We start from the raw sequence: 142,733 nt of genomic DNA, 5'->3' as shown, positions 1-142,733 counted from the left end.
CAGCTCTAACCTGACTTCTCCTCCTACTCCTCCTCCTCCTCCTCCTCCTCCTCCTCCTCCTGCAGGAGATCCGCGAGCTGCAGACGCAGATGCAGGAGACTCAGGTGCAGATCCAGATGGACATGTCCAAGCCAGACCTGACGGCAGCGCTGAGAGACATCAGAGCCCAGTACGAGGGTATCGCCGCCAAGAACATCGCAGAGGCTGAGGAGTGGTACAAGTCAAAGGTGAGAGACAATAATCATTACAAAAATATTTAAAGGCTGACACAAAATATTTTCACTTTCAACCAAAGTTTCACCAAAGTATAAATAAAAGGATTTCCTGGTTTGTCTCTGCAGGTGTCCGACCTGAACCAGGCAGTGAGTAAGAACAACGAGGCCTTGAAGCAGGCCCGGCAGGAGACCATGGAGTTCAGACACCAGATCCAGTCCTACACCTGCGAGATCGACTCGCTCAAAGGCACCGTATGTCTCACACACACTGAGACTTTTATTTTAAAGCTGTCCCTTCATGCTCTCCGAGCCCCGTCTCATCCCAGACTCGTCTCTTTGCTTCGTCCAGAATGAGTCCCTGATGAGGCAGATGAGGGACATGGAGGACCGTCACGGACTGGAGACCAGCGGTTTCCAGGACACCATCGCCCGGCTGGAGGCAGAAATCGCCAACATGAAGGACGAGATGGCGCGCCACCTCCGCGAGTACCAGGACCTTCTCAACGTCAAGATGGCGCTGGATGTGGAGATCGCCACCTACAGGAAGCTGCTGGAAGGGGAGGAGAGCAGGTGATGCTGGAGTCCAAGAACAAAGACTGCTGATGTGTTCACTGCCTTCAGTGATTGGTGGAAATTTTGGTTTTATGGTTTGGTTTTAACTACCTCATACCAGGTTGTAGTTTCAGACTTGGCTTGAACAAAAACTCATTTTTTTTTAGCTGCTACACTATTTTTCTATTCATGAGTTAATCATTTCTGAAGCCAGTGGAAAAATTAATTTATTTTCAACAAAAAGCAAATCAGATACCCTGAAACTTTATAGATGATTTTTTTTTTTATATTTTGACTTTAAGTCCTAAATGACTGTGTGTTGACTGTAAAAAGGTTTTTAATATAAAATTCAAAATAAATCAAATTTTTAAAGACTCCACTGTAGCCTAAACATTTTCTCCAAATTACAGAATTATGATTTAGTACTAAATACATTGAGCTTTTCTTTGTGTCTTTGCAGGATTACCTTGCCTGTTCAGAGCTACTCCACCCTGAGCTTCAGAGGTACAAACACACCTGCTGTTCCCTAAACACACCACTAGAGGACGCACATCACTGTAACAAGTCTGTACTGACCCACAATGCAGTTCACCGCCAGATGGAGCTTTTAAACATAATTTATCATGGATCATCATTTAAATACAGAGGGGACACATAATAATAATGATTATTATTAATAATAATTATTGTTTTGCAGTCTAAAGACATCAGATTTAAAGATAATTCTAATTAAATATGAGAATCTGCCTTAAAAAGACCTCATGTGTAGCTTGTGTGTAATTGTACAATATAAACAATTATTTATGTTATTATTTATGCTGCTTTAAAAAGGAGTGATTATTAACCTCAGTGAGGTGACTTTTTATCATGTTGATAATATCTTCTTTACAGAGACGAGCCCTGAGCACCAGCAGCGTGCCTCTGAGATGCATTCAAAGAAAACTGTCCTCATCAAGACCATTGAGACCCGCGATGGAGAGGTAAAAGTCACAGAAAAGCATCTAAATTTGACCTTTTTTCTTTTAGTTGTTATGGAAATTCTCTTTGTCTCTTCTGTCATTTACAGAACATTAAGAAAATCTGTAAATAAAAGTCTACAACACAATCTAGACAAAAATAAAGGTTAAGGATTCAGTGTAGATTTTAAACCACTCCATTTTTCACATATTGACGAGTTTAATCTTTCTGACTCTAAACTAATGGGCTTAATATTGATCAGTATTAAGACTGGGTCAGTGCTCACTTTCAGTTAATTCTGCTCTAAATAGCCAAAATCAATTTTCTGCACCAACATTGAAAAAACAGCTTTTCACCTCTTCACCTCCCCATAGAAGAACTGATTTTTTCAAACGTGAAATGTAAAAAGAAATCAAATGTTTGAAATTTGTAAGAGTTGTTGGTTTAACTTAATATCTTAAGTTTACTGAACATGTTTTCTCATCTTAATTTTGAATCATTACAAAATTACCTCAACTTATGTTTTCAAATTCAGTCAACTTAAAATTTTAAGCAGCCTGGACACTAACTTTTTTTTAAGTTAAAACAAACTTTTCAGTTAGTGACAGCTTCATGAACAATTTCTGGCAAGTTTTACAAGCTAACACTCATGACCTTTGACCTCAGCAAGAACACAGTGGTAGAAGAGAGTGAGGACCTTGCTGCACGTAATTGTGACGTTTATTCGTTTCATTCAGAAGGCGTTCGTAAACACACCCACCCACCCACACACACACACACGCAGCAACTAGTTCAGCTAGAGAGTGCCAGCAAAACATCCTGTCCCACCCGAGTGAAAACACGCTACAACCACAGCTTTCTGGGAAAACATACATCCCAGGCGTGTTAGGACAAGTCAAGCTACAACGCATCAGTTTGTCTCTCATCTTTATATCTGTTGACTCTGTTGGAGGAAGGAATGCTGCTGTTTTTTTCCCATCTTGTGCAAAGAAATATTATCAGTACTCCAAAACACCTTGCAAAACTCTCATTATTTCTATCAATATTTGGATCAATTCTCTAAGTAACATAAATATACCGAATGAAATCAATGGCTTTTAACAATGTTTTATAGAAACGAGTGTCTGTATCTAGTAATAATAAAGAATAAGGAAGGTCGCTGCACTTATAAAAAAGATAAGTGGCATTTAAAAATGAAAATTACTAGAAATGACTGACATTTAACATTGATATATAAGAAACTAGTTGAAATTCTTATTGCACTCCTAGGCTCTATAATGGGAACATGACAAAAGGTCCTGTTCTCCAGCTCTACATAACATATAATGGGTTAGAACAGGTTGAACACAGAACCTTGGGAACATGTAACCCTACAGATACAGGACCTTTGGAATATAGAACCCTGGGAATAGGACGCTAGGAGCATAGGACCTAATGAACATAGGAAGGTGGGAATAAGGCACTTAGGAACATACGACTCTCAAAACATAGGGCTCTGTGAACATGGGACCCGAGTGACATAGGACCTTTGGACCGTAGGACCCTTGGAACGAGACCCTCGGAACTTAGCACCATTTGTCATGTTCCCATTATATGCAATACATAGGAACACAGGACCCTGGGAAGACATACACTCCTGTATGGAATTAGCATGCAGCACAGGGCTCCTCTTCTTTTAAATAAAACAGGAAGTTGTTCAGACAGAGAACCCTCTCACACGGCCTCTTTATCTCTCTTTAAGTGTATTTTTATATCTCTGAGCGTCTCCTGACCGCCATGTTTCTGCCCTCCAGGTCGTCAGTGAGTCGACGCAGCACCAGCAAGACATCATGTAACCGTCTGCAAAAGATAAGAAGAGAAGAAGAAACTCATCTGTCCTTCCCTGAGTCGGACAGATGAAGAAAACAAACAAGAAAAGATGCGCAAACAAAACTAAGTAAAAAGACTTTACAAACTCATGATTATGGCCTGTACGGTTCTTGTTTTAAAGTTACTGTGATATGTGATATTTTAAGCAGGGTGGGGGTATCACTGACTTGATCAGGGTTTATTTATCTCTGCTTAGTGGTGTGTTTTAGCTGGATACAACATGCATGTAGCTAACAAGCTACCCTGCAAAAAGTCTCCAGCTAATAGAGCAATTTCTGTCAACTGACCTTTCCTAAATCCAGCCTCTTTCCCCCAAGCAAGCTAGTTACTCAGCAGAACCTCAGTCAACTTTCTAGTTGAATCTAATCTAATCTAATCTAATCTAATCTAATCTAATCTAATACAAATCAACATTTAGCTAGCAAGTTAGCTAGTGTTTTGCTCTGTTGCTAGACTTCATGCAAACATACTATTTAGCATGCTTAAACAGTATGTGAGATTTTTTAGTATGTTAGAAACCAGATTCATGTTTCTGACAAAATATTACAGTATACAATCTCTGGACACTACACTGGCATAAATATCCCACAATGCAACGCAGTATTAATGACAACAACAACATAACAGACAATGACAGACAGCGACCACAGGAGCTCTGTGCAACATCAATAATACGTCAATTTACATGCAATAAGTAAGGTTTCCTTTTGCTAGGCAGAATATATGTTTTATCAACTTAGGTTTCCATTTGTACGCATTACCATGGTTACATGTCTCCGACGGTCTCAGGAAGTGACGTGATACACGCTGAACAGATGCATACTGCAGTTTATTTACACAAACACATTTACATCTAAAAACTAATGTTTGCAAAAATGCTAGCTTCCTAGCTAGCTAATCTCCAGCAGCATCTTTTAACCATCTTCATAATTTAGTTTTCAACAAAGATCCACACAATCTCAAAGTGGAAAAAGGAAAAGAGAAAGGTGACCGCTGTTCCAAAAGGAGCAGGACTTAGGAAGGGTCAGTTGTCTCATAAAAACAGTTATTTTCTTGGAAGAACTGAAACATTTTAACCTGCTCTCAATATAAATCAACCTGTTTCAGGCATTTTCTGGACTGTCAGTATCTTGAAATAAAAATGGTATCAAGAAAATGACGTAATTACAGGTAAAAAGGACTTGATAAGATTTTTAAGAGGATATTTTTGCACCAAAAATTAGGTGCAAAGTGGTAAAAGTATTGCAGACTGCCTCCTGAATAAAACACTCTGGTTCTGCATACGCTTCCTGGTCTGCAATTTAAGTTAAGTGTCACAGAAAATCCATCATTTCACACAGTTTTACCACAAAAAGTATCCAAATGGATCCAAATCCATATCAAAAATGCTGCGTTGCTTCTTTTTTGTTTCTTGCATTCTGGTTTCTTCCACACACAGCAGCTTATGTCCCACGTCCTCAAGGTCACAGTCAGAGTTTTGTCCAATCAGGAGCATTAATGAGAATGAGGTGAACTGTATGTGCTTGTGCTTGTATTTATCAATAAAGGGCGGGGAGGGGACAGATAAAAAGGAGGAGATGGAGGAGGTGTCTGGAGATGAAGCGAGAGATAGGAAGAGGTAGAAAATACAGGAGAGATAAAGGAGGAGGGGGGCTGTGTTCAGGAGAGATAATCCCTTGTGACTTTCAAATATTATTTGCTAATAAAAGTAAAGTGGATTTCATGTACCAGCTGATTGATGTCTCTATGTCCTTGAGTTAAAAGACGACTCGCACACATTGATTGTATACAGGCCCATAGGAACACATGCTTTAATAATCATAGTCATAATTCAATTTTCTTTTTTAAAAAGCATGGAGTTACTGGCCTACAGTGATGACATTGCACTCTCCTTTACAGGACGGCTCGAGAAAATAAATAAATCAGCAAATAAATACATCCCACTGGAAAAGAACATGTCTCAATTAAATTAGATTCCTAAGAAATGAAAAAGAAATGAAATCATAAACTGGTAAATGTAGCAAAAAAAAGTTAGTAAGTGCTGTGTTTTATGTACAAATTTCACATCGATGCACATGAAGGGGTGGAGGGTGTTCGGTGGGAGCCAAAAAAAAAAAAAGAAGCCACGCAGGGTGGGTCGGGGACGGGACGGGACGGGACGGAGGGGTGAGATCATGCATTTTTCAGTTTCCCACAGATGAATTAAAAACGACACCCCCCTCCCATCCCCCACATCTGCTTGGTTTTCCTTTAAAAAGGTAAAGACGATAAAGTATTCACATTTTCACTGGTGACAAAAAGTGTTACGTTTGTCCAAAATAAAGAAAATCAAAGCACATGATGGAAGGAGTTGTTGGTCTAAGTACAAGTTGGTATGGCCACGAGTCCACTCCCCCCCCCCCCCCCCCATCCTCAAGGACACATTCACACTGGCAGCTCAGCCTCATCCTGTTTGTTGAAGGTGCGTTCGAGGATTAATATCAGTAAATCACAAATTCAACCCACCGACTTTTGTCTGACAAAAATTTATCCTCTGAAGGCAACGACAATGTTGTCAGAGACTCCAGTTGTGACATTTCCTCCCTATTTCTCCTTAATTTCTCCTGATTTCAGTCACATTCTGTTTTTTTTTTCATTATCATAAACTGTTTCTGACACTGTATATGTATATAAGCCCTATACAACTCTATAAGTCCTCTGTTTCTACTTGGACAACAAACCAGACTTCCTAAGTAGAGGTCATGCATATTGCATTATGGAGTAGAGCAAAAATAAAAAGTATTCAACATCAAAATGTTGCTGCAGTGTAGAGCTGCAGATTATAAATCGATTATCAAATTAATCTGCATCTATTTTGATAATCAAAACTTGGTTTGAGTCTTTTTTTAAGAGAAAAAAAAATCAAATGTCTCAGATTTCTGACTAAAGCAGTGATCTCTATAATCAGATATCTGCATATGAATTAGTGTTTGATGACTGGATGATCACTGGCTGTTTTTTGGGGGGCATTTTTTTGGATTTTTGTCATTTTATTTTGCTAATGTAGAGAGAGAGCTGCTGCTCAGTGAGGCACTCTCATCCAGCACACACCCACTCAGCCGGAGAGCTGGAGGAGGACGAATGAGAGGAAAACAGCCTGTAGAGCCAAACTATTTTCACTCTTTTCACTTCCAAAGTGGTGAATTAAGGATTTATTTGGACTGAACCAAGGAAAGACTAACAAAGATGGTTTTTGGTTTTGATTAAGTGTGTTTTTCAGTGAGTTTCATCTTTGATTATGGAATAAAAAAATATACCACCCAAGTACGATGCTACTTCTGAAACTGAGCATTACTACTCCACGTTTTAAAACTTTCACTAAAGTTTGAGTCTCCTCACTATTGCACATAGTTTTAACTTGTTCAAGACAGGATTGAAATGTTGTTGGCAACATTTGTTGCATGCCAGGAACATCTAAGTTTTAAGGCTCTGGTTGAGTGTTTGAAAACTCAAATTTCTTCTTCTTGGTTTTGACCACCCAAGCACACAAGTCAACACAAACCTCAAGGATCTATGTACTGATTGCATTACAAAATCTTTTTGATTCTCATGAAGCTGTTTGCAATTACTTGTTCTAACGCCGTCACCTCGAGATCATGACTTGATTATTTTGTTATCTTGAGAAAACAAGATTTTTTATCTTGAGATATTCGCACCAATATCAAGAGAGAAACAAAAGGTTGTTTCCTCTTAGTAGTTATACGGTTCATCAGAGATCAGGAGTGCCATGCCAGCATGCACAGATGATGATTTTGGATTTAAGCTTATTGGATCAAAGAGCACTCATTATTGATCAATGCTTCAATCACCATCTAACACCATCTAATATCATTTAAAGAGAAGACTGGCTCAGCTGATACTTCACAGGTGAGTGAACTTCAGTAATCATGATAAATTATCTCATTATCTCAAGAAATTGGCCTTTTGTTTTCTTGGAATAACAACATAATTTAACCCGTTGTTATGAGAGAACAAGCTTTGTTATCAAAATAACAAAATAATGACATTATGATCTGAAGATAATGGAGTTAAATAATTGCACATATGGCTGTTCTCAGCTCCTGTCTCAGATCTTTCCGTTATTTATTATGGAATAAAAATCTGAGCATAAATCTCTTGGATGGTTTGCAGGCTGTAAAATTATCAGGGGTTTTGATATCCAATATCCCAACAATCCTTTCCCACGTGTTGTTGAGATCTCAGATGAGGTGCCAGTGTAAATGTGGCTTTCTTGCTGTCAAATCCCCATCATATATCCAGGCATCTGTGAAGACAACAAGCCAACTCCACTCCAGTATTTATTATTTTTTTTACCCTGCTTATCGTAGCTCCACAGCTACCTCTATGAAAAAATCCTTCTGTGATCACATTTAATGCAAAAACAAGCCATCGATAGGAGATCTGCCAGTAACCCCCCTCCTACTGCTGAATGGTACAGTCCACGGAGGGGCAAGGCACCCGTTAAAAACAGATTCCCCGGCCATCGAAGAGCAGTTTGACGCTTGAAGAAGTGTATCGTCCAGCACCAAGGGTGACGAAGGGATTCTCCCCTTTAAAAACAACTTTAAAGATGTCTCTCCACATTTCGAGGACATTTTTGTAGTCCAGATGGCACAAAGAGCGAAAGATCCCGGTTTGCATTTAAGGGCCCTTATTCCCTTCATAGATGATCTTTGTTGGACTTTTAAGATGCCTACAGGCTGAGGAACTCGTTGCTTCTGCAGCATCAGTTGAAAAACGAGAAACAGCACGCTGAACGCGGGTGAAGTTGTGTTTTGATTTTTCATACAATGCCTGTGTTTGAACCTGAGGCGGGTTTGATCCCTGATCAGTTTGACTTGAGACGGTGAGATACAGGCTGGGGCCGCTTCAGGTTTCCACGTCGACCCTCACGATTGTAGCTGCGGTTTGTGTTGTGTAAGTGCATGCATGCATTTGTGCATTTGAATCTACTGAAAGACAGTGAGAAGAGGTCAACCAGACCTCTGCACCGCACTGGTGGCTCCAGCAGGTAGCTGGAGCTGTATGATCCAAAATTTACTTAGTAAAGGGTTAAACATATTTTGCATTAAGGGTAAATCCAGCCCTGAATATATTTTCATCCTCTAAGGGGTGTGGCTAAACCCAGATAATGTTTAAACCCAGAATCTTTGCATTTAAACCCAGTGGTGGTTTGCTGTAGTGATTGTAGAGTCATGTGTCTCCCTGGTTACGGGTGTGTTCAGGCCTCTAGGAGGTGGGGGAGTGGTCAAACCCGTAGTGATGGCCCTGCAGCTCCGGTGAGGGGTGTCGTGGAGCCGCAGTCGTAGCCCACATCCACCACGGCGTGGGGGCCGCCGACCAGCCGGCTCGGGAAGGGCTGTCCCTGTACCTGCCGGTCTCTGAAACTCTGGATGTAGCTCTGCGTGGGACAGAGGAAGACTTTGATTAGAAAATGAAGGAAAGGCATCAAATGAAATATTAACAAAACAAAGACAAAGTAAAGAAGATTAAGATAAAGTAATTCAATTACAAGGGGGAAAAAAGGAAGGAAAAGATGAATTGAAGACTTTTCTTCCAGCAAGAGAAAAATATGTCTGCCATCTGCTCCCTGCCTTTACGAACACAGTGACCAGATGTCTTAGTCTGACTGGGACTGTCCCAGATGAAATAAAAAAAGACAAAGAAAAAAAACAAAACACAACAACACAAAGCATAACAACAAAATATCTGACAAAAAACAAAATAAGAAATATATATAACAAAAAAAATATTTATTTAAAATAGAAGACAGAAAATTAGATTATGGTTCTTTACCGGTGAGAGGACGTCTGTATCGTAGCGGCGGATGGGGTTGGGTTTGCGGCGGTAGGCAGGTTCAGCGTGAAGTTGCTTGGCCTGGTGATGATGGTGGGAGGAGGAGCCGTGCTGCTTCTTCTTCTTCTTGCGATAGCGGTCGTCCCGCTGACGAATCCGCATCACCTGCATCCTCCTTTGCTGCCGGCTGATGATCACTGCGAGGACAGACGGAGGTCGATGAGGAGACGCTCATGGGCTTGTTTTGATCAACCTCTTCTCTATCAAACTAAAGATAGAAGCTAGCTAGTGTCTTCTAGTTGCTCTGTAGATGTTTTAGTAAAGCTGTGGGTGGAGCTGAAAATAGTCATTCCTTTCTGTAAATAGGACTTCATATTAATAAACCCAAATATTAATAAACACAAAATAATAAGAGTAGTTCATCATATTAGGAACTTGAGGGGTTCCATGACGGTGGCTTGAGGAGCTCAATGCCGTTTGCTCACAAACATCATTAACTAACCTGTGATGAAGTGTTTGACACAGACGTACTCATATAGACCGGAACAGCACAACAGCGCCTCTTTTCTCAAGATGAAAGTGATGAATACGGTTCACAGGAATTAGCAGGATAGACAGATCAAAAAACCCTTCAAAATGTGTTGTGTTTGTCTGTCAATTATTTTTAAAAAATGGGCTTCTATTAAATACATATTTTCAATTACATAATTTACTATGAGGGACAACTTCCTGTTTTTTAGAAGTTCTGTCTCCCCGAGGACCTCCACCCAAGCCCATCACAACCAGTTTTCCTCACCCTTGGTATGGGAGTATCCCTCCGCGGTCACTTTCCACTGGACTATGACACCCAGCAGGGTGAGCGCAGGCCACACTCCGAGCACCACCCATGTCAGCCAGCACACAGGCTTGCCAGGCGCTGCTTTCATTCGCTCGTACATGTACAGCACGAGGGCGAAGAGCTCCACAAAGTAGTCCAGCGCCACAGTGATCACCGCTGCACCGAACACCGCTGTGGACAGCGTGGTAAAGAGGCGCTGCCACTGCAGGGTGAGCACGGCGAACAGCATGCCCAAGCCAAGCAGCACGCCCAGGGGCACCCAGACGGAGCGCGGCGGGCTGTCGGAAAGCTCCTCCATGCCAACCAGGGTGGCCACAGCCACCAGCAGGCCCAGCAGCAGGCCCACCATAAAGAGGCCAACGCTGCGAACCAGCATGGTGACCAGGCCGCAGAGCGTGCCGATGCCGAGGCCGATGCCCACCGAGGCCTCCACGCTCAGCTGGGTGTCCAGAACGCGCTCCTTGTAGCAGAGCATGAAGATGACGACAGAGCCAAACATCAGGCCCGTCAGGAACATCACTGCTTTGAAGCAGCGATAGCCTGAAATAACAGGAAGAAACCTTGTTAAATTAAAAGGAAGAGTTTGGATTTTTGGGTTTGATTTTTTTTTGGGCAGGTTCCCATTCTACTCCGAAGCATTCTGAATTTCCAAATCAACTTTCCGACTCACCAAAGAAGCAGTAAATGATGCCAAAGAGACAGCACATGGAGCAGACGACAGAGGGAACCACCTTGTAGCGGCCGGCGACCTCCTCGCAACCATCCAGTCGTCCGGGGCTCAGCTCCTGGTCGGGCTGGGCCAGCAGCGTCTCCAGGGTGGTCGTCATGGTGAACAGGAGGAGGGACGAGGACGGAGAGAGGGCCTCAACAGGAGAAGTGGAGGAGGAGAGGTGATCAGGTGGGAGGCGAGGAACAGGGGAGGCTAGGGAGCACCACCCAGCCACATGGTTTCACCTGTGGACAGAGGACAAGAGAGAGAAGAAGGCTTAGAGATTTTAAAGCTACCTCACCTCTATGCTTCTTTTCTTACCTGCAACCTTGAGTGTCTTTAATTATTTTTTCTATGACAACATCCGAATATTAATTAAGTATTTTATCTTATCCCAGTGTCAACGCAAAAGATTAGGCGGAATGGTTGAAAAATATCAAGTTTGTTATACGCTAACGTACGAACAGAAGTGAATTATGTGTATTAACCTTCAATCACCTTAATTAAAACACTTTCTGCAGACTATTCTACAGCAGTACAGCAATTGTTGTTTTTAGATCAATCATAAAACTGGTGGTAAAATTTGAAACATGCTTGGCAGTTTTGTCGGGTCCATGTGATTTAAATTTAATATGATCCAAAGGATCAGCGGCAAAGCCAGCAACCAAAACCCCTGTCACCCTGTTAATAAAGTGGCTTTCAAATCTGCAGCAGTGTAAAACAGATTTTGTTTTGTGTCCACACACACACACACACACACACACACAGTTTGGCTTCCCCCAATGGCGGAAACAGCGGATAATAATAGCTCAGATAACAGCGGGTGCTCGAGCTGGGTGGACGAGGGCAATCAGAGCCTCTCGCTCCGTGTTTGATCAGAAGCCATTTAAGGGGAACAAGAAATAACGTCCTTCAGGCCATTCGGGCACAAAGCAAACACTCTGACAAACATTTCTCTGATGCCTCCTTTCTCAGCAATGCAATCCTTCATCAATAATTCTGTCATTCAGCCCCTGGTGAGAGGTCTATCTAAAGTGCTCTAAAGTGTTTTCTTATGGACCTGATGCTTTCCTCCTCCTTTATTAATTGGATTTTTCTTAACCTGGAATGAGCAAACATTACCTGGAATTAATGATTTATTCTTATCTGTTTAGCCATTTATCCACCTATCCATCCATTCTTCTGTGCTCTCCCTGCAGCATTTTTCACACCTACCACCTTAAGTGGCTTCATCTTATTGTCTCATTATTTTCGTTTTATTAGTTTTGCTTAGCAAAATCCCCACTGCGATTGAAGTCACACCATAAATATCCATTTATCCATTGTTCTGTCAATTTTATGCTACTATAGCTCTAACCACAGGAGAGCTAAGGACCATTTTGTTTTTTCTTTCCCTGCAGTCTTTTCTCACCTGCAACTTTGAGTGTCCTTTCAGTTTTTATTTTTGTTTGTCAATGTCCAACAATTAAAAAAGTATTCTAGTTTATCCCTGTCTTTGTCTGTCTTCCTAAGTGGCCTCAGCTCTCACAGCCCTTCCTTTTCTTTTTGTGTCCTTTGCTACAACCTCATCTGTATTCCAGTAAGGCCCTTCATTAACAGCACTTGGTAAATATATTTGCCTCGACTTTCTCCCTCTTTGAGCCTGCCCTTGTTTGTTTTGTTTTTTTTCTGCATTTTTCAGCATCTGCCCGTGTACACCTGTCAGGGGCCTGCAGCGGCACAGCGATTCCTGACATCCCTGCTAAATCTCACCTTGTTTCTCACCTCGTTTCCTGCTGCCTTCATCATTCAAATGTCTTTCTGTTTCCTCCTTGTCCTCCTTCACCTCCTTCCTAACCTCTCATCAGTCTGTCTCACTCAGTACACACTTCATACTAAGAGCAAAGAGCTTCATGCTGAACTCAACTGTATAGTATTATGTAGAATAGCAATGTAGATATACTACTAAACTAAGAACATCCACAATTTGATTAACAAAAAACAGTTTCTACCCCCAAAGACACTTATGTATGTTAACAGTAGAATTGCAGAATTGGAGGACACAAACTCTCCATCTCTCCATCCTTTCCTCTTTTAACCTCCCTCCCATGCCTCCTCTGCCCTCCACCCCTCCTGGCTGTTTTCGTTCTCTCCATCTCTGGGTGACTTCAGTCCAACTGTGGAAGGTTTCTGGGTCAGAGGTGCTTACGCAACTTCTGTCTGGGAAACTTTGCTTTGATATTCATGAGCTCGCCCATCCCTCTCTCTTTTCCTCCTCCTTTGCCCTACCATGCCCTCTGCCTCAATTTCCTGATGCCACTCCACTCCCTTTGTTTTCTCATCACTCTCATCACCTACTTTCCTCCCTCAACCTCTAGTTAATTACCTCCCTGAGGGTTGAGCCCTGAGGATGTTGATAATTTGTTTGTGTCACGTATGGAGGTTGAAACTGGTCTGGCACGTTTGACGTATGAGGAAACCAGAGAAAGTGATCAGGTATTGAGCAAAGTGCTGTCATATATCATTAGTTCTTACAATAACACACCAATTTTCCTGAGTACAAATCCCAATTCCAAATAGTGCGGCAGAATGTTTCTCATCACAGAACTGCATGGAATTTAGGGATTTCACCAACTACAATCCAAAATCTCACTAAAAAGATTCAGAAAATCTGGAGGAGCCTGCATCAAAAACCTGTATAACCTGCAGACTTCTCTGGGCTCGAGCTCAACTGAGATGGACTGACGCAAAGTGGAAAAGTGTGCTGTGGTCTGATGAGTCCACATTTCAGATTGTTTTCACTAATCATGGACATCATGTCCTCTGGGCTAAAGAGGAAAAGGACCATTCAGATTGTTATCAGCATTAACTTAACAGGTATGGGGGGATTTGGAGCGACATGTGACGCAGTCCATGCTTATTTCATCAAGATGATGGATGTCAAGACACATTGTGGACATGTTCCAGCAGTGTCTTCATAGTAAAAGAGTTCAGGTATTAGACTGATCTGCCCGCAGTCCAGACCTGTCTCCCACTGAAAATGTGGGGTGCATTATGAAGCACAAAATACGACAACAGAGACCCCGGACTATTGAGCAGCTGAAGTCGAATACCAAGAAAGAATGAGAAAGAATTTCACTTTCAAAACAGTTAGTGTCCTCAGTTCTCAAACGCTGACTGAATCAACTTTTTATTGCAGGCATCAACTTCAGTACGAGTGTGTATTTACAAAAAGCCATAAAGTTTATCATTTGGGACATTAAACCTTTTTTTCTTTGTACTGAGCTCACATGAATATGAAAAGCATTTGCAAATCACTGTATTCTGTTTTTCTGTACATTTTACACAACATCCCAACTTTTTGTATGTTACTTTTACATTACACAAGGTATTAAAATGTGCACTGGCATCTTTTTTTTGCAAAGATATTAATTATTTTGAGCTGCAGAGACAATAGAAAGCAAAATAAACAAATTCAATCTTGCTGAAGACAAATGAGTGTGTTTTGTGGTTGCTGCTGTTGGTGAAGCACTGATTAAACTGCACTGAGTGTGTGTTTGAGACCGAGGCATTTGCATTTGAATAGAGCCATTATGGAAAAAGTCAGTAGGAAGAGGCTGATGAATAGTGCAATAAAGCACAAAAATAGCTTTAAAACAGTCTCAGACACAATACTCAGATACACACACAGGTACACATATACACAAACACACATATTCTTTCGACATTTTTATCCCCATTTTCATCCAAACATGTCATATTAATAATCATCTTTTCCTGGAGGATTAGCAGGTTACTGCAGAGTGACCTCGTGCATGTGTCTCTGTGTGTGTGTGTGTGTGTGTGTGTGTGTGTAGAAGCATTAAGCCGTTTTGTACCGCAGATCAAAACGTGCAGTTTTTATGTTTGTAGACGGATCATCCTCTGGGAAAAAAAAAAGCACAGAGAGAAAATAAACGACAGAGCAGGAGTTTCTTCTTCTGCTGTCCGAATCAGCAGCAGCAGTAACAACAACAACGCGGTTCTCCTCTTCCCACCCTGCTTCCTGTCTGTTGCCATGACGACGGAGGGATGCTGACAGACAGCCGGCAGTTGGCCCTGGTCCGAGGCCTGACCAATGGAGGAGCAGCTTAAACTCCCATAGCAACAGCATGAGAGCCAATCAGTGGCCCCGTTTGTTCCCTCTGAATGTGTTCGTGTGTGTGTGTGTGTTTGTGTGTGTGTGTGTGTGTGTGTGTGTGTGTGTGTGTGTGTGTGTGTGTGTGTGTGTGTGTGTGTGTGTGTGTGTATGTGTGTGTGTGTGTGTAAGTGTTATAAAAGCAGTGCACAATGATACAAAATAAAAATAATCAATAATTCCCCTCAAATAAATTAAAACTAAAGTAAAAAGCCTGCTTTGAAAATGTGAGCAGTAGAAAATACAGATATTTGTGTTCAAATTTTGGGAGCAAAAGTAAAAAATTGAAGTGCAGATATCTGAAAAATCTACTTAAGCAGAATAACAAAGTATTTGTATTTAGTTACTTCACACCTCTGGTTGCAAGAATAAACAAACTAAATGACAATTCAGTCTGATTTCAGCAAACTCTGAAAATCTGAGACCTAATCCAAGATATCCTGAGCTCTCCTCCTCTGCAGCGTCTGTCTGTCAGCCTAAAATTAAATGAAAAGCCAAATTTAGTCTACAGGCAGCAGATAATGTGAATTTGGTGCAGAGAAGCTCCTGGTCTCTGTGTAATAAAATGTTTTTGTAACCTTCTTGTTGCACAGTGAGCAGGCAGATCGATCAGCTGTGTTCAGAGAAAATGAAGTGGAGGAAAAAAAAAAACAGCTGAAACCTCTCATCGTCTCACTAATGACCAACACAGAAATCAATGTCTGGTCTAAACAACCAAAAGCAGCGCAGTTTAACACGGCTCAGAGTGTTTGTGGATCAGTCAGTGAGACCCAGACACACTGACACAGATGTGAGATCGTTTCCAATGCTGACATCATCAGTCTGAACTCGGCTGAAAAAGAGACGAAGCCTTTTCATGAATAAACAAAACAGTGTGTCTATTAATACACAGAGTACACAGACGGGCTGAGAAGCACATGCTGCATCAGGTCTGACCCACATGTTCGAGTCCATGTAACAGCTCAGCTCCTTTGTTAAAGTATCTTTAGTGTTTGTTTTGAAAAAAGGCGCTGACTGTTGGGATTCTACCAACAGGATGCTATTAAACACGAAACTAAAGGGTAGCACACCCACAGCATATATCACAACATCAAAAACACACACTGTCTCCTGTTGTTTTCTGTGTTTTCCCACACACAGCCCCATCAGGTTACATCACTGTCCTACATCTCAGTGCTGCTAACACACGCTGCAGCTCCTGAAAAGCAGCAGGACTCTCCAGATTGACACATCATCTCCTGTCTGTACGGTGAGTCCAAAATTCTCCGTGGCAACACAACATGTCACCTAAAAGTGAAGAGCCGCATGAGCAGCCCCCCGAAGCTGCCACACTTATTATACAGCAGAAAAAACTAAATGGAGACAAAAAAGTAAAGTTTGTCTAGTTGGTGTTAGGGATGGGCATTGAGACCCAGTTCCCTTGAGTTGGGCACCACCGCTCTCAGCGCAAAGCGTTTTTACTGCTGTTCATGTGTTTGGGCCCTTAGACTTGACTTTGGACTGGACTGGACTTTGTAAAGCTCAGCTGCTAACATTAGCATGACAGGACAAAAGAAAAAAAGTTAACAGTCCCAAGATGGAACCAGTCTGGTGACGCACCAGAACTTTTCATATCTGTCCTTAAATGAATAAATGTTTTCTGCTTCTGTTATCCTGTCTCACTGGATTAAAAATAATCTTGTTTCCGCTGCATAACATAAGCAGAGGAGGGAGACATGATTCATTTTGTGCATGTTAATGAGCTCCGGCCCAGACAGAGAAATGTCTGCCGAGGTACAACTGTGATAAAAGAAACCTTTTAGTAAAACAGTCAGTCGACTTTAATCTTTATTCCGTTTGAGCCTGTTAGAAGAATCAAACTTTAAATCCACTGAATGTGTTTGATGTCATTTGTCTTTGTCTTCTGTGTCACCTTGATGACTTCTGAGCATCACAGTCTGCCTCTTGATAATTTTCCCAACATGCTCAGCTCAGCTCTGCTCAGTGCGCTGAGGGCTGTGTACGTCATGAAATCTGTTCATGGTGCATTTATTTAATAAACGTTTTTCTTCCAAAATTTCATTTTCTCTTCTGTCGGGTGAGAAAAGCCAGAGGAACGGTACAAATGCAAACACAAACCAACAGAGAAGCATAATTCCTGCCGAAAGAGAAAATTGAGCTGTACGGCCAAAAAAACCTCTCAAGTTCTAAAATCCATTTAGTTTTATTATTTCTGCTCATAAACAAGCCCCATTTGTTCCAGCTGTCATTATTACACTCATTAAATTTGACTGGAGGTTTTCTTGACACTTCAAATTAATTAGATTTTTTTTTTCATAAACTTAAAAGTTTTAAGTGAGATAAAGTTATTGTGTGTGTGTGTGTGTGCACTGACCTACACCCAGCTGTGTTAATCCCCTCAGGATCAGACAGTTTGACGCTGGGCGACACTCTTTGACTGAACTCGTGTGTCGTTCAGCTTCAGCCAATAAGAGGGCAGAAACTCCTGTGACCTCATCAGCCGGCGTGTTGACAGCCATATGTTTACTACGTCCTGCTCCTTTTGTCTGCTTGTATTAATCTGGTGTATCAGAGCTCCAGTCGGTGCGAGTGGCTGGACTATAAATCAAAACAGAAAATGAATCCACAATGTTTGATAATTAATTGTCCAGTTCATGTAGTAAAGCAAAATGTCAAATGTTGTCTGGTTCTAACATCTCAAATGTGAGGATCTGCTGCTTTTTCTCCTTTTCTTTTTTTCCTTCTCTTTTTAAACTCAATATTTTGGGGTTTTGAAATGTTGAAACTATTTTTTTTTACACCTAAACAACTAAACCATCGAAATTTGAAGAAAAAAAAATCAACAGATTAATCAAAAATGAAAACAGTCACTTGTTGCAGCTCTAGTTTTAAGTTTTGGTATCTTACTTGACTATTTCTATTTTCTACTTTTCCTTCTGTACATGTCAGAGGGGAATATTGAAGTTTTTACTCTACATTTATTTAAAGATTGGAGTTACTTCTTAGTTTGGGCTGCTGGATGAATTCATGTGGAGTAAAGATTATTTTCATTATTAGTTAATATGTCAGTCATTTTCAGTTGTTTGGTCCATAAAATGCCAGAAAATGGTGAAAAAAATTTGACCAAAGTCCAAGATGACATCCTCAGAAACCAGAAAAACAGAAAATATTCACATTTAAGAGGCTGGAACCAATTAATCGATTATCAAAATAGTTAGTGATTAATTTAATGATTGATTAACAATCAAATATATGATAAATCGCTCCCACCCTTTGTAGCACATAACAATCACAACCTATATAACCTATCAATAATTATCAATATCAATATGAAACTTCACTATTCTGATAGGTTTTTCAACTATATTGCCCTGGCTTAGTTATAATACACAGAGGGCAAAAGAAGCAATGCACAATGTCATTTTACAGTCTGACTGTCAGAGTCATTTGTCCAAAATTTTTTTAAATTATTCATAATTGTAGAAGACATATGTATGTATTTTACAATAAAATATAGTTACATCTCAATAAATGCATCTCTGCGCAAAGATGGAAAAACAAAAACGTTCTGCTTTTGTTCTCTCCTCTTGAAAAGCAACAAGTGTGAAGAGTTAAGAAACTTCACATGTGACCATCTGCAAAACGTAACAAGTGCCTCAACTGTTGATGTGTCATGCAACAGATTTGTCCAACATGAAAACGACAACAACAACAACAACAACAACACGCAAGGTGACCGCGTGTGTCACAGTCGTGACCGATGTCTGAGTAACAGCAGAGCGTCCAGTGACATGACACAACCGACCCGCAGCAGGACTCTTCCTGGCGACGTCCTGCGCCAAAAATGAGTGGACACAACTTCCACAAATTGGAACAAATATGGAAGACAACAGCCACGTGAATATACACATATAATTGGCTTCCACACAATATTTATTTCAAAATGATTTTAGTGATTAAACAATAATTTTTTTGTTCATCTATGATCAGAACTGTGTCCATAGCAACGGTCTGTTCTTCATAGCAACTGTCTGCTACACAGAAATAACAACTTAAAATGTTGTAATTAACCAATTAAAATCAGTGTTTAACAAAGTTAACACTGTGCTCTTTAGAGGGGACACAGACCAGAGACAACAGGTTACCATGGTGATGCATTTTGGTCCTTTTGCTAATAAAGTGGATGACATCCACCCTCAAATCTCTGACTGACTGCAGTTAAATGGAAATACTCCAGCAAAGTAAAATGCCTACAAAAAGCACTTCGGTTTAATATACTAGAGTATGTGTGTGTTTAATTACTCACTCACCATTTTTAACTGGTGATTCAAGGTGCCTGCACAACATCAAACTAAATGTGAGACTAAACCATAAACCAACAACAAATCTAAATATGAAAATAACCCCAATATTTGGCTGATTTCTTAATAGAAATCTTAGGAAACTGCAGCACTCCTACAGACCAGCCTAACCTCAAAAACATGTTGGTATATTTATTTATATGTTATATTTTTACACTGTGAAACACAACGTTCTGTCTCCTAAACCCCCACAAACAAACAGTTATTGTGTTCATCCCTTGTTAAAGATAAATATGCAGCAGTTCCTCCCAGTTCTGTGTTTTTTTCTGCTGGGGTTTGAAGCATGTGGGCAAAAGTGTCAAGAGGAAGGAAAAACTGGAAAAGGAGAGGTAAAGTGAAAGAGAAGAATAGAGAGGAAAAAAATAATGAAATAAATAAAAAGCGCCAGTGGCCTTCCCACCATGCTGTGTTGCGTAACGGCCTCATAATGCATTACTCACTGCACTTCAGCTCCTTTCCAAATTGCTTTGCATTGGCAACGAGTCCCATGACTCAAAAAATACAAACCTACACATGTCCAAAAACATTTCTGCACAGGTGGAAAAAAACTGCAGGTGCACAGCCAAATGACGACATTCATAAAAGCTCCTTTAGGATTTTTAAAAAAACATTATTGATTAATTATTCAGTGATTTCATTCAGTATAGTCTCTAACTGTTTATCAGATGAGTTATAGAAAAAATGTGCAAATGTTAATCACAGTTTCCTCCAAGTTACCTGTTGGCAGGGCTGCACAATTAACCCAAATTTTATCAAAATCGCATTTCAAAACAATTTTCAAAACGCAGGAGGTGCAATATTTGTTAAAGGCAAGAAGAACCGCAATATCAGTCAAAATAATCAACAGTTAGATGGGAATGAATACGCGTTTCTTTGGTTTTTCACTTTTTTTTTCAAGACAATGTAGTGGAAAAGATTTTTGAGTTTTAAACCCAAATCAAATTCTTAAGTTTTGTTGAGAAAATGTACTTTTCTTCCTCATATAAAATTAAATCTTTGAGTTTTTAAATTCGAATTTAAAAATATTTGAGTAAATGCATTGAAATGAATGTGAATGATGTTTAAATGTTTATATTTTTAATCAAACCTATTTAATTTTTACAGCTCAATATGTCCAATTTCCAAAATACATTTATTTAATCTCTAAAACTAAGAGACTCCAGTTTTGATGATGTCCTCAATGTCTTGTTTTGTCCACAACCCATAGCAAGAGAATTTAGACATTTTTAAATTAAAAAATGACTCAAAACGATTAATCAATTATCAAAATAACTGGCGATTTATTTGATAATCAGTTAATTATGATATAATATAATAGAAATGGCCCATTAGCCAGAGTATCACAGTCTACATCACTGCTGTATCTGAAAGACACAATCTGATGTTAAAGTCCACCAGACGCTGTCCATCACTGACCTGAGGAATCTGCCACTCTGCCCGCGGCTGCATCCTGTCCTCACTCAGACCCTCTGCTCCCTCGTCACAGTGCACAAACGCCGGCAGTTTTAATGAGAAAATGAGCCGGAGCACATGATGCACACAGTCCTCACTCTGTCTCTCAGCGTCGCTCACGAGCCGTCTGAGGTAACAGGCTGCTGGCAGAGCTGCCAGAAACAGGCCTGTTCATGACGGAGGTCTGAGCGAGCTGCCAGCGTCCCGCGGCTCGCAGCGGAAGACCAAGTGTGTCACCGGTTTACATGTCAGCTTCCGGGAGAAAGACACAGCCAGAGAGAAACGAGGCTGTTGTCGTCAATCACCCTGCCGATAACCTGGCACATGTCAGTCAATACGGGCCGGGGCTGCAGTGGAAACGTGACCGATTGTGTACAGGGGATGATGTGTCCCCTGTGTGTGTGTGTGTGTGTGTGTCTACAGTGTGTGTGTCTCATCACGTGTCTCATAGGCAGGTCGGACAGGTTAAGACACGACATGAAAGATCCAAGACAGTGCTGCAGACGTAACAAAGAAACGCTGCTTTCCAGGGAACGTTGGATATTTCCCACACGGGTGACTGGAATTAAAAATTAACCCAGTTTTTAACCTCCTAAACAAAGTCTGTGCAGTTTTTAGGTTTGCCTTCCAGCTAGGAAGGGACACATATGCTTCCATGGAATTTTAAAGTTCTTGGTAGAACCCCCCTAAGTGGGTTCTAGATAAAACCACTGGGATATAAAAATGTCCTCAGTAGAACCCCCTGAGTGGATTCTTCTTACCACTCTTAGGTGGAAAGGCTCTGGATGGAAAGCACAGATAGGCCTTTTCCACCAACATGGAACCAGCCCTGTTCCAGTTCAAACACTTAATTTTGGAGAATATCCTCCAAAAATAAATTGGCTCTGAACCCAGAAAGCTGGTTCCCTGCTGGAACCAGAAAAATATCAGCTTTAAAACATATCTTTCTCATATAAACAGTTTTGGGAAAAGAAGATAAACAAGAAAAGTGCTATTTTTAAGTGTAGTAAAAGTGATGATCAGATGATCAATGTGTTTATTCCAGAGCCTTAAAAGTGCAGCAGCTGCCATGTGGTGATCTGACTTTCAGCACCAAGAACTGAACAAAAACTCTGGTGTCAAAATACAAAAAACTGTCTTCACAAATGATCTCAGTCTCTATTCATGTCAGCCGGGCTCAAAATGAAACCAAATCCTGTGGAAAACGGGAATTTTCTCATCTTCACTGGAAGAAGGTGACTCAACATCTCACCTAACAACAACGACACTCCGTGACTTGTGCGGATGAATGTTATTTGCAGCATTGACAGCTCGCACCCACAAACACGCGCACGACTCCGGTAGATTAGGCACGACCGCCGGCGCCAAAAAGGCCGAGGCGTTCTCACACCTCCTCAGATGCTCACTGAGCAGGTTACATAAGGCTGAGAGTGAATGGACTGCTCCAGTTATGAAAAAAGCATGTGTAGCTGCTGTCATCTGCTCTGATTGGACAGAATGTTGAAAATCTGCTGATGGGGAACCAGAGAGGAGAGGAAGAGGAGGAGGAGGAGGAGGAGGAAGAGGAGAGGAAGAGGAGGAGGAGGAGGAGGAGGAGGAGGAGGAGGAGGAGGAGGAAGACACTGAGGTCTTTGTCCAAGTCAGGCTCTGTTTTCTGACAGACTGCTGAGAGGGCAGCATCGAACACACGCCTCAAGAATATTTTAGTCTATAAGATGTCAAAAGATACTGAAACATCAAAATCCAAAAGCTCAAGGTCTTTAAAGGGATAGTTCAGATTATTTGTGGACAGGATCAGCTGCAAAATGTATTTTACACATCTAAAAAAAGTAGGTTCTTGATTAGAACCCTTATAATACAAAAATGTTCCCTTTGAGTGCATTCTTGATAAAACCCTTGATTCTCATCTGAACCCCCCTGGGTGGGTTCTTGTTGGCACCCTTAGGTGAAAAGGTTCTGGATGGAAACCACAGGCAGGTCTTTTCCACTAACATGCAACCAACTCTGTTCTGGTTTAAGCACCTAATTTTAGAACATATCCATCAAAAAATAAATTGGTCCAGAATCCAAAAAATGTGCATGAAAGATTCTACAGGTCGTTGTGTGTTCTGCGTGTTGTGTGGGTCAAGCTTCAAAACCAGTGTATCCTACATTTCCCATGATGCACCTCAACAGGTTGTTTAATTAGAGTATCATATCAAGAGTGAATATTTCAGACTTTAGAACCCTCCCTCCAGAGCCACGGAGGACATTATTCAGCTGTTTTCGGTTCCTCGTGTCAAGTAAACTATATGTGTAAAATCAGCAAACTGGCCCTTTAAAACAGTCCTGTCAATCAAAACTTGCTGACAAATCTCAAGTGTGCTGAGAAAATGAACCCTCAACAGGTAACTTAAGTTGCTAAACTTCTTCTAGCAAACTTGCTAAATGTTTAGACATATAGTTATTTATAATTTTCATCTGTTTACTCGTATTCTGAAGTGTTTGTCAGACTTAAGATCAGGGATAAGAGGCTGTTTAATCGTCTTCATGCTGATCGGTTGACATCAGTCTCTGCTGCGTCCGAGCAGCAGCGTTGATAATCCTCCTATCTGTGTGGTCTGCTCACCGCAGATCCAGAGATAATGAGATTCGTCTGGATGTTGTGCGGCGAGGTCGGCCAAGCTCTGGATGAACAGCAGCTTTCACAATCAGGATGTCACGTCTTTGTTCCTTGTTGACCGACCTGTACGTCCCTCTCAGGTGTCCTGCAGCAGCATGTTTGAGGACTTTCAGGAACTCAATAGATTCTTACATAACTGCCACCCTCACACAATAACGGCCTCTCTTTCTCACACTGTCTTAATCCTGCTGCTCAGTATGACTGAACAGGCCCCGAACAGCTCACTGTTCTCCCCGTCCACCGCCGCCGCCGCCGCCCTGAGGGAGCCGCTCCAGAATATCAATGATGTTTTCTTCCCGTGGAGGAGAAACTAAACTCAGGGTTGCAGCTCGAATGGTAGCAGACTCACAGGAGAGGGAAAAAAACACACATTACTTCAGTATCTGTGTGGTGTGATTTCAGGACAGCGAAAGTTCAAAAGAGGAGACAATGATGTGAACGTGCTGTACCACAGAGTGAACAGGACATTTTCTTCTTCTGCAGGATTTCATCAGTTTTCACACTAGAAGCAGAGTTCATTTTGATTCAGTTTTAAGTCATATTTTAGTCACCTGAACTGTTTTAGTTTTATTCTAGTTTTAGTTTTTTCATTTTTCAGTTGACTAAAATCTATTGTAAATCTGTTTCTAAATTCCTGCTCCTTCTGCTCCCGTCATATTTTATGTGATATGTTCAGCTGCAATTAGTAGTTATTTTTAAGAGCCACTGCCTATAAAAGTAATTAGTTACAAGCTTTTTAAATGCTTGCAGTCTATTATTTCGCCATGTCATCACTATATTGCTCAACCAAGCAGTTTGGGAAACAATGAAAACTCCACCTGTAACGTTAAAAGAGAACCGTCTGGTAAAGGACTTTAAAATGTTTAGCAGAGCCGTGTCACACAAACGAAACTAAAACAGCCAAACCCATTTTTCAGTGTACAAATGTAAAGTTTACATATTTCATGTAAACTCTCAAGTAATCAACTTTTTCAGCATCAACCTCAAAGTCATCAATTATAACGAGGATTCCTTAATAAGTAATTAAGACTGCAGTGAATCTGTTTCAATGTGGATGAATTATTCATTTGATTCACATTATGCGTCAGAAACAAACAACATGTATCCTGGTTTCTGGCTCATTAATGAAGCAAATGACGCGGATCAATGTCTGCAATAATTAATCACATTCAGACACATGTGCGGGAATAACCCATGATCCTCTCTGCTCGCCCTTACGTGCCACCTCCAGTAACAGTGCAGCACGTGTGATCGCGGGGTCGATGCCACTCACAGCGTGAGGAGCTGCAATCATCAGCTGCCATCAACCCAATTATTTCCAGCTTCAGCGCTCCAGCAGCAGAGAATAATGAACCACAGAGACATCTTTCCACTTGAGAGACTGCGGTTCGACCTCGCAGCCCGATGAGGCCTCAGAGGTGAGCCAAACATTGTTTTCACTCTACATTTAATATGTACCTGCAGATAAATGTCCACATCCTGTCACCCTCTTCTGCAGTGGCAAGACTCAGTGAGAGGAGACTGAAATGATCTAATCGATTACAATTATCTAATTGTTTTGTGAAAAAAAATACTAAAGTTTACATTTTTCTGTGTAAAAAAATGTAAAGTTAACATATTTTTGTGATAAAAATAAAAATATTATTTTTTCATTTCATCAATCAGATCTTCAAATGTCTTTTTTTTCCAATTAACAGTCCAAAACCAAAAAATATTTATGGCTATAGAAAACAAATCAAGGCAGCCAATCTTGCCATTTTTCTTGATAATTATCTGTCTCATTAATTAATCTACTGATCCGTTCAGCATCTCACACCATGATTCTCTCAACCTGAGCAGGTAAAAGGCCACATTTGAGAAGAAACCAAAGTCCAGGATCAAAACAGGAGGAGTTCTTTTTTAAATGTTCAGTAATCCTGAAGCAGGAATGAGCATCAGTTTTCACAAGACGAGTCCAGACTCTCCTGGGGCCGCCCCGTCTGCCTCTCTGCCCCCGTCAGCTCCAACAACAGGCTCTAATACTTTGAACAAACATCTGGCCCTCAGCAGCCTGCAGGTCTCAGCTCTCTGTCTGAGGATCAACACTAATTAGCTCACATCGGTGCACCTATCATCACTGCTGGACCCTGAACGCCTCGTGGCAAACTCTCACATCCACACTGTGCTTCCTGCAGATTCTCAGACTGCTGCTGATGCTGGTGGGAATCACAACATGGCAAACAAAAAAACAGCAACACAAGAGGACAGCCTGTGAGGGAGTCAAAGCTCACCTGCTCAGTGAAGGTAGAAGAATATGCCCTATTGTTCATTTTGTTGTGTCTCACACAGCTGTGATAATTAGTCAATTAATTAATCAAAAGAAAATTAGTTGCCAACTATTTTGTAGAACTGACGTATCCTGTGTTTCTCCAGAGGTTATAGCAACTAGTAACTAGCAAGCAAAGGCTTGCAGGAAACACACAGTTACCTTGAATAAATTATGGATTTTTAAGGTTTGAACATTGTTGTGTTCATTTTGGGATAACTCAGCAGATGATGTATTAAAGTTTTAATTGACATTACGTTTAGAACTTCCTTCCCTGAACACAAGGAAAGAAATTCAAGTTCTCCACCAGCTCTGCCATTCATAGAGACTGAAAAATCACTTCCTTCTATAGCTCTAAAGAACGCTGTGAATAAAATATCCACACAAGAGACAACTGAGTCATATCTTTTAAAAACTGGTTCAAATTCTACTTCTTGTGCAGCAGATGCAAGATCCAGACCGTAATGAATATTATTCATCTTTAACACAAGCCAATGACATGACATCTTACCAAAAGTTCAATTAACCAATCAGACAGCAGCTCAGTACTCAACTGGTCATTCTGTAATTAAACCAATTAATATCCTGATTTGAATGTAACCATCAATACAGAGCGATGATTCAGTAAGTGTCTCTGGACCTGCACAACCGCCTGTGACTGGATGTGATCCAGATGACAGTGAAGCTGCAGCGGAAGAGAATAAACTCTGCATCACACTCAGATAGACAGACAGGGGGGTGACGGTGAGGGTGGAGGAGGAGGAGGAGGGTGGAGACAGTCAGAGGGGTTGAAGGAGGATGCAAGCAGCACCATGCCAGAGATGTTGACCCACTGACGGATCCGAAGCGACGTGTTGTGGCATTTTCACTCCCCTGGCGGGCTGCAGAGCTCGAGCCGTGCCGCCTGACTGGGCAGATAAGACGGCGCTCTGACACACGGTGAATACACAAAGACCTCGTGGAGCCAGTTCAAGGTCTGTAGGGGTTTAATCAGCCAGTGTGTCCTCTCACCGTTTTATAACTTCAGTCTGGAGCATTCACAACACGTCAGGGTTTATTTTTAACATGAAATGCTGTCTTTCGCCTGAATGTAACCTGCTTCTGCTTCAGTTAGCACCGTCCTACATTTCCCAGCATGCCTTTCAATGACCTCAAGGGTGCATGAATCCAGTTTACTTGCAGTGGGTTATAGCTGAACAGAAAGAGTTTTTTCAAACTACTTAATCAAAATTCAACCTGGCTTGCAGCTGCAATGCATTCTGGTCTATTTCCTGTGCCTGTGGGTGTAGAAACTCTATTCTTCTAGTTTGATGGATTTATCCCTGACTGTATGTGTCAAATTGCATCTTCAGAAAGAAACCATCTTAGTATGAGGGACTATAACTGCCTTATGATAAAAATCAAGTCTTTATTTTCATGCTGCCTTCAAATTAAATTCATGTTCAAATGGTTACGTTGTGAGAACACCTACGGAACGATAACATGGACAAAAACTGTCTGTGTCTGGAAGCCAGCAAGGCTAACAATTAACTAACTAGAAAAACTAAAATGATCCCAGATGTTTCAAACAATGTTCAAAAGCCACAGAGTAATCCATATATCCATATATAGATGTAAAGAAAAGTGCTATATAAATAAAGTATTATTATATTATTATTATATGCATACACACCACATTAAAGACCAGTTCCTACACTGTTCTGTCACTGTCCTCACTTCAAATTAATAAAGATGAAATCAGGCTCATCAGGCAGCGAGGACCCCTGGGTGTCTCCAACCTCCAGAGCTTCTCACACGTTTCCATCAACCAAAGATAGAAACACATTAGAGACTCAAAGTTCATCCAGGACCTTTAAACCCGCATCACGTCTCTTTTACATCAGTCTAGACTCGACTGAAGACCATTTCTGCATCAGCAAGTACATGTTCTGACACTAAAAAATCCAAATATATATTCAATTTACAGCCATGTAAAACAAACAAATGCTCACATCTGAGAGGCTGAAACCAAAGAATGTTCCTGTCAGCTGATTAATCAATTAATCACTTCACTGGTTCTAATTCCAGATTTGAGTGATTTTAATCAGGCAAATTATTAAGATGGAGGGTTCTTGTTAAAAGCTCCCAAGTGGGTAGAAGATAGAACACATGGAACATAAAAGGGTTGTTGGTAGAACCTCCTTGATTAGTTCTAGATACAACCCATGAAATATAAAAGATTTCTGAGTAGAACCCCCTGGGTGGGTTCTTGTTAGCACCCTGAGAGGGTGGAAAGGTTCTGCATAGAACCATGGAGAGGGTTCTGGTGGAACCATTACACCACATAAGCGTTCTCTGTAGAACCTCTGATAGGAGGGTTCTGGCTGACACCTTTCAGAATGAGTCAAGGTATAACCCTTTATGTTGGGTTCTCGCTAGAACTCTGTGAAAAGGCTCGACCAGAAACCAAAAAGGGTTCTCCTATGGGGACAAGCAAAAGAACCTTGTATGGTTCTAGTTGGCAGATTTATTTCTAAGTGTACCACCTGTCTGTGGTCATCGCAGAACCTGCAGTCAGTGAACCTCTCACAATCAAATATTTTTTCTCTGTATCACAATGAGATTGTTTGAGATGCCTTCAGAACCTGTGGGATATCTCAGGCTCCAGACTGGTCCAGACATACTGACAGACAAAGCTGTGAACACATCATCTTTTCATCCATCCATCTGCTGTAATGAGGAACATTGACTGACCCTGCTGCAGCGGCCATCCGGGTCAGACATCACCGACCTCCGCGTCCATCACACGGAGCCGGCTGACCTCAATTACAGCCGCGATCCTCCACATTAAACACCATCACACTGACGCCTGGCCTCCTCTTACCTCTAAACTCCTGTTCCATCATGTTTGACAGCAGGTGTGTGTGTGTGTGTGTGTGTGTGTGTGTGTGTGTGTGTGTGTGTGTGTGTGTGTGTGTGTGTGTGTGTGTGTGAAAGAGGGGGAGAGAGAGACAAAAGAGATGCACCGTGCGCGTTAATCGCCACTCACCATCATCCCCGACAGGTTGACGACGCGCCTCGTCCGCGATCACATGACGGCAAAAGGAGCCTCCTGAGCCCGAAACACCGACCATTTTCAACGTTTTCTTCCCCGACCTGGGTGTATTCCCGTCGGTGTGGAGCTCCGTCTCTCCCCCGGCAGCCTGCAGGGCGGTGGATCCCCGACCTGACTACTCCTCCATGGGGGGATAAACACACACACACACACACACACAGACACCGGGCTGAATCACCCGGGATACATGCCGAAATATGAGTGTGAATTGGAGCTGAGGTGTCGGAGCATCCGGGCTCCGGTCAGGATGGATGGAGGATGGATGATGGATGGAGGAAACAGAGCCTCGCTCTCGGTGCGTCGGGTGAAGAAGGTGGCCTCCGCTGCAAAAAATGACGAGTCCGAACTTGTCAGAGCCTGCATCACATTTACTGACTCTGCTGGGAGGAAAAAGAAAAAGTCAGGAAGTTCCGCAGCGGCTCCTAGAGGCTGAGATTATAAATACATCCACAACCAACACTTTATTCTTTAAAATATTTGATTTTTTAAAGGCTTTTTATATGTTTTTATCATCATCATCATTATTATTATTTTAAGAGAGATTAAATACAACAAAAAATATCCACAAAAAACCCATGGAGACTTTATTCTTAATAATATTTGTAATTATTTTATCTTTTATCTTTTATTTTATTTTTTATTCCAAGGATTTTATCTAGAACCCACCTAGCGTGTTCTCCCAGGGACACTTTAATATTATGGTACTAAGAACCCTTGACAAAACTCTTTCTTCCAAAAAATGGTTCTTCAGAAGCAAATGGTTCTGGGTAGAACCTCAGCCCTCCAGGAAGAATTCTGTTGGAACCCTTATGTCTCAGACCATAGCTTGTTTCAGATTGGCTCATGCAATATTTTACATAAAGAGGGGTGGAATGTAACTGAGTACTTTTGCCAAGTACTGTACTTATTTACTTAGGAGTTGTATATTAATATATTTTGTGTAGTTTTGTTATTATTTTTCTTAATTCTTCCTGTAACAAATGTGTCATACATATAATTTCTTTTCTCGTCTTTGTTGTTCTTTTTCTCCTTTAAAAGACTTGCAGAACCCTACATCAACTCCTCTGTTCTTCTCTGTGGGCAAAATAAAAGTCATTTTTAATCTTTTGCAGTGCACATGGCAGCCGCACGTCGTCCTCACGCAGAGGCAGGTGACTAACGTCAAGTTCTTCAAAATAAAGGAAGAAGGTTGTTCTCTTCAAAATAAGAGACAAATCTGCTACAAACCTAGTGGTACAGCCAGTGGTGGAAGATGTACTCAAATATTTAATTTAAAGGTCCAGTGTATAAATTTTACAGGGTTTTATAGGCAGAATACGTCAGACATTGAAAATAATATGTATAGAAAGAAGGATTGCACAGTGGTTCTTGTTGGTAGTGAGATGAGGTTTTTGCACATCTGTCCAGCAGAGGGCTGCAGAGAAACACTTTTCAGTTTACAACTGCTTGATCTAACTTCTTTTTCCATGCCTCTTTTGTATATATGGTCATGGAATATCTTAGTATCTAACCACAGGCGTCAAGGAATAAATACTGCTTGCATTTTCCCTAGACGACTGAATGGCTACAAGTATATCCTCAAAAGAATCTCTTTTAATTCCATGTGAAAAAGTTTGTGTCCCTCTAAATGCCAAAAATTTAAACTCAAACTTGGAAACAAAAGGACAGCAGCTTTGTGTGTGAGCTTTAAGAGAAGAGGCCATACAAAAACACATATATATCTTTATTTGTGCAAAAGCATTGTGGCCAGTTTAAAACTCCATTATGAATTAAAATACATTTTAGAATTTACATAATCTGCAAAACTACACTTGAAGCAATAGTAAACTGATATTTTGTAATATTACAGTGATTTATTACAATAAACTTATGTGTTTCAGAGATTACAGGTGTGCAAGTGATTCTGTTTTTCCACATCACTGTCAGAGAAGCATTCATACATTCAACAACAACAACACACACCTATTTTAATTTCAAACAAGGTATGTATATGACTCACTGGCTTCACTGCAAATAAACTGTTGCATGAATTCATGAGTCAGCAACGTGTTCTTGCAAAGTACAGAGCTTTGCTGACACGTGCACACACACACACACACACACACACACAGGAGCACAACATTAGCCTTGCCTCTATAATATATAAGCAGTGATTATATTTATTATCAATCAGAAGGCAAAGTCTAAGCTTTCAGTTCAGAGATAAAGATAAAAGACTGTGTGTGTTGAACATGGAAAGCGTTGTGAGTATCAGACCTCTTTGGCTGTGATTTGTCACACATTGAATTGGGATTGAGTACATCATATTATTCATTCTTTCACGAGTAATCGGTGTGCTGGAAAGATGCCCCCCACACCCAGGCTGACAAACACAGCATGAGTGGAAGAAAAGTCTTTGTTACGCTGCTTAATGTTCAGCCAAATTAAACATGTCACCACCCCTGTGCACCATGTTTCATTCAAAGAACTTAGAGTTGTGGGCCGTGTTTTGATTTGATGAAGTTGCATGGCACACAATAAACTGTTTGCAGTCTGTGGAAATGGTTTTCATAAACACCTGTGCTGTTGAGCTGTAGCAGTGTCCTCGTCAGGCTCTGGACAGGAAGCGCAGGTTGATTGGCTTTGAAGGAATGAGCAGGGTTCGAGTTTTAGGCTCCACGACCGGTGCACCGTCTTCAACCTGGACCTCATAGTGCTGCATTAACTAAAAAACAACACAAACTGATGATGCTCAAACAATAACTGTGTCAATAAATGTTTTAAAGAACATTACTGTTTGATAGTTAATGATTGTTTAGATTTTCAAATGCTCTGGCTGTTTTCATCCAAATCTATCACAAGTTACCAAGATAAGCAGGTGGAAAACCATTACAGCTTTGCAGAGGAAGAGGGTGCAACAAAAGGAAGTAATTAAAAGAGCACCAGTCAAACTTGAGGGGAAAAAATCAGACATTTCTGTCAGTTTCATGTGTTAATGTGAGGACTGTTCCATCAAATCTGTATGGAGCCATCATGGATGTATTATAGAGCCATGAGGAGACTATCATTTCCATCAACTTTTCCCTGATTGAAACAATGTGGTCATGAGCACTCACCCTTGACAGAGCAAAGTACATCTCCATCTCCGCCACCCTCTTCCCCACACAGGCACGCACGCCAACGCCAAAGGGGATGAAGCTGTACGGGTGGTGCTGGTAGTAGCCGGCCGTCGCTCTGCCACAGTCGCTGCCGGCACGGAGCCACCGCTCAGGGATGAAGTGCTCTGCATCTACAAACTCTGCCTCATCATGACAGGCCGAGTAATGACACAGATGGAACTGAGTCTGAAAAGAAAGAATAACAACATCAATCTTTTGTCATTTCTGAACAAAAGCAATGAATTCTGAAAATCACCATCTTAAAGTTGAAGGGATAATTTGGATTATTTGATGTGTGGTTGAATGAGGACGCAGAGACTGGCGCCAGCATGAATGAGTGGACAGGGTCAGCAACAAAAGGTATTTTAGCCACTTATAAAAAGCAATATTAGTTTATTTAGAATATTTTCACCACTTATGTTGCTGTCAAAAAGCCTTTTCTGACCAAATATCTTTTTCTCCAAACCAAAAAACTTCATAGGAAAAAACAGTAATTTTACTTTGCAGAACACAGGAGTTGCTGGTCTTCCACTGCTTCAATCTGTTAGTTTGTTTGTGTTATTGTGCACTTTGGTGTTTTAAAAAGTTAGTTCGAATTCACAGAAGACACACAATAGCACAAACAAACTAACAGCTCAAGGCAGCACTGGGCCAGCAACTGCTGTGTTTTGCATGTTAAAATGACTGATTTTGTCAGTGGAGTTTGGTTAGTTTGGATAGAGCTTCATTTGGCTTTTATATGAGCCTATTCCAGCCAGAAAATTCTGTCTGACAGCAAGGTGAAGCTGTGAAAATATTCCAAATATAGCATACACTTAAACTGATATTAATTTTTTTAGGTGGACCTTCATTAAGTGGCTAAAATACCTTTTTGTTGCTGACCCCGCCCACAGCTGTACATTGCTGGTGTCCCTCTCGGCTTCTCCAAACTGGGGGCGTTCCAACTGGCACTTATATCACATAATTTCAAATATTCCTTTAAAGGAGCACTTGAGGACCACAGAACATCACATCTTTTGTGTTGCTCCTGGTTCTGCTTTCCTACCTTCTTTGGGAACCAGTAGTTGCCCACGACCACCTCATTCTCTGAAATAAAGCGTCCATTTCCGGGTACCACGGGATAAAGGCTAGTGGAGAAAGACACAGACGACAATCAGGCTGCAGATCAGAGGAAAACATACGTGACCTTCTGTATGCACTCATGTTATTTGTCTGTTTCCTCTTTAGTAATCTTGACAGGGGTTTTCTGCTTTGCTCAGCTCAGTTGCACTAGATGACAAAGATAATAAGTTGAAACAAGTTGTGTCACGCTACTGCACACACAGGTCAGGTCAGTGTGTGCATTTTAAAGTAGAAACATATTATCACTTTTGTTTCTTTTCCCTAAACAATTTTAAATATTATAAATTATAGGGAGAAACAACTTGCTTCAACCACAGACTGTATATTAAATTCAACATACTTAATAAACCGTCTACGGCTCAAACTTGGACTGCAGGACTCATTTTCACCTGCGCGACTGCTCCATACTTCTCCTTTAAAATCCTCAACATTTTATTTTATGTATGCACTAAATCCACTAAGAGTGAAACTCACTCTCTTGAGTGAAACACCCTGATAATTATAATTCTCTTGTGTTGTTCTTTCACATAACTAGGTCAAAGTGTAAAAATAAACAGATTATATTAAATTATTCCAAGGAACACTTTTTCTCTTGTCAGTGGTTCTTGGCTGAGAAAAAATAAGAACCACTGTTTCTGGAAACAGTGTACATAACTTGTAACTTTGTGGCAGCAATTTGTGGAAGTCCAGGTGTCCATATACTTGTGGCCATGTAGAGAACATAGCAGTGGAACACAGCTTATCACATTAATATTGCATCTGATACAGTGATATCAGATGCATGTATTAATATAATGGTATTGAAATCTCAGTGCTACATGTATTGATAGATTGCAAAGGTGAACTGAGGCAACACTTTCTGGACCATGTGAATATTCAATTGCACTGTTGCATAATTTGATATTGCGAAAGCTTTTTAGTTGCCCCAGGGTGTCTGACTGTATCTGTTTTATATGCAATGACACATAAAAAGAGCTGTCAAGTATGTCTCAACTTCTGATTTCACAAGTTCAGCCTGAACACTTCATTTCTCCACCTGTCTTTTCCTTCAGTACCTTTTTGTTTCATCCCCAATATCCTGCTTTCATCCCCAATATCCTGCCCCCTGGCTTTTATTAAAGCTGAGTTTATGGTAAAAACTGAAGGGAAGCTTCAGTGTTTTTTGTATCTTAACATTTAACAAAAAGCTCTGTCTCTGTAGGAATCCTTTTCTAGTGTTCCCCAACCCTGGTCCTCAGGGCCCACTGTCCTGCATGTTTTAGATGTTTCCCTGCTCCAACACACCTGATTCAAATCATCAGGTTGTTATCAGGCCATGAGACCAACACGCCATTTTCTTCTGTTTCTTTCACACACACACACACACACATCCACATGCGCCCACACCTGCACTACACCACTGATCCACTGATTTCCACATGTTTTGTTGTTTTTCCTAAGTATTTTGTTAAATAAATTAAGTTCTTCAGCCCGCCACCTCGTGTCTGTCTCTCTCTGTGTTGCAGCCATTGAGCCAGGCTTTAACACTTAGTGGACACACTTTGACAGCTCACAGTTGTCCATAATGATTACGTTACAGCCTGTTTCATTGCTGACAGCTCTGGACCAATTTCAAAAATTGTTCTCCCCATTTGCTACTGAAATACAAAAATATAGTAAATAGTAATTTTGAAAAATGCAGGACAACTTCAACAGAAACTACCACAAGGTCATGCAGTCTGGCTTTGCACAATGCACTGAGGTTTTAACCAGAAATACATCAAACACAAGTGTCGAAACACTTTACAGACTTTACGCATCCACAAAAGAGGAAACGAGAACACAGCACACATAAAGGACATTTTCTCAGCACTCATTTTGCTCAGTGGTATGTACATTAGAACTGCACAAAGGAAAAGACAGGAGGGAAAGAGTTCAAGGTTGTTTCAGCGAGCTCAAATATCTTTCCAGAGATTATGTCAATTTAATTCCAGTTGAACTGATGTCATATGGTAAAACTTAACAAGACACTGAGTTGTGTTCAGGTTTTGGCTTCAGAGACTGTTTTCCTGCTCCTTCCTGTCCTTAGACGACCTGCTCATTATATTTCTGCAGAGGAAATTCTCTGGCAGTCACCCAAAAGACCCAAGCTTCCCAAGTCTGAAGCATAGTGAAGGCACAGGCAAAGTTGGACAGTGTGTAAGGTTATAAAAACACAGAAAACACCTCCAGTTTCACCACATATGGATTTTTTTTTTTAGAAAATTAGGAAAACAGAAAAAGCATACAGTATTTCTACTACACAAAGTTTCTCTAATTTTAGCTTTTTTCTTGTCGATTACTGGATAATTTGAAATGTCCCAAAATAATTATTTAAACAACAATAAATAAATAAATAAAAATCTTTAGTTGAAATGCTCATAACTGATGGACATATGTAGTTATGGGATCACAAGAGCTCTCAGCTCACCGTAACGTCTCCTTTATGACAGCCTTCAGGTAGGGCATCCTGCTCAGGTCGTCTTTGGTTGGCTCCCGTGTGCCCGGACACACAGAGTTCACTTCTCTGTACAGTCGATCTTGAGCCGCGCGGTCCCTCGCTAAATGGTACAGTGCCCAGGACAGGGTGTTGGAGGTCTGACATCAGGAGGAAAAGGAAGGAGAAAAATACAAAAACTTAATTATCTGTCACAAGGCAATGGATGAAAATCTGTCTCTGAGGACATAGCAGTGCTTTGAGGTTAATGCTAATGTTGTCATGCTAATATGCTCACAGAAATAGTAATAATATTAACAATAACAATTTTCATATAAAACAAAATCATCAGTCAATGAAAAGCTAACACAACCTGGAAAAACTCTCAGATAAACATTTGCAGCTTTTAATATTACACAGATTTGTTTGACTGCCTCCCTCTGTCATTCTTTCATCCACCTTCCTGAAAAGGTCAACATGTTGACACCTGTCTTTCTTCTTCTCTCTCTTGTGCATGCATCTCTACAAGGGCTGCAACTAACGCTTATTTTTTATTATTGATTAACCTGGAAACAAAATCAGCAGTCGATGAAAATCTAGTAAAATCAGGAAGAGCTGGGAGAGCTCTCTTTAAAGCAGCAAGTAGCAATCACTGCTAAGATGCCGATGCTTAGCATGTAGGTTTCCATTTTAATTCTAAGTGCCAACATTTGCAAATCTGCAATAAACAAAGTACAGCTGAAGCGCTGGCTGCGCAATCAATCAAACTTTTTGAGGAGTTCATTGTTTTACTGGTGAGAGAGAGAGGAAAAAACAAGAGCCTGTTAATTCTGCCTAAAGGCACTGATTTTGCTAAACTGTCCTAAGAAACTCAAACTTTCAAGGAAACCTTGAAATCAACCTCTTAACTTTTGAAAAAGTTTTAGCAACTCAGAATGTTATTCTGAGATAATTTACTTTTCTTCTTTAGGTAAACTTAAATTTTTGAGTTTTAGAAACCCCCAAATATTGTATTTCAAAAATTAAAAAATCAGCTCAAAGTGAAAGTGAATAATGGTTAATAATTTCATTTAAAACAGACTCACACTTAACAACTTTTGAAATACATTTTTTTGAGTTTCTACACGTCAAAGATTCAGGTGAATTATCTCAACACAAGATCATAGGTTGGCAAAACATTTTTTAGTTTTTTCAAAACTCAAAAACCCATTAGAGTAAGTTGCCTTGAAATTTTTTGTAAATAAAAACAATAAGATTTTTCTTGACAGCTTTGTTTTTGACCGTTGTTGGCATCACATGTGCTGCAGATATAACTGAGATATAACAAAACTCTGACTCGCAGCTACAACAACACCAACAAGCCACGACTCCACCTGGGAATGCAGCCGGACGACTTCTGCGACTCCTTGTACACGCAACAACAAACCCAGCTGTCATCATGGCTGTGATGTAGTAGAATTTATTTCTGGTTGTTATTTGCTACAAGGAGCTTAATTTCACAGCTGAAATGAAGACTGGTGGGAGCTTTATTGGCTCTTACAACTCTCAACATCTTTGCTGACACCACAGTTGTGTCCCGCGTCCTATCACAACTGACACGTGGTGGTCTGCGCTGCACATCACCACATCCTTCCAGCAGTGCATCAGCTGGCATCCTGTAAATTCATTGTTTGTTTCACCATAATGCAAATTGCATATTCGTGCTTTCTTGCCTGGCAAACGCAAATGACAAAGTGGTGAGAGCTGCAAAGTGGTCTCACCGTAAAAAGCTCTCATTAAATATTCAAATCTGCAGGAAGGAGCAGGAGGTACGAGATGGATTATACTAAACTGTCAGTAGAGGGGAAATAAATTTCTCAGTTATCTATGTTGAGAAATTAAATTTGGAGAAAAACATTCTGGAGAAACGTATGAATTTATTTGATTTGCACTGACAGTTTTGTCTGTTGAGCCAACAAAAGTGCGAACAAGTGATTTAGGAGAACTTGTCATATTCACCAATTTTCTTGTATTTTGAATTTTCTTTCAGATACGAACACAATTTACGAGGTCCAGCCCTGACGTAGAGTCATGTGCAGTTCTCGAGGTTCCTATAGGCTGACTGAGGAGTTTAGTGTGGAGCTGAAGTGAAAAAAGGAACGATTTCTCAAAACTTTGTTTTGGAAAGCCTGGTATAGAAATCCAGACACAGACAACACAGAGAAGTATGAAATGATTGTGTGTTTTGTGCGGTTTTGTGAAAGCAGTGTTTCTTGTGAAGGTTTGTCTGTCTCGCTCTGTGAATGATGTTTTTTCTTCTGTAAAAAACACCAACAGCAGCAAACAGCATCATCTGAGGAAAAACCAGCCCTGATATGTGCCTCATCTCACCGTGTCGACTCCTCCCAGCAGCAGCTCAGTGATGCTGATGTACACCTCGGCTCTGGTCAGTTTGTCAGAGGACAGCAGGTAGGTCAGGTACATTCCCTCTGCCGGCTCGCCGCTGCTCACCTGAGCCTCAATTTCAGCGATCCTCCTGTTGATGAGGGTCTGAGCTGCCATGAAAAACAAAACAATTCACTATCTTTGTATATACATCCAAAATCTGAACCTCAAATGTTTCCTTGTGTTGTTTCTTTTGTTTCTTACCAACGTAATAGAGGTCGTCCCAGGACTGAACGAAGCGTTTCCAGAAGGGGAGGATGCTGCGACTCCACTGAGGGAAGAGAACCACGGTCTCAGACAGCGTCAGCATGTTACTGGTAGCGGCGATGAAGCGCAGTGTGTCTTTGGGAATCTCCTCCTGCAAGCAGCCCAACCTGGTCTCAAACAAGATGGAGGAGATACCTACAGGAGGGAAAAAAACAGTTCAACAGAATAAAAAAAACTGCTCCCTGAACGTCAGACACCATTCTGAGTGAAGTAACTCCCACCTTCAAAGCCGAACTTGTACAGCTCAGCAGCCACGTCTGAAACAGTGACCTGGTCCTGACTGCGGCTTCGCAGGAGCTCGATGCGTCGCAGCAGATCTCCGACCACCTGGTGGATGATGGGAGCGTAGGCCGACACCTCCTGCAGCTTCAGCATCTTGGGGTTCAGGGCGCTGCGGATTCTGTACCACTGCGGTCCTGTGCTAGAAGGCGAAACAGCGTTAGAGGTTTCTTCAGATTATGAACTCAAGAGGCACCATGATGGAACGCTGAGGAACTCCCTCACAACGCAATCATGACATCATCACAAATGTGGTTATTTGAGATGTTTGGAAAGAGACTGAATGATCAAATATCTTCCTGGTGTGTTTACAAAAGACAAACTGACAAATGCTTCTGTCCCCACTCACTCCACGTGCAGACCGTAGGCCTGTCCTCTCAGATCACGGTACTCCTTCCAGTGAGGCAGCACGGCTCGGACCGGGTAGCGTCCCTCCTGTCTGATGACCTCGGCGATGAGCTCCGGAGACGCCACATTGACGATGTCGAATGGGCCGAACCTGGAGCGCCAGATGGGCCCATAAAGACTCTTCTGTAAACCCTAGAACATAATGCCAGAGAGTAAAAGTAAACAGGTAAATTGGAGTTTAAAGTAACTTAAGTCACACACGTGCTGCATTTTAGGACCATTTTGATGTACTTGAGTACTTTTACTTTATTACATTTTTACAGCTATAGTCATTAGGTAGTTACTTTGCTTTTCAGATTAAAATGACAAACCAAAACATAATCAGCTCATAATTATACAGATTATACATCATTACACAGATACAGAAACTAACCAACAGTATAAAGAAGCTTCACCTGAAGCAGATGAAATACTGCTTACATACTAACAAAAGCCATAATATCATGTTATACTGTATCAGATAACACTCTGAAAGGGTTCATTAAGAATAATGAGCACTTTTACTTTGAATATTTAAGTAACCTTTGTAGCTAATACATAGCTTTCACAACTTTCACTTGTAAAAGAGCATTTTTACTCTGCAATCTTCATACTATAACTCATAAAATGTCTGAAAACCTCCTCCACTGCTGCGTGTAAATGAATAAGTCACTGACAGGCGACAGAGGAAGAATTAAATCTCTACCTGCCCTCTGACAGCTGGTAAAAAAGAGTTATGACCCACAACTTCAGAACAAATCAAGGTTTCTGATCAGTCTGTACAATTCCAGGCTGACATATTATTACAAATTATTTTAAGTTTTTTATTTATTTATTTTTTTTAATTGACAAGAAAGTGATTCAATTTCTACATTTTCCTTTAAACTTGAAGAGTTTTGGTCACAATCAATCTTCCTGCAACATTTCCTGTTCTTTTTTTTAAAGATATTTTTTGGGCTTTTTGCCTTTATTGATAGCGAAAGCTGAAGGTATGACAGGAAAGGGGGGTGAAGATAGAGGGGATGACACGCAGCAAATGAGCCGCAGGCGGGATTCGAACCGGCGGCCGCTGCAGAGAACTAACAGCCTCAATACATGGTGCGCACGTCCTACCGACTGAGTTATAGGGGCGCCAAGTTTCTCAACATTAAGGAGACGCGGAGGCCTGCAGCCAGACTCTCTTGACATTAAGTGACAAATAATCAGTAAAAACTTATCTGAGATCAGTTGTCAGTTTACCTGCAGTAAGTGGCTCTTGTCGGCGTATCCTTTGACAAACAGCCAGTACAGAGTGGTGGATAAACTGGGCCCCGGCAGCTCATCGATACTCTTCAGCTTCTCCGCCTCAGTTGCCGCCTGGACGTTCAGCTTTCTGCTGTTCGCTGCAGCTGAAACTCGGAGCTCCGCACCGGGATGAGCCGCCGGCAGCGTCCGAGCACAGAGCGCTGCGAGGCGGGGAGCCCGAGCTGTGACCATGGTGCAAACTGTGTGTGTCTGAGAGACACACAGAGTGTGGAGCAAACTGTGTGTGTGTGTGTGTGTGTGTGTGTGTGCGCGCGCTCCCTGCTGGGAGATGTTGGTACTGCAGGGTCTGTTTGTTTTTCTGTTATTTTTCTTTTTATTTCGTTTTTATTTTGTTGTTTTCAGTTAATTTCCAGGGTGAGTTTGCTTGTTAAGGTTTATTTTCTATTATTTAAGACTGTCTAGTTTAATTTGCTTAATTGTAAGTGTTATCTTTAGTTTTGACCTTTATTTTAAAAGGGGTAGGGTCAAGATTTAAGACGTTCGCAAACACAACTGACTCACCGTCATGTATTCTATATGACTATAATTTTATATCATACGTACTGTTTTATTTTCTCTTGTTTATACCTTGCTTGTTTATGCATTATTTATTATCTTTTTATTTTTATTTCTTTTTTTAAATGAATGCTTCTTTCAATTCTTCTATTCGCTTTGCTGCTGCAACAATGCAAATTTCTAATAAAATACCTAATAAAATAAGATAAAATAAATGAATCCTTAATCTCATCTCATCTCACCTGCTAATTTGACCAAATTGACAATTTTTTTTTATCTTTATCACACTTAGTTTTGTGAGTAGACAGTATCATTTCAGTTAGTTTTCTGTTTGTTTTTCCTGCAGTCTAGCTTTTATTTATATTTCACTTCACTAAAATATTTCTCCAGTCATCATTTAGTTTTCAGTCAGTTTTACTTCTCTGTAATAACCTTGATGAAAACCTCTGAAACTTTTCAAAAATCACGTGACTGTGTGAAGCTACGCCAACCTTCTTTTATAATCTCATTAAAATATTGACCTGGGGTGTGATCTTGACATAATGTAGAGAATATTGTATAATGCCAACTTTACCTCTCTATTTTTAAAGCTTAATTTAGAAAACGTCCGCTCAAGTGGGTGTGGGAAAAAGTAGGTAGTAGGTATTGAGAAAAGTTTTTAATTTTACTAACCAGTGCAGAAAATTGTTTGTTGTAGTTACAATCATGAATGTAACGTTTGCCCATAATAATAATGATAATAATTAAATGTATCAAAAGAATGTATCAATTTTCAGTCCTGTTTTGGTCAAAGAAGCCAAACCACATTTACTTTCAACTGGACATATTTTCAAACTGACTTCCTACAGTTTTGTTTAGGTTTGTTTTTCACATGATTTTGTGGTTTAATATCATTTTAAGTGCAAAGACACAAGACAAAAAGAGGGGTTTAGAGGGAGTTTTGGTTGCTTGCAAGTGAGTAAACTGAAGATTTCTTTTGTGAGCATTATTACATATATTAATTTTCTTTATTTTTTCATCATATTTCGTTATTTGAATATATTTTTTATTTTAATCAATATTCTTGAAAATTGTAAATACATAGGAGTCGTGCTCTGCCTGTGTTTCCACCAACAAACAAATCGCTACAAAAAAAAAAAGAAGAAGAGAACACAGTCAATTCTAAATGTTACCAAACGCTCCCTCCATTAAATGATTCTCATCAACTTGCATTACAGTGTCAACAGTCGTGATTATACACTGCCCTCTGCTGGTCGCGGTGCGTAACTACATGGACACTTTTTATTTTGAATTAGTCACAGGAAGAAATGTTTGTGTGCAATGCGTCTAACTTCATACTATAGTTGCAGTTATTGGCCGCGGCCACAAGAGGGCACCAAACCACTTGCCCTGGATATGATATTACTTTGATACAGTGATTAGTAATTAATAAAATCTAACGTATCAGTCATTTGAACATTATTATATCAGAGAAAAAAGTAAGCGCTAGAGAAGAAGCTCGCTAGGTTTAATTGTAATTTGACTCCTGTTGGTCACACCGAGTCCTTCGACCACAGTTAGCTTACAACATTAACCGAAGCTAGCGAAAGCCTACCTTCACTGATCTCCCATTTTTACTCAGTAGGAAAAAAAAATCAGTACGTTTCAACCATCTTTACAAACAGGTTCTTCACTACTACCAAGTCAGACACACTAACAAAGTGATCATTCGCATGAAAACGTAAACTAAAACTAAATTCGAACCCATCGTTCTTATTAAATACATTTTGTTTTGAATGTATAACCGGAAGCTCTGTTTGTATATCATTGCGTCTGACGTAATTAACCCCCTTGTTGTAGTTGCTGACTGTGGCCACAGGAGGGCACAAAAGTCCTCTTATAATTAAAAAAAAGAAAAAAAAAGAATGGTTTTGCATTAAAAAAAATATGTTATTTGGCTTCATTTGCACGTCTTATTTTAAACATACATCTAAATGCACATATGTTTACATACATTACATTACCAGGATTTCTGCAGTTTTCAAGAAGTAAAGTTTAAGACCTTTTTAAGAACATTATAAATGGAATTTATGACTTATTTCACATCCAAAGTGGCAAAAAGTACACATACAGTTTGCATTAGTGGTTACTGGCTTGATGTTTGACACCGTTACAGTGTGATCAATACAAGTTTTTCCCCAAAAACACATTAAAAATAAGACTAAAATGAAATACAACTTTATAAAAGTAATGTTAGTCTCATAACTCAATCAATTTAAGACATTTTAAGGCCAAAAAAACATGATTATTGGATTTTTAATGCCTTGCAGAAACCCTGATTATATCTGTGAACAATACAATGTTTCTCATGTGGAAGATAAATGTTGAAATCTAATATAAATGTATATAAATATTTCAGGCACCAAATATTTACCTGCATATTTTCAAATATAGCATTAAATGTATGTTATATGTCTCATTCTTTAATATTTATGCTCATATCAGATGTTTTTGGGGTAATATTTTCATATTAACATTAATTTTAATTAGTCATCTTCTTTCTCTAATAAAAACAAATTCAGTTTTAATCACTGAGGCTCATATTTAGTTATTAGATTTTTTTTTTTAGTCAATATTCATGAAAATGTTAAATACGTATAAATATGATATAAAACAATACAATATAAAACACTCGTGCTCTGCCTCTGTTGTCACCAACAAAAAATCGCTACAAAAAAACAAGAGAACACAATAAACAGCTCTTTTTGTACATCATTGTGTCTGACATTATTAGGCTGTTGTTGTTGTGGTTGCTGACTGTGGCCACAGGAGGGCGCCAGAGCCCGCGCTCCGAATGTAATACTACTTTTACTCACGGATTAATTATGAATTACTCCGTTTAACTAATATAATCATCTGAACATCATAATACTATTGAAGGAAGAAACCAAGAGCAAGTCGAGAAGTTTGCTTTGGTTAATTGAAGTTCGGTTTAGCCTACTACTGTAGCTTTTCGAGTCTCCCAATTATCTTACAACATTAGCCGAAGATAATAAAAGCCTATTTTAATTTCTAATCTCCCATTTCTGCTCAATCGAAATGATTTTATACTTGTCGTACATCTTAATGCAAGCAATGGTTCCATTGCTGCCAAGTCAGTTGTGTTTGTATCTAATTGTGTCTAACTTTAGTGAAGTATAGTTGTAATTGCTGACTGCGGCCACTGGACGGCACCAAGCGCATGCTCTAAATATATTACGGGGATTAATAATGAGGCACTCGTTTCAATTGTTTTTATTTTGAATAGTGAAACGGAAATTGTGTTTGTGTATGATTGCGTATAACTTTAGAGAAGTGTAGTTGCAGTTACCGGCCATGGCCACAGGAGGACACTAAAACTCTTGCTTTGAATATGGTATTTCTGGGCAGCAAATAATCATGAACTAGTTTTTTAAACATCATTACAGTATTAAAGAAATAAACCAAGATCGAGAGGAGAAGTTGGCTTTGATTGACTGTAGTTCGGCTAAGTCTGCAACGTCGTAGTCCTTTGATTATCACAATTAGCTTACAATATTAGCCGAAGCTAACTAAAGCCTGCTATATTGTCTAATCTCCTACAATTGCTTAGTAGAAAGGGTTCAATACGTCTCTTCCATTTTTATACAAGTTCTTCACTACTGTCAGACATACTCCGAAAGTAATACTTTAGGCAAAAAATATTAAAACTAAAAATAAATCAAGCCTATCGCTGTTGCTAGTAAGTTTTATTCTGAATGGTTTAACCGGAAGCTTCCTTTGTATGTAAACTCGCCTGACTTTATTAAAGTGTAGTTGTAGTTACGAACTGTGGCCACAGGAGGGCGTCAAAACACTCGTTCTGAATGTGATATTACTTTAAAGCTTGAAGCCAACAAAACCTGCATTCCCACTGGTATCCTACTTTTGCTTAAAAGAAAAGGTTTAATACGCTTCATCTATCTTAAAAAAGTCACAAGTATCAGTCGTGAATACATTTTACTTAGAACGATTTAACTAGAAATTCTTCTTGTATGTAATGGCGTCCGCCATTATAAAAGTTTACCTAGTTGTAGTTACTAACTGTGGCCACAAGAGGGCACCATATCATGCTTTCGATGCGATATTACGTTTTACATGAGTTTTTTTTACATTACATTTTAAATAAACATGGATGTAGTTACAGGTCATGACCACTGGATGGCAGCATGAAGTGTAAAGACAGACACAATCTGCCCTACTCACACTTCCGGTGAAGATTTTTTCTTTATTAAAAATAAAAGCTTCAAAAAAAAAAAAAAAGACGAAGTACATTCTTTTTTTTAAATTAATTTTCTGAGGTTCATACAAAGTTATATGGAAGACTAAATATCACTTTAGTGCTATAAGGTCTCATTTCATTTTTTTGAGTTTCTTGTGACTAAGTTTTAGCATTTATATAAGATATAAAATATAAAAAATGCCAGTTTTTGTCCATTAAAACGAAAACAATCCATCCGTTTTCTGTAAACTCTCAAAAGTGATAGCACTTTCTGACGTTCCTGATTGACCTAAAATTTTTTGAAATATTAACAGTAACTTATAATCAATCGTTGATCATTTTCTCAATAAATCCATTAACTTTTTGATCCATTAAATGTTGATCACTGCCTCCCAAAGCCCAAAGTAATAACTTCAAATGTCTTGTTTCTTCCACAAACCAGACAATCAGTTTATTGTCATAAAAATAAAAGATACCAGAACATATCCACATCTGAGAAGCTAAAATCAAGAGAATTTAATTATTTTTCTTTTTAAAAATTCTGGATCCAAACTTCACAGCTGTTGCTAGTAAGTTTTATTCTGAATGGTTTAACCGGAAGCTTCTTTTGTATGTAAACTCGCCTGACTTTATTAAAGTGTAGTTGTAGTTACGAACTGTGGCCACAGGAGGGCGTCAAAACACTCGTTCTGAATGTGATATTACTTTAAAGCTTGAAGCCAACAAAACCTGCATTCCCACTGGTATCCTACTTTTGCTTAAAAGAAAAGGTTTAATACGCTTCATCTATCTTAAAAAAGTCACAAGTATCAGTCGTGAATACATTTTACATAGAACGATTTAACTAGAAATTCTTCTTGTATGTAATGGCGTCCGCCTTTATAAAAGTTTACCTAGTTGTAGTTACTAACTGTGGCCACAAGAGGGAACCATATCATGCTTTCGTTGCGATATTACGTTTTACATGACTTTTTTTTTTTTACATTACATTTTAAATAAACATGGATGTAGTTACAGGTCATGACCACTGGATGGCAGCATGAAGTGTAAAGACAGACACAATCTGCCCTACTCACACTTCCGGTGAAGATTTTTTCTTTATTAAAAATAAAAGCTTCAAAAAAAAAAGAAAGACGAAGTACATTCTTTTTTTAAAATTAATTTTCTGAGGTTCATACAAAGTTATATGGAAGACTAAATATCACTTTAGTGCTATAAGGTCTCATTTCATTTTTTTGAGTTTCTTGTGACTAAGTTTTAGCATTTATATAAGATATAAAATATAAAAAATGCAAGTTTTTGTCCATTAAAACGAAAACAATCCATCCGTTTTCTGTAAACTCTCAAAAGTGATAGCACTTTCTGACGTTCCTGATTGACCTAAAAAAAAATTTAAATATTAACAGTAACTTATAATCAATCGTTGATCATTTTCTCAATAAATCCATTAACTTTTTGATCCATTAAATGTTGATCACTGCCTCCCAAAGCCCAAAGTAATAACTTCAAATGTCTTGTTTCTTCCACAAACCAAAGACAATCAGTTTATTGTCATAAAAATAAAAGATACCAGAACATATCCACATCTGAGAAGCTAAAATCAAGAGAATTTAATTTTTTTTCTTTTAAAAAATTCTGGATCCAAACTTCACAGCTGTTGCTAGTAAGTTTTATTCTGAATGGTTTAACCGGAAGCTTCTTTTGTATGTAAACTCGCCTGACTTTATTAAAGTGTAGTTGTAGTTACGAACTGTGGCCACAGGAGGGCGTCAAAACACTCGTTCTGAATGTGATATTACTTTAAAGCTTGAAGCCAACAAAACCTGCATTCCCACTGGTATCCTACTTTTGCTTAAAAGAAAAGGTTTAATACGCTTCATCTATCTTAAAAAAGTCACAAGTATCAGTCGTGAATACATTTTACATAGAACGATTTAACTAGAAATTCTTCTTGTACGTAATGGCGTCCGCCTTTATAAAAGTTTACCTAGTTGTAGTTACTAACTGTGGCCACAAGAGGGAACCATATCATGCTTTCGTTGCGATATTACGTTTTACATGACTTTTTTTTTTTTTACATTACATTTTAAATAAACATGGATGTAGTTACAGGTCATGACCACTGGATGGCAGCATGAAGTGTAAAGACAGACATAATCTGCCCTACTCACACTTCCGGTGAAGATTTTTTCTTTATTAAAAATAAAAGCTTCAAAAAAAAAAAAAAAAGACGAAGTACATTCTTTTTTTTAAATTAATTTTCTGAGGTTCATACAAAGTTATATGGAAGACTAAATATCACTTTAGTGCTATAAGGTCTCATTTCATTTTTTTGAGTTTCTTGTGACTAAGTTTTAGCATTTATATAAGATATAAAATATAAAAAATGCCAGTTTTTGTCCATTAAAACGAAAACAATCCATCCATTTTCTGTAAACTCTCAAAAGTGATAGCACTTTCTGACGTTCCTGATTGACCTAAAAAAAAATTTAAATATTAACAGTAACTTATAATCAATCGTTGATCATTTTCTCAATAAATCCATTAACTTTTTGATCCATTAAATGTTGATCACTGCCTCCCAAAGCCCAAAGTAATGACTTCAAATGTCTTGTTTCTTCCACAAACCAAAGACAATCAGTTTATTGTCATAAAAATAAAAGATACCAGAACATATCCACATCTGAGAAGCTAAAATCAAGAGAATTTAATTATTTTTCTTTTTAAAAATTCTGGATCCAAACTTCACAGCTGTTGCTAGTAAGTTTTATTCTGAATGGTTTAACCGGAAGCTTCTTTTGTATGTAAACTCGCCTGACTTTATTAAAGTGTAGTTGTAGTTACGAACTGTGGCCACAGGAGGGCGTCAAAACACTCGTTCTGAATGTGATATTACTTTAAAGCTTGAAGCCAACAAAACCTGCATTCCCACTGGTATCCTACTTTTGCTTAAAAGAAAAGGTTTAATACGCTTCATCTATCTTAAAAAAGTCACAAGTATCAGTCGTGAATACATTTTACTTAGAACGATTTAACTAGAAATTCTTCTTGTATGTAATGGCGTCCGCCTTTATAAAAGTTTACCTAGTTGTAGTTACTAACTGTGGCCACAAGAGGGAACCATATCATGCTTTCGATGCGATATTACGTTTTACATGAGTTTTTTTTACATTACATTTTAAATAAACATGGATGTAGTTACAGGTCATGACCACTGGATGGCAGCATGAAGTGTAAAGACAGACACAATCTTCCCTACTCACACTTCCGGTGAAGATTTTTTCTTTATTAAAAATAAAAGCTTCAAAAAAAAAAAAAAAAAGACGAAGTACATTCTTTTTTTTTAAATTAATTTTCTGAGGTTCATACAAAGTTATATGGAAGACTAAATATCACTTTAGTGCTATAAGGTCTCATTTCAATTTTTTGAGTTTCTTGTGACTAAGTTTAAGTATTTATATAAGATATAAAATATAAAAAATGCAAGTTTTTGTCCATTAAAACGAAAACAATCCATCCATTTTCTGTAAACTCTCAAAAGTGATAGCACTTTCTGACGTTCCTGATTGACCTAAAATTTTTTGAAATATTAACAGTAACTTATAATCAATCGTTGATCATTTTCTCAATAAATCCATTAACTTTTTGATCCATTAAATGTTGATCACTGCCTCCCAAAGCCCAAAGTAATAACTTCAAATGTCTTGTTTCTTCCACAACCCAAAGACAATCAGTTTATTGTCATAAAAATAAAAGATACCAGAACATATCCACATCTGAGAAGCTAAAATCAAGAGAATTTAATTTTTTTTCTTTTAAAAAATTCTGGATCCAAACTTCACAGCTGTTGCTAGTAAGTTTTATTCTGAATGGTTTAACCGGAAGCTTCTTTTGTATGTAAACTCGCCTGACTTTATTAAAGTGTAGTTGTAGTTACGAACTGTGGCCACAGGAGGGCGTCAAAACACTCGTTCTGAATGTGATATTACTTTAAAGCTTGAAGCCAACAAAACCTGCATTCCCACTGGTATCCTACTTTTGCTTAAAAGAAAAGGTTTAATACGCTTCATCTATCTTAAAAAAGTCACAGGTATCAGTCGTGAATACATTTTACTTAGAACGATTTTAACTAGAAATTCTTCTTGTACGTAATGGCGTCCGCCTTTATAAAAGTTTACCTAGTTGTAGTTACTCACTGTGGCCACAAGAGGGAACCATATCATGCTTTCGATGGGATATTACGTTTTACATGAGTTTTTTTTTACATTACATTTTAAATAAACATGGATGTAGTTACAGGTCATGACCACTGGATGGCAGCATGAAGTGTAAAGACAGACACAATCTGCCCTACTCACACTTCCGGTGAAGATTTTTTCTTTATTAAAAATAAAAGCTTCAAAAAAAAAAAAAAAGAAAGACGAAGTACATTCTTTTTTTAAAATTAATTTTCTGAGGTTCATACAAAGTTATATGGAAGACTAAATATCACTTTAGTGCTATAAGGTCTCATTTCATTTTTTTGAGTTTCTTGTGACTAAGTTTTAGCATTTATATAAGATATAAAATATAAAAAATGCCAGTTTTTGTCCATTAAAACGAAAACAATCCATCCATTTTCTGTAAACTCTCAAAAGTGATAGCACTTTCTGACGTTCCTGATTGACCTAAAATTTTTTGAAATATTAACAGTAACTTATAATCAATCGTTGATCATTTTCTCAATAAATCCATTAACTTTTTGATCCATTAAATGTTGATCACTGCCTCCCAAAGCCCAAAGTAATGACTTCAAATGTCTTGTTTCTTCCACAAACCAAAGACAATCAGTTTATTGTCATAAAAATAAAAGATACCAGAACATATCCACATCTGAGAAGCTAAAATCAAGAGAATTTAATTATTTTTCTTTTTAAAAATTCTGGATCCAAACTTCACAGCTGTTGCTAGTAAGTTTTATTCTGAATGATTTAACCGGAAGCTTCTTTTGTATGTAAACTCGCCTGACTTTATTAAAGTGTAGTTGTAGTTACGAACTGTGGCCACAGGAGGGCGTCAAAACACTCGTTCTGAATGTGATATTACTTTAAAGCTTGAAGCCAACAAAACCTGCATTCCCACTGGTATCCTACTTTTGCTTAAAAGAAAAGGTTTAATACGCTTCATCTATCTTAAAAAAGTCACAAGTATCAGTCGTGAATACATTTTACTTAGAACGATTTTAACTAGAAATTCTTCTTGTATGTAATGGCGTCCGCCTTTATAAAAGTTTACCTAGTTGTAGTTACTAACTGTGGCCACAAGAGGGCACCATATCATGCTTTCGATGCGATATTACGTTTTACATGAGTTTTTTTTACATTACATTTTAAATAAACATGGATGTAGTTACAGGTCATGACCACTGGATGGCAGCATGAAGTGTAAAGACAGACACAAACTGCCCTACTCACACTTCCGGTGAAGATTTTTTCTTTATTAAAAATAAAAGCTTCAAAAAAAAAAAAAAGACGAAGTACATTCTTTTTTTTAAATTAATTTTCTGAGGTTCATACAAAGTTATATGGAAGACTAAATATCACTTTAGTGCTATAGGGTCTCATTTAAATTTTTTTGAGTTTCTTGTGACTAAGTTTTAGCATTTATATAAGATATAAAATATAAAAATTGCCAGTTTTTGTCCATTAAAACGAAAACAATCCATCCATTTTCTGTAAACTCTCAAAAGTGATAGCACTTTCTGACGTTCCTGATTGACCTAAAATTTTTTGAAATATTAACAGTAATTTATAATCGATCGCTGATCATTTTCTCAATAAATCCATTAACTTTTTGATCCATTAAATGTTGATCACTGCCTCCCAAAGCCCAAAGTAATAACTTCAAATGTCTTGTTTCTTCCACAACCCAAAGACAATCAGTTTATTGTCATAAAAATAAAAGATACCAGAACATATCCACATCTGAGAAGCTAAAATCAAGAGAATTTAATTTTTTTTCTTTTAAAAAAATTCTGGATCCAAACTTCACAGCAATTCAAACATTAAAGTAAAACTACTGAATTTTCTGTTAGCAAAGTCTTAAAAATCCTTGTTTGTTCCACAAAACACACACTCACAAAAAAAAGCAAACACCCAAATGTGAAATAAATATCTTTTATTGTTTTCATCGTCATAGTCATAATTGTTGTAATTATGAACACAGAGCTGTCGCAATACTCCAGAATTTTTTTGCCAAAAAACAGCAACCATTCAACGGCACCGCTGTGTCTCTCAGGACCCAACCATGCATAAAATCTCCCATTTAAAAAAAAGTAAAATAAAAAATATATATTAAAAAATTATGCGTACCACTGATATACAGATCTGATATAAACAGGCGTATTGGTCACAAACCAATTAGAATTATAAACATGGCTTCTTTTACAATACACAGAGACCAAACATGTGGGATATAAGTGGACTTTTCTTTTTTTCTTAAAAAAAAGGGGTACATTTTCATTTTATACATTTGTACAGGATTTTTTTTTTTATTTAATTTTCCATTATTATTATTATTATTATCATTTTAATGTTCTCACCCCCTACAGTCAGAATGCTCAAGGCATTTCGGGCGCAGTGTCCAAAGAGCACAAATTTGCAGTAAATGCACGTTTACAAACACACACACATTCAAATACTCACACACGCACGCACACGCACACACACACACACACACACACACACATCCAGGAGTGGCAGCAGTGGCTTTAGACACTAAAGAGAGAACTACAGGTGTATCTTGGCGTTTGCAGGTGACAAATACTGGTACCGAAGAGTTAATCCACGGTGGTGAACGAGGCCATCTGACGGTTTTAAAAAATAAAAAGAGACATTACATTCATGTATTGTGTCATTGCTAACACACACACGCACACACATCCGCTCACACTCTCACTTGTGTAAAAATAAAAAATAGTCTTTAAAATGTGCAAAGAAAAGGTCGCTGAACTGAGCTGCGACAGCTGACGAGGGATCGTGAAGAAGCATCACTGAATCATCAATAGTGCATCATGGTCGTGTGTATCAAGGTTACCAGTGCTGGCGGCGTTTACGACCGAATCTCCATCTGTACCAGACAGTTTACTGAACGCCGCCTCAAACTCAATACAAACACTAATGTTTCCATGACGCGAGGCCGATTCGAAAAAAATGTCCTACTGAGAATTTCTCTTTCCTGTAGCTTCATTTGGACGCGTACCGTTCTGAAAAATGCATAAATTGAGTGAAAGAGGGGTCTGATTCAGTTCTTCGGACAAACAGCAGAAGTTTCCACAACCTGTGCGGCTTCACTGACCGATCACAGACACAACAACGTCTGAAACTTTCAGTTTAACTAAGTGCCATTAAAGAAAATCAGTTTTGTGTGGGTCGACTTGTGACAATTAATCTGAAACTGACCTTCATGAATCAGTAAAGGCTTGATGAGAAAAGGATCAACAAGGTGAAGAAATAATTCTCCTCCTGCTCATAAAGGTGTAATCAGTAAAATACGTCTTTTTAGTGACATCTATGTACAACAAACGCAAACATTAAAGACAAGTAGAATCATTTCTTAATCATTTCCTTGAAGGTTTCCTAGAAAGAATGACTTAATATGGTACCATTTATGAGTATATATCATTTAAGGAAGTGCTGTACATATCTATGGATTATTTATAATTTATTAGAAAAGAAAAAAGATTTTTTTTTATGTTGAACTGTAAGCAAATTAACTTAATTCACTGTGAACTAGATCAATTCTCCTTTAAATTAGTTTTTTTGCAGAAAACCTGCAAGAAGATTATTATTAAAATTATTCAGAAATAATAAAAAATGTTAACCAATTTGTATATTCTGCAAAGTTTAGCATTATATGTATATACTGTGTTGTTTTTGCAATAATTTGTGGATTCAGTAATTTGATTACCAAGTGACAAAAACATACCAAACCCTGACACCCAAACATTGCATTATGCATTGTACCGTACATTTTATGTACCAGTAGACATCTGTCCACCACAGCAGACATATCTATGTCTCCATCTAAGTGAATTCTTGCTACTGTGCATGTATGCAAACGTATGGAAAGGTATGTGTCTAAAGTTCTCCACTGGTTTTAGAGAAACTAAACCAAGTGCACAGTGGAGAGTTGAGCAGGGTCCTGGAGTTCGGAGCGTACCCGTCTCGTTCACAAACAACAAATGAAGGAACTGAGATTATCAGAAAGATTTTCTGTGCCAACATAACAAGGATAATTTGTGCAAAAAGCCTGTAAAATATCAGTGATTACACCTTTGATGAGCAGAAACAGCTCTTCACTCCAGCTCTGTTACACGCCAGACAAAAGTTTTAGATACCGTCTGTTTAGGTTCCATGTTGGTGCTCCTCTCTGCTAGACTGTCATTAAATACCTCATACAACGCTACTTCAAATAATCCAAACTATCCCTTTAAAGGCAACAACAATTACATTAAAATGGTCAAAAACTGAGCAGAATTAGGTGGGAGGTTTGATAAATTAAGTTCAGAAGTTGAAGAGTAATGCATTAATCCAGCTGAGGTGTCACTGGTTGTAGAAACTTAATTCTGCTGTGCGTCCAGAGCGTGCAGTGACTTTACTGGTGCATAGTTATGGAGGAGGTGCTATGAATCAGTCATGTTCGACAGACAGACGATGAACGGAGCGTTTGTGGTTTGGCTAAAGTGACAAGTTAAACGTTGATGCATTCGATTTGGCAACAGCAGCGACCGCAGCGCTGAATGTTGTAAAAGAATGAAGCTGTGGGATACTGTAAACGTCTAATGTGTAGGAGTGCATGTGAGACCGGACGCGACGAGAGCGCTCCGATATGGCACAGGCTGGAGAACGTGAAGGTACCGGCTGCAGCGGTGGAGTAAATGAAGAGACACATTATTCTGTGAATGTACCTGTTGGTTCAGTGATGAGCAGCTAAAGTGAGACAGCGAGAAATGTCCAGGCGTCTTGTCCGCCGACCCTTTAAGTTTGAAATAAAACTGACGACAGCGGGACAGCGTCATACAGCCAGACCTCTGGCCAATCAGCTGTGAGCTTCTTGCCTCGCAGCAGGGTGACGCTCTTCAAATGCACCACTCCGCCGTCACTGCTTCAAGTGAAGTGGTGTCATGGCAGAAAGTTTCTCATCATCGTCCAACAAGTGAACCGTGTTCACAGCTTCAACACTGAAAAACTGCTTTCCTCTGAGCAGATAATTCCTGATTTAATTAATAGTTTAGTTGATTTTAAGGCTGCAAACAGGCCTGGTGAACTCAAACTGATTTAAAAATTGATTAATTAATTAATAACTGCACCTCTAGTTTAAACTGAATGAATGGACATGCAAAAAGAAAAAACCCCTGCGCAGGTTTTAAATATCAATTTAGAATTTAAATGTCAACGTTATGAATTAAGTTTTGAAGCTTCATCTATTTGGTACAACCCTAAAATCCAAAAAATCAACTAATGGCTTAATCTACCAACTGTTTTGACTCGAGTTGATTCACTTCTGTATTTTCGTTCTCTTAAATTCTTGCAGGGCTTCTGCGTTATTTCTGCAGAATGACTTATCTGAACTGTTGTATTTCAAGAGCTACAAAAGTCATGACTGGATTTGAAAGTCCAGTTAAATATTTTGCTCAGCAGTCAGAGATTTATTTGTGCAACCTTTCCAGAATGTGAGCTGCTTCAACAACTGCAGTACCACTAATGTACCGGAAAGTAAGCAGGTTTCTTCACAGCTAATCCACCTCTGATCTGCCACGACGAGAGTTCGACCAGAGTGATCAGTGAATACTTTGAGAAGCAGAGGAGGAAATGGTGCATTTGAAGAGAAAAATCATCTGGACCCTGAAGCAGGAGTACCAACCGCTGTCTGAGAACAGAAGTCTGAAGGATATTTGGTTACCAGGTAGAGCAGGCTGACAAACCAAATGGGCTGAAGTGAGATCAGGACGCTCACCAGGAGTCCCTGTTACAGAAAAGGCAGAAACGGACCGATCGGCTGGATTTGGGTTAACGGTGTGAAGGCAGTTAATCTGGGAGGCAAAACAACACTGAGACCAGCGGAGATCATCCGTGAACTCGAGACTCACTCCTGCACTGCGTTTAAAAAACAGAAAAGGCACACGGCGAAGATGGGAGAGGAAGAGGAGGAACGGTAGTTTACAGACAGCAAAAGCAGAAAGACAAAACAAGATCAGAAGAGGACGAGGGATGAGGGTGGGTGAGTGAAACCGTTTTCAGGGAGTGTTCTCTGCAGCTGGGATTTTAGTTTCGTCTATAGCAGCGGGCCCAGGTCGTCACCGTCGCTCTGGGTTTTGGCAGGAGACTACATTCTGGGGTCGGGTCAGCGAGATGGGAGGGGGGGTGCAGGGCCACTCGACAGTCAGACATCACCTCCTGTAGGTCCACAACGCCGACGCTATCCCACTCCATCACGTTTGAAGAGAGAAACCGTACAAACATAAAAAAGTTTTCAAAGAGTCGTTTTTCATCGCTGCAGGAGGAGGAAGTGCTCCTCCTCTGAGAAATTAAGGTGCAACTTGCGGAGAAAAATAAAATAAAAACGTCCTTTATGGCAGTCTCATACAAACAGAGACAGGAGGAGCAGGTACCTGCCCCCCTCCCTCCCCTACCCTCCCCCCCCAACACATCCCCACCGTCTTCCAGCCACTTCCTCCTGGTCCAATGTGATTTTAGCGTGGAGGTGAAGAGGGCGGGGTCAGAGGCAGGGACGCCCAATCAGGTAAGGCCGTGTCTGGCAGTTCGGCAGGCAGGCGAGAGGGAGGTGTGGGGGGGCGGTTAAAGGTTCAGGGGTGGAGGTTAATGTACAAAGATGTGCCTCAGTAGCTCATCAGCAGATGGCCGCTGCTTGGTCTCTACAAAGATGCGTTTGAGGAACTCTCGGCAGTGGTCTGACACATGCGCAGGTAGCACAGGGTTGGTGGGCTGGGTGGCGATCTTAAAGATGGCTGCCATTGCCTCAAACTCCGCCCACGGCGGTCGCTGTGTCAGCATCTCCACTACGGTGCAGCCAACACTCCTAAAGACAAATTAACAGTTTTTTAAGGAATGAAATTCAAATTCAAAACACTTATGAAACATTACATTAACCTGTCAGAAAAAAAGAGCCTAAGCACCATTTCACTCAATTACACTGATGGAAGAAGAAGAAGAAGAAGAAGAAGAAGAAGAAGAAGAAGAAGAAGAAGCTCATCACTCCATGTAAGGTGTAATATCAAAAGCCAGGACTTGTGTGTGTGTGTGTGTGTGTGTGTGTGTGTGTGTGTGTGTGTGTGTGTGTGTGTGTGTGTGTGTGTGTGTGTGTGTGTGGTCTCACCAGATGTCAGCCTTCCTGCCGTAGCCCTCACCACTGATCACTTCTGGGCTCATCCAGTAGGGGGTGCCGGTCACGGACATGATGCCTGTTCCTGACAGACAGATGGTCTGCAGCCGTCGGCTGGCTCCGAAGTCTCCCAGCTTCACGTTACCCACCGAGTCACGAAGGATGTTGGCCCCTAAACAAAGAAGAGGAAATGTCATCCTCTATATGCAGCTTTCCACCTTTATATGAAGTTTGAGCATTTTGAGATTCACCAAAACACAGCAGCAGTTAAAATCAAAATAAAATGTATAGTCCAGCTCACCTTTGATGTCTCTGTGGACAATCATGTTGCTGTGCAGGTAGGAAACCCCCTCCAGGATCTGCCTGGTGTAGCGACGCGTTACGTTTTCCGTCAGCGCTCCATATGACTTCAGCTGGTCCTTAATGGAGCCCTTAGAGTCACAAAAACGAAAAACTAATTTTGATACACATTTGTGTAAAAACACAAATACCGGCAGCTATATCCTTATCAGATTTTTGTTATTACTCTTAAGTACTATTATTATTATAATTTACTGATGTAGAAAATCGTGTCTGTGGCTTCAATACATGAAAGAAACATGGTGAAATGTGGTCTCTCGACTCACTGAGCTACAAAAAACATTTACATTAATTCAACTTCACAGTGAAAAGTAAATGAGCACTCACGCCCGGCATGTACTCCATGAAGATGGAGAGCGTTCGCTCCATTGTGTCTCGCAGACAGCCGTAGTACTGGACAATACGCTCGTGGCACAAGTTCTTCAGGAGCTGGATTTCACACTCCAACGCGCTCACCTCCTACAGGACAGACGAAAAAAAAAAAATCTCAAACTTTCATCTTTTTCTGCTGTGCTTTTTTCCTGCAGGTTTCAACAAGTTAAATATGAGACGCTTTAATATCATTATCATTATCAATACAAGTTAAGACCCATGGACAAAATTGAAAGGTTGTGCAGAATTTACAAGGAAGGTTGAATTTGTGTTAATCACAACATTGCAGTTTGCTGGAGGGGACTGGCAGTTAAGACATTTTAGGTCCTAAAATTCTCATTATTATCTCACCTTGCTTGTCTCCGGACTCTCTGGGTCAAACTGCACCTGTTTGACTGCCAGTTCCCGTCCAGTATCAGCATCATAGCAGAGAAAAACCCGTCCAAAGGCACCCTGCCCCAGGAGCTTTCCAAGCCGCCAGTTGGTCGGGGCGCGTGGAGCTGGACACGTCACACAAACATCAGATACAATTAAATCATGGAAAAAAGGACTAAGAGGCTTTGTGCCAATAAAATTGACATCAGACTCACAGCGGCTGGGTGGACTGATGTCCATTACAGACAGGGTCGGGGCAGCAGTCGGGTTGGGATTGGGTTCGATGTCACTGCCCCTTCGTGGCCTCCTGGTGGGCCCCGGGGCTTCCTCTAGGTCGGGGGTGAAGACGCTGCTGCCGCTGCTGGTGCTGGGCGACTGCTCAGTCGGGCTGAAGCTGACCGGCGAGCGGAAGCCATGAACCTGCGTTCGCCGAGCCCGAGGGAAGGTCTTCCTCCCTGCCGAGCAGAGGAAGAGGAGGAGAAACGATCAGGGGTGTGACAACAGAATCATACAGCTGTAATGCAAAGATACTCATATTACTCACCATCGCTGTAATCCTGAAGGCCAAAGGGAATACCGTATCGTCGAGGGTATGTTCCACCTTTCCCTGACTTCTCAAAAACTGGGATGTCATACTCTAGAGAGGAAGACGAAGACCAGAGAGAGTTTTTATCTTCTTTTTCATTCATGAGCTATTAAAATGGTTCTTGATATGTTTTTAAACATTTACCTGGAAAGTCCTGGTGGTTGTCTGGGTAGCTCTGTGCTCGGGGCATCCTGGACTTCGGGTAGTCGCTGCACAACATGAAAACAAATCCATGAAACAACACAATATTTTTTTTTCCACAATCTTGTGTCTGTTCTCAGTAAAGCATGTTCATTTTTAATCATAAAGAGTGGTTTTAGCAGAGTTTACAAAAGCTTTATTATGTAGGAAAATAAAACTATTCTGATCTGATTATCAGCAGATATTTAATATTTAATGAGTCTTATCCCTAATTATTTACAACAATCAATCATAAATATAAACCCTATCTGATGTTCCATTAAGTATAATGTTGCATGAATAAAATATTGACGTCCTGACCTGTCCAATGGGCTGTCTAAAGAGGGACAACTTCCAGATGCTGAGTTTTCTGGACTGCTCATGGACAGTGGGTCCAGCATCTAAAGAAAAAAAAGGAGGAAACTCAGAAAAGGAAACTCACATACTTTTAAAGAGCTGGATTTTTTTTTGATTGGTTTGTGGCAATAATTGTGTAATTTTTGTAACACAAACGTACCCCATTAAAGCACAATACAGGAAACAGGGAGAAGAGGGAAAAAATTAACTAAAATCTATCATGTTTAGCTTTTTTTTTAAGTAAAGGCCATTCAACTGGCTTAACTTTAGCAGCCAAATACATAACTCCAACGATGGTTTTCCAATAAAATAGCTGGTGGAAAATCAAACCTACCGGCCACAAGATTTCAGCACATTTTAGCTTGGCTTTGGCATGACAACTTCTACAAGATGATTAAAATCAGACCATCTAATCCATCATAGCTCTTCCCCATTATAATGAAAACAAAAGTCAATATTCCTGAGTGCTGGTACCTGGTCCATGCTCTCAGGAATGAACTCTCCCTCGCTGTTGATGCTGGTGAAGGAGCCATTCCTCGCCACCTGCTGGAGCGCGTCGGGAATATATCCTGGAGGAGGGGAGCTGCGGTCTGTCGAATGGGAGCCTGGGGTCGGTTAGTGACAGCATAGAGAGAAATATTTTGTTTTAACAGTGTGATAGGGGCAAGATGTTTTGCATTTATTTTAAGAATTCTGAGTTTATATCAAAGAGCTAGCATCATGCCTGTGTATCTCCATCTGAAACGATTTTGCAGCAGTCTAACAATGAGACATTACACACCTATCAAAGCCAGCATACTCTTCTTGTCAGCAACCCTGAATCCCGTGTTGTCCAGTTCCTCGTGGGACGGCAAGAGGTCCATATTGGAGGAAGAGTTCTGGAGAAACAGACCAACAAGACAGGCTGCTTACAAATCAGCACAACACAGAAAGGAAAGTCAGGAGACATCTTAACTTTGTTTTGCACCCTGTTCTTCACTTTAATTTTGCATGCCAAGATCATCTTCAAAAGGACAGAAAATGCAGTTTCAGAGGTACAGCTGACTTCAAATTTCCAGTGGAAGATATGTTTACTTGCAGTGTTTTCTTTTTTTGTACTATTCTGTAACACACAGAAAAACAAAGCTGCTGTGATGCCATTAAATAAGTCAGATAAAGGCTCTTGCAGGCAGAAAAATTTCCTTATACATACATCATCATGAAACATATAAAATAGCTTCATTAAAAAGGCTCTGAGGATATTACATTGTGTAGAGGTTTGTTCCCTGTTGTTTGACTGAATGTGGGAGGTGCTGACCTGAGAGGAGCTCTGGAGCACCAAGAGGATCTTCAGGCTCTTCATGTGAACGCTGCGATCCAGCAGCTCCACGGCCTTGTCCAGGTCGTCCTGAGTGGTCAGTGGAATCACCAACTGCAAGAAGAAAAAGAAACTTTAGAGCAGATTCATACATTTCCTTTATATTTAATTCAATATCAGTAATTTAAAAAAGTGCAGGTCTGTGAAGTCTTATAGCCTCCAGACCTCGTTGTTGGTGTAGTGAAGATCCATCGTCTGACCGAAAGCCACTTTAGCTTTCGACTTCAGGTCGTCCAGCTTGACCGGTCGAGGGAACTGCAAGATCCTACAGAGGAGGAGAAGAGAGGTGAGAGGTGAGAGGTGAGAGGTCAGAGGTCAGCAGGGCACTGCTGCAGCTCTGCACTGACAACATTAAAGTGGTGAACCTGAACCTAGTCTCACCTCTTCTCCCCTTTGAACTCGAACTTCACTCTGACATCGTTCTGTTGGAAAAGACACTCAGTTCAGCAACAGACAAACAGTTTTTACAAGAATAAGACAGGTGAGGGATTAACGTTTCACTGAGCAGTGTTTGCCCTGTTGATCTGATTTTTTAACTCTACTTCACCTCTATAACATGTTTTCTTTTAGACTAAAAGAAGGTTTTTTTTCTAGAGCAGCAACAATAATGTTTATGATGTTCAGATACACAAAAATTACAACCTTTGTTAATAAAATTCAATAGGTTTAAAATACATTTAAGAGCCTGCAGTACCTTGTTTGAAAAAATAAAAAACATAATACACAATATTTTATCAAGATATTTCTAAAATCCAACACCAACCACAAAACAGTGACTGAACCAGTGCATTTTATTTTCTTATATTTTTCTAAGTAGAATCCCTGTTTTTATAAACTGCAGAAACAGCAGCTTAACTTCATCAGCATCAGCATCATGTTTATCTCTAATGGAGGATTTACCTGGTTCTTGGGGGAGGAGGCTTTGGGTTTGCCCAGGTCCGACAGGAACATGGCAGGACGGCTGGAGCGGTGCAGTTCGGCCAAGTCCTGCATGATTGAGTTCAGCGCCTCCTGCTCATCTGAGACACAATGAGACTTCAGTTTATTTAACAGATTTTATTCATAAAAACTGAGCAAACAAAGGCTGAAAGAAGAAAATGATTTCTTAAGCAAAACTGGACAAAAACGCATACTTGTACACTTTTCATTTTTACATAGATATGGTTTGTGTGTCTTGATTTCTTAGGTTGATTTGATGTAAACTCTAACACAAGTATCGAAACTGTTCTTCACAATAATAAATATCATCACTGAGTAGGACTCAACAGCATTTTCTGCTGTTCTCGTGCAAAGTTTAAACATTTACTAGCATGTTATGTGCCACTTACATTGAAGTACATAACACAAGGGATTACTGTGAGGCAAAGACGTCAAAGAAACTCTTCCAAGGGGGAAAAAAAAAACAACCATTCCTCGGATTTGTAGGTCTGACAAAAGACGAAGGAACTGGCTTACTGCCAAACAGTAACACTATCTTAAAACATACACACACACACACACACACATACCCATCATCATGGCACGGCGATTGACCCAGGAGGCCAGGAAAGAGGATTCTCCCATCAAAGGGATTCCTTTCTCCTGCAACAGCAAAAGGACAACATAAATCCTGATCGGGACACAAGTTAGAGCCTGAAGCTGCTGAGTGAGCAGCAGATCTGTAAACAGTCACTCTGAGCCAGAGGACCCATCGTCTATACAGGGGAGGAGAGAGTTAATTATCACAGTGACTGGAAAACTCTGGTACACTGCTTTTTAAACCATAATATCTGCTGAAGTAGAGGGAAAACTGATGGAAGTTGTCTGATTAGCATTCATTCAGCGGGATCTCAGACTAACTGTCCTACTGTCAATGTCAGGTGTCTCCAAAACTATTTTAGGGAAAAAAAAAAATCAGATTTAGTAATGTCTTTATTACATTATAACTATTCAAACAATTAGTTAATTGATCAAATTTTACAAGAATTTTTCTGCGACCATTTTGATGAGGATGATCATACAGTTCAGGGCTGCACAATTATATATCATAAAAAAAATCATATTGCAATTATTTTGACTGATACTGCGATAGCGATATGATTCACATTTAGTAGGAATAATCATTTTTGCATCACAACTTTCATTTTCACTAAAATAAAAACTAAAAACATCAAGATGATGTGACATTTGTTGGGGTCGGAAACAAAAAAACATGCTCTCTAATATCTAAAGAACAAGCTTTGTAGGTCAGGAAATCTTTGCAGCACTAAAGTACACAACAATGCTGTTTTGAACATTGTGCAGCCCTAGTACAGTCAGGTGATTGTCTGATATTTTGCCATACCTTTTATACATCAGGAGGCAGCTTTTTTTTAATGTCACAAATCAGTGAGCAAGACTGATTAAAAGGAATATTGGGTTTTTATACGTATTAATTTGCTACAATACCCGAAACAGACATTCCTTTGCTGATTATTTTTCAGTTGATTTTTCAAAACATTTCTTGATCATGATACACTCAGGTGCCAGTTTATTAGATCTGTGTAGCTAAAAATAAGTCTGATAAGCAGCCATGCAATAAATCCTAAGGTCACAAAGTTCAGTTGGTAACTGACACTGTTTTATAGAGATGCTGACTCAAATTTATGGTGATTTTGGAGGCTGCAATTTATGGTGTTGTTCAAGTGAACTAGGTTGTGTTATACTGACTTTAATTATCCATTATTTGAAAAACTCACAGGAAATACTAGGACTGGGCAATATGGCCTATAAATAATGTCTCAATATTTTCAGGATATTTCACGTTAAAGGATGCATATCTTTATATACACATTTCCTACAAAATTACATCCTATAAATTCTGAAATGGTGCAAACTTTGTGATGATCTCATAAAATATGATGTATTACTGTGGATTGAATTAGGAATGGAAGGGAATCTAGGGATGACTATTTGTGCTTTCATCAACTATTAGAACAGTGAGATTTTTAAGTAATAATCAGTTATGTGGATATAATGACTACTTGATTACAGGCAAAACATAGAATTGTCTGGTAAATTCAGAAAATTACATAATTTTCCCATAATACAGCCTTTAAAACCAGGAAAAAGACAACACTTAGGATGATATCTAGTCTCATGTCATGATATCGATATAACAACACTGCAATAACACTGATAACCATGATAATTTTGGTCTTAATATTCAGTAATATTACATTATTATATTGTGAAAGTAATACTGCTGAAAAAGCAAAAATAACTCCTGCATTAAACAAGATAAAAGTATTAGAAGAAAACTGCACAAACAATATTAAAAGTAAAAGTACACATGCAGAAATATCCCCTTCTGAGTGCTATTTTAAACAATAGCAACAGTATGCATTGTTTAATTAATATTATTAACACAGAAATGTGAACGCATCATATTGTTCTTAACCTGCAAGGTAATCAGTAACTACAGATATAAGAATTCACTGATAATAAAAGTATTAATTGATTGGAACTATTCCAATAACATCGTCAAGGAAATGCTCGCAGTTATCAATAAATATAGTCCCCTGGGTTTCTTCTGCTCAATCATCATTAGATACCATAATGTTTTAGTTATTGGTGTGAAGTCGTGATGTTACCATGCAACACTACAGACAGAGGCTTTGTATCATGAGACTGAGTCTGGTAAATTTAAGTCTGGACAGTCAAGATGGCCTCTGCTGATGAGGAGCTGATCAAATATTGCTGATGAGTCTGTGATCATGATCACCATCTCTGATTGATCACTGTCTGCAAGTGACGTAAAATCTGACAACCACATCACGTTGATGAGAGTGGGCTGAGACATTAACATTAGCTTAGCATTTAACATTTTTCCAGCAAATAACGTCCTTTGCAAAGCGATCCAATGTCACTGGTCACAGCAAAGTTGATACCAACAACACTGCCACTATTATGGCCTCCTGTGGTAGATAATTAGCTTTAAATTAAGTTGCTAGCGTTAGCTGACTAGCTCCGCAAGCTAAAACCGACTAACAACTGTTGCTAGCCATTATGACATTACAAGCTACGCCAAAACGTGCTTAATGAATAATGTGGCATATTGAGATAGAACCAAAACACACAGTTAGCGACACATTTCTAGCTGATAAGAGAAGCTAGGTGGCTAATGCTAGCCTAGAGTTCCGTGTACATCTAGTTAGCTGTCAGGCCAGGGAAGTTGTCAAGCTAAGCTAATGCTAAAGTTGACTAGCTGCACAAGCTCACCTGCACTGTACGGCCGTAAAAAGCAGCCATTAAACGATCAAATGAAGGGTTTGAAGCAAACCGTTTCATCTTTATTATCTCACCTGGTGGTTGGTTGGATCTATATTCACTTCCTCATCCACAGGGCCGGTGACAGGAGCCCCGGGCCCCGCGGAGAGCCGCTGGAGGAAGCAGAAGTTTGGCAGTCCGCTCCCAACTTCACTCGAGTCCTGCTGGGCCACGACGACGAGGCCCGACGGCTGTCAGCTTAGCCCACTCGATCCCTCCAGGCAGAAAAATGACAAGATAACGGTTTATCCAACAATGTATCTCCCTGTCTGAGCGGTAATAAAAAAGCAAAGTTAGTCGACAGCCTTCATTTTGTTGCACTTTGCAAGCTGGTTGACGGTAGCTTCGCTCGCTGTTGGCCCCCTGCTGCGTCAAGTTAGCCGGTGAGGAACCAATGGCTACCGGAAGTGTAGATATTTTTCTGACAAAGTAAAAGCACAAACTGTCTTGCGAGTGGAAACCCTCCAGTCACGTTATGTCGTATTTAATGTTGACAGTTAATAACCGGAAATGTTACATTTCATTTTGATGTACTTGACAGGTCTTAACCCTCCAACCTCGTTGGAAGAGTCCAACAAAAACATAACCTGTGATGTCAGAGAGATGTATTGGTTTCCTGGATCACGATTGAAACCTGTCATGTATTTACATTTGATAGGTTTTATATTATTTGCCATTACAGAGCATATGTGGGGCCATTTTCACTATTCAACATCAGAACATTTGCTCCTACAACCTTCTTGTCAGGAAATAAATTATGCAATCAGAGTTATTGAAGTGTTTGTTCGTGTCGATAAATAAGTGCCGTATGTAACCACACCTCCAAAATCTGGCAGCTACTTGTAGTCCATAAATTGATTATAAATATTTTATTACATTATTATGATCATAGATTCTAGCTGGACTTTTATATGTAGCCATTCCCCCCAAAATAAAATGATTCTAGGTTATTTAATTATGAATCTATAAAAATAAATAAATAAAATAGACACCAGAAATGCTTTAAAAATGGTTAAAATCGAAATGAACCAAATTGTAGACCATCATTTGTGTGTTTTAAAGAACGATCAAACAATGCAGTGCATAGTTTCCAACATTAGACCATATTTACTGTAAATGTTTATCAGGTAGTAATCTAGCAATCTATGAATATATGAATAAATTAATAAAAACATATAATGACAGCATTTTCAGTGGACTTAACTTACCTGTAACTCGTAAAATTCAAACCATAAATCATTTTGTAATAAGCATATAAAAATAATTGCAAAACAAAGAAATATCCAAGTTTAACAAATAATAATTTAATTTTATGCAAAACTATGAAGGTGTCAATTTCTTAATAGCGTGCTTCTATTTTTACACGTTACTGCATGACTTTGAATCTGTACAAAATATACATGTCACGATGCCTTATCGCGCCAGAAGGATTCTTATTTTGAAAGAAACGTTTCACTACGTCACATCCGCTTGATGTTGAATTCTCATAACATCAAGCTAGAGCTGCGGCTGGAGGCTAACGCTACATCTATTGTATTTTTCACCACAGATACGGAGGAGAAACATGTCAGATACGGTAAGATATAAACTTAAAAGAGTCTTTATTGTTTATACTGTATAGGAAATTATAAATGAGCCTGATCAGTGTTTTTGTGACTGCTACCTCGTATTTGGTTATTTAATATGCTAACTGTTAGCTCATGAAGCTTCAGGCCCAGAAACCACTGCTTGTTTAGTTAGCCGTTTAGCTTTGCAGCTAACTTCGGTTATTGTGCATTTTCAAAGTTCATCTGTGTAACAACAAGCGATAGTCTCATTTTGAAACCGAAACAGTCTCATGTGTGAGAACTTGATTTGACCAAAGCGGCGCAATGAAGCCTTCGGGCCTATTTGAACTGTAAGTGGCTTTTAAATGTTTCTGCTGCTGCTTAACTTTTTTGTTATTTTGTTGATTTTTAGGAGACAAAACCGTCCAGCCAAGACGGGGGAGACAAGAAGGACGGAGAGTACATAAAATTGAAAGTGATTGGTCAGGTAGGTGTGTCTCGGCGAGCTTATCCTAAACATATAAAGTACTAAACATTAGTTATTGATTAATAAATTGTCCCACAGCAACAAATGTGTTCAACATGAGTGTATTGATACTGTTTAACATAACTGATTTTCTACTTACTCAAGATTTTCTATTGATTGATCCAGAGCATATTTGTACTCATGCAAATGTTTTGTGCAGGTTGTTCTATATAAATGGTACAGTTATAGAGATGCCACCCAAAAGTGGTCCACATAATTAGAACTGCAGGGATTAGTTATCACCCCCTAAATTATTCACCAACTATATTGATAAATTATTAATTGTTTTTAGTATTTTTTTTTTTTAAGAAAACAAATATCCAAAAATACAGATTTCACCATCTCAATTGTGAATGTTTTCTGGTTTCTTTAGTCCTTTATGTCAGTAAACTGAATATTTCTAGGTTGTTAACAAGATATTTGAGGACTTCACCTTGGGCTTTGGGAGACTCTGATCAAGATTTCTCACCTTTTCATGGACTGAACAACTAATTGATTAATATAGAAAATGATCAACAGGTTAATTGCTAATGAAATAATCATTATTTGCAGTCCCAGATATGATAGTTGATTACTCGTGTGATAAAAAGATATTTCTCACAATAAATTCAGGGCAACAATTTGTATTTACACAGTAGTGACATTTATCTGATCCAATACAATTTTGATCAGTTAAATTAAATCTGGGCTTTGTGAATTAAAATTTAATGTCAGTTACAATATCCATCCCTACCTACAAAAAAGAATGTTTGATTGTGCACTCAATGGTTATTTGACTGTCTAAAATTTTAGAACCAACATGCTACATGATGTTTATGTGCTACATGTTTATCTTTGGGGGAAGTTCAATTTTAGCTGGTGTAAGGAAAGATGTCAGCTCTATCTACAGTCCTTTACACAGATTCTGAGCTTTCATTATCTGAATATATATTATTGAAACTGTATTACACTGTATTACATCGTTATTGTTTTTTTTTTACTAGTTATTATTATAAGTAGTATTACAGTTCCCAGTAGGTGATTTGGTTTTAATCAGATACCACATGCTTCTTACAGTAACAGCGATGTTACAGAAATGTTGTCACCTTGTTGAACCATGTTGTCATGATGTTTCCTCTGCTTCTCCTCATCACTTTCTCTTTGTGCCCACAGGACAGCAGTGAAATCCACTTTAAGGTGAAAATGACGACACATCTGAAGAAGCTGAAGGAGTCTTACAGCCAGAGACAGGTATGAGGAAAGAGGGGAAGTGCATCAGCTGCTCCCTGTCACTGACGGACAGAAGTTTGATTCCCAGCCATAAACAAAGCACAGAGAAATAACTCACTTTTTAAATAAGAGATAATGAACCAGAGGATTCACAGGCTAGCTTTTTTTTAGAAGCTCAGCTCCAATAGGACAAGAGGTTGTTATTTCTGATTGGTGTGTGTCGATGTGTTTCTTGCAGGGTGTCCCGGCGAGCACGCTACGGTTTCTGTTTGAAGGACAGAGAATCGCAGACAACCAAACTCCAAAAGAGGTAAACTTGTGTCTCTCTCATCCTTTGTCTTTTCTATTAATCCATCATGTTGTCTGTTTCTTCAAAGTCGTACAAGTATGTTATTTTATATGTTTTAATTTTTTTTTTTTATTATGACCAACAGGATTATCCAGGTATATTTTATGGGCATGACAAGGACTGCTGAGAGTTTAGGGGATATTTATTTATACTACTGCAATTTTGCAGTAGCATAAATCTGGACCAATTTATAGACACATTACAGCCCTGAAATATAAACTTAAATGGACAAATGTAAATATTAATAAACGTTCCAGCATTGACAAAAATTGCAGGATGAGATACTGCATGTTTAATTCTGCAGATGTAAATAAAAGAATAGGGGTGAAATGCTCATTTAGGGGCTTGTCATATTTTGGGAAATTAATACCGAAGATGATTAAAATAGAAAAAGAATATGGTAAGAAGGAAAATCTTAAGGTGTTTACTCTGTTACTAAAACACATCTCTCCTCTGCTCTGTGTTCATGTCAGCTGGGGATGGAGGACGAGGACGTCATCGAGGTTTATCAAGAACAGACCGGCGGACTTTGGAATGATTAAACCTCCCACATTTCTAAATCTTTTGGTTTTTTTTCTTATTTTGTATTTTATTTTGTATGTATGTACGTATTTTGGTTCCGTTTCAAACCATCTGGATCAAAACTGACTCTATCAGGGCTTCCATGTGCGAGGGCAGGGAGGTGAGCGGACCGAAGTTAGGACGAGGAAAAGGACAAGCAGGTCTCTGGTTCTCTGAAGTGCAGGGATGCTCATATTGTTGACCCAAGCAATAGCATTCAACGTGAGTGTTGCACCTAAATTCACACTGACAGACATCTTGTTTTTGTTTGTTTTTTTTGTGTCGTCTCTTAATAATCCATGTCAACAAACAATCTGTATTAAAGGAATAGTTCATCCAAAAAGGAAAATGTTCATCTAATCACACTTATTGCAGCCACAAGACGAGTGAGGTTATCACGAGACAATATCAACTTTGTACAGCATTTTTCTTGGATTATAAAACTGGAAAGAAATGACAGTAAAATGTCTTCAAACAGCCAATCCTTTAACAGCTGTACTTATGGTCCAAAAAGTTCATTATTTAGTTGTTCATCTTGTAGATTTTTTAGCAATTACTCTGCACCTGTTTTGGAAAATTTTACCAAACAGTTTTCAACAGCTGAAATCAAATTTTACATGATGTGACGTTCTGACTGTTGTTTGACTTTTAGTCAAAAGACGAGGCAGCTTACAGGCGAAACCTCAGATGCAGTTTTGGATTTTTGACCTGCCAAAAACAAACTCTTCCAGCCTTTAAAGGCATAGTTTTGTTTTTTGAAGTGGCTTTGGTTGAGGTCCTCTCAGTAGTCTGTGTGTGACCTACAGTAGATGCACACAATAACACAAACAAACTGCCAGATCAAGGCAGGGGTGGACCAGCAACCTCTGTGCTCTGTGAGGTAAAATTATTGTTTTTGTCAAGGGAGTGTGCTGGCTTTGAAGAATGCGATATTTGGCTTATATAACAGCGGTTTCCCATCAGTAAAAGCTGTCCTGACAAGAAGGTAAAACGGTGAAAATATTCTTAGGGTAAATTTCTCATACAGCCCCACTTTAAAAAACCCAAACTATCCCTTTAAGTTTGAGGAGGCTGATGCAAAACTGTGCCAGCTGAGCAGATAATGTCACAAATATGTTTTTGGATTGACCATTCCTTTAAATCTGGCATGTATTTCTCTTGTACAGGACATTGAGAAACGGGTTTGCTTGAACACTTGTTAGTTTTGTTGACAGAGGAGTTTGGTACACCAAGTCAGAGATGAACTTATCTGCACCCGAGGCAGTTTCATTCCACGGATCTTCTGTTTAACATTCAGGGCATTTAGCAGACATTCTTACCAGAGAGAGGCTTCACTTTGACACAGTATGTACTCATAAACAGCTGGATTACTGGACAGTCTCAATACCACAAAAGGACTCTGTCAACATTTGTTTCTGTAGATTTGAATAATTTGCATTTAGAGCCTCTGTGTGCCATGTTTGAAGAACTGCACCCTCCTGAAATTGTAAAATGATCACAGTAATTGACCTGATACAGTAATATTTGAGATTTTAAACATTTTTAAATGATAATTGTGCTTTACTTGTATATGTTGTATTCAGTATTAGAGTGTGTTTGAATGATATGTCATATGTATCTCCAGTGTCGTCTTTTTATTTATATTTGAGGGATTCATTCTGTAGTGATATATCTAAATATATACCCATTATTGAAATATTTCACTCGCTGACAGTCATGCAGTATTTTAAACTGAGAAGATTCTTTCCTCCAGCAGTCTGTTGAAGGAAAAATAGTCATCTACAAACAGTGACACGTGATACTGTGCCGTCAGCGCTTGTTTATAAAGCTTTTGTTTTTGGAATAAAACTCTTAATCTGTGTTCTGTATGAAGTTCCTCAAGAAGGTTAAGATTGTCAGCAGCCCCAAACAGTGTCAGCTTTGGAATTAGTGAGATAGAGATATATTTGCATGATGGAGATGCTCAACTCCTGAAGGATGAAATAACCAACAAAAAATGTGGTTATTTCACTCTTCAAACACTCAAATTGTCATGTTAAAGCTGCAGTGTATGATGGTTAAACCACACCTCTGGGTTGCTTGTGCATATGTATATGAAGTCAGGAGCATGTCAGCTGTGTCTACTGCCATCCCAAAATAATAAAAGCAATTTTCAAGGAAATAATTACCCTCTTTCTCTCTAAATGAGAGGAAGCAGTAATCTGTTACCCAGAGGTGTATGCAATAAAAAAAAATATGAAAACTGTCCTTAGAAGTAAAATATTTCCCTCAATTGGATTTTCTCTTTCCTTAGTGCGTCAGTGAACGGCTCGGGTGAACTCCACCCAAACCCCCAGACAGACAGACAGACAGACAGACAGGCAGACAGACAGACAGGAGGGCAGGAAGAGCTGTGATTTGAGCCATAACACTGATCTCAGTGAGGTGAAGGGACTGTTCATCATTAGAGGAACATTGATACAGATGGTTTGAAATTCTGGAGATGAGCTTTTTGCTTTTTTTGAATAAAATATTTAAGAAAGAAAATGCACTGTTTTGTGTATTTTATTAAGTATTTTTTCTTTTTACTCTATCTGTGATAATTGTAAATGTTTCAGTGTGAAAGTGCATCCAACTGATACAGATTCTCATTAAAGAAATGAGACTGCGTGACAACAGACTGTAGGCTACATGAGACAGGATGGCACCTATTTATTTACTTAAAATCTGAAAACATATTTGGACAAATGTTCTCTAAGTTACTGTCATTTTGCCTTCTTTATAATTTTGAACTACTTACTCGGAAGAAAACAACTTAATTTTCACATTTGATCTTTAGTTTTATTGCAGAGATGTGAGTCTTAAGTTTGGCTAAATGATCTTGCACTTAATTTTTTGATACACCTCATACCAAAAGTGTCACAACATGTGAAGACCTCCAAAGAATATGAGTGTGTTGGTGTTGTTTCTCCCACCTTAGTGTGGCTCCTCAGATGTTGACTGAGAGGAAAGTAGCTGGAAAACAATTTACATCACTGTATTTTTACCGATGTTTATTTACAGTGCAATATATAAGGTTTCATGACAGGTGACCAGTAAAGAGCTGAGGGACACCATCAAGATAAAGAATATAAAATATACAGGAAGAGGACAAAAAGGAAAGACGTTTTTACACCAAATAACACAAAAAAAGGCCAAAATTATGCATCTGTATACAAAATAATAGTTCTGAGAGAAAAAAAAACAAATCAGTAAAAGATTTTTCATTCCAAATAAGAAACAAAATCACCAAATTCCAGACACTTTAGCTCAGCACAAATGGTTATTATAAATTGTTCACAACACAATAAAATATACACAATATTGCATAGCAATACAATATGTCATGTCTGATATAGTCTGATGAGGAAGTGGTTGTCTCTGAGGTATGACAAAATAAAAAAAACCAATTTCTTCTTTCATCTGCTGCAGTTCACTGTTTACTACAACAGCATTCAGCTTTAAATTAAATATTTAGGGACTTGATATAAATGGTGAAAAAGAGCAGATGACATTATAGTGAGACTGTAGTTATAAATATTGTTCTATGGATCATTTATGGCTGACATTTTAACACACAGTAGCTTCCTTTAGTAGTTGCAGCTTTCAGTCTGTAAATTTAATTTTAGCTGATATTTTTCACATCAAATCTAAAAAAAACCAAACCACAAATCTGCTGTTAATAAAGTTATGTTAATAAAACTCACCCTGGCAGTCTGAGGCGCTGGCGTTAAGTTTATTTTGCTCAGAAGAGATGAGTCATTCATTTCTTCCTCCCCCAGAACTTAAATTTCAATGAGTCACAGCGAATAATGACGGAGCTGTAGCTCAGTGTTTCTGACTTGCTGAATAAATCAGTGTTAGAAACACATCACCAGCCAGATGTTGACTTAAATCTACCTTGCTTTGATAAATATTTACGTAAACAACTTTTCAACTTTCTTCCTGTTAATCTCAGTTTGTAACTAAAACCTTTTGTATTTATTTATTCAGATTAGTTTCCTCTGTGAATTCTGAGTCTTTCCCAAACCACCAACCAGTGGTGACCAACTTTTTTCCTCCTTTTTTTTTTAATCACTGAGTAAACAGACGACCCCAAATTGGATCAAAATAAGTTTTATTGATATTTTTAGGAACATTTTACACAATTCTGTCTGTATTTGTTATTTTTGTTTTTATTTTTCAACAAGCATACATACTTAATAGGCTAATTTGACAAATTCAGTGTTTTCCTCTCTCTGATGCTTGGCCATTGTTCTAGTAGCTCTTTAAATCTGTACTTTTCTATGCAAGATGTGACTGTTTAGCAGAGAGTGAAGGCTCTGTGAATATAGTTCAGGACTTCATCATGCCCCCATCCTGTCAGATTTGATAGATTATTAGAATTTTTATAAATTAAATAATAATCTAAACTTTAAGAAGAACTATTTTATTTAATTTTCCTCACAATCATGAATGGAATCTTGAGATATAGGTCCACTAATTTTTTTTTCTTTAAGTTTTCTTACATCCCTTAAATGAACAACACCTCTCAACCCCTGTGATGCCTTAGCAATCTGTAGTAGAGGCCAGGACCCATATATTGGGATCCAGAACTCCAGAACTCTGTCTCATGGCCAGCAGGGGGCGACTCCAGTGGTTGCAAAGAGAAGTCTAATTGTATAGAATTCTATGAGAAAATTGTCCTACTTCTGCCCTGATCAATGACCTCAGTAAACAGTTTCCTAATGAGTTTATGGTCTGAAGTCTTCTTCAGTACAGCATGATGTTCATTTTGTAAATCATGGTCCTAGACAGATCATAAAGCGGGGTATGCTGTAGGGCGTGTCTGCCTTATGATTGACAAATCTCCCTGTCGAACTGCTATGACATGCATTTCTCTAGTTAGATATTTCAGTTGGTCGAGTTGATTGTATTCTTGCTGCAAACAAGGAAGCAAACAAGGTACAGTACTTGTACTTGTGTAAAAAAAAAAAAAGACTTTTGTAGAAGCAAAAGTACTGATTGAACTTCTTAACTCAAGGAGAAGTGAAAAAAATTATGCAAAATTTAAAAAAAATCAATAATTCCCTTTAAATGCATTAAGACTAAAGTAAACATCCTTTTCTGAAAATCTGCAGCGCAGAAAGTACAGATATTTGTGATAAAATGTAGGGAGTGCAGGTTGAAAGTTGTCAGAAGAATAAATACTTGAGTGAAGCACAGATACCTGTAAGTACAGTAGGTGTCTGTGATTTTCTTGGCGATCACAGCCCACTTGTTTTGTCCCACAGACAGACCCAAACAGATCAATCTTTGGCAAACTTGTAGCTTTCAAAAGGTAGCTACAAACCAAACAGTGTCCCAAACAAGCTGATCACAAGTGTTCATGAGATACAAACACTGGGTTATCTAACCCCCTAGAGCTTGCTACAGCCCCCTGGTGGTCAGGTTGTCCAGGTAAGTCCACCTGGTTTTTGGGCTGAAGCCTCACTGGAATCTTGTACATACAGAAAATAATCCCTGAGACAATCATCAGGACCGTCCCCACGATCCCAACCCCAATGCCAGACCCCACGTGTTGAGAATCAGGAGCATGGGGCATTTCAAACTCAGAGGGGAAGTTTATGGTCTGATTGGTGACCACCGAGCTCAGGTTCCAGAGGAGAGGTATGAGCGACATCACGGCAGCCAACAGGCATAGCACACCAGTGGTGACGAATGCCACACGGGTTAGCGAGGTCTTCTCCATCCCAAAGTAGATGTTCCTCAAGGCATAAACACCACCAGCGTTCCCACACAGCCCCACGAGCAGAGACAGGAGCATGAGAACTTGACCTGCCGCGATCTCTGGTGGCGTGAAGGCCTCGGTCAGGCTGATGTACTTGCAGTGCATGACCCTAAAGCCAGGGGACACCAGGGTGTGGCTGTTGAAGCAGGCCCGCCAGACGCCCACCCAGGCCACCCCTGAGCTGATGACGTCGCTGTCAGACACCAGCCAAACCCTCCACTGGATGAGTCCAAGGGCCACAGCAGTGAGTGTCCAGCCCACGCAGCCCACCCAGAGGGCAACGAGCTGAGCGTGGGCAGTGTGAGCCAGGTAGGTCATAGCAGTAGAGCCACGATCGAGCCACAGATTACCAAGAAAGTCCTGATCCCAGCCAGACTGGGGATCAGAGCCAAGTGGAAGGTGTATCCTCTCCAAGAGTCATGTTGCCGAGATCTCTGCAGCCCATTCACCGTCTTGCTCCTTTTTACTCCCTCTCCTCCTTGCAGGCCGTCTTTTTTTCCTGACGCTTGCTTCTTGTCACCGGAGTTACCTGGTAAACAATCACTTGCAGTTCCCTCTGAGAGGACAGAAATACAGACACGTGCTTCACTAGGGAAAACAAACTTCAGTGGAGCAGCAGCACAAAAGACAAAAGAGCACAATGGTGTGACTTGCAAGACAACATTATAACATGCTAAATGTGAAGCATGCTAATACATGTTAAAATGCTAACATCCCAAACATAAAAGATAATTTTATTATGCAACTATTTTCATGATAATAAGCTAACGAGTTAAATACACCATTTTTAGGCTACAAACAAACTGAAGGCAGGCTTCAGGAAACAAAGGGTCTGTTCCCAGGGTTCTATGTTCTCAGTGACCTGTATTCCCTGTGGTCTGCACTCCCAGGGTCCTGTATTCCCACTGGGAACATGTTCCCTGGGTGAAAGGTTCCCAGGGTCCTATGCTCCTAAGGGCCTATGTCCTGAGGATCTTATGGGTTAGCATAGAACATGGGACCTGAGCAACTTCACACCAACTTTGTCCCAGAAGTGTGCGATTCAGATGGAAACTTTTTAATAATACAACTAATCTTTAAGCTTCTCAACATGGCCGATGCCTAACAATCAAGCGTTGTGACCCTCAATGGTGGGAAAACATCTCAGTTGCCTCCAGGTGCAGTTTTATTGGATGATGATTTATTGATATTTGGTTTAAATGACGCTAATCTAATGTGCTCATTGCACTGCAGAACGTGTTTGTTTACCACCTTCTGTTGTTTGATTTTCATAAAAGTATGAGAGTTACAAAGCTGTTAAACAGCCAGACAAACGCACAACTATATTTTATTTCTTTCTCTTGGTTTGCTGTCACTGCTTTTTATACATCAGCTAATTTGTTTTATTTTATATCTTCACCTCCAGGAGAAGAATTTTTATTTATTTTATTTATTTTGTGTGTGTGTGTGTGTGTGTGTGTGTGTGTGTGTGTGTGTGTGTGTGTGTGTGTGTGTGTGTGTGTTACAGTTGTTTTGTTTTTTTTAGCTTGATCATGACACACAAATGATAATAAAGTGTATTTTTATGATATTGTTCAGACAGTGTTGCCATATTACTGAAACCACAAGAGACTATCGGATACTTGCCAAACAACAAACCAAAAAAAATGAATAAGTATCTTATTATCTTAATTATCATATTGGTTATTATAATACACTGCAAGCTAAATATTTTATTTCCTATGCAAGTATGCAGCATTATTCAATGACTGAAAGCAGCATAAGAGGAAACTTGACAAACATTTTGAAGAATATGGAATAAAATTATGTTTATCGTTACATCACTTTCCCTCAGTCTATGATGACTTTTGTGTAGCAATGAGAAAACCCTGATCAAAAACATCAGAGGACTCATAACTGCAATTATTTCTTATCAGTTTCATTACTTCAAATGTAAAAATGTGAATCTTAACGAAAAATACTGAATCTTTCTGCTGTCCAAAACAGTTTGCAAATAAACCTACTGCAAAATTAACTTATTTCATTAAAAAAAGAGTTAAATCTGACATCTTGCTTGTATCACATTAAATATTTCTCATAACTTCAGTTCAGAGGTCAAACCCTGAATTTTACATACCTGAGTGTCGTTTTGTTGAGCACCTTGTGACCCGTCTTCAAACTCTGAAACTAGGAAACAGACTGAAACCCTTCAGTGGGATGGGTCTTTTTTTTATCTACAGACGCAACAAAACACTTCCTCATCTTGTCACCAATAACCTAGATACAGTTTCCCGTCATGTCATGAAACAGTAAATGATTGACTCTGATGGAGAGGCACGGTGTTACAGTTACGGTAATATAGTTTTTATATGTGCAGTGACTTTCAACTCACCACATTTTCTCTTTTGATAAGCATATAGAGCTTCACCATAATACAACTGGTGTTTAGGTTTATTTAAATTGCAGCTTTGCAGATAAAAAGTGATATAAGTTGATAATTACAGTTTTTTTTAAATTAATTTAAGCAAAGCAGCCTCAAAGTGATGCCTTATAGGTGCAGTTCAGGACAAAAATGTGTTAAAAGCAGGACAAAGCAGTAGAACTGGTCAGAGTTTGATTTGATTATGAGAAAGTTTGTCCTGTACGAAGACGTGTGTGACAGTTTAATGTTCCAAAATGTGCTTTTAAAGTTCAAGTTTATGTGGTCATTCTAACTTTTGAACCTACAGCTGAAATTAAAATCTGACAAAGCATTAGAAAAAAACATTGTGTTTTGCTGGAATAAAAAAGCATAAACAGCTGAACATTTGAACTTTGGCAAACATTGCAGTGATGGTTGAATTTCTGTTTATTTTGGTTTATTTCTCCTTAAAAAAAGACATTTTGCCTAACAGTTAAGTAAAAGTCCAAAATGGTGGTTAGCAAAATATTCCATCACGAGGCTGTAGAAGTGTCAGATGATGTTTACTATTTCACTGTGTTGAGTGACAGCTAAAAATACATCATCAGAGATCATAAACAAGCGGAAATTACTTTACTTCTTCTGCATCTGTGTTTTACTGGATTATAAATGACTCACAGCAGTCAGACCCAGAGACTGGAACCCACAGGTGGGAAATTCTGCCATACTTTTATAAAATATTTAAGATGTATATATTGTTGTCCTGATGAGAGGGAGAAAATTTTATGTCCTACTAACCTGATGTCCATTTATTTCTCTTTTATACAGTATTTAACATGTCAATAACATGTGTCAAGATAATATAAGGTGAAACAGTAAAGACAATAAAATGTTTCATTTCAAAATTAATTTATGCATCAAGATTTATTGATTAGGCCTATTATGAATCGGGTCGTGACTGTCATTTTTAAAAGATGGATCCATAGAAAAATTAGTTTGGTAAACACTGAATGTAGGCATATGTGTTTACGTATATTTATGACTTTAACATTGTCGTTAATATTCTGATAATCTCTATATTGTTTTGACTTCCTGATTGGCTCTGTTCTGCTATCATAACTGACACTAATCTTCCCCCCATCTGTCTCTACACACCCACACTGCCCAACCTGAGCAAACAGTATAAATGGTAACTACTTTTGGTTGTTTCAAAGGTCATTAGGTATCATACCGAGACTCTTTTCTAGATCAAGTTTCACCAGTTTCCTTGTTTCTAGAGCAGATATTTTCCTTGTTATAATGTAATGTAATGTTAATGTTAGCAAAATGCTTGAAAACTAGCTAGCTAACCCACATCAATCATTAGCTAGTGTTTTGCTTACTAACATTATCTAATGAAAGCTAATCTATATCAATTGTTATTAACTGCTGAAACATTTGTAGGCTACTGCAGTTGCTTACTGACAGAATTACTTTTTCTAAGTCACCTGTTCCAGTGACATGACATAAAACTGACCTACATTACTGGATATGATAAAAACAAACAAGAACAGACCTCTCAGCTTGATAATTTTATTGCTTTGAAAAGTTGGTGAAAGAGTGCACTGCATACATGAAGTGTGCGTGGGTCGAACAGAAGACCCAGGGGCACACGCCCACATCAGTCCATGAAGTTCACAGTGGTGGGAGGCTACAGTAGGCACATCTTCAAATAAATATATATGTAGAAAGAGTCCCCTGAATGGGCCAAACCAAAGAGTAAAGTGCTAACTTTTAGATCAACCTCCTCAGAAACTCCAGCTGTGCCTGAGTCCTTATACTCTGAGAAAGTAGAAAAGATGTGGTAATGAGACCGTCCTGCAGTTTTCGTACGGGAACTTCAGCTAAAAGCACCAAGTGTGAATGAAAAACGGTGAGATTACAGGCTAAAAAAAAACACCAAGGGAGAATATCAGCAGTGTATTATCATATAGAAAACACATGAGAGCAACATCTGTACTGCTGAAGTCAGCATCGTCTTTATGATAATAAAGTTATCAGATTCACCTCTTATTCTAGCATAAATTTAAGAGTTTCACTCCAAAATGAGATATTATGTAAAATGTACCCTCATGGAATAAAACACTACACAAAGGAAGAGCAGGAAAGATAATCCTGGCTGACAAAATGAAAACACTTTGAAAGACTGAAACCTAAAACAGATTTATAGCATTTTGGAATCAAACTCTTCATTTCATTTCATTAGAAAACAAAAAGTACGTCATGAATCAGAATAAATTACTGGGGAAACATTTCCCCTTTCTCCATAGAGGTTTTCAAAAAAGGCTAAAATAAATTACTAGAAAATATTAATATTTAAAACTTAAAACACACATGATGATAATTAATTACAACTCCAGCCACATACAGCGGGACAGAGAGCTCATGATGCAACATAAATACAACAATTCAAAAACACAAATAATAAAGGGAGACAGGAAACACTGTAAAATGATGACACAAACATGTGCATGTGTTTACTTCATGGATGAAACATGTTTTGGTTCTGTGTGGAAGCCGAGAACGACTGTGCTTGAAATTATTCAGTTTATCTTGTGATAATGAGCTAATTATTCTGTTATTATTATTTTTGGAGATAACAAAATAATTAAATCGTGATCTTGAGTTAACAGAATTAAATCAATTATTGCAAACACGGCTTCTCTCAGCTTAGTTTTATACATGCAGGTTAGCATGTATATATTTGTGAGGTTTCAAAGCCTTCGGTGTTTCACTTTGCTTCATTTTCTCATCTTTGTCTCTGGGGTGTATCACCGTGCAAATACACACAGGGCTCAATTAAATATGATTCAAATTTAAGCTTTACACCATCTAAAATGAGTGTTTTCTTCACTTTTTCTGGAGTCATAGGTGTTAAAAAAGGCCTCTAACTGTGACCAGTTACTATAGAAATAAAATACTGGCCACTTTTAGCAGTGAGAGACAAATAATTTAAATTGTGCCCGTTCGTCAATTTAAAAGATAATTTTGCAAGTCAAGAAAGTCAAAGTTTGTTGTGAAACTGTTGAGGTACATGACAGTGAAGAAAGTCATGTAACTGATGTCATGACTTTCTCCCTCCAAAAGCTAACGTTAGATGTTGAAGCTACAATGCCTGTGTGTTTTTGCACCGGGATTTAGTGATACAACGCTGAGAAAACAACGGCAACACCACTGACATGAAACAGAGGCTTGAAACTGAACTCACACACCAGTTAACAGTGACATTAATATCAAAATGCTACATGCAGCACCCTCAAACGTAGAAATCCCGCTCCCCCAAACTTCCTGCATCAGAGCGGCGGCCTCTGCTCCAGCGGCAGACTGTCCACCAGGCACTTCAGCTGCTCCTCGCCCAGCTTGATCTTGTCCTCTAGTTTACGCTGCTCAATGATCAGGGCCGACTTCATCTTCACAAAGTGACGGTAGTCGTCCAGGCTCTCTGTGTCCAGGTGGACCTCCATGATGCTGGAGACCAGCCGCTCACGACGGTCCAGGTTCTCCTTCAGCTCCTTGGCATCCTCGTGCTGCCGCATCAGCAGCTTGCGCTTCTCTGTCAGGGTTCGCTGATGAAGGACAAATATTAGTCATTACAGATCATTTATACATTATCTGAGTAGATAAAAGGGGTAGTTCAGATTATTTGGTACTCATCCATAGTCAGTGTTTTACCTGCAGGAGATCTGTGATCAGCACCCCACCAGTTTGGGGCACCAGCTTAGGTGCTAAGCAATGTACTGCTGTGACAGGGTCAGCAACGATACATACTTTAGCTAAATAATAAAAGTCCCACCTAAAGAAATCAATACATTTTATTTAGAATATTTTTGCAGCTTTACTTTGCCATCTTACAGCCTTTTCTATTGTTTATTTTTTTAAGTGGACCTTTTTATGTGTCTAAAATATATTTTGCTGCATTGCATAGATTCCTATAGTAGGTACTGTTGGTAATGCACAGACTATTGATAAGTACCTCAAACATCAAATAATCCAAACTATCCCTTTACAGATTTTCCTCCTGTCTGATTGAGGTCATGGCTGTTACCTTCTCCTCTGGCGGAGCCTCGTCCTCCAGGCTGTTGAGAGCGTTCTCCACGCGTGCAAGCCGTCCTGACAGCGACAGCAACAGGCTCACCACTTTGTCCAGGTCGCCCACGAACATGCGGAACTTGTCGAGCTGGTTGGGCTGACAGAGGCGCTGCACTGTGGCCTCCACCTCACGGCCCAGAGCCTCATTGTCCTCCACGTCCTCCTGCAGGCTGTGCCGGGCCTCCCGCAGAACCTCCAGCTTCCCCGCCAGGCTGGAGATCAGCTCTTGCTGGAGAACGTGAAGAAGACAGACAGACCATTAAAAGGGAGAACGTTTTTACTTACAAATTTAAAGATTTGAAAATTCATTCCAGTTTATGCTGAGACTGTTCGACTTTAAACCCTTTAAGAGTTTTCTACCTAGAAGGACTTCAACAATCCTTGAAGAACTATTTCTTTCAAAAAGAATTCTTTGGATGAAAAAGATTCTTAATGGAACCCTAAGTCTTACGAAGAACCCTTGAGGGTTCTTCAGAAGCAAATGAACCTCAGCCCTTAAAGAAGAACGTTTTTAATATAATAGAATGTAACATTCAAGCTCTCAGTGGGTTCTCCATTCTACCTTTTTACTGGCAAGGTCGACGTCCAGCTCGTCCTCAGAGTCCTGCTCCTCCAGCTGCTCCTGCATGTCCTTCATCTTGATGAGGAGCTCGGCTTTGGGAGCTGACGTGTTGTAGTAGGACGAGCTGGGGACCAGGGAAGCTGCTGCTGAAACGGACACGTCCTCCTCCTCCCTCCTGACACACACAGAAAACACACACACACAGCTGAGCAGAGGTCCTGACACATCTCTCTTTCATTCTTTCATGTCTGCTTGATCTATTTTAAATCAACTTCGATTAAGTACTTATAATGGCATAATCCACAATCATTAAGATGAGAGAGAGATTTGTAAATATTACCTAAAATAAAGGTTTACAACAATAATTTAAAAAATCCTTTAAAAAAGTAACCAGTAATAGCCAGAATACACATAGAAATAGAAAAAAGACAGCAATTATACAGCAGGTTGACATTCCTTCAGTTTTGAATGGAGGAGACGAATGTAATGAGACATTTGTCCACCAGAGGGCAGGCTGAGTGAAGGTTGAACAGACTGGACTGGACAACAAATAACAAACCCTGAGCTCATTCACTTTATAAATAAAAATAAAAAAGGCTTTAACACTTTCATTAGTCTGTAACACTTAAAATTTAATTAATAAATTCCCCCATTTTTTCTTTTATATAATTGTTTTTTCCTCTCAAATTGTGCGCATTTATAAAATAAATTCATGTTTCAATCATGCATTTATATTTTCAGATTTTTTTTTTCATAAAGTTTGAAAGCTGAAAAATGTGATTCCTAAGAGAATGTGAGCCAGTTAGAGAAGGATTTTAACACTTCCAGTGACCACATTGTCAGAGAAGCTAAAATCATGTTGAGCTCATTTTTTGTTCAGTTGCTCCTTTGAGGTCAGAGGTCAAGATCATCTGTAATGCTCAAACAAACTTCAGCAGGATAGATAGCAGGTTTGGTGCCTAAAAAAACCTTAAAGGGATAGTTCAAATTATTTGACGTATTACTGTGCAGAAGACCAGGGTTGCAGGTCTACTGCTGCCTTAATCAGTTAGTTTGTGTTATTGTGTGACTTTGGTGCATCTTAACTATCCTTTTAAAATACCAAAGTCACAAAATAACACTAACAGATTGAAGCAGCAGTAGATCAGCATCTCCCGTGTTCTGTGAGGTAAAATAACTGACTTTGCCAATTGAGTTTGATTGGTTTGTAGGGAGCAATACTTGGCTTTTACAATGGTGGTTTCTCATCAGAAAAGGCTGTCTGACAGGGACATGTCCATCACCATCTACTGTAGGTAATACACTGACTATTCTCAAATGATCTGAACTATCTCTTTAAGAGATGCTGCAGAAAAAGAGACAAACAGCTGAAATTTAATGAATAATTTTAACTGAGAGTTTAGCCTCTACCCAACGCTGCACACCAGACTGTGCTGATAAAATGTCCCACCTGTCCATGCTCCTGGGGGATGAGGTGGGCAGCCTGGAGCCGGAGGAGGCCCTCCTTCGCTGTAAGGCCCCCTCCAGGATCTGCTCCTCTGTAGGGAAGAGTCCCTCCATCAGGTCCATGGTGGTCTTCCTGCCACTCTGGTCCAAGATGTCTGCCAGAGACTTGTCTTTCCCCATGATGTCCCTGGCCAGCTCCTCTCTCTTGGCATCCTCCTCTGAGCGCTGAGCCCCCACTGAACTCGACTCAGGGGCCGACTCCTGGACCGACACTGGAGCCTGAACCTGAGCCTGCCGGGTGTAGGCGCTGAACAGGGACGAGGCCGGGCGCTCCGTGGTGCTCAGCAAGGGGACATGGGGCGGCGGCTCCAGGACGCTGCAGGCATCACCGCTCTGAGGCAGGTAGGCCCTGCCCTCTCGCTCCGAGCTGCTCTCGGTGTGGATGATCCTCACGGGAACTTTCCTCACTGGACTGCTGGGGTCCATCTCAGCTGGGAGCTTCAGATCATTCTCTGACCTGGACATGAGACAGATGTCAACATCATATACTCATACTAATCTAAAAAAAAAACCTGCGATTCCAGCGATGATACTAATAATGTTCTGTGTTGTAAGTCCCCCACATTTTCTGTTAAAGTTTCTACTATTTTATAGATGAAATAACCTTCTTTTAAAGAAATGTGTCTCATATTATTATTAGTTAATTAATTACATTTGTATTTTACAATATTTATTAAGTTATCATTCTTTACCTGGACCTCCCTTAACTAATTTTCCTGCAAAATATCTGCAAAATAGATGCCCAAAAATAATGCAAAGATTTGAATATTCTCAGCTCCAAATCACTGAAATTCTAGATCTTGAAAAAATTATATCAGGGCACTTAAACAGTAAATTTCCAATGGTATTTTTAATTATTACAAATAACTATAAACTAAATAAAAACAAACAAAATGAGAACAACTTGAATTAAGACAAATGGTCAAATATCCATAAAATGCTGCCTATAGAACTAAAAAAAAAAACAAAAAACAGTGTCTTCCAACTGGTCAGTTAAAGACAAAATCCATCCTAAGAACGGAGCACAGATAGCATGGGGGAATATGGAAACACATTTTGCAATAAACATCAGAGCTGCACAGTCAAGCATGTCTAATTAAAGGATGGTTTATACAGTAGAAGTGCAATGGAAAGCAAAGGTCACAGCAGTCGTGTGGCTTTAACAAAATTACAGCCTCCAGTTCGATTTGTCTCAGGCCGCAGAGGAAATCGACTACAAGCACAATCAAACTCTGATCCTCCTCTTTGTGGGCTCGTTTTAGGCGATTTCAGCAGCTGACAGAAACATTTCCACAAAATAAGCTTCTTCTTCAGTTAATGACACTTTTTGTACCATTTGAAGGCAGTTCCTCCACAATTATTTAATCTTTTTGTTGTAAACTCAGTTATTGTATTGTATATTGCTGTTTAACTTTCCTTACATCTTTTTTCTTGGACCTGGTACCTGCAGTCATTATTCAAAGCTTCCTCTACCAGAGCAAAGGGAGAAGCTTTACATAACGAGGGACCGTGAGGAGACCTGAAGCACTCCGGCTAAGCTGCTTACCTGAGTGTTGACTCATCCTGCACGAACACGGCCGGCGGTTTGTCGGTCAGTTTCAGCGGTGCAAACTGTGGCGAGGGAGACCGCGCTCGATCTGCTGGAAGAGACAAAGCAGTTGTTCTGGAGGAGAAGGAGGACAGGGATGAAGGTGTCTGCTCCTTCTCCTCCTCGTTTTCTACACCTCCTCTGCTCACGTCTGTCCCGCTGAGGTGAGGAGAGCTGGCTGGGGCCGGGGCGGGGCCGGCAGAGGAGTTCTGGGTGTCAGAGCTGGAGCCGGACACAGGCTGGAGTGCTGCCTGGGCGCCAGCAAGGAATTCCTGGGAGGAGGATGTGGTTTCTGGGCCTAAATGGGGCCTGGGCGGCGGCAGGAGGCCCTTGGTTTGTGGAAGCTGGGACGGGTGCTGGGAGCCAGGGTTGGGGCTGAGGCTGCGAGGGCCCAAGGAGTGTGTGGTGTGGGAGGGATTGGCAGCGTCTGGTTTGGTCCTGTGGTCAGTGAGGCCTGGGACCGGGCCCTCGTTTCTGGGGACTGACGGGGCCGACTGTGGGCTGTGGTCGGGCTGGTATCGCAGCCTGCTCTCAGTTTTTCCCCTAGAGGTCAAAGTAAAGACAAACTTCATCAGTACCAGTAATAACAATACATTAATTCTGCTGTTAAAACTATATATATGAATGAAAAATGTTTGATGAAATGTTCCGACCATTTGTGTTTTCTGTACATTTGGCTGGTGCATAACATCTGTAGTTGTTCCTTTTTTCTGATACATCATATCACTTTAGAAGACCTTTAATGAGATGTTTAATATATTGATATCTCTCATAAATATATCCTCAGTTCTAAAAAAGATAGGACATGCTCATGATTTCCAAAAATAATCTAAAATGCATCAAATTAAATATAGGTCAAAAAGTATTTGCAAATCATTCCATCCTGTTTTTATTTATCTTTTACACAATGTCTCCACTGTTTTGGAATTGCGGTTGTATGTCAAAATACACTACAGGTTCCAGGAAGTTAAAAAAGTTTGTTTACACACAGCACGTATGGATGTGATCCATACGTGCTGTGTGTTTTTCAGGAATACTGGGAAGAAATTGGGCATCAGCTCAAACTCCATCAAGACAGCATGAGTCAGATGTCTTTCTTTTGGCTGCTCGAACCACAGCTCTGTGCAGACAAACAAGTCTGTAACTGTAGTGGTTTGAGCACGTGAAAAAAACAAAAAAAGAGATTTTTACTCTGTAGTTCTGTGGGTATCTTTTTGATAGTATTCAGCGGGCTAAAATAAAGCTAAACAGCAAATTCAATCGTTTATTTTGAAAAATAAGGATTATGATAAACCTGGCTAAAGCACTGTCGTGTTTACTCCGTTAACACATTGTTATGATTGGTTTATTTGGAACACATTAGTGGATACTCCGCCTGTTGACTGGTGGGTTTAGAGGCTTTAGAGGTGTGTGTCACAGTTCAGGAAACCTGAGCCGTCAGTGTGAAAACCAAACACAGAGGTGGGATTACACGTGAGCAGAGTCAGAGATGGTAGCGAGATCGTATTGATCTAAAACCTTTCATCTAAATAAACAATTCTGCAAATAATAATAATTACAGTATGGAGTTTTTTAAAGTATAAATGAGAGAATTTGGTTGAATGTAAAGCAAAACTGCACAAATCATCTTAGACTTCAGGGGCTGGAATTTTATCTTGTTCAAACACCACCCACTAAAAAGGTGCATGAAGTAACACTAGAAGGATAGAATTTGAGCAACACCTCAGCTACAGTATCTTAGTGTGACAGTTGTGTTGACAGTTGTGGTTAAATTTCGTGTTTCCTGAGAGGTGTTGATGTCCCAGCTTGCGCACAAGTCCACATGTCAACAAAAGAGCAAATGCTATGGATTCATTTTACCATTTAGTCAAGAAAGTGATCGTGTACGCAAGAGATAAGTGTTCATTTTCAACAGCAGCTTATGGATAAAATGATACACTCTCCACCCACTGTAAATCACCTGTAATTGCAAAGACACTTGTAAATCTGGGTGTAGTTTGAGTCCACTTGAGCTCCAACAACACAAGATAAGGTTGGGAAGAGATGTATTACGATAGAAAATGATATTTTCCTTTCAGCTCAGGAAACCTGAGACATGTTCTCTCTCTGCCCTGAAATCTCACCACTCTGAAAAATTCCACATTTACATGAAACCTGGCGAGCATTTCTTTCTGGCGGATGTTCCAGGGCAAGCGGCAGGTCAGAGTGAGAAGTTATGTGTTCTGATGGACACTTTGGAAAGTGCAGGGGTCAACTGTTTGACTGTTCTTTGACTTGGCAAACACTGTGGCACCCTGCTCCCCTTCAGGTGGTTGGATATATTATTTAACACTTTGGACACACACTTACTGTGCATTAAAAGTAATACAGTTAGATTATAATTAAGGAGTTGCTAATTTCACTATTATCTAACTGTGTTATGTTTGATATGTACAAACACTTTACATCTCACCTGGTGATGTAACTGCTCTGCTGGCTTTGAGGGTCCCTCCATGTTGAAGGAATGTTCTGTGTTAGAAAAGTAAAAGGCTTTTTTGCTTGGCTCTGCAAATCCATTCATGATTCATTTGTTGCATGCCATCAATCATTACAAAGCATCATGTTAGAAAAAATCTTGTCAAATCGGTACTCAAACAGAATCGGCAGCCATTTCTAAATCATTCAGTTGTACATATATCCAAATATTCTGTGTTTCTCACCTGTGTATAGAAGTCTGCAGACGGAGAAGATCGGGATCTCTCGTGGATACACACAGCCTTCTCCTCAACATCCGCATCCAAGATGTTCTCAGCTGAGTGGTACCTCCCTTGTGTCTTGGCGTCTGATGACTTCTTCTGTTTGTTCCATGTGGCCTGGTACTCAGCGAAGGTCCCAAGCCTCTGCTGCTCTAGTAAGATGTGCTTGTGTCCAGCGCTGAGGTGGTTGGGGTCTGTGGAAGGGTGAGTCTCCTCAGCCTCTCTAGTGGGCATTCTCTCTTTGGGTTTGTCTGTCTCTCCGAAGTCTGTATTAAAGTTTGTACCCTGACTGGACTTCGGCACAGGTCTAGAAAATGCAGGTTTGGCCTCAAAGAACTTCCTCCGCTCTCCAAAAGACCCTGTTTGAGTTTCTCCCTCCACTCCTACTTTGTCTATCTTATCAGGCTCTGAGAAGGAGTGTGTCCTCTTGGCCAGGGGGAAGCGTTTACGTCCTCTAACACGTCCATTGGAGGTTTTAACTACTGACGGCTCTGGCCCAAGAGGCTCAAGGTCTCGTCTTTGGAAGGAGGTAGCCTGGAGAACCCTGGCCTGGGCCTCTTTAAGGTGATCCTTGTAGGTGTTGGAAAAGGAGACACCAGAAGACAAAGAAGTTTTTGTGGATCTCCACTCCTCTGCCTCATCATCCTCTGCATCACATGTGAGGGTTGCAGCACTGCGGCTCTTTTGCAGCTGGGCTCGCTTCTGCTGGATCTCATTGCGTAGGGTGGTGGCATAACGGTCACTGCGCCGATTTGATTTTGCACTGCTGGCGGCCATGATGTCACTGGCATCCTGGCTGGACATGATGCCTGTGTTCATAGGTGGTGGATGCCTGTCTGCCAGAGTCCTACTCTCCTGTGCCAGAGAGTGAAGAAGTGGGGTTTTCAGGGGGGATATTCTGTGATCTTCTTGTGGCACCCATGGGTCTTGGTGCCTTGACAGGCTAACCTTGTGATCATTACTTTGATGTGTTGAAAAGTGTCTTTTCATGTCACTGGAGTGTCCTTCACCTCTCTTTGCAGAATCCTCTGGGCTGCGGCTTCGAACAGGAAGTTCAGAGGTTTGGTGGTCAGAATGCAGACCATTCCCCAGATGGGAGTGGCCATTTCGCTCCTTATTTTCACTGTAAGGCATCTGGAACTGAGGCAGGGAGTACTTTGCCTTAATGTTCGTCTTCAAGGAACTTGAGAAGCCTGGTTCATTGCTGTTTACCCAGTGTAGTTTCTCTGTTTCCCCCCTCCGTCCCTCTGCTTTGCCCTGCCTGGGCTGGAGGTCAGTGGTTTGAGCTGAATGTTTGCTTGCCAGGCCGTAGTATCTGCTGAGAACCCCATTCTCCAAGTTTTGGTTGGCAGCAGAACTTGCCATGGATGCTGTGGAGTGCCTGACCTGTTTGCGGCTGAAGGCATTCGTTGGCAGATCTTGCAAGCTGCGATAGTAGCTCCCTACACTCTGAATCTTGGTGGGAGGAGCTGACCTGGTTTGCAAGTAGAGGGGGCTTTCATCACTGTATTGCCTCTGGTGGGCAGGGCTTTGGGTGTAATAAGACTGTCTGACATCAGTGCTGGACAGAGAGAAGAGTTTGTTGGGGTGCAGCTGGTTGTGGTTGTGGTCAGCTGCCATGCTGGGATGGGGGAAGTCTTTGGTGGACATGGGATTGAAGCTATGTCTGGCCTCTGAGGTTTTCTCCTGGTGAGATCTGAGGCCATTCTGATCGTTATTTTCTGTTAGTTTTTCAATTGACCTGCCCTTGCTCTTTGCCGTAGCACCGGGCCCTTCAGAGTAGGGGAACACCTTTGTGGCGGCAAAACTGTCACTGCGCAGGGGAGGAGGAGGGGGAGGAGGAGACTGAGACTTCTTTTTCTCTGGTACCTGCCACACTGGGCCGATGCTCGGTCTCCCTGCAATGGACACCCTGGAGGCAGGCTGCTCCTCTGCCCGTGACCCCTCCCAGCCTCCATTACCCAGCGTCAGCTGCAGGTACCTTGGCCGCTCAGCCTGCTGAGGCCCTTCACTCTGAAGGCCCTTGAAGAAAATGTTTTCGGTGCTGGTACCCTTCCTACCAGATGTGCTGGAGTCGTGAACAGGAGGGCTGGAGCCGCTAGACAAACAGCTCAACCCGGAGTCTCTTTTGCCTCCTGGTCCACAGAGTGGCTCAGCACTGCTGATGTATTTAGTAGGTGAAAGACGACCTGGTGGGTACGGATGAGAGGGTCGTTCCAGTCTCTCCATGTTGGTCACTGAGCTGAACTGGCTGGTTAGCTGATGCTGGGTGTCCTGGTCCCCTTGAGTAGATGACTCTTTGGGCCTGGTGAGCAATGTTATTGCTTGTGGTTAACAATTGAATAAGATATATTTTCTGTCATATTTAATGTATTCAGAAGCTAAAAAGAAACCTAAAAGGCTCACCTAACTTCATGTTTTGGTTGCCAGACTGGTGCTGTTGTGGCCTCTCTCTTGGCAGGCTCAGACTCCTCTTCTGTCAGCTTGGAGGAGTGCCAGGAATGGGGCCGTGAGCCTGGATCATTCTTCCTGCAACAAAACACTTTATACAATCACAACAGAGTATCTGACAGTTCAGCTTTTGCATTTTCCAAACTCTTTCATGACAAGGCAGATGGCAGGATTTTCACATTCAGTTGTTTTCCCAGATGAACAGTTAGATCTCAAAATCATTTATCAGTTATCTAATATTAATTTAATATTCTGGCATTTTTGGCACAAGTTTGTATTGGGTTTGTTGTTCAGTATGTGCTATCAAGAGTTCAACAGTAACATCGTGAACTGGACTTAAGTTGCAGTTATGTATGTTTTGGGACCTATGAAATCTTCTTTCAAGTATTTTTTGTGTAAATTTCAAAGTCTTCTGGCCTATAAATTAAATTATTTTCTTAAATGTTCTCACAATATCATCCAAACTGTGGTCATAACCTATTACTGTGCATTACTGTATTATCCACTTTTCTCACAACAAACTGGCACATACCCTTGTCTGAAGCGGTTTTTCCTGGAAAGCATGTTGACAAAGACAGGAATTATATGTGTTCAATAGATCATACACAATGATCACAAAACATATTAAACCAGAGAAAAAACTATATCTTCATGACATGTAAACATGATAAAATCTTGTCATTGCATGAGGTGACTGAACACAACATAAAAATACAAATACAACTAAAGTATACTCGATTTGGACAACTACCACCACACTCAGGGTAACACAGGTGCAAAATACTACAAAGGAACACAAAGCACAATGTACAAACTCAATGACCAAACATGAGGTTCACCAAAAACTACCATCAAACACAACAGGGCGTGGCTGGCTGATGGTACCTCATAGAGCTTCGCAAAATCTTGGTGAGAAAGCTCCTCGCCACATGCACCTCGGTTTCTGACGGCATTGTGCGTGGTGATACAACATCAACCATTTTAGCCCTGAAGGGCGGCATGTGATGGAAGGAGAAAAAAGAGGAAGGAAAGGAAAGGAGGAGGACATGTTGACATCAAATAATACTAAAATAGATGACTGGACAAGGAATAGCACATCATTGAATAAAGTTTCTTCTCTCTGACACAGTACAGGAAACAAGTGAGTCTGAAAGTTTGCTAGAGAGCATTAGGCCAGTCTTAGTTTTCCTATTACCCTAATGAAACTTAGAAAGATGAACAAAATAAAGGCTGCCTAATTTTAAGCCTTACATACTAATCATCCTACTACCAGGCCTCCTTTTACAGCCCAGCAAAGATGGTAAGAAGCAAGATGAACCACTCCTTAAAACTACATGATGAGATTTCTTTTGAAGTGTAACTGCACCTCATATCTGAGACAAACTCCACCCTCTACATAATTCTGAAAAATGCTAATAAAGTGGCAAGAGATTGCGAGAGAAGAGTGATGTGGGGTGCACAGGACAAGACAGACGGGAGAGACCAACTGAACACCACTGTAGTCTGAGCTAACCAACCAGGGGCAGCTGCTGCAGAGAACCACTGGAAACAAAGAGCCTCAAGAAGAAAGTTCTGAGTTCGAACCTGCTGTTCTGTGTGGATTTTGCATGTTCTATCCAGTGCTTGTCCATGGAGAGGCACTGCCTGTTGCCCAGTGTCAGCTGGGATCAGCTCCAGACCCCCTGTGACGCTCTGAAGGGCAAACAGGTCTAGCTAATGGATTGATGAATGTCCCATTGGACACTCAGTGTTTTACAGTGCTGAAATGTCACTGCATTTTGGCCAAATCATGGAACAACTTTCTCCCACAATGATGTCCAAAGTTCAAGTAGATAGGTATTCAGTGCTTTGATCAAGTAAACTTCATTCTGGCTGCTGGTTGGAACCTGTGACCCCATTCTTATTGTGAAGGGCTTTCACAACAGAAGAGGGAGACAGATCTGTCACAGCCATATGGCCCAGGTGAAGCTTAGCTGCTTAGCTTTTAGAAAAATTAGATGGATCTACAAGCTGCCATCCAAACACTACAACCTTCCACAAAATAAAAATAAAAGTGATAAGTGGATGTTTGGGATGTTTTCTATAACTTTAAATACTGTCCTCTTTAATAATTTCAAATGCTGATATTTGGGTAGATTGTTTTCCAAGTTTCCAAGTTCAAATGTCAGACCAAAGTGAAATATCTCAGCTAAATGAGACTTCATTCGCTCTGATTGAAACGTTAACCCTGCCGGGTCATGATGGAGACGCTGCATTCTTTCAGCAGAGGAATGCAGGGAGGCCGTACCCTCCTTCAAGTGGGACATCTATGTTTGCCATCTCCCAGGAGTCTGAGCAGGCTCCCGGTCACAGCAGCAGAATAAAGAAAGTGTGACGCTGTCTTTCTGACTTTCTAACAATACTTTACCTGGCTCTGATTTCTTTACTGACGCTGGTTTGTTGCATATTGTGCCTCAGGAGATGCAAAAGATATTTGGCCCTAATCCTGTCAAGGCATTGTGGTTTGTTGTTTTATCTGATTCACAGTTTTTTATATTAAGAGTTTTATTCTCATTGTTCCATCCTGCAGTTCAGAGATTACCTGTCAGCCAAGCAGCAGACAGGGTGCAATGGAACCTCTCTAAACAAATCTATGCTCCATTTAAACTTGAATAAATATGTGCTCATTATTTATTTTGGAATATTGTCTTATTGCAAACTTTATTATGTATAAACCCTTAACTGTATTCTTGCCTGCTATAAAAATGTCAGAACCTTTTGCTCAGCTAACCTGCAGTGCAATGACTAAAACATGCAAAAAACACAATTTCTTGATGACTTGGTGTGAACCCTGTGCGTATACCCCAAACAAACAAAAAAACAAAAAAACGTGCAAATGCAGGAAAAGGCTACAACAGCAAATCAGTCATCTTTCATTAAGTGGACGTCAGTGCTTTATCACAAACACCCCACACTGTTACTTTAACTTTAAAACCTTCCCTCCCCTCTGCTCAGTGTGACACACAAAGTGAGAGTTGTGTTGCCTCTTGCACAATGGAAATGCAAATGTCTCTTTTTGTAAAGGTCTATTGTCAGGGGATACAGCTGGTCTGTCACAGATATTCCACAGGGGAGGAGATGCCGCTGTTCTCTCCCAGGACATACGAGCCAAACTGAGGCGAGTTCATTTAAGAATGTGAAACTGAAACACAGCTGACCCAGTTGGCTACGAGAGGATTTGATAAAACTGAAGAAATGCAGTTTAAAAAAAGGAAGACATTTTGCTTGCTTCACATTAATTAAAAAGGTAAAGATAGATCAACTGATGGCCAAAGTACAAAAATCTTTGCAGGGGTTATTAAAGTTTTGATGAAACAGCAGGTGGCTCAGAGAAACAAATAAAAAGTCAAGTTAGGAGCAAATTTCTGCAAACCTCCATTTTATCAAGTCATTTCTATCTACAAGCACAGGTGAAATAAATACCTGGAACAGACTGATTTCATTATAAACAAGTTAACAAAAATGACTTCATAAGCAGTATTTTGTACTTTGAATGGACTTGCTTGGGTGTCTCTGAATAAATTGCCAACAAAACATGATAACTTACCAACTAACTCAAACAAAAACAGAGTTTTGTTTGTGTGTATGTGTGCTGTCTTTGTGCTCTGGTTCAAAAAGGAGTCTTCTGCTTCACTTCTCCACAGCTGACTCCCTCAAAAACACCTCAGGACAGAAAAAAGACGCACTTTGACACCACAACTCCCACCAGTCTGACAGAGACGAGCGCTCTGAGGAATCTGACTGACCTCCTCTACCTCCTCCTCCTCCTCCTCCCAGTAAGAACACACTCACAAACACACTCCACCTTGTGCTGCAGAGATTTCCTTGGGGATTATAAAGGGGGATTTGAGACCAGGGGGAGGAGTTATTGTCTTGTCGGCGTCCTTGCTGTAATCAAGTGTTTGCACTGCAAGTGGCTGAACAACTGGGGCTGTTGGGAACTGAGAATCAAGGGGATGTATACATCACAACTGCTCAGTTTGCCACAAGATAGAAAGATACATGTCAAAAATTAAATTGCACATTTTTTGCTGCTCACACAAAGTTACAGCAATAACAAAAAGTCACTATTTTTTCTGTAATTGAGTTATTGAAATCCAGTTTTCTTATAACAGATGAATAAAAGCTTCTGCATTCAGAAAAGTTTCAAGCAAAACAGAAAATTTAAACTTTTAACTCCACCTAAAGAAACACAGATAAACCGTTATTTTATTCCATTGACCTTGAACAAAAACAGGCTATAATCTACCAGCATGCTCGGTGAGGTTGTACTAAGCTAAATGTTAGCACTCTAAATTTGCTGATTAACACTAACTGATGGCACTGTCATTACTTTTGCATGTAAATTAATCCTCTTAAGTCCTGCTTTTTTGGAAGCTTTCTTTTTCCTTTCCTGTTTCTTGTATGCTATATGCTCTGGTGAGTGGCCTTGGCTGAGGTCTTCATGACCTTCTGGTTCAGAACCTAAGGGTCTTCTGAGTGAATTAAGATTGCAAAAAGGATAAAGATGGTTGTCACTATTTTGCTTTACTTAACAGGTTTGTCTGATACTTTTATTTTGTACTATATTTTCTATTATGATGTTTATTTCTGTGAAAATTGTTGCTACCATTGTGGCACAGACAATACTCAGAAAAGGGTTGATCCTGGTCTCAAAAAACTATCCTGGTAAAGCAAACAGATCTAAACAAATACAGGATTTTATGGTTTCAAATTAATTTAAAGTGGTAGATGAAGCACTTTTTAACTAAATGTAGCCTTGATATCTAAATAGCTTAATGAGAAATATAATCTTGAGACTATGAGATGCTGATACTGGGGAAACTCTGAAAAAAATGACTGGTTTTGGCCTGCTGTCGACCTGACACTTCTGTTAGCCGTACTCTGTTTTTCTGTTGAAGATCTACTTCAGTGTCCTTGTCAGGAAACATAGCACAGACAGGAATGTTTGGCCCGGGTTCACGTCTGTTTTGAGAGATACCAGCCAATGTCAGGCTGAGGGGGAGGAGGAGGGAGGCAGATACTGGGAGACGACTCCACCAAGAAGAGACTCCTCCACTGGGGAGGAGAGGCTGCATCCTCTAAAGATTTTATACAAATCATGCGTGTTTGAAGGGAAGTTACTGTTCATACGATCCACTCAGTTACTCTGTTTGGTGCCTGTGACACAAGGTGCTATTTCATAGACCTAAAATCACTCAAAATATTGATGAAATTTGACATAAACTTAATATACCAGAGTTCAGTATAACACCACATTTAACCGTGACCTAAATAAACTAAAATAAATCAAATAAACTTTGTAAAGACAGATATTATGGCAGAGGTGTTCACTGAATTGCATTCGACTGCACAAGTGTGGCTAATAAAGTGGCAACTGAGTGTATACTGAAATTATGTCTTACTCAAGTAGCTGTTAGATTTCTATGTACAACTAACCAGCAACTAAACCATTATGCTCTCAGCATCTTTCATTTGGACAGGTCACCTGTATCCTAGAGGTGGCAAAAGTACATACATCCTTTACACAAGTAAACATACAGATGCTGCTGTAAAAAAAACATAGAAACACAGATTCAAATAAAGAATAAAACTAAAAAGAAGCCATCCTTCACGTCATTTTTCGTCATTTTATGTCTTGGATGTCTTTATGTCATTGTTTTTTGTCTTTTTACGTTTTTTCTGTCTCATGTTTTTATGTGTTTATATGTTTGTTTTTAGTCTTATTACATATTTTTGTCTTGTTACATATTTTACACAGTTTTTAGTCTTGCTATTTCTTTTAAGTTTTCCATCTTTTTTATGTGTGTCATGTCTGAACGCACCAAGCAATCATTGTGTGTTATTGTCTCATCCATTTGAGTTGAAATCAGTCTTATAATTCCCCTCAAATGCACTAAAATTAAAGTAGCAAGCCTGTTTTGAAAATATAAGGAGTAGAAAGTACAGATGTTTGTGTTCAAATATAGGGCACAAAAGTTAAAAGTTGTCATAAAAATAAATACTTAAGTAAAATACAGATACCTAAAAAACTGCCAAACTCTCAACTCAATTCTTCGTATTTGTGAACAAACCTACAGGTGATGTACAGTGAGTCTGCTGATGTTTACCTTTCTACAACAATGGTTCACTGCCACTCGACTGTAATTACAGCACCACCCATTCCTCTCCTCTCCTAATCGTTGTCTGTCACTCCATCACTCCTTCACCTTTCCACTCCCAGCTCCTGTCAGACAGCTCACCGGTGTCACATCTTGCTGATTCACCAGCTTACTGCTATTAGAGCCCAAACAGCGAGCAGCCAGCAGCAGCAGCAGCAGCAGCAGCAGTAGCAGCAGTGGTGGCGGCCTGTGGGGCCAATCTGGCCCCGCTGAGCTCTAAACACGACCACACAATAGAAAGTGCCAGTGTCATCACAGCTGGGCTTATCGGTGTATCACTGCCTGCACCAGCAACCAAAAGAAATATAAAAAGGGGGAGAATAAAATGTACTGGAGAGAAAAGTACAAACTTTAACACAATGTGAACCTTAAGATAAGCCACAGCTGGAACATCTGTCCCCGTTCTAACCAAATCTACATTGTTGTTTATATAACTTCACCACAACAGTCTGTAAAACCTAGGGATGTAACTAACAATTATTCTCATTATCGATTAACCAAAATAGGTTTATTTAAAGGTTACTGTGGGCTGAGATCATTTGCATATCACAAAGAACTGAGGTCTGCCCTTTTAGTACAATGAATATTGTTTTAAACTGCATTAAGATTGCAGAAAAAAAAAACATTTTATAACTATCACTTCTGTGTGTTACTGGTTGGTTGTCCTGCCAAAACGCTGGACTTTTCCACTCTGACAAATAAAAGTCATTGATTTTCTCTTGCACTGTTTATGAGCAAGAAATAAGTAAGATAGGAAAAAGTAGTAAAATATGTTTGTGTTTTGGCTGAATGGATCCTTTAATGAAATCACATTTAAGGCTGTTAAAATATTTTGATAAAATATTATTCGTTAAAACTCCATTCTAAAGAGGTTTATTAGCATTAAGACCTATTTTCTCATGAATTGTTGCACTTACTTGAAGGGAAGGGATCTGGATTAGAGCTGTAATTTCTTGATATAACATCCATAAATCCTAAAATAGTGCACATGATCTTAAATAAGACTGGGTGAAATGGACAAAATCAAAGATGACGATATTTTTGACCACACTCCTCTGTAATATTGTAGGGATAACTATTGGTGCTTTTCAAAAAATATCTACTATTAATTATTAGAATATGAACACAATGAGATTTTTGATAAATAATCATCAGTAATGTGGATATAATGACTAAGTGGGTAAAGGCAGATAATAGAACAGCTAGAACAGTCTGATAAGTTCAGAAATGACATCATTTAAAACCCTTAAAATAAGGAAACACTTATGCCATATCATGATATAATATCCAAAACCTACGATGAGAATCTATATTGCCCAGCTCTGATCTGGATCCAGATGCAGATTAAAACTTCCTATTACTGACGCAAAAGAATTCTCCACATGCTGTTCTAGACTGTGAATAAAACTATTCCTCTTTGTTTTAGGCCAAAAATTATGGTAATATTTCCTGCAAACTGCTGCTGATAGATTTACTGTTGAGCAAAAACACTTGTTGCAAAAACACTTGTTGCTCATGGACAGCTGTTTTTTCACCTCTCTGTGTGTGTGAGTGAGGTACAACAGGTTTACAAGCTGTAATGGAGTTTTAACACCTTGTAAATTCTCACTGACCATCTCAGCTGAGGCTGAACAATCAGTTACACACAGACAAAGATTTACTTTAACTTGTGAAATCAGTTTACCTGCACTAACGTCATTCATCCTCTTTCCACCTCCACATAAATCCTACAAGAATGAAAAATAAAATCCACTTCCTCTTTAAGCAGCATGTCAGGTTTTCTTTTTAAATTTACAGATGATTCTTTGAGGAAATGGGTCACTGCCTCTCAACCTTTATGTGCCATCTAGATGAAGAAAACCTGCTGTTATCTCAAACTTGTTCACTGTTTCCTGATCTAATCCCAAATGATTGAATCAGAGGAGATGAAACAGAAGGGAAAAAGAAAAGGAGAAACAGAGGAAAAGAGGAAGTACCTCGCAGTGAAAATCTTCTCTTTATCTTCTAAAATCCAAACATGTCCAGAAAGAGGAGAGACAAGCAGACAGGAGTGTCCACTCTGCCAAAGCCCCTGAAAACAATGGGCTCTGCTGATATGGCCTATCCCACTAAGCAGTGTCAACTCACCTAGGCAACATGGGCCGTACCACTCCTCCTGCAAACAGGGGGAGGACGCCTGACCTGAGGCAGCTCTGATGGCAACTCAACGATCTCTCAGAGCAGGTTTTCTAACTTCCCTTCCCAATTCAAGCCTGGCGTTTGCTCTGTGAACCCGCTCAGATCGAGTGTTTCTCCAGCAGAAACAGGTTGTTGAAATGCACCAGAGGTCCACCTTTCCCTCCTGTTGACTCGACCCACTCCGCAAAGCTGAGCCCACGCCAGTGGCTTTGCAACTAGTAATTGGATTCAGGCTTTAAGACTCTGTTGCCATTTGCCAGTGAGCATATAATTCTGACAGGACAGGACATCAGGAACAAAAGAATTAAAAAGGGTTTAAAGAAGCAACTGCAGTGGCTATTCTTGTACAGAGGTCTGAAATAAATCAAGAATGGAATTTATTTTCAGTGATTTGTTCTTAATGCTTTTATATCATGTTTGGTTTGGACTAGGGCTGCACCACTGATCAAACTGCAATATGGCTTTCTGCAATGTTCAAATCACAGGAGGTACAATATTTGTTAAAGGCGAATGAGATGTGTCATGTGGCTAATAAACTGCTTTTTTAGTTGGAAGAAATCATGTCAAAATGAAGTTATATGTGGTAATATTTCCATGATTCCATATCTTTAAATAATGAGCAAGGAGATCTGGGCTATAGAGTAGAAATGACAAGACAATTATTTCTTTACTTTTCTAGAAATAAATTCATTTCAGTTAATATCTTAATCTTCCATCATTAAAAAATTTGTTACATTACTGTTTCAGAAAACTTTATTCATGGTGACATTATTGAATTTCAAGGATTTCTAAATACGCAGGTATACCATAACACCAAGGCTAGTAACAGTCATGTTAGAAATAAACAGCAGGCTTTGAGAGTGAACACACACAGAGTCTCATGAAGAAAGTCTGGGTTTACAAAGAAAGCTGATCACCTCTGTTGTGATACTGTTATCTTTGACTAAACATGGTTTTAGGAAAAGCCTGTCTATGTCAAACTTACTTGATATGATACTCCTCAGCTGGGTCATTTTTGACCTGTTAATGCATCTTAGGCTTAAAAAGCTAATTTCAACCCTAGGAGGAGTGCACACGAGGATACTTCTCCTCCTAAACTAGTATATTTCATTCCTGATCAGAACAGCAGAATTAAACTGACTGTTCATGCATATCATTTCATGACAAATGTAGTTTTTCACTCTTAAACCAAGTAGTAATCCCCAAAACCAATCCCATCGCCTGGAAATAATTCACAATTAACATCTTTACAGGGAGCAACAAAAAAATAAAAAATAATTTCACTTAGTAGAGGATGCCTAACATGTAAGTGAGAATATTTGCTCATCAAAGACAAAAATTGTCCTCCTGGACACACACAATGGACAAAGGCCTCCACATGGTGGAGCCAAATCATCATCAGCCTGCAAATGTTGGTACTAATCAGGTAAAATCTTTGAAAGTCAAGGTAAAAACATATGTTTATATTGCAAAGTGGACTCCATGACAACAGTGTTTCTTTTGTGGTTGATCCATCTGTATATCAACCATGAATTATTTTTAAAACTCCAAACCAAAGAGTGCTTAAAGAATGCAGCAAAATGTTTTCACAGTAAACACAGCCCAGTGTTCAGTGGATTGTCATCAAACTATAAGATTATAACAGATTAGTTCATTATGGAATCCCATAATCTCACATGGAGAGATGAATCTCCCGCACTGGAGCCAAACAGAGCAACACATCACACCAGATTTTAAACTGGGGGGGGGGGGGGGTCTCCGTCTCATTTAGGAGTTTGATTATCTGCGCTCTGAAATAACTCCACCGCCACCACAATACCCGCTTTTGTTTTAGCCTGAGGGGCAAACAAGCAGCGAGAGGCCCACGTCAATCTTGCTCTGCCTCAGCCGACCCTCCTTAATGAGAGAAATGAGTCGCGAGCGAAGAGACATGATGGACGCTTTTGAACAATATGTTTTGTTTCTGCATTTTCTCTGTCATACAGTCTTTAGGTGCAGGTCAGCAAAATGTATAGTTACTCAGGATCTGGGCTTCATTGTTCAGTGAATATATATGTTTATATCAGGATGAATGCTTTCTAGATGTCAATCATGAAAATTGATCAATGATGCAAAAAACTTGTCTCAGCTGAGGTTTACACAATAAGAAAGTTACAAATGTGGGCCAAAGAATTCTGGCCTATAAACTTAAAATACAAATTAAGAAACAATACTATCAGTCATAAGAGTAGAAAGATACCAAATTACAACATAGCTGTGTAACCTTAAACTACCAAAAGTACTGCAAGAAAAGAACATCAAACTGATAAAAACAGTAACTGCAGAGGAGAAGAGGAGATGACAGATTTAGGAACAAAGTTTCTAAAAAATTCAGAGGCCAAATTACATTTTGGCGTAATATCAAACTGATCTATAATACTGCTACCAGCTGCTATAACAAAACAAACCAAAAACTGTCTGTGTCTCAGGCATCAGGAACTTCCCTAGTTGTTACGTTTGTCCAAAACAGTTACTTTTTCTGTCGCAAAAAACCCACCAACAAACTTCAATATGTAACTGAAAATATATATTTAATAGAAGCCTATCTAGCGCTGCATCACTTTCCTGCCGTCAGAATGACCACATCCCCGTTTGGGAACGAGGGGAAATAGTGGCACTGTGCCTAAAAGTTGTTGCATACACTAAAAAAAATTAATGTCATGAATGTTATGGTACCTTCTGACCACCAGGGTCAAGGTCTTATGAGAGCTCTTCACCAGGCAGATGGCCTCCTGACGGGAGCCGCTGAGGGGGACGGCGTTCACGCTCACCATTTCATCACCGGCCTGGAGACAGACAGATGCCGCCACGCTGCCCTCCTCCACCTGAACACACACAGACACACACACTGATCACAACTGCATCTGATGGCCACTGGATGACAGCTCCTGCCCAGAGTAATGAGGCAGTTACATGTAGTCAAGAAAGTTCTTGAAAAATTATCATCAAATAACAACTTATTGGTTTGGAAACCGGGTCTGAGCATATTGTTCTTTATTTAAAACTGTAATCCTACTAATAATACCCATTTTACTAAGTGAAATTGTAATCTGATTATAACCAGATTATGTAATCTTGATACATGTAATCTGTTACTCCCCAAGCCTGACTAGGAGCAGCCAGAGGAACCTAGTGTTTTCACATATCATCTGTCTCAGGTACCACTGTCAGGACATGGTGACAGTTTGAACAAATATAACAAAAAGTTATTTTAATAGAAGTTACCGGCTGTAGGTTTGAAGTGAATGTGTCTCTGAGGATGCTGTTTCATCCTCACCATCCAGGAGCACCTGTGGTGGCCAGCAACCTGAGCGCTCTGATTAAAAATTAATTCTGCACCGCCTGTAACCTGAGGTAGCTGCCACTGCTGCACAACTCCATGAAAGCTGCAGTTCACACCAGCACTAACAGCGGGTGGAAAAGGTTCCTGTTATCTGCTGTGTGTCACATTACACACTGAATTCACAGAGTAATCCTTATATAATCCTCAGGAGCTCAGTAGGTGGAGAAAAGCATTTACTCTCCTGTGAAATCCTTTATCAATACATTTACACCTGGACTGAAATAAAGCCAGTGAATTTAAATACTTTGTCAAGTTTTTTTTTTTTTGGACTCTTGAATGTGAATCTTGCAGCTCCACCTTACTGATTGGACTAGAAAGCTGTAATAGGAGTTCAAAATTTTACTCTGAGGTGTAATATCTCACACATCGGTGGTGTCCAGTTTTAAAGAAGATGTTGTGGGATGACATATTTTGGTGCAGCTTTCTGGTGATGTAATTACAGGTCAACATTTCACTGATGAAAGACTGAGAATTCGGACATTTGTCCACACTACTGCCAAAACACAATGGCTTTGTTACCTTTGTGATGACCAGAGGCTCTCGGTGCTCACTGCCTCCCCTCAGCGTGAAGCCCCAGGGTGCTTTACCTCGGAGCAGCACCTCCACCAGCTCTTCGTCCCCGTCCTGTTTCCTCTGCTGACCCCTCCACATGTCCACCTCCCTCCACCACTTCATCCCTCCTGCCAAAACTCCCAGGTCGTCTCTGTGGTCAACGGCGTCCATGAAGCCTCCTGTTCAGTGGGCTCCATCAACATCACTCTGAAAGAAGGAGCATGTTCGCAGTCAAAATACCAACAGTTTTTGGTCATCAATTTATCTATTTTCATAACTGGTTAATCAGTTTAAGAAAAAAGTAAAAATTCTACAATTCCAGTTTTTTGAATCTGAATATTTTCTGGTTTCTTTACTCTTCTGTGATAATACACTGAATATATTTGGGTTGTGCAATAAACAAGACATTCGAGGACGTCATCTTGGACCATTTTCTAACATTTTACAAACCAAACAAATAATCAGGTAATGTAATTAATGCATCCAGCCTTCATTTCAAATCTTTGTCCCAAGTGTTAGACAACAACATGTGTGGAAACATTGCAAAAGTGTGTATTTATGTATATTGTCTATACTCTGTGTAAAGAAAAAATCAGCCCCAAAACCCATTATTAAACAGGCTCTATTATTTTATTAAACTTTTCAGACGAAATAAAGATTATTTCATTCGAGAAATGCTTAAAAATGTCTAGTAACCATATAAGATTTAATTTCTATATTTTGAGGATGCATTTGGCTTTTAGGCTCCAGATTATTAGGCCATTATTGGCCCTACGTAATTACGTAATACGTTGCTCACTTACTGTTATTAAATTGCCAAATATGTCTAAAAATATCATGACAACATGTCAAAAACATCAGACCAAGCAAATTGAGTCTTAAAAACATAACTTCCTTCATAGATATTAATATCTGACACATGTTTTATTGATTTTAAAGACCTTTAACTTACCTGAGAAAGCTGCCCACTTCTTAAATCTCCTAGCAAACCTCCCACCTCACGGATCAACAAAAAACGACAGAAACAAAGATGTCGTTTCGCGGTTTTAAGCTTCAACAGGTGATGGCGCGATGCCTTAATTGAATTTTTTTAGTAAATTAAATTGATTAATTTGAACCGTTTCTCACCCTGTGCCGTGTTTTAGGCAGGTTTGACCCTCTTTAGCCTTTTAAAGAGCCGCTTCGACCGTCTCAGCACAGCAGCTCTCTGACTTCACCATCTGTTGCCCAGTTACGGCGCGCTGCGGCACGCGGAATGGGGCGTGACCGAATGTGGGCGGGGCTGGACGTCTGGTGGCCGCGGCGTGGTCTGCTAGCATAATAAAGTAAATACCGCCATCTGCTGGACGACTGCAAGAAGCACAAGATACAAATCTGTACTCAGCTACAGTTTTTTTTTCTTCAAATCCTTACTCACTAAAATGAAAAATAACTCACAGTTAGTGAAACCTGACGCCAGGAGACCAGGGAAGAAATATAGAATGGAACAAAGTTGAATGAATACAATTTATGTAGGGGAAATAAATAAAAGTTTGTTGATTCTATCCTTCTAAACTTTATTTCAGTAAAATGAATCCAATATGAATTAATGTAAAATTTTTAATTAAATGTTTATTTTGTAAAGGATGTGAGGTATTCTGCAACTTGTGTGTGTGGCTGGGTGAATTGTGTATTGTGTTTGACAAAATGAGCCCTATTTTCAAAATCGTGCTTTAGCAATTGTAAAAAACTGTAATTCTCTGTGATGTACAAACTAATTTATGGAAACACAGTTTCATAACCTCAGATCTCTCTTTGACATTTCTTGTTACTTCTCTGCCCAAATATCAGGGGTGGAAAGTAAGTACATTTACCTAAGTACAAATTTGAGATACCTGCATGTTACTTAAAGGGATAGTTCACCCAAAAATGATCTATACACCTTCATGCTGATTATAGGTCAGGTTTAGTCCACAAAATACTGCTGGAGTTTCACAGGATAGCTGACTGTTGAGTCTCATTCTCAGGTCTTCAGATACTGAACACTGGGTTGGTGCCTACCGACACAAAGCAGCAGAATTTGACTATTTAAACTGCAGTACTGATTTGTGAACACAAGGGACTTTAAGGTTTGATTTTAAAAATAAAAGACTCATCACTTTCCATTTTTATGAAACTGCAAAATCTGTTTTAATAGGAAAAGAGGCAAAAACCAGAACAAGTATAAAACAGTTGTCCGAAGCAGCAGCAGTGCCTGATTGGTTGGTGTCAGTCAGTTTTTGGCACATGGTGCACATTCCCACACAGCTGACATAGTGTTTACAAAAAGAGGTCTTCAGCACACTGTCTATATGTTACAATAAAAAGCAGCCTACAGTATGCTCTATAAAAGTACAGTACAGCTGTGAATACACACACTTATCGTCTGCTCTAAAGCATAAATAACATGATTTCAAATGAAAAAACAAAAAATACAAACATGTTCCCTTTGGTAGATCAAGGCTAACACGGCTAACATTTTCAGTGTCAGTGCAGCTGTTCTTCCCTGCTGAAGGATGCCACATTCAGAGAGGACACACACACACACACCTCAACTACTGCCCAGACACACACAAACAAAAAACAGCACATAATGCAACCTGACAGCCCTTAATAGTGCAAACCAGCCAGCAGCAGCAGGAGACGAACAGAAAGATTGATGCTGTAAATACAGAAATACACTGCAGGAGTAATGTGTGTGTTTCTTTTCAATCCTCAGATTTCACCGAGGATGTCTGCAGATTAGAAGGTGACCAAAGAGGTTCAGGAAAATAACAAACACTGGCCTTGAAGAAATAGACATTAAGCTGCTAAACGCTGTTACAACCTGAGCAGCTGGACATCTCTGAGCGAGGACACACGGTGGAGACAGTAAACCTGTTCACACAGTCACATCCAGAGCCAATGAATCACAAATCTGACCTTCATCTGATACAAATCCAAAAGACTGCAGCCTTAAAGGAGCAGCCTGATATTTTGAGAAAAGTTTGCATTACTCAGAGTCAAATAAAAAAATCTATATCAGTTTCATATTGATAGTAGCCATCTCCAGGATAACTGAGACTTATTTCTGTACTTCCAGCACTCAGATGTGGTGAAAAGTTTGACATTGTAACCGGTACAACCCAGTCTGATTTATTGTTCACAAACTAGTTCATATATTTCCACAGCAATGGCAGCTTGTCAACTTCCAGTACTTCGCCGGATTTTTTCATATGAATATACAATGTGTTAATAAGACTGTGAGGTGTTTGGGGACTGATGTCTTTCTCTTTTGGTGAAGACAGGCTGGGCAATAGAATATGTGGTGGAGCTGTGAATGACCTCCCTGATCTGTATCAACCAGCTCCATCTGCTGGTGAAGACTGCGAGCTGCAGCTAAAAGCTCAACAACAGCTACTGAGTTAAAAATATTCCATCAAACTAGATTAAACATGTCCTGGATGTGTAGTGGTCACTCTGAGTTTGGCAGCAAATGATTATTTCTCAAAATATCAGCTCGAGGATCAGAGAGTCCTCCTCCCTGTCGGTCTCCTGTCAGTGGAGGCTGACCATCTGTGTCTCTACGAGTCATGGTACAGGTGGATGGTGCTGGCCACAGCCTGCTTGTATCTGAGCTCCGCCTGGATGCTGCTGCTGTAGTCGAGGCAGCTGCTGTCGCTCAGCTCCTCCGCTGTGTCTCCGAAGCCGTGGTAGTGTCCGTAATGCAGGAAGTCCCCACAGTCCGCTCCCATCAGCCCCCACCAGGCCGGCCGGTGGGACACGCAGCTGCTGGGGCTGCCGCTCAGGTGCAGAGAACCACACATGTCGGCGACGGAGTGCTGCTGAGCGGGCACTGCTGCCTGCTGATTGGCCGCAGGGGAGGACGGTGAGGAGAGGCTTTTGGGTGGCTCAGGGTCGTCCTGGTTGGCGTAAGGCGGCGTGTGGTGATGGCCATTAGTGCTGGCTTTGGTCTCATCTGCTGTTTGAAAAGCAACGTTTGAAAATTCATGTCTTCAGAAGCACATGATGTAACATTGAACTTTTTTCACATGCTTTGTTTTACAGCTTGTGTCCCACCTGAGCTGAGCTCCTGTGCAGACTCTGTGTTCATGCTCTCCACCTCCTCACCTCCACCGCTCTGCATCTGCACCGACACATCTGCAGCAGGACACAGTGACAGTGAGACAGAAATCACAGCATATATGTTTCCATAGTGTGACACCGGTCTGTAAGGTATCCTATTACAGCTGCACCAATTAATTAATTAATCAAATTAAATTAATCACCAAATATTTTCAGAATTGATTAGTCTGTGTGAGTAGTTTTCTGGTTTTAGCTTCTTAAATGTGAATATTTTCTGGTTTCTTTACAGACAGTAAACTGAATATCTTTGAGTTGTGGACAAAACAAGACATTTGAGGACATCATCTTGGACTTCTGGAAACACTGATTGACATTTTTCAGCACTTTCCAACATTCTGACATATGTTGTTTTACATTTTATTTTATTTTTATTTTTAATGCACCATCAAAGCTGTAGATGCATTGAAGCTAATATTTTTTTTTGTCTATTGCAGATTTGGGAGCATTTATATACCATCATTATGGCTCCTTTAAAAACACTGTGTGTCTTACTGTCAGCTCTCCTGGCTTTCTTCATCTGTCCAGCGTCCAAAGCATTCAGCAGCCTTTTTCTGCTGAGCAGCTCCTGACCACATGGTGCACTGTTTCCATTCTGGACTCCACTGAGCTGCAGCAGGTGCTTCTGGGATTTGGAGATGAGATGGAAACAGTCGAGGAAGCCATGAGTGTGGGCCAGGTCTGCTGCTGTCTGCCCACTGGCGTTCCTTAAACTGGACAAGAAGAGGACAGGGTGAGACAAACAACTCAAACAGTCTGACTGCATCTTTTCTCATCACTGACTGGCTCGGGGTTTACACACATCACATAAAAGCCTGACAGGAAGAGGAGTTTAAGGTTGCAGGAAGAGATCATCATGACTCAGAGAATCAAATGAAACGTCATCATCAGACAGCTGACAATACAACAGCATGTCCTATATTTGTCCTGGTCTTGACAATCTCCCTCTGCAACACATTCATTCTGAATCAACAACAGAAGATCTATTATGAACAATAAACTACATTTCAGATTTAACACAGTCCTGTTCACTGTAATGTTAGTCAGATAATCCTAGATTTACCTCAGTGACATCAAATGAAACTAGGCTCTGAAATAATCATATTTATCTCCCTCAATATCAAACAAGATGAAAAAGAGAAACCAAAACAAGTTTCCTTTTTAATGTAGAACAACATCAAGTTCAGGCGTGTCCAGTAAGCTCAAGTGATTTTTATAGGCCAATACCGATATCAATATTTAGGGATAAAAAAAATAAAAATAAAAATCATATATCAATGTATTGACAATTAGGGTTGGGTGATTGGACAAATATATCAGCTACCAGCGATTGGTCATCATACAGGGTGTGTAGAGCGAGAATATTTTCACATCTGTGAAACACTGTGAATTAAGGGTTTAGTTTGACCAAACCAGAGCTGGTGATTGTTGAAACAGTGGGAAGACAAACAAGGATGGTTTTGGTGAGTTTTAACATTATTTTGTTGAGGAGTTAATAAGGCAATTAAAGTTGTCTTAGAAAGAAAAACACTTGAATTTAGTGGGTGATTGGTTGTATTTTCCTATTTAATAAGGAAAATGGGTGTAAGAGTATTTACTTTCTTGACATTTTGTGAGTTTATTCTGTTTATTTATTTGACTTACCATATGTAAATTATTGAGCTTGCTGCTCAGAAACATCTCCCAGGTGAAACTCCAGGACACACACACACACACACACACACACACACACACACACACACACACACACACACACACACACACACACACACTCCTGTGCAAATAAAACTGCAATCGCTGGTTGCTGGGCTGACAGTGGCTGGTTGGAAAATTTAACATATCACCCAATCCTACTGGCAATATTCATTGTTTTTTAAACAAAATTTTTCATTTCTTTGGCTAATACACACAACACCCATATATGTGTGACAAGAAGACTCACAGTACATGATATGCATCAGTTCTGACCCTAACAGTAGCTATGTTTTTGAGGAGAATCCTGACTTAATAAGGGAGAACAAAGGTCTAAAGTGGGATTTAGTTATTGCCGTTAAGTGTGATATGGTTCTTAGCTAATGAAATCTTGACCAGCAGAGGCTAAAGTGTTGTTCTTCTGTTCTATGTTCTTCTGTTGCATAAACCTTCAGTTCTTGGTGTGATTATTCGCTCTTTATGAAAAGCTGAAACGAGACTCCATTCTTTCTATTTTCTGTTGATATTCTAAGCTGGCGTGCTTTCTGCTATGATATATCTGTAAGCTACTATCTAACAAGCTAATACTGGCCATGAGATCAGCCCAGGCAATTTACTGATCAGGCTCGATTTGGCGTTACATCTCTCTTCACCTTGGGATCAGTACGAGTACAAAAGGTCAGTCAAATCATTATATTTTCTTCATCTCCTGACATGCTTTGACTCTTTCCCTCCTCTACAGCACAACAACCCTCCGACTGGCTCATGGGGTGTGTCCATTAAGCTCACTTTGTTAGCACAGTGTCTAAGATAAAAACAGTTAGTTGTCAGCTAAGCATGCAGGTCTACACATGACTATCATCATCAGTGCTTTCTTAGCATTGAAACCAATCACTGCAGGAAATACCTCGGCAGTCTGAACATCTGTAAGATGCTCGCTGATTGAAGCACACGTGGCAGATTCTGCATTGCCTATTTGGACTGCTCCCTCTTTCTGGGATTACTCAAGAAAATCGTGTTCAAATTCAACAGCTGCAAAACATCAGAACGAGCAGGGTGTCTTTACATCATATAGCATCTGATCCAAGGTCAACATGTAACATGTTAGAAACAATCAAACAGAGTCAAATTAAAGGTAACAGGTTCTACAGGTTTCTACACACCCTCCTCACTGTGGCTGACTGTGAAATTCTCCAAGGCTGAAAAGCTCATGATGCATATTTACTGACACTGACAAATCACTTCATTTCTCAATAAATTCGATACAATACAAATTGTGCTGAAAAATACTTTGCTGATTATACTTTTCATTTCGATTTAATTAATTTTAATTCAGTGTTTTTAAAGATAGCTCCAACTCCAAATGAATACATTCAGTAGGGATGCCCTGATCATGTTTTTAAGTCACTGATTGCGGATTGTCTATGAGTCATATTGGTCGACATTGATCTTTTTTTTTTTGTTTTGTTTTGCATGGAGGCGCTGGCATGCAAGGAAGAAAATCTTCAGAAATTTTAGGCAATGTAGTGATATACAAATCATGTGAAAGTGGCATCAAATCAGCTGAGAACTGATGCTAGTTTGTGTCATCAATCATTTTTTGATATTGGTAACTAGAAAGCATTAATCCCAATCTGTTGTTGGCATGTTTTTACTGAATATCAGCTAATAATAATCAGCGTTCAATCAATCAGGGCATCCTAACATCCAACTTGTGAATTTTACTTACACTGTTAGATCATGTTCTCTAGTTTTATATGAGAAATAACTTTCCATAATACATGTTCAATGAGACCAGTTTGTAACACAGTTATACAACTATAGATTTCTTATACATATTAGAAATGTACATGAATTCAATACATTTAAATATCTGTTTAATATTTGTCAGTGTTCCACACGTAAATACAAACACATGAGCTTTTCTTCTTTTGCATAATGTCAAAACTCTCATTGACTATCTCTGTCATACCACATACAACAACAGTTTTTACTTGTGCAGCTGCTGAAGAAAATGCAATACACAAACAACCAGAGCTGAAATGATTAGTCAATTAATTGATTGGTCGATTGAAAGAAAATTAGTTACCAAGCATTGTGAAAATTCATTAATTGTTTGAGTCATTTTGTAAGCCAAGAAAAAAACAAAAACAAAGTGAGTATCTTCTGCTTTTCTTCGTCATTGTTAGATGGAAAAAAGACATTTGAAAATGAGCATTTTTTCAATAATTGGCAGATTAGTTGATCATGAAAATAATTGTTAGTTAAAGCCCTACCAATGAAATTTCTTTACGTCTACTTTAAATCAGCTGATTTGGAAGAGAACAGCCAAGGAAGACAGAATAAAGACCTGTTTACTCCTGTCATCATGTCACACTGTGTGAGAGATCTAACACAGTCTGTGTCAGACCTATTTTGAGGCGTGTCTCATTGTGTGATAAAAGTCTGTAAAGTCTGTAATGGCTAAAATATACAAGAAGAGACATGTCATCAGCTCCCATCATCCACCTGCTCTGCTCCCTGAAACAACTGTGTTTTCAGCTTGGGTAAGCCTACTAAAAATAAGTGTTTGACTCCTTTAACATTGCCAGTAGACGAGTTTGCCTTTCTGTTTTTTTTCTCACGCCAGAAAACAAAGTTAGCAAACCAAATACAGCAGTATGGAGGCCAGTGACAATTTTATAGAGGTTACTTGTTTTATCTTTAACTTTAGTCAGAGCTGGAGCCCATACAATACTACTGCAGACTGGGTGTGAATAATGATTGTACCCTTTCCCACTGAAGACAAAAGCCAGATGTTAATGGGGGTTTTTGTCCAGTGTAAAGGGGACATGAAAGTAATACAGCATGGCCTGTTCCCTCCCAAACAGCTGATGTGACAATATCAATACACTGATATTTAAAAACAGGAGAAAAGCTTCTACAATGTGAGGACGTATGTCCGCATTTAAAGAAATACATTAGAAATGGTGTCCAAACCCAGGTGGTTGTTCCCTTTAGACTTCTGATCAAACTATACAGAGCACACAGAGTGGGAAGCTGTGACCAAACCTGCTGAGTAGATTTGGCCTAAGTGACTTTAAGAGGACTGGAGCTGAGAGAAGTGTAGCTGCTGCTGTGATTCACACTCAGCATGACAGAGGTCAGACTGCAGGATACTTACTGTGGTTTAGCACCTGCTATCAACAGGACCTGGATACACTCCAAGCTACCTGAGCGAGCTGCCTTGTGGATGGGAGCCTCTCCTACGAAGTCCTGAAGACACAAGACAGGTAATAATGAAGGCTGTTACTAACATAACACTACATATTTGAGCATGTGTGCAGGCTCTGAAAAGGAGCACTGCTGGACACTCTCAGGTATACTCTCTCCTCAATCTAACATTACAATAACTGATAGAGTTTGTCCAGTGTGTCATGAGTCAGTTGGCGTGCAGATATAAATTCTGTTCCAGGTCCATGAAGAGCAAAGACAAAATATATTCTTGGCGACATCTAATGTACACAGTTGGTATTACATTCATGTTTATCCCCTGCTTATCACTGCACCATCACTCCAAGTGCTGGAAGGTAACAAAATATATTTATTCGAGTACAGTATATTCTGTGAGGTTAAATTACTGATTTTGCCTATGGAGTTTTGTCAGTTTGGAGAGAGCAATATTTGTCCTATTTATTTGTAGTTTCCCATCAGAAAAGGCTACACTTCAACTGATATTGATTTTTTAGGCACCTAAAACACATTTTGCTGCTGACCCTGTCCACAGAAGTACATTGCTTAGCTTCCTACACTGGCACTACCACTGACCATGGATCAGGAACCAAACTGCCTCTTTAAGTATAATTTCCAGGTACTTATACATCATTATTTCTGCTACTTTATATGTCTATTTAATTACATTTAGGAGGGAAATCTAGTATTACAGCAACTTTAATGAAGTCTCTCAGACTGTCCATTCTTACTTTGAAATAATATGGGAAAAAATAACTATATTATATTCTGAAATATATCTTTTGATCAAATTAAATTCTGCCAAAGACAGGGAATTAGATGTAGCAGGGATTGTGAGTGATGTTGCCCTGGAAAAGAACCAAAAGACCAAGTTTACCCCCACCTCTCAAATTTTCACATATTAGACTAACATCGATCCATTCACACTTGTGTTTACCAGATATTCAATAACCCTGATTCAGATATGACACATTGTTCCATGTGGCTCCACTGCTGCTGGGTGGCGTTGGAGGACTGACCTGCCTGTTGACGTCGGCTCCAGCCTGAGTCAGCCACACCACACAGTGAGGATGTCCTCCAAACGCTGCGGTATGCGTCGGCGTCTGGTTGAAGCGGCTGGTCACAGCGTTCACCTCACAGCCCATCTGCACCAAGCACACCACACACTCCAGCTGTGTGCAGGGAAACACAGAACACAGGCTATTAACAAGACTGTTGAAAACATCTGTAAAAAAAAAAAAAAAAAAAAAAAAAAAAACAGAATCAAATGGATCCTCATACATCAGGAGGCTCATGTCAGTGAACTGCTGAATAATCCTGACTGGAGCCTCCTGGTGTGGACTCATTCATCTTAACTTTAGGAAATCTTTCACATCCCTGTTTGAATATCAAATGAGCCTGAATAGGGTTAAGAGATGCTAAAACAGACAAGCACAAAGAAAGCTTTGTTTTTATTGAAACAAGCTTTAGCTCAGTGCTTCAAAAATAGGAGTCTATGGCACTCATCATAACATCTTTTTATTTACTACAGAAGGCTTTATAGTTTAACAAATATTCTCATTTTAAAATCAAAAATAGATTTATAGATTACATTCTAATCTCATAACTAAACTAAACTAAACTAAACTAAAATTGGCCCCTTGGCATGTTACTTGACTTATTGTGCTTCCGTAACTCAGAACAAAACTCTGACTGTTTCTAATATGAATTATGATCTCTGCACAGTGTTAAAATAAGATGCTGTAAGGAGAATAGCATGAAGTGAGCCTGGTTACAGTATCTCATCATAAACAGACCTTTTCCTGTTTTGTTAGAGCTGTTTTGGCGCCTGAATGACCATTGGCTGCATTACAACCAATGAAAAGGCTGCAACCCGCAACTTTATTTTTTTTCGACAAGGACAACTTTATTGTACATGTACAAAAAAAAATATATAACTGTATTATTACCATAGACTTGTTATACTGAAAAGAAAAACGGCAGATTTTACTAACACATTTGTTCTATGTAATATCAACCTTTAAAATCATTAGTTGCTTCTGTCCGCCGCCATGTTATGAGTGAAAAGTATCATGAGAACAATTAGCGAAGCAGTGATTCAAGTTTACTGTACATACATTAACTACTTTATCATAACGTTGTACTGTAAGTTCTGCAGGATGAATGTATGAATTCACAAATAAACGAACATCCCTAACACAGTTTTAACGGTATGTTTTTGCTAACTTGAGTGGCTAAATCTCTTCACGTTAATCTAGCTAACGTTAGTAACTTAATCCCTACCTGTCCGTGGTGAGCAGCCCAGTGTATGGGGGTCCAGCCGTAACAGGAGTCCTCCACGGTGAGGGGAGCCCGGTCAGAGAGCTGCTGTAGCAGCGGGACCAGCGCTCCGACGTCTCCATCCCGGCAGGCTCGGTGGATGGGGAACCGGCTGATAAACACCTCATCACTGGACAGGTCTAGTTCTACTCCCGCAGACATGGGTGAACAGTGAGAGAGGGACGTTGAACTGTTTCTCACAGCTTCCTCACAGAAGACTTAAAAAAAAAAGGTTCAAACACAAAGGAAGAGGAGCTTCTCTGCCCGGCTGGAGAAGCAAAAAACCCGGACTGGATTCTGGCAGTGGGACTCAGTACTCGCTAAACACCGGTCAGGAATCAAACCGCCGCTGTGCCCCCTACAGGCCGGAGGGAAGCTTTGCCATTACACTTACAGGTAAGAACCACTGTGTATCTAACGGTAATTATCTTTGAAAATATTTAATACTTCAATGCTTTCTCTCGCATTTAACATTTCTTTAATAACTGTGCTATAATTACTGATTAGAAGAACACAGATGTACTAATCAAACAATGCAATCAATGCCACAGGAGAAGAACAGCAGAAGAAGACATTAAACAGACCGACAAACAAGATGTCAGCCTTACATGACGGGAAATCTCTAGCTCTTAGTCATGGAGGAAAGGTAAAGGCCTCATGTTCTTGACCGATTTATCATCAATTATTATTAATCAAAGGTAGAAGCATTTGAACAGTTTTGGTTCTATTCCAACACATGGGGTGGAAGTAACCAGCGTTAATTACAAATAATTTTTAAGTTTTTTGGGTACTTGTACTTTTCTGAGTAGATTTTCAACTCAGTACTTTTACTTTACGTAAGTATGCATCGCAAGATATAATCTACTCAGTTACTTTTAAAATCAATGGATCATGGAAGCAATGGATCAAAAAACTCATGGTTCGGATTGTATCACAGGTTTGAGTCACGGATCGGATCATTTTTCGGATCAGCAAAAAAGAAAAAAGTGGTGGGATTAGGGTTAAATTATTTTAAAAATGCACTTGTCTTTGATCTTTGTCTGTAATTATCACCATAGGTATGTAATGTAATAATAATGATATAGTAATGATAATGGTAATAATATTAAAAACTTCAAACTTATACAGTGCTGTACTATGTATGTACTATACATATATTAGATCATTATACACTGTACAGTATGATACACAACTAAGCTCTGTAGTCTAAGTATATATGTCTATGCCTGTGACTATTATTGAGGCCTGCCTGCCACTTTTAAAGGGATAGTTCACCCATAAATTAAAGTCATTCAGTCATTGTATACTCACCCTCATTCCGATTGAAGGTCAGGTTTAGTTTAGATTGGATATGTATTACAGATGTCTGTGTGCATTAAGGTATATCTGTTGTCTCTCAGGATGGTTTTGTCAGAGTAAGGAAGAGAGATCTGGAGAGGTTAACCACAGAAGTGATGCAGCTGAGGGAGTTCCTGCCCACAGTTCTCAACGGGAACCTGAGTGAAATGCTGCACAAAGCTCGAGCAGCTCACACAGGTATGATCACGTAACCTTGAGGCAGCACATACTTTTAATACGGTGGATGCTGTGTCCATATTCACAAAGGATCTTATCTTACCACTAGTAGACGCTTCACTGTGTTGCAACGGCTGACATCATGTTTAATGAATGAACTTAGTTACTATGTTTACAGTGACTGGTTGATAACATGAACTTTATTGATCCCACACTGGGGGATATTCACATGTTACAGCAGCTTATTATTCATGCAGCTCTCAAAACATTACATTTTAACATTTTAACTGTTTGTGAGTTAATGCTGTGTTGTCATTGTTCATTTGAAGAGTGTTTGTTGTAACATACATGTAAATATGACAGTTAAAAGATAAAGTGATAAAGGGCAGTGAAAGCTTCTGAAAGAAGAACTGATGAGTAGGTACAGAGAGACTACAGTGTTTTAAGCTTTTCAGTATTTTAGATTCTGTGATTTAGGTTGAATTTGATCAACAGTTAGTTCCATACTACAATAAGGAAAATAATGTAACACATAAGATGAGACAATTATTATTAATCCATTATATGACACAGGAATTTCCAAATATTATTGTTGGTTTTTGCTGTTACTTTTATGAAAAGCATGTTAGCATTAGCATGTTACCTTGGCTGGAGAATCACTATCATTAACCTCCAACGTACCCAGACCTACAGCTTTTTTTACACATCTCCTAGAATGCAGAGCAAATACAATTTACAGCATATAGATATTACTTGACCTGGATAACTATGAACCCACAAATCTGTGTGTGTGTGTAGTAAAGGAGCACCTTATGCATGAGCAGGAGCAGTTGCGACAGGAGTGTCTGCACCTTCAGGCCCGACTGGATGCAGTACAGACTGAGTGTCAGAAAGAGAGAGAGGTGAGGAAGGTCCTGCTGGAGATACTGTGTGTGAGGCCTGTAAACTAGACTCGTAGTCCTTTACACAGCAGTAAAAAAAAACATTTTTCAGTCTTCTACTGCCCCAGAGCCATTCAGATAGTTTGTCCTTTTTTAATGATCTCTGTCATGCATATAACAGCTGTATATAGCACCGTGGTGTTTTCTGCTGTGTGCAGGAGAAGCTCCTGTTATGTGAGCAGCTGTGGCAGAGTGGAGCAGAGCTGCAGCAGCAGGCAGACTTCTGCTCTGGTCTGGGATCTGTAGCCTGCAGTCTACTGTGGAGCAGCTCCGCCAAGGAGCAAACAGTCACACAGTGGCTGGCTGATGTGAGTCGTCTGCACAAGTGTTTGTGTGTGTATGTTATTTTCAGTTCAGTGACAGTCATGCTAAATTTTATAGGGTTTCCACCAGTCCTTAAAAAGAATTTTAAGCCTTAAAATGTCTGCGATCACAGCAGGTCTTAAAATGTAATTGAGTTGCAAAGTTACTTTACTTTTATAAAGTTGTATTAACCTCAGTCTTGCTTTTAAATGTATTTTTGTTTACAAAAAGTATTGATCACTACAACAACTACAACATGGAACCAGTAACCACTAATGCAAACGTGTAGCCTATTATCTAATATGGGAAAGTGCAAGTTCAGCAAGATCGGGCTCAAGAACAGCACATTTAGTGCTTGTTTGAAGCCTGTTGAAAATAATGAATTGGAAGCTTTGCTGCAGATTAAACTTGTCATGAATGGCCTTCATGATGGTCTTAAAAAGTCTCAGTTTAACTTGTTGACACCTGCAGAAACTCTGTTGTAAACTCTCAGAGTGTCATATTAGACAGAGTGATCATTTTATCTGACAGCTGATCAGTGAGGTTGTATCGTACATTCTATGTGTGTGTGTGTGTGTGTGTGTGTGTGTGGCAGGGGAAGCTGCAGTCCTTCCTGACTTTAGCTGCTCAGACTCTGGAGAGCTTTGTCAGGTCTCTGGATGAGGAGGTGAAAAGTCAAGCTGAAGATCACAACTCCCAGGAGCACCAGTTTGTCCTGGCTTTGGCTGGAACCATTACGAGTGAGTTCACGGCTTCTGTGTAGCAACACTTTGATTTATTCACACACACTTTGAAAATGTCATTTTTAATTAGGGCTGAACAATTTTGAAAAAGTGGGATTATATTGACAGATATTGTGGTTGCAATGTGATTTATGATATTAGAGACATTAAAGAGTATATTCTGTACATCAGTAGGTTTTATGCCAGTGATCTTCACCTTTTCAACACAAAACTGCAGGCTCACATTACTGTGACCAAATCAAACAAGTTAAACTGTATCAGTGGTAAATTCCTCCTGCAGGACCTGAATGCAACAGAAACTGAAAATGTGCCAGTGGCCCACAGAATCCCCCAATCACCTACTCTGTCTTTATTTTGCATTACTCAGACATAGCAGCAGTAACATGCGGGCGGGACTTCCTGTTGAGCTCGGCTCATGTCTTGCTGGACACTCTGATTACGCTTCTGGAGCTGATGAAGCCTGGTGTCTTCCCCAGACTCAAAGTGTACATGGAGCGGTGGTAGCATACACAACACAAACCACTGGGAGTTTCACTGTTGGCTTGAACATGGCCTGAAATAGAAAAAAAATATTATTTACACACATATACCTCAAAAATAGCTCAAAGATTAGTACTCACTGACTAGTTTGTTCACTTTTTTCTTGTCTGTTGCTGGTTCAGGCTGTTGTGTTTAGTTCAAAACACAGCTAGCCTATACAGGCCCTGTGCAGGAGGTTGACAGCTCAGCAGCTGACTATTTACAACAGTTAGCACAGAATGATTGTTTTTGTGATTTTTAATACACTTTAAACGAGGAAATCACATACTAAACAACTCTGTCAAGTCAAGGAGGGATGATCACAGTGACCAATAACTCACTCAGGATTAGCCCTCATGATGAATGTGAGTGTTGATGGACTTGAAAAAATCTGACCTTAATGAAAAGCCTGATCTCTAAGAGTTAAAACTTACTAACTGTATTTGCAACAGTATTCAACGCAAGAGCTCATCTAACTAGAATAAAAGAACATGATCACTGTTGCACATCTGAACTTACAGATTGAGTCAGACAGGTTATGTCTGGATGTGAGCAGCAGGTGTCAGTGTTGTGTTTCTGCAGTTGTTCACAGTAGTGTTTGAGTAAAACTGACTCTTTGCTGCAGGTTGATGCTGATGGCTCTGTATAATGTCAGCATCAGTGTTAAAGGACTCAAGTACATCAGTGAGAACCCAGGACTCCTGCCTCTGATCTGGACTCTGCTGGACGGTAAGTAGACTATAGAACCAATCACAGTAACCTCCAGGTAGAAAACCCGTGTCACATACATACAGTTTAATGACAGTAACACGTTGAAAGTTTTTTTATGATCTTATTTCAATGTGTATGCATCAAATTCATCTAAAATGCATGTTTGATCCAGCAGCAGTCAGTCCGACGATGTTAGAGAAACTGACAACAGAAATAAACAAATTTAATTTGATTTCTCCACATCAGTGAAGTGACTGTTTGGGTGACATTCAGTGATTCGGTCTGTTAGGAAACACATCAGTGTCATTTAGAACAAATCAATGTTACCTAGTTCTGTACAGTACATTTAGGCTTCCTCAGCCAGTCAAAGGTCATGAACTGACTATACATAAATAGTATGTGCGACTTGTTGTGAGTCTTGTTTCAAGTTGCAATTCAGTCACAAACTCAAGTCCCCATTTCTGGTTTGTAAACAGGTAGCGTGGCTAGCACACTAACAGTGTTGTTGATTGTACAGCTTTTTATCAAACATTTTGCTGTCATTAACCTCAATCAGTGTATGTGCCATTGACTGTATATTGAAATAGACAAAATGACAGCTCCCCTAAAGTGAAGCCAAAGCATCTGGATCGATATGGAAGAAGTGGAGTCCAGTGTGTGAACTCAATACAGACAAGCAGCATCCCTCCTTCTCTGCAGCTTGGATTATTTCAGATGCAGTCATAAAACAAGAATATAAACAGACAGTATTATGTAATATGAATGACTGTGTCAAAAGTCTGACTGAGGCTGTGTGAAAATGATCCTGCAGACTCCTGGGAGTAAATCTGTTTTGTTTGAGAGAATATATCATGTCTCAGAATGCATGTGCATGTCAGTTAGCTGTGTTTTTTAATCTAACCTGCAGCAGGACGGATGTGACTGCTGCCTTGTTTCCTTCTACACCTATAAAAGTGGGATTATGCTACATGAGGATTCACTGAATTTAACATATCACAATTCACATTGTTCCTTTGGATGGAAATCTGACAGACTATGTTCCTGTGCAGGTGTCAGCCTCCACATGACCTTTGATTTCTCTATTTGTCCAACAGATGGAGACTGGGAGGTGTGTCTCCACTCTCTGCGTCTCCTGCAGTCTGTGTTGTTGTTGGAGGAGGAGGTGCTGCTCCAGCTGGGCCCCTCTCTGCTGGATCCAGACCTGCAGGCTCGTGTCAGCCGGCTCACCTCCACCTTGCATCCTAGCCTGAGACTGGCTGCCCAGCAGACCCTGGAGGACCTGCAGGCCCTCCAACAGGTACCACACTCTCAGTATATGTTGAACACTGTAGCACCTCCAACCAAAAGTCAAAGCAAAGAAAAGCTTTGGATCATTCACCAGACAACTTACTTTAGCAGTTATGTAGTGTTTCTGTAGTGGTGAAAAACGTACATATACATATTAGCAGTTTGAATTAAACTAAAGCTCCCTCCTTTGTCTGCAGAAAATATTACACCAAACTCCATGACATTTACTGCCACTAGACAACTTCACTGATAAACTTTAATCCTTCTGCTCTGATCACCTGCCAGCTCTGAGTGCAGCCACCAGCACTCACTCCTGTTTGCTCAGCCTCACTCACACTGCTGTGACCACATTATTTTCTAAACTACCGTAGGTGTGATTTGACAAATCCTGCTGGTATGTGGTTATGTGTTTTCAGGGTCAGCGATGCAAACAGAGCAGCCTCTAATGTGGATTCAATAACTCCAGCTCAGTTCTCCTCCTGCGTTGACTTCCCTTCATGTTTATGTTTGTGCTGTTATTAGCAATTTGTTCGCATAGTGAGGAAAAGTTCAACTTCTATAGTAAGGGACAGCCTTTTATATCTGAAGTTTTTTAACTTGCACTGTTCACTGTTGATTCCTCCGATTTGTTAACAATTACATCTTAATGTTAATGTTTGTTACCTACTTAATGTGAATATATTAATATAATGTTTGGATGAGACACATTAAAGGTGATGTTTGCACTCCCTCTTTCTGTTTTGATAGAAACAAAGCATGACAGTTTTAACTGATCAAAATAGAGGCACAGGGTTAAATGCTGCATCATTTTCTGTAAATCCCTCATACAAAGATAAGAGATGTGAATAAATTGATATTATCAGGACAATCAGAAGGAATATAAGTTTAAAACTCTTTCTATCCTAAGTGGAAGCATGTTCACTTAGCTAATAGTTACCCAGAACCTGTAAGAAATGCACTCATGTTGTAGTTAGCTATTAGCATCGCTTTGATTGAACTGAAACCTGATGTGAAAAGTAAAAAATAATCTCAACAGGAGTTGCTTTTTGTTAATTGTACAGCTTTATTGTATGTTTCTTTAGTATGGACTTCTCAGTAATGAGCAGGTATCCATTGAACAAGGCCTAGACTACAGCACAGGATATATTTCAGACAAGAGAGGAGAGGGTTCAAAGAGTCAGCACAAGAATGGAAGCAGCCAGGGCCTCAGAGAACTTCACTGATGGAAAATCTGGGACAAGACGTGTGTGACGTTTACCTCCAAGCTCAACCCCAACCATCAGCACTGTCAGAGGGCTCGCCTCACTCTGACACAAATCAACAACACTCAGCAGAATGTGAATGTCTCGTCCTTAGATGGGTTTTCTCCTTAAAAAGTCCAGCCGCCCCTCACTTAACCATCCTCATGGGGAGATTTTTGTTAATCTCAAACAATGATACTAATAATACTGTAAGAGTGAGCTAAGAAGAATCTACAGAGGAGAGAGTGAAGTGAGGAGGACACACATATCCTCGAAGGGAAAGGGAGAAGAAGAAGCCAGGGGGTGGAGGATTAGCAATTCCATTCTGGTCGATGCGGCCCCTCCAGCGCCCCTGTTCAACCCCCAGCACTCATCCTTTAAGAGGACGCAGCAGCGTTGGGCTTGTCGTCACGGGTGACAGGGATGCTGCGCTCGCTGCGGCCGGATTCACTCCCCCCCATGACCTTTGGCCCGATCAGGGTCAGCAGACCGTCAGCTGACAGGGTGCAGGTGATCGCTGATTGGTCAACACTGGAGGGGAGGCGGTAGCGGCGGTGAAACTCACGAGAGATGTAACCGTGGTCGTCCTGAAAAACAGCAGATTTGACACTGATTAGAGGAAAAGTTCATTCCAAGAATTAAATTCTGTCTTAATATGAACTAGTGCAGTTTGGGACTGTTCAGAACAGGCTGTTGCTTGGCTCTCTGAATTGTTCATTTGTTCAGAAGCATTGCTGTTTGGAATGCACACCTGTTCACACGGGGCCAACTTTAGACATGTTTTGTACCAAATTTGGTCACTATTGCTCTGGCAAAAAATAGTTCTGGGACTTGCAGGTCAAAAGTTACAGGCGAAAACCAAATTGCACTCTCTTGGGTCCTCAGCAACACACCCACCAAGTGTGTAGAGAAAAAAAGAAAGTTAGATAGACGTAAACTCTTTGCAAAGATAACATTTGCTGATTTTGACATAATTTGCTGGTCAAAATTTCCTCCCAGCTCACAGCTGACATTTTGAAACTCAGCAAATCTTACAGTTGAACTTCAAAACTAGTACCAGTGATCTGTGATGAAAGTTTTGGATTTGGAGGGACTATCAGGAACTACATACAAACGACCACTGAAAATCATGGATTAGCCCCAGGATGTTGATGAAACTGGGTGACCTTGCCAGCTAACACAGGAGGTTAAAGAGGAGCAGCAGACCTGAGATGTTGTTCATTAAGTAATGGCATGGGAGTACAATCATTTGGTTAGAAAACCCCTGGGTCATTCTGCACTATTTACTGGACACTTGAACTTCACCAACTCGGCACAGTTTGGTGGCAGGGCAGTAGAAAGTTTCACGATGTTGTGTATACTTATGTATACACAAGCATTAAAATTGACTTCTTTGTGCAGATGAGTAGCTGATAATTGGTGTTCCTCCAGCAGAGGACACAGTCCTACCAGCCGGCTTGTCTGTGAAGATTCCTAATCATCCCTAGTCGTGGTACCTCTAGTTTCTCTGTATGAAAGCATCTGGACATGCTTGAGGTTCTTGAAGCCTCTCAGATGCGAGTTGAAATGTCATATAGCTCCTAAAGATGCCCGTCATGTTGTGAATATTCTGAAACTCCTTATTGCCTTCATACAGTTACTTGATTCTTTCTAAGAAATCTTTTGTAGTGTATGTTTTAGAAAATACAGAGCTTGCTTAGCTTTCACTTGTGATGTTATAGCTGAGAGTTCAACATCATCATTCTAGTTGCTTTTGGATCAAGGCTCCATCACTCTTTGGAGAGAAATTAACCAAAATAATAGATACCACTGTCTGCCTCAGTAAACAGTATCATTAACTATTTTTAAATGTGATGTGTATAAGAGAGAAAAGAGGAGCATTACCTGTCTTTCTCCATGCTTGCCCTGGATCTCCACGTAGTCATCAGTGACCTTCACACTGAGTTCATCAGGAGAAAAGTGCTTGACGTCCAGGTAGACTGTGAACTTATCTCTGTCAGACCTCACCTGAAGGACACACACAAGCATAGAGAGGGTCTGTTATATCAGAGCATTGTCAGAATGTTTTTAAGAGGTTGAACATCTCAAAATTTAAGTTCTTGCAGCTTTTGGAAATGTAATGCAACTAAACTCAAACTCAACTAAATTCTATTGAACTACAAACCCGTCTTTACACTTTACATTTATTGCTACTTGAATAAAATGTTGAGGAAAGCTCAGTTGAGCTTTGGTGCTCTGTTAAGATCACCACATTTTCTCTTGTGTTGATGCAAATGAACATAACCCCTTTCTGTCTTTACACCTCTTTTCCTGTCAGCATATTAACAAAGCCAGTCAAGTCATGATGTACTCTCTGACATGAAGAGTCTGGTCTTGTTACCTCAGAGATGCCGGAGTTGGAAGAATCCAAAAAGCTGCGGAACAGCGACTGTCTGTAATAGGGGCTGATGGTGGAGGCGGTGTAAGGGAAGAGGTCGTAGTCAAACATGCCCTCTCCAAAAAACTGGTCAAAGAGTCGGGCAGGGTAGGCAGAGCCCAGGGCGCGTCTGAACCAGGGGTGCTGGATGGCAATATCCATAGTGACTGGAGACAGTTGGATGTAGCTCGGCTTGGCTTGGCTCAGGTTGGCAGATGTTCCTGCTCAGCTCAGAGTCCAGCAGGTGAAGTGAGGGAGGCGAGGCAAGATGGAGAGAACAGAATGTTGATGAAAAGTGTGAATGAGTAAAGAATGTTTCCAGAGTGCGTTGTCCTCTGCTCCACAGCTGCCTCCTCTTTATATACCTGAGAGCCAGAAAGAGAGGCTTTAGCCACGATCCCTCTGGAATGGCATTATCTCATGGTGGGTTGGGCCCCGTCAGCAGAATCAGGGTCGAGGATGGGGGGGGCACCGCTGGGTCCAGACCCTGGTGCGACCTAGTGCCACCCACACACCAGACACCCATGGCTGCCAAAACAAACCGTGCTGGACAGAGAGCAGGGAGGAGGGCATGACAGAGACAATGAGGTCAGGAAGCAAACTAAAGACACAGGGGGATTTTACCTGAGTGATAGTGCATCAAACACATACACACACACACATATCTTCTCTGTCAGTCCGTCAATGACATAATGCTGCTGTATTGTTCTGCTTGTGTGGTTGGATGGAGGGCAGATTTAGAAACAATGCTGCTCAGGGTCAATGGAGCAACAACAACACAGAAAGATGAGAACACATGGTTTGGGGTGCAAACCTATTACTAACACACTTGTGATGAAGACTCCTCAAGTATTCAAATTTAATAATAAAACAATTTACATCAACTCACCAGTAGATTTAGAGGCCCATTTCTAAGAAAAATCACCGAAAAGGCTGTTTTCTAACAGCTGTTTCATCTGTTATGATGCTTTCCAGTCAGGATGACCATATGACAGCAATGAAACTGCTCCCATTAGGTCTTATTGAAAACAACAAACTATTGTACCATCACACTGCAGCTAACACTAGGGCTGCTAACAATACTCGATTGATTGAAATAAGACAGCATCAAGTAGTATTGAAACTTCTCTGCTCAAATGATACCTGCATTTGATCCTTTTGCACCTAGATCTTGAAAAAAATGACTATTTGTGAGGTTTTTCTTACAGCCAATCACCACAAGTGTTCTTCAGTTTAATGCAGTGTGTGATTGGCCCATGACTACAGTTACTTAAACTCATACAGTCTGTAGTGTGATGAAGTTGAATGCAGCGTTTTTGTTCTATTGGCACTTTAGCAGTCCATGATGCCACCAACACATTGTGAACTATAGCTATATTACATTCACTGAGTCCATCAGACCCTCCAGGATTTTACAGGCCTTTTTTTGTGAAATGTTGCGGCTTAAAATGCCTGATTTCATGACAGCTTTTCTAAAAAAAAAAAATAGCAATGCACTTTACAATGTTTTTAGTTATTTTTTGCAATAAAATTGCAGGACCAAATGTTCTGAGTGTTCTAACCTTACCAGATAGGCTCAGGATTGCAAAAAAATATAAAAATCTGCTTTGTTTGTAAATGAAAAAGTGCACCATGGGGTATTGGACAAAATTGCAAGGTTGCACAGAATTCACAGGGATTGGTTGAGTTTGTGTGAAGGTATCAGGTTCATTTATTATCATTACACAACACAGGGTTGGATAGGATAGAATAGAATAAGATACAATAAAAACCAAACTAAAATAAAAATGATAAATGCAGTTATTTACATATATAAATATAACCTGCATGTGGTAGGAAATAATTCTGTGGTGCATTATTTGAATTTGCATCAGGTTAAAGATAAACAGCAGCAAGAAGATGGTGATGATAATATTGGCTGACATCATTAAAAATTCCACATTTGGGAAATATTGTTTATCAGCTCTCACTGTGTTTAAGTGCAAGGCATCATCAATGTAAACACAGAGTCTGGCTTCTCTCATCCTGCAGGAGTCGGTGTTCTGCATTCTGTCAGGCCCATCAAACGCAATGCCTTGATCCGGGACGTTGTGGTGGAGCAGGTCTCTGTAAGATGTGGGCACAACACTCTGATTTCTCCTGACACCTCTTCCTAACTGGAAGCAAGCGTTGATGAACACTTGAACAGTTTAATGCAATTTAAGCCAATAGGCCATAATTTGCAGCTAAGAGTAAATTCTAATGTAAAAATGGGGGTCACTTCCCATGCCTGTTGTTTCACCACCAGTGGCTTCCCGCCGCCTGCATTAGTCTAATCCCACAGGGCTTTGGCCAGCCAGCACAGGGGCTTAGTCGATCCATGCACCCACAGGCCAAGAGCAACTGGGCCAGGCAGCTGGGGTTGGGGCTGTTTTAGGTTCAGTTTGGGGCGGTTGATGGGGTTTGGGGTTGCTAGCTGCTGCAGACCGGACGTAGATGCCATTAGACTGGCTGCAGTTCAGCAGAGTCAGCATTCTAGGTTTTTATCAATGGGGCAGACAATGCCTGGGCACTCTGTGTTTCCACAGCTCTGAAAAGCTGTTTTGGCCGACAATCTGGCAACCTGGTGGGGTGGATATGCTCATATTCATTCACTGATTTTTGCTCTTTATAAAGAGCCACTTTTGCATCTCCCAACAAAACCAGGAGAAGGCGACGGGGTGAGCTGAGCATTCTGCGTAGCTCTGACTCGATACAAGTGGGAAAGATCATCTAAATTTATAACAGCAACTTAACACCAAGATCTGTTCCTTACACCAGTGGTTGTCAACCTTTTTGCCACCTTCCCCGAATAATCAGGATACTTTTTGCTGCAGAAACACGGGGTGATATTTCCAAAGCCTGGCGGGAGCTAAAGAGTCTGTTTTTGCATTTCTCAGTGGATGGCACTGTTGTGCCGCTGTTGTTGTTTTCTGTAACTACATTTTTTCTGTTTATGGGGCACGAGGCTGTAAAATAGCTATGCAGTATGTATGTTCAGGTATACAAAATACAGCAATATGAAACAACATTTAGGAACAATAAAGACTAACAAACTAAATAAATTAAAGTTAGAATAAAATCTTTAATTTGGAGCACAAATTTAAGGTTTTCACAGCTTTCCTATAACATGAGATTCATAATGTTCTAATGTAGGATTCTGCTTCTTTTTCAACAGGTAGAGAAGGAAAGGTTTGATTTTTAACATCTTACATTTATGGATATAAAAGTTGGCCTTCTTGAGAGTTTGTCTTCACTGTCAGGTCACTCTCAGAGGCTGAGTTCTGCTGCCCCCTGTTGGACTGACAGCACATCACCTTTCCCAACCCAAATACTCTAAAATCCCCCTGATTCTCGTGGTGATCCTGAAGAATAAAACTGGGTCTACACAGAACTGATCACATCTGATATGCAGGTAGAGTTAAAAGACACAATAGCATTTTAAAAGCAAACTGATTTCCCAGATGTTGTATCTTTAGAGAGAGAGAAGAACAGTATTTCAATTAAATGTATTTAAAATTCAGGGTGTATACTGGTACTAATCTGCCGATATGACACATATCCCAATAAGGGGGTTTTAAATCAGTATATTGTGATAAAATTGTCTGTATCTCTCCCAACTCTATTCTGCTCAGTGCTCACAGTCACCTCTTCAAATTTTGTGCATTTTTTTTGTTTTGTTCACAGGCCCGTTTGTGATCAGATCACCTGATTGGTGACGGAAATGTAGATGCAAGTTTTGGATATTAATTAAACTCGATTTTAAAAAGAACTAGATTACATAATGCAATGCATATTTAATTAGGAGTAAAGTGCAAACTAAAAAATCTACTTATAGTTACTTTGACCCCTGTACACAACCACTGCAGAGTACCAGTGACAGGTCTAATAGACCTCATGTATATGATGTAAGTCAAGTGACAAGTCACAATCACAGTTTAATTAGGTTTAAGAAAAAATCATAGTTTGGGTTAAAATAAACACTTAATTTACTTATACTCTTACTTTTTTTATGCAGTAATAACAGTGTAGCTGCATCATGTTGCACTCTGGGCTGGTGGCCCACAGAGACACTCACTTTAGCTAAACTAACAAAAAGCTTCCAAATGTCTCTCTGTCAAAGCTTAAAGTGACCTAAAGTTGATTTAGAGAATTACCGATTCCAGAGCAAATGGACTGACAATTATGTATTTATGTTGGCAGCTAGTAAGTAATAAATCAGTGTGTTTAATGTGCAACAAATGCACACAATCAGTCACAATATAAAGGTGATGTAACTTGATTACTTTCTGTTACTTTTAGATTACCTCAATATAAAATATGGTGAAATTGTTCAGCCTTATATAATAATAATAATGTGTTTTTAGAGCTACAATTAATGATTACTTTCACCATCAATTTATTATTTTCTCAATTAATTGATTATTTGTTTAGCCCATTAAATGTCAGAAAATGGTGAAAAGTGTTGATAAAAACTCAAGATGACATCCTCAGATATCAAATATATGTAGTTTACTGTCAGAGGGGAGTGAATATTCACATTTAAGATGCTGAAATCAAAGATATTTGACTTTTTTAAATTAAAAAATGACTCAAAACTATTAATCAATTAATTAATCTAGTCATGTGGACGTGGAGTATATTTGGCTCTATTTTTCAAAACTTTCCTGTAAGAATGTATTTTTATCATCTATTATTCTATGGACCATTTTCTCCAGTTGCTACTGAGGCTGAATAGCCCTGATTTAAAGTCTGTTGAGTTGATTATTACTACACTCATGATACCATCCTCTACATACAGAACTAAACTCAGAATACTCCTGGATGGTTGCACACTTAAATCCTGTCCTGTGATCTGTCTAGTGTTTGATCCAGGCCCAGCGGCTGGGAGAAGAGCTGTGGGTGGATCCCTGGTGGTCTCCTGGATCCTGAACAGGCTGCTTGTTAGAGGAACTGTGAGGTAGCACACCTGAGACATCAAGTAAAAATGGAGCCCTGCTTTTCTTGCATTTGTTTTCTGTCAGATAAGGTGATGGTGACTGCAAAAAGCTGATAGAGAGGATACTGTTGGTTCACACCTGCACCTGACAAATAAAAGAAATTAATGGACTTAAAGGGACAGTTCACCTCAAAATCTAAAATACATATTTTTCTTCTTGTCTGTAGCACTAGTTATCCATCTAGATAGGTTTTGCGTGAGTCCTCTTCTTTCAACGATTGCTCAAAATTTCAATGTTAAATGTATAAATGCAGTGTGAGAATGGAAAGTTTGGTAGGCTTAGCAACAGTAACTACGGTGGGCGGAGCTTAGCGGAGGGTCAATTGACCCCTGTTACAATTGCTTCTGGTCTCCCATATTAATGCAGAACTTTATAGCTACATTGATCACCATTATTAGTACTATTCAGTAGATGACAAGAGGAGACAGAGAGAGGGACACACACGCACACACGCACACACACAGAGACACACACTCACAGAGGAGAGAGAGAGCTCACAGCTGATTTCCTGCTATAGGTTGTCTCGTTGGACGACGGACGGAGCAGAACACAACATCTACCACCGACAAACTAACTTCCCCTGACTGCGTGAAGAGCTCCCGGACATCCAGCAGTGTCCTGATCGACCTGTCCGGACTGTGAGACGGTTTGACGGCGTCTTTATCATCGGAGGATGGGACAGACTGAGCCCGAGCTTCATTTAAATACGCACCAAAATAGTAACTTCTAAAAATACATCAACGCAGCAGGGAGCAGACACAGTGAGTAGAATACAACCACCACATTATAACTTCATTATTAACCGATCAACGCACGGGACGCAGAGACCGCAGGGATGATGAGAGACTCTCCGGTCGTGGAGCGGCCTGGGCTGGAGGACGTGGCCGAGGAGGAGGACGTATTCGCCGCGGAGGGGAGCAAGAGCGCGCCGGAGCCCTGCAGCTGTCAGGTGTGTGTTCACTGGTCTGTAAAACCGATCTGTGCGCTTCTTTCGATCTTGATAAAGACGACATAGTGTATCATAACCGGAAGAGAATAATGAAATAATCATACAATGTTTACCTTATCAGCTGTTATCAAGAGTTGTGTCCTCACACTGCTGTCACAACATCCCGCTCTGGTACACGAGAAATCAGGGTTCCAAAAAGGTTTTTCCTGAAGGACAGACCACAAAGAACTCTTTTGCTCAAAGGTTTGTCAAAGATTCTTTGTACTGTAATATAAAGGGTTCTTGGTAGACCTCCCTGGCTAGGTTCTAGATAAAACCCTTATATAATATATATCTTTCAGGGTATATTCTAAATACAGTCATTGAAATATGAAAGGGTTCTCAGTAGAACCCACCCCTGTGTGGGTTCTAGTTTGCACCCTTAAAGTTGGAGGGATTCTTGGTGGAACCCCCAGAGTGTTATGGGTGGAACCATTACTCCCTAGAAGGGTTCTCTGCAGAACTTCTCCTATGGGGTTTTGTGAAAAACCTTTCACACACGCACAGATGATTGTAGGTGTAACCCTTTATGCTGGTTTTCTAGGTAGACCCCCCCCTGGATTCCAAATGGAACCTTCATAAAATGTTCTACCAGGAACCAAAACGGGTTCTTCTGTGGGGACAAGCCAAAGAACCCTTTATGGTTATAATTAACAACTTTATTTTTAAGAGTGTAAGCAGTGCATTAACGTTCACTGTATCCTAATGAGCTCAGACAACTTTAGGAGAAGTATAATTAATTATTAAAAGTTTGGTTGTATGAGGTTCTTATCTATTGTCACTATTTAGAATATTTTCACCACTTCATCTTGCTGTCAGACAAACTTTTCTAATGGGAAACCACTGTCATATAAGCCAAATATTGCTCTCTGCAAAGCAACCAAACTCCACAGGCAAAATCATTCGTTTCTACCACTGTTGATTTGTTAGTTTGTTTGTGTTATTGTGTGACTTTGGTGAATCCGAACTAACCTTTTAAAACACAGAAGTCACACGATAACACAAACAAACTGATAAAGCATCAGCTGAAGACCAGCAACTCCCATGTTCTGTCTGTGAGTTAAAATGACTGATTTTGCCTGTGGAGTTTGGTTGGTTTGGAGAAATAGAGATTTAACTTATAAACAGCAATGTAAAGCAGTGAAAATATTCTAAATATAGTGTACACTTTAACTGATACTCCTGCTGCTTCTCCAGCATGTCATGCGTGTCGACTGCAATCCAATAAACAGATAAAGAAACTGATAATAAACTGATTATTGACAAGCACCTCATACAACCCCACATTAAATAACCTGAACTATCCCTTTAATTTGTGTTTGTATTTCCTATAGGCCCCAGGAGGGAAGGAGATGGAGGGGGCGAAGGAGGGGGACGGCCAGCTGTCGGTGTCTCAGATGGAGGCAGAGTTTGTCCAGCTGACCTTCAGGAAGCAGGTGTCCTACAGGTAGGAAACACTCCAAACTAAAGCAAACAGGAGAAGTGGAATGCGACCCACTGCCTGCTAACCTGTTCTACCTGAATGTTATGCTGTGAGCTTTCCCTCATTTTCTCTTACTGTATTGTGTGTGTGTGTGTGTGTGTGTATGTGTGTGCGTGCGTGCGTGCGTCTGTGTGTGTGTGTGTGTGTGTGTGTGTGTGTGTGTGTGTGTGTGTACACAATAAGTAACAGTCAAAGGTGCTGTCTCATGTTTATGTTTATTTGCCGTCTCATCCAAAGTGAGATCACTTCCATCACTGAGACCAGTGAAGGTGGTATGAAACCTTCAATATCAAGAATATTATGTTATAATCCCCCTCAACAAATCCACTTTGCACTTAGTATACAGTATTTGTTTTTACTTCATATATTGCGTTTTTTCATTTAAAAAAAACTCAGTAGCAGGAAGACTTAAGTTGAAAAATATATATATATATATAATTAAAAAGTTGTAACGATAAATTCATATTTGTATTCATATCAATCATAAAAGCCCAAAAATGTGATGAAGAAGTAAATTAAGGATTTTTTAAAGGATGCACTGAAGGTTAGTCACTATTACTGTACTGAACTCTTAACATCTCAACTCTAACAAGAAGCAGATGATTTTTGGATGTAGACTATTTTGTGATTAGCTTGCGTGTAAACAGGATGTGACAGATGCAACAAAATGATCTGAGCTCAAAGGTTCTCCGTCAACATTGACAGTCTTTTTGTTTCCATCTGTCTCAGTGAGACAAGAGAGTAAACACGGGGTCAGTGGATGTTACATGTACCAATGTTACCAGCCTGCGCTACGATCAACTTCGAGTGAAAATAAATCATTTACACAAACTGAACTGAAAGAAAAGCATTTTAACTTTTGGTGAAGTTTTTCTGTCTACCATTGGATGGATGCATTTAACATTAGCTGGATAAGGGAAAATTTGGATTATTTGAAGTGTGCTTGTGTGAGGTCATTGTATTTATTCGCGTCAGTAGATGGCGGTTGATGCGCCCCCAGTTTGGAGAAGCGGCAGGAGCACTGGTGTAGGAAGTTGTACTGTACTGGTGTGGACAGGGCCGGACTTTGCTGTATGCAGACTGTATGGTTGCATTCATGTGAACACACCTTGTGAGCAAGCTAGCAGCTGTTGCCAATATTTTAATATTGATATTGATAATTAACCCGAATTAGTTGAGTTGGGAAATTATTTTGTGGATGTATTTGTTTTCAAACTTCAACAGAAGAGGTGCCAGGTGACACTTGAGTAGATTTTTCATAATGACATTGATCTGGAAACTTTGCTAACTTTATTTTCAAGTCTTTTAATCCCAGCAGGTCATTTACCATCAGCTCCTGTGGTGTGAAGTCAGACAGAATCTAAAATAGATTGTACTGTTCCTGCTGTATTGTTCCAGGACGCTTGCACATTACAGCCCACTGTGTTGTCAATATTAACACTGTTGCTCCATGAATGAAGTATTGGCCTGTCTGTTGCCGTAGTAACTGCTGGTGTGTGGTAGTGTCTAATCAGATTGTAGTCCCTCCTCTTCCGTGAACAGGACAGCTGCCCTCTCACTGCTCCCTGCAAAACTGCTCAATGAACCTGACCTGCTGGATCTACATGTTTTCTATGATAGACACAGATGACAATAAATACACACACTGAATTATTTAGAGAGTAACTGAACACCAGGCTGGGCAGCATTGTTCCTCTGACCTCTTTGGATGAATGTTTCAAGTCTGTTGCCCCTCTGACCACACCCAGCTTCACTACATCAGGGCAGTAAGGTGAGAACTTCAACCACTGGAGCTTCAGGAAAACTTTGAGTGCAGTCTGAGGCTGATGTTTCATGTGGTTTCATCTGTGCTTTTCATGTAGAAACAAAATGAATGAAACATATATAAACTTACAGGACACTGTAAAAATAAAATATTTGTTTTAACTTAAAAAAAAATAGTGTCTGGGCAGCCTTAAAATTTTAAGTAGACTCAATTTGAAAAGTTCAAAAAAGACATTTCTAATCAAAGTTATAACTCAAACAATGCACGCTAGGAAATCAGCTGATCATTCAATGAGTTGATTGAACTCTGTACAGTAACTTAATTCAACTTATTCTAAGTCAAACAGCTTCAAGTTTGAAGATCTGCAGATCTTTATAAATCAAGACTCAGTATGACACAGCCATCAGTACTGAAAAAAAAAAAAGTTGAAATCGATTCATGACCTTAAAATAACCAGTAAAATTGGATTGTGGATTTTGAAAAGAGCTACTTTTAATACATGGGAAAATAATGCCAAGTGCTGAATATCATCATACAGAGTGTGTTTGGATTTTCTCCTGTCCTACTTCACATGTTTAATTTGTGTTTTGTGGTTGGGATGTTTTCCATCACCGTGTTGGAGGTCAGATAGTAAGACACAGTGAAGCTCTTCATCAGCCAGCATGAGGCATAATCTCAACATAATTTAGTATAATCAGTAATCCAGATGGGATTGTGTGTGTGTGTGTGTGTGTGTGTGTGTGTGTGTGTGTGTGTGTGTGTGTGTGTGTGTGTGAGTGAGTGAGTGAGTGAGTTGTGGGGGAGGTGCAGGCTGGCATGGCTGTCACCTCTCCTGACTCACCAGAGGAGTTGTGTAAGGATCAGCTGGATCCGTGGCACTGCAGCGAGGATGTCTGCTTGCATCTGCCCCACAGGGTGTACAGGACGGAAACTTGACATTATTGTCAGCCGTGCAGGGCAGAGTGGTGTTCTAGTTGAATATAGCATTAGTGGGGTGCTACAGGTTTACCTACAGCATCATAACTTGAAGCATAGAGGATCTGACCAAGTGGGAGTGAGAAAAGGCTGATCTGTCTGCAGCTCACATCCTCTTCCTGCTGACTGGAAAGGAACAGAAAGAGACAAATTCACTGCCTACTGGTCAAAAATACTTCCAGATTCACTTGTCATTCAGGAAACATACAGAAACATAAAGAAGAGGGTAAGCTCTGATAGGTCGAGGTCCAACGTAGTCTGCCATGTCTCTTAGCGATGTGATAGCAGGATTGTGACTCCATGATTGTCTAATCTGACACAATCATCATCTCAAACAACAAAAATACTGTGTGGTCTGATCCTGGCTATTCGATGTCACCTTCTCTAATTTTACTGCATAAACTGGGAGGCTGTGTAGAATACCAAAATATAAAGATGAAGCAGCTTTACGTGACAGGAGTACAGGTGCTGTTTGCACAAAATGTAATCAAGGTTACCCCTGCGTCTGGTATTTGTAATCACACACTGACAGTAAAGGCTGCAGATGGAACACAGAGCTGGCGCCTTCAGACAGCTGCACAGAGCGTTCATTATCAGAAGGGAAAGACTTTGTATAACTGACAGATGCTAATAAGAATCAGACATTAAACACTGCCTTCCTGGCAGTAATATTGCTAACTAGAATCAAATTGTGTTTGTACTGTGTAATTAGATTGTCCACTGTTTGAAGGATATATGATGGAAATAAAATAGACAAGACAGTCAGCCTGGACAGCGTGTTGCAGGTTTGCTGTGTAGTGACATAAGACTGTGTTTTGTGCTGCATCCAGAGCGAAATGTTCACCTGTACACAAGAAATAAAATCTTATCTTCAGAATGTAATTAGTACATTGATGCTCCCAGAAGATGAACTCTTTTAATTTTGCCCACTGTATGAGCTCAAGCTGTGTCGTAACCTGATGTTCATCCAGACAACAGCACTGCATGAAAAAACTCATAATGCATTTCATCGAGACCACCGTGTTAACACAGTGCATGCAGGGGGCTCCAGCAGGAGGAAAATATTGTGCAGGGCTCACCAAAAAATAATATTAATCTCTTTAATCACAGTCTACAATTTAAATTGAACCCTTTTTTCTTAATTCTGAAATTCCCCCGTAGCTATAGCCAGATTTGAAATAGCCAGTGAATTTTTTCACTCGCACCATTAAAATACAGTATTGCATTAAAAGCTGTGTTTACACCACTGGAACTTTACCCAGGGACTAGGAACCTTCGTTCAGGGGACATTATTTGGGTTTTTATTTCGGGTTGTAATCAGTGGATGATTTGGGGTGGGGTGAAGGGGCACGCCCCTCATTAACCCACTGTCCCACATAAACCCACTGTTTAGTTGATTATGTTTGTGTAATCTGACTGATTTATTGATCCTTGATCTGACTGAGATTTGTCACAGTTAATATGTGGCCCTGGATGAATTGTCGGTTTGTGAGTGGCAGGTGAATGAAATGAAGAGGGTCGTCCACCCTGTTAAAAATGGACAAACTGCCTTCTGGTTGTAATGAAGTTTTTAACCTCTAACAGCAGCTAGCAGGCCTTTAGTCTTTTAATCTTCTTTATTAATGGTTGTGTTTGCCATCTGATGCTTCGGTCTCTGCGGTGGTTTTACCTCAGCCTCAGGCCAGACTCTGATAATCGTACTGCTGATCATGACTGACAAGTGTTGATGCATTAAGTTGACCAGCTGAGGGAGTGGGAGGGGAAGAACAATGCACTTCTTGCCTCAAGCCAAAAAGTTGCATAATGTAGCACAACAGTACACCAGATGGAAGCAAACACAGATGGCAGATAAAAAGCAAACAGGACAGACTGACAGGAACTCTGAGGGTGTAGCCCACCAATCCAAAGCTGCCTCAACTCCTTCTGTTCACAGATCTTTGTGTAGTTTCAGCGTTTGCCAATCTAATGTCCTGTCATTCAGTGCTTGTGCACTGAATAACTTCTAACTTCTAACTTGTAGTAGAATTCACTCTCCAGTAATGATGGAATATATTAAAAATATTGACAGTGATGTGAAAATGTGAGTGCCACATTTTCACCTGCTGGTTTAGTGTCACTCAGATCAAGTTGCATCTGTGTGTATATCAGTGACAACAGTGACTTAAAGTCCCTGTAAAGGAAAAAGGAAGATTGTCTTCTAAACACATTGCACCGACTTTGCTGCTCAGGCCCTAATGCCCCGTTATGACATTAATTGCCATCCATTGGTGCCAACTAGGGTAATACACTGTGGAGGGGGCAAAAAATGCAGGTAATGTTTGATGTTGTCATGTTGTGAGCAGACTCTCTGCATGTTCCAACTGAGTTTGGGTTGTTTTTGGTGGTTATCACTATGAGAATCTGACAGATCATTTTCAACATGTCACCACTTGTGTTCTCTGGTGTGCCTTTTTTTTTTTTTTTTTTTTATTGTGACAGACAAGTCTACCAAGGAAACGGTTCAATAATGATTGCACAATGAGACAGGGGAGAAAAGCTTTAACAGAAATCTACCAGCTGAGTTCTTTAATTATTTTTCACGTTCAGTTAAAGCATTGTTTTCCCCCAGTAATACTAACTAGCGGTTCGTATTCTCTGTCAGTCTGCAAGGTCAGATATACTAAGTAGGTTAATCAATGTCACCGATTACTGCTGTCCCCCCACAGCAGAGAGGAGATGGAGTTATTTTCTACTAATACCATATTATGTATTACTGTATTTCACTTCTTTGGTATTTTTTTTTTATGTTTTCACAAAGTATGAAGAAATCTGTGAAGCCAGAATTAATGTTGTAACTATGAAAGTTTGATCAAACAGCAGAATGAACAAGGCTCAATAATGATGATCTGCAGAAGCGTTTCTGAAGCGTTCTCTTCCAGCATTATCAGTAATTCAGTCAGTCGTAAATCATAGTCTCATCAGAAGTAACATCATATCTGTTGTGTTGCCACAGTGTAGAAATTCATCCAAAATTCTTGTCACAAGTGTAGCTGGCACTGACATGAGCACATGAGGCCGTCCACAGATGGAGCTGACACAGTCAACAGACAGATGGTGCAGATCTGGACCGGTGATTCATCAGCCTCGCTTTTTTACACGCACAGTCACCGTAAACATTATATTAACGTGACGTGACAGTGCAGTCGTAGGGGTTCAGGGTCCTGTGGTCGGGGATTGAACTGTCAACCCTGTGATTAGTGGGATTAGTGGACAACCTGCTGTACCTCCGCAGCCACAGCCACCACTGTACCAAATCATAATCTCTGGAAAACATCATGGTTGGTGTGTTTTAGGAAACCTGGACTGGTCTGACAATAATGTGCCACACAGTAAACTTTATAATGGTCTGATCACATGCATGTTCTGAGACTGCATTTCAGTTCAGTGCATTCCACTTTTTTTGCTCTTCACCCGTACTGTAAGTCTGCTCAAACATGATTGGTCAATGCCACTCAGACTACAAAAAAGGACTACAAATAGAAACCAGAGTGGTTCCAGTACCAAAATCATGTCCCTTGCCTACAGATTTTGCGTTCATATGCAGGTATATTTTTATAGAGATTACAAGAGATTACAACACCCTAAACCAGTGGTTCCCAAACTTTGTCTGGCTTTTCAGAAGCCGAAAAAAGGTTGCACCCCCCACCACACATTTTTATCAGTTATTAACAATAATATGGGATGCAGCTGATAGAAGAAGGATCACCTGCAGTGGCTCTGCACCTCTCCCAGTTTGGGAACCACTGAGCTACTTCTTTTACTGCTGCTGCAAATTCTGCTTAAATTACTGGAGCTTCTACTCCTACTGTCACTGCTGTTGTGACAAATAGTACTTCTTATATATGAGTGTTTTGTGTTACACTCTGCAGCTTCACTTGACACATACGTGCATGGAACATTTGCATGAAATAATTATTCATGTTCATCAAAAGACCCCAGTGCTCATGACTGTCAACAGCTTTGATGGCTCTTACTATTACATAAGTAGCATTAAAGCTACTCTGAGTTCAACACATGAAGCAAACATCAAGACACTGTTATTTGTAGTTCTAATCACCATCACCACAGCTGTAGGTGGACAGAATGGACTGTGAACGCAGCACCTCTGATGTCACACTGTGTTATCAGATGTAAATATCATACCTACAAGACTAACAAAAAAGAGAGAGACAACCGGGGCTTATTGTAGTGGACATTTTTCTGCAACTCATTAGGAAAATTGTTTGCTTTGGGGTCAGGTTCAGGATTAATGTTAGAATTTATAATCAGTCCTTCGTTAGAGGGAAACAGGGAGAAAATAGGTCAGCGGTGGGTGTTGGGAAGTTAAAAGGATCCCTGTGAATCGTGTGTCGTGCTGTTGAGTGGCATTTTATTTGTCATGGAAATACTGAGTGGGCGATGGATAAGGGGGAACAGTGATAACAGAGAGGAGAGGAGCAGGTGTGTGTGTGTGTGTGTGTGTGTGTGTGTGTGTGTTTTTGTCTGTCAGAGGGACTGAACCATAATCACATTGCAGCGTAACAACAACAAGAGCCTCCTTTTCATTCTGCACTGCTTTTATTCCCTCTCCTACACACAGCATATACATGTCTTATTGCTATATTAAACCATATATTTTTATATAACAATCAGGACAGGGTACAGTTAAGTAATACTGACATCACAATCCCAATAAAGATGTTTCTGCTAGATTCCTGAGAGGAAATTGTGCTTCTGACTGGTGAGGCATCGTACATTACACAATCAGTTTAAAATGTCCCTAAAAAAGTGGAAAAATGCTCTCAATTCTGACCATTCACTGCCCTTCTCTGCATGTCTGATGCCGCGCTGTGTAACACCTCAGCCATTCCTGTCATCTCTAAATCAATATTTCAGCATATTTGGAAAAGCACACATGTTGGGATTAGGCACTTCCTTAAAAGTCAAATTCAGGGGAAAAATCGTCCCAGAGTAAAGTTCACCATCCTGGCCATCAGTCTGCGCAGACTAATCTTCATGTAACTATAAACTGTTCAAAAATGGAGGTCAGTTGTGATTGCAACATATGAGGGAAGAACTTAGTAATTCATCTGGTTTTAATTTTTGCCTGAGGTTCTATCCAGAATCATCTGCTTCTGAAGAACAGCTTGATCAGCAAATGTTCTCATCTGTGTCATGATATCTGTCTCAGTTGTTCCCACTTATTCTGCGTCTCTGTCCCTTCTCAGCAACGATTCCCCTTTCTTTAAAGTCGCTTCAGTGTAATTCTTCACCTGTCCACCAGATGCCCCCTGACTTTTCTCCTTTCACTCCAGATGTCACCTCTATCTGTCCTGCAGTCACCTCATTGCCTTCACCTGACCTTTGCCACTAATAATCCTCTACTAGTTCAATCCAGGTTGACTGAAGGACTGTAACGGCTTATTCTTAAGGTTGGCATTGCTCTTAGTGTCGTCATTCCCCTTAGTTTGTCTATTGGGGCACATAAAACAGGACCCAGGATACAGTAATTCTTTGCATGTCACTGAAAACTGTTTGGTGCATAGAGGGAAGCTTGTTAAGAAATGTGTCAGGCTGTAAAATCAGTAATTTTACTTTTATGCTTTTTATCACTAGTTTTGTACTTAGATACATGTTAAGTCACATCCATTACAGAGTAAAAACAAAAGTTTCATGAAAAAGTCCTGTTAAAGCGTGTGAGAATGGAGCAGATAGTTTAATATGTTTTAAATCAGCAGCTGCAGCAGAGAAAAAGCTGTTTGTGTGTCTGCAGCAGCAGGAGGGTGGAGCTGCACAGAGCTCCATGTCCTCAGAGGAGACACTCTGAAACTGTCTCCTCTGGGGGTGTGGTGGGTTAGGGTGGCACCTGGACTGGGGCCAGCAGTGAGTGAACAGTACAAAAATGTAAAACGGTGCAATAAAATTAAGAATTAAGTCATTATTATACAAGACTAGGTGGAAACATGTTGTATGTTGCTACATTAACAATATTTTAGTAATTCCATCCTCAGGGTGAAGTTGTTACTGGAGACTCAGTCTTGAATGAAACGTCTCGTGGACTGTCTGTTTGTTAGACAGCACCCTCTTGTGGTCATTTACAGCAGTACATAGTGACAGGGTGAATGCTTATGATGCACATTAATAGCCTTATTTACTGAAGGTTTGCACGTCTAAAAATGTGTGCAGACCTGATATCACCCACAAACATGTTCTGTTATTACCCTTAAGACACACTAGTTTGTTTTGACTGACAGTTCTGCAGCTCCAACTGTTTTTTAGAGCACCAAACGTGCATGAAAGTAGTTGACACAAATGTACTATGTCCTCCTGTTTGAGTCATGAGATTTAAAAACTACAGCGACCAGCTGTTTTAGGAAATAAATGTTTTAAGAATGAGGTGTTTTACATGCATGTTTGAGGAGGAGCCACAGACAGGGTAGGGAAGTTAGAGAGTACTGAGAGACGGACTAACACACTGATGTCCTTTAAGTCTTGATGCTGTCGCATGAGTGAAGCTGGAGGACAGCTGGAGGTAAAAGTCTGCTGTTTGCTGCTGAGCAGGTCGTGGGTTTTCACAGCATTTTCTCTGAAAACAGCTGCTGGTTGAAAACAACACTGTCAAAGTGGTGAGAGTGAACCGAAACAGATGTTTGGTTCACATAGTTGTGGTTTGGACGCCTAAACAATCAGCTGAAACTCATTATGAAGCTCTGAGGGAAGCTGCAGATTCAGTCGATAATTCCCTGAAAGTTCATCACTACCAGAGACACCTTTCACACTGTTGCATTGTCATTTTCACACGGTCACTTAATACATAGTTTAAAAAAAAAGATATTTGCTGTTTTCCTGTTTTGCGTGTATGAATTAACAGAACATAACATTAAAGAATATCGAATTTATTAATTTATCTCCATCCAAAATCAACAGCCTATCTAATTCAGAGGTCAAGCAGGAAATAATGAAATGAAATTAAGACAGAGAGAGTGAAGTTTGAATCGAAAATGTAAATGAAATGAATAAAATACAGAAAAAGTATAACATCCTGAGGCTGATCCTGCAGAAGTTTACACATCTTTGCTGTTACCACAGGTATAAACGTAGGTGTATTAACATGTTATCACGGTTAGGTCCAGATAAAAGCAGCCGTAGATTAATTTAATTAATATTTATTAAGTCTTCCTGTGTGTGCTGACAGGCTTAGTTTTTAATCATATTACAGGTGGCCTAAACTTTTCTCTTATTTGTGGTTGAGAGTAGTTTTACTGATGAGTGTTGGCTTTAATTGAGTGTACCTGCAGTGTAAATCCTGTGTTGTGTGTACAACACAGGTTGTACTGAAATCCTGTTGAAATGCAGGTGAATGTATGTCTTAGTTAATATGCGGATATATATGCATTTGTGTGCATGTGTGCTGTCAATCCTGTTGAGATGCAAGTGAATTATTTAATTATTTTAGTTCCATTGCCTGCACTGCATCATTCTACACAGTGATCCATGTGTAGCTAACGGATTCATGTGAAAACTGAGCAGTAATCCAGTGCTTTAAAGACAGTAGATATGGTGGATTTCAGGAAGAGCCCAGTCCCACCCACCCACATCACCAAGTTGACACTGTGGAGGCCCTCTGCTTCTTCGGCAGCATCATTGCCCAGGATGTCAACTTGGAAGCTGAATCAGCTTCTTCACCAAGACGGCACAGCAGAGGATGTAATCCCTGCAGCGACCTGTCAAAGTCAATGACCGCCGTTATCGAATCCATCCTCACCTCCTCCATCACCATCTGTTACGCTGCTGCCACTGCCAAAGACGCGGGCAGACTGCAGCGCATCATTCACTCTGCTGTGAAGGTTATTGGCTACAATCAGCCATCCTTCCAAGACCCTGAGGTGAGCAGGGAAGATGAGGTCCATCTAGACCAAAACCTCGTGCTGCCAGGACAGTTTCCTCCTTACTGCAGTGAACCCAGCAACGTATTTTTTAGCATACATATACAAATGTTCAGTGCGTCATTACATGCTGCATTCCTGTTGGTCTCTCACAGCGTTTTTGTTAGCCACAACAGCAAAAGATATCACTTTGTTTCCTTTAAGAAGCCCTACCCCCCCAAAAAAAATTCTGATTGGGGACAGAACTGATGAAAAAAAAATATAGGATTAAAACTTAAGCCGATAGTCAAGTCAGTTTTATTTTTTGTAGTGCAAAATCATAACAGGAATTCAGAAGTCGTGGGGGAACTTTTCATGTTTATATATTATTATTATTATTTACAGAGACCCAATATTTCCTACCAAGAGCAAGCACTAAGGCGACAGTGGTGAAGAAAAACTTTCCTCGAAAGAATCCTCGAGTGATACTGTTGGGTTTATGATGTAGACCTGCTCTATAAGAAAAAGTGCCCTGACAAAACTTTGTTATGATTTGTTGCTGTGGCCACATGAAAAAGATCATGTAAAGAGTGCAACAGAGACTCGATGACAGTGGTCAGCAGTGAGAAGTGAGCAGCAGTTAGTCAGTGGGAGAGTTTCAGTCAGGCATGTGATGGGACAGCTAACAGTGAGGCCCTGATTGTTGTCATTATCCACTTCCTGGTTTTAGCCGGGCGGGTAGTAGAGGATCAGTGTGTGTTTACGCGAGTGTGTGTGTGAATCAGTTGTGTGTGCATGTGTGTCAATGCGCAGCTCACATGGAGTGTAATTAAACTGAGCAAGAAACTAAAGAAGAAGAGAAGCAGGAGGAGGAGGAGGAGGAGGAGGAGGAGGAGGAAACCGGCTGAACTTAGTGAAGAAGGAAGAAGAAGAAGTAAAGAGAAGAGAAGAGGAAGAGAGGAGTGAAAAGCTGCAGAACAAACAGAGAAGAAGAGTGAACGCTGACAGGAACTGGACTACTACTGCTCTGATACTGATACTACTGCTGCTGACAGCACGGAGACATGGAGAGGAATGCTGGGAAGGATTATCTCTCCCTCAGGACCTAACACTAATCTCTCACCACACACACGCACACACACACACACACAAACACACACACACACACACACCTAGTGTGTCTTGTAAAAGACCTTTGGCATGTGGATTATTGACTTTGTAGCCTCTGCAGGGCAGCCATGTTTGAAGTCCTACAGCAGTTTGAGTAGACTGATAATTCATTGTAGTAATAGTACTAGTAATAGAGTGTAAGATATACGTAATACTACTTTGATCCAACACGAGTCTTCAGGTTGTTCCAGTACCAGGCAAAATTATTCAATTAATGGACAAGATGATCACTAGATTAATTGATAATGAAAACTGCAGCCATAAAACATTTACTGTAGTACTTTGAGTGGACTACATATAGTAATCTGAGTGGAGCACTTGTCTGAACATTATTTTAAGTCACTCTTCCCGTGCCATCCTG

General features: G+C 39.9%; 10 protein-coding genes across 13 annotated transcripts in view; 3 read left to right on the top strand and 7 right to left on the bottom strand.

Annotated features, from left to right (window-relative positions):
* desmb (desmin b) overlaps positions 1–4,770 on the top strand; it is an 11,148-nt gene extending 6,378 nt beyond the window's left edge. Inside the window, exons 4-9 of the mRNA XM_084713581.1 lie at positions 66–227; positions 342–467; positions 565–785; positions 1,228–1,271; positions 1,659–1,747; positions 3,518–4,770. Of these exons, the coding sequence (XP_084569707.1) occupies positions 66–227; positions 342–467; positions 565–785; positions 1,228–1,271; positions 1,659–1,747; positions 3,518–3,559 (684 nt within the window). The 3' untranslated portion in view covers positions 3,560–4,770. The remainder of the gene's footprint in view (positions 1–65; positions 228–341; positions 468–564; positions 786–1,227; positions 1,272–1,658; positions 1,748–3,517) is intronic.
* Positions 4,771–7,819: 3,049 nt separating this feature from the next.
* On the bottom strand, positions 7,820–29,362 carry tmem198ab (transmembrane protein 198ab). 2 transcript variants are annotated; one of them, XM_084713968.1, is made up of 5 exons: positions 28,940–29,362; positions 10,937–11,220; positions 10,225–10,806; positions 9,429–9,625; positions 7,820–9,033 (listed from the first exon to the last, which is right to left on the bottom strand). In XM_084713968.1, exons 2-5 carry the CDS (start codon positions 11,091–11,093, stop codon positions 8,881–8,883), a joined length of 1,089 nt encoding a protein of 362 aa, XP_084570094.1. In that variant the 5' UTR covers positions 11,094–11,220; positions 28,940–29,362; the 3' UTR covers positions 7,820–8,880. The 2 variants fall into 2 exon arrangements, with proteins under 2 accessions (XP_084570094.1, XP_084570095.1); XM_084713969.1 differs by lacking the exon at positions 28,940–29,362 and adding an exon at positions 20,909–21,262.
* Positions 29,363–30,718: 1,356 nt separating this feature from the next.
* cyp27a2 (cytochrome P450 family 27 subfamily A member 2) lies at positions 30,719–40,599 on the bottom strand. The gene is made up of 9 exons (XM_084713794.1): positions 40,316–40,599; positions 39,039–39,229; positions 38,632–38,831; positions 38,348–38,545; positions 38,090–38,253; positions 35,714–35,880; positions 33,188–33,269; positions 32,101–32,328; positions 30,719–31,709 (listed from the first exon to the last, which is right to left on the bottom strand). The coding sequence occupies exons 1-9, from the start codon at positions 40,550–40,552 to the stop codon at positions 31,593–31,595; spliced, it is 1,584 nt and encodes a 527-aa protein (XP_084569920.1). The 5' UTR covers positions 40,553–40,599; the 3' UTR covers positions 30,719–31,592.
* Positions 40,600–54,596: 13,997 nt separating this feature from the next.
* On the bottom strand, positions 54,597–64,808 carry map3k2 (mitogen-activated protein kinase kinase kinase 2). The gene is made up of 17 exons (XM_084713870.1): positions 64,426–64,808; positions 61,612–61,684; positions 61,004–61,122; positions 60,485–60,525; positions 60,269–60,368; positions 60,044–60,157; positions 59,528–59,624; positions 59,221–59,351; positions 58,711–58,790; positions 58,354–58,418; positions 58,168–58,260; positions 57,839–58,078; positions 57,600–57,748; positions 57,204–57,335; positions 56,818–56,947; positions 56,511–56,688; positions 54,597–56,213 (listed from the first exon to the last, which is right to left on the bottom strand). Exons 2-17 carry the CDS (start codon positions 61,664–61,666, stop codon positions 55,994–55,996), a joined length of 1,944 nt encoding a protein of 647 aa, XP_084569996.1. The 5' UTR covers positions 61,667–61,684; positions 64,426–64,808; the 3' UTR covers positions 54,597–55,993.
* A 1,008-nt stretch (positions 64,809–65,816) lies between these two features.
* sumo1 (small ubiquitin like modifier 1) lies at positions 65,817–68,598 on the top strand. The gene is made up of 5 exons (XM_084713692.1): positions 65,817–65,966; positions 66,350–66,424; positions 67,616–67,693; positions 67,911–67,982; positions 68,495–68,598. Exons 1-5 carry the CDS (start codon positions 65,955–65,957, stop codon positions 68,561–68,563), a joined length of 306 nt encoding a protein of 101 aa, XP_084569818.1. The 5' UTR covers positions 65,817–65,954; the 3' UTR covers positions 68,564–68,598.
* A 4,943-nt stretch (positions 68,599–73,541) lies between these two features.
* LOC146304946 (claudin-34-like) lies at positions 73,542–75,735 on the bottom strand. Its single transcript, XM_084713702.1, has one exon. It carries the CDS (start codon positions 74,686–74,688, stop codon positions 73,957–73,959), a length of 732 nt encoding a protein of 243 aa, XP_084569828.1. The 5' UTR covers positions 74,689–75,735; the 3' UTR covers positions 73,542–73,956.
* A 2,573-nt stretch (positions 75,736–78,308) lies between these two features.
* On the bottom strand, positions 78,309–103,216 carry LOC146304945 (protein Shroom2-like). Of its 2 annotated transcripts, XM_084713591.1 has the most exons (11): positions 102,985–103,216; positions 102,000–102,239; positions 100,814–100,962; positions 89,676–89,798; positions 87,234–89,574; positions 86,987–87,042; positions 84,493–85,077; positions 82,891–83,403; positions 81,441–81,615; positions 80,835–81,107; positions 78,309–80,355 (listed from the first exon to the last, which is right to left on the bottom strand). In XM_084713591.1, exons 2-11 carry the CDS (start codon positions 102,201–102,203, stop codon positions 80,083–80,085), a joined length of 4,692 nt encoding a protein of 1,563 aa, XP_084569717.1. In that variant the 5' UTR covers positions 102,204–102,239; positions 102,985–103,216; the 3' UTR covers positions 78,309–80,082. The 2 variants fall into 2 exon arrangements, with proteins under 2 accessions (XP_084569717.1, XP_084569718.1); XM_084713592.1 differs by lacking the exons at positions 100,814–100,962; positions 102,000–102,239; positions 102,985–103,216 and adding exons at positions 90,253–90,273; positions 90,606–90,943.
* A 960-nt stretch (positions 103,217–104,176) lies between these two features.
* Positions 104,177–113,677, bottom strand: ankrd10a (ankyrin repeat domain 10a). 2 transcript variants are annotated; one of them, XM_084713867.1, is made up of 6 exons: positions 113,379–113,677; positions 112,115–112,267; positions 111,028–111,119; positions 106,668–106,885; positions 106,110–106,190; positions 104,177–106,011 (listed from the first exon to the last, which is right to left on the bottom strand). In XM_084713867.1, the coding sequence occupies exons 1-6, from the start codon at positions 113,574–113,576 to the stop codon at positions 105,614–105,616; spliced, it is 1,140 nt and encodes a 379-aa protein (XP_084569993.1). In that variant the 5' UTR covers positions 113,577–113,677; the 3' UTR covers positions 104,177–105,613. The 2 variants fall into 2 exon arrangements, with proteins under 2 accessions (XP_084569993.1, XP_084569994.1); XM_084713868.1 differs by having other exon boundaries at positions 104,177–106,008; positions 113,379–113,676.
* Positions 113,678–114,819: 1,142 nt separating this feature from the next.
* Positions 114,820–119,980, top strand: hsf2bp (heat shock transcription factor 2 binding protein). Its single transcript, XM_084713490.1, has 8 exons — positions 114,820–114,950; positions 115,728–115,831; positions 116,029–116,178; positions 116,769–116,913; positions 117,284–117,401; positions 118,061–118,164; positions 119,241–119,443; positions 119,850–119,980. The coding sequence occupies exons 1-8, from the start codon at positions 114,869–114,871 to the stop codon at positions 119,877–119,879; spliced, it is 936 nt and encodes a 311-aa protein (XP_084569616.1). The 5' UTR covers positions 114,820–114,868; the 3' UTR covers positions 119,880–119,980.
* Positions 119,981–120,472: 492 nt separating this feature from the next.
* cryaa (crystallin, alpha A) lies at positions 120,473–123,636 on the bottom strand. The gene is made up of 3 exons (XM_084713491.1): positions 123,055–123,636; positions 122,559–122,681; positions 120,473–121,261 (listed from the first exon to the last, which is right to left on the bottom strand). The coding sequence occupies exons 1-3, from the start codon at positions 123,250–123,252 to the stop codon at positions 121,052–121,054; spliced, it is 531 nt and encodes a 176-aa protein (XP_084569617.1). The 5' UTR covers positions 123,253–123,636; the 3' UTR covers positions 120,473–121,051.
* Between the last annotated feature and the right edge of the window lie 19,097 nt (positions 123,637–142,733).

Source organism: Lutjanus erythropterus, chromosome 24, assembly GCF_056507025.1.
Source record: "Lutjanus erythropterus isolate fLutEry1 chromosome 24, fLutEry1.hap2, whole genome shotgun sequence".
Taxonomy (NCBI): Eukaryota; Metazoa; Chordata; class Actinopteri; order Lutjaniformes; family Lutjanidae; genus Lutjanus; species Lutjanus erythropterus.
Note: the sequence above shows the minus strand (reverse complement) of the source record. Positions and strands in the feature narration are given on the sequence as shown.

Bases quoted from the DNA above. Each gene is read 5' to 3' on its own strand.
- sumo1 (XM_084713692.1), top strand. The intron at 66,425-67,615 runs GTAGGTGTGTCT...TTGTGCCCACAG, and splicing joins AATTGAAAGTGATTGGTCAG to GACAGCAGTGAAATCCACTT. The intron at 67,694-67,910 runs GTATGAGGAAAG...TGTTTCTTGCAG, and splicing joins AGTCTTACAGCCAGAGACAG to GGTGTCCCGGCGAGCACGCT.
- cyp27a2 (XM_084713794.1), bottom strand. From the start codon at position 40,552: ATGGTCACAGCTCGGGCTCCCCGCCTCGCAGCGCTCTGTGCTCGGACG. The intron at 35,881-38,089 runs GTGAGATGAGGC...TCCTGATGTCAG, and splicing joins TGCTGGGAGGAGTCGACACG to ACCTCCAACACCCTGTCCTG. The intron at 32,329-33,187 runs GTAGGAAAGCAG...CTTTCTTTTCAG, and splicing joins ACTACTGGTTCCCAAAGAAG to ACTCAGTTCCATCTGTGTCA.
- map3k2 (XM_084713870.1), bottom strand. From the start codon at position 61,666: ATGGGAGAATCCTCTTTCCTGGCCTCCTGGGTCAATCGCCGTGCCATG. The intron at 60,369-60,484 runs GTGAGACTAGGT...CCTCCTCTGTAG, and splicing joins GAGTTCAAAGGGGAGAAGAG to GATCTTGCAGTTCCCTCGAC. The intron at 56,214-56,510 runs GTGAGACCACAC...ATTTGTCTTTAG, and splicing joins GGCAGGAAGGCTGACATCTG to GAGTGTTGGCTGCACCGTAG.
- ankrd10a (XM_084713867.1), bottom strand. From the start codon at position 113,576: ATGTCTGCGGGAGTAGAACTAGACCTGTCCAGTGATGAGGTGTTTATC. The intron at 106,191-106,667 runs GTAAGACACACA...GTCCTGCTGCAG, and splicing joins GAAAGCCAGGAGAGCTGACA to ATGTGTCGGTGCAGATGCAG. The intron at 106,012-106,109 runs GTGGGACACAAG...CTTTTCAAACAG, and splicing joins TGCACAGGAGCTCAGCTCAG to CAGATGAGACCAAAGCCAGC.
- LOC146304946 (XM_084713702.1), bottom strand. From the start codon at position 74,688: ATGACCTACCTGGCTCACACTGCCCACGCTCAGCTCGTTGCCCTCTGG.
- hsf2bp (XM_084713490.1), top strand. From the start codon at position 114,869: ATGCAGCTGAGGGAGTTCCTGCCCACAGTTCTCAACGGGAACCTGAGT. The intron at 115,832-116,028 runs GTGAGGAAGGTC...TGCTGTGTGCAG, and splicing joins AGTGTCAGAAAGAGAGAGAG to GAGAAGCTCCTGTTATGTGA. The intron at 116,179-116,768 runs GTGAGTCGTCTG...TGTGTGTGGCAG, and splicing joins TCACACAGTGGCTGGCTGAT to GGGAAGCTGCAGTCCTTCCT.
- cryaa (XM_084713491.1), bottom strand. From the start codon at position 123,252: ATGGATATTGCCATCCAGCACCCCTGGTTCAGACGCGCCCTGGGCTCT. The intron at 122,682-123,054 runs GTAACAAGACCA...TGTGTCCTTCAG, and splicing joins CCAACTCCGGCATCTCTGAG to GTGAGGTCTGACAGAGATAA. The intron at 121,262-122,558 runs GTAATGCTCCTC...GCTGTTTTTCAG, and splicing joins GCAAGCATGGAGAAAGACAG to GACGACCACGGTTACATCTC.
- LOC146304945 (XM_084713591.1), bottom strand. From the start codon at position 102,203: ATGGACGCCGTTGACCACAGAGACGACCTGGGAGTTTTGGCAGGAGGG. The intron at 83,404-84,492 runs GTAAGCAGCTTA...TCTCATGTCCAG, and splicing joins CAGGATGAGTCAACACTCAG to GTCAGAGAATGATCTGAAGC. The intron at 81,616-82,890 runs GTGGGACATTTT...TGTGTGTGTCAG, and splicing joins TCCCCCAGGAGCATGGACAG to GAGGGAGGAGGAGGACGTGT.
- tmem198ab (XM_084713968.1), bottom strand. From the start codon at position 11,093: ATGACGACCACCCTGGAGACGCTGCTGGCCCAGCCCGACCAGGAGCTG. The intron at 10,807-10,936 runs GTGAGTCGGAAA...CTGTTATTTCAG, and splicing joins CATCATTTACTGCTTCTTTG to GCTATCGCTGCTTCAAAGCA. The intron at 9,626-10,224 runs GTGAGGAAAACT...CTGTCCTCGCAG, and splicing joins GGGATACTCCCATACCAAGG to TGATCATCAGCCGGCAGCAA.